Here is a 122565-nt window from a genome sequence, read left to right as displayed (position 1 = left end):
TATTCCAAGCATAGTCTTGTGCCCAGTTTTAGTCTGCTCTGCCTCAGCTTCTGCCCCCTCTCCTCTTCTAGAGTTGCTTCAGAGGACGCAGTGCTGTCTGCATGGTGTGGGCAGTAGGTAAGGGTGGGAAGCAAGCTACAGCCCCCCTCCCCATTTTGCACTCTTTTGTCTCCCCTTCAAAGCACTCAAACAAAACCACACGTGGAGGATCACTGGTGAAGAAAAGCGGGATAGAAGGTCCTTGGGAAGGAGTCAGGTATTTGGGAAGAGACGTGAGGATGCTTTGACAACATCATTTATACTCTGACTAAAATCACCAGGTAAAATCATACTGGTTTGGTGGAGAAGGTGAGAAAAGTTAGTATGGGGAGAAGGGAGAAAAGCTTCTGAGAAACTTCTGCCTTTACCATAAAGATAGAATAATTTTTGCTTAAATTTCAAAGTTGATATGCAAGAAGATACCAGCCCCAAGTATTTAATTCATGAAAGGTGAAACATTATCAAAAAATATTCCTAGCCAAAACCTGAATTCCACAACAGAAATAGGAATTTTTTTCTCTCTACATCAGAGGCAGTGAAAAAAAAAAAAGAAAAAAGTCTCACTGTTGTATACAACCTGCAATACACCATGAGTATTTTTGGATAACCCTAACTACAGTAATGAAAGACAGTTTTATAGACCCAAACACTTCTGAATAGATGATTAATTTCTCAACAAAAATCCTAACTCTAGCTCTAATCCATCTATTATTTCATTATTCAGTATTACTCACTTGAAGTTGCCACGGACCCTGTATCACTGCAAGAGAGCAGTATCACTAGGAGTCAACTCCTACATCAGAATTTTGGGCAAGCGGTTTCTGAGTGAAGAGGACCATGTGGTGAAACAGCAGAAAAGGTTACGAAAGTCTCCACCATGCTCAGAGGAAAAGGCTCAACCAGAGGCAAAAATAAAGCGAACTGTTAGACTTCTAACAAGCACAGAGGGGGGGCATATAACTAAAAAAAATCTCATGTCAAAAGTGGAAAGTAAGACTAAAGGTTCTAAATTCCTTGAAGCTCTGAAAGCAGAGCAGACGACTATGCAAAAACAAACAAAAACACAAAACCAAACCCACAACCAAACAAAAAAAAAACCCAAACCCCAAACCAACAAACAAACAACCCCCAACCAAAACCAGAAAGAGGGCTTCCCATGTTAACACGAAGACGTTCATGAATGCACAAAATCATACCAGTCTGTGCAGAGCCTGAATAAGGCGACCTTAAATTAAAAGCAATCATCAGCATAAAGAAGCTCATGACAGGGGTTACTAACACGCTAAACACCAACATACGGCCAAACACACAATAAGGCAGAAAACCCTCCCTCAGCCAGAACTAAACTGTAGAGACAGCTAATTATTATTAACATGCTTATGAAGTTAGTAAAGAACAGTTTAATTACAGATTTTGGTCAAATCTCTCAGGTGACATAGCTTTCAATTTTGCTGCTCAGTTGTGTAATCATAACTTTAATATTCTTTAGATGACTTCTTGTTAAATAAAAAATTGAAACACCACAAGAGCAGCTCTAAATGATACTATCAGCTGTGCAGCAATTATGCTAATAGGCATTGCTGCACATGTATCAGCATCATAAATCTTCCCAAAGTTTGGGAAATGAAAGGAATGAAATTGAGCTCTTTGTGATCACACTGTCAGACATAGGACAGTCATTTGGATTCAAGAAGGTAGGAAAGGGGAGAGAGCCTGGTTTGCATTCAGGTCATAGGGACTTTTGTTTTTAAGTTTAGTTTAAAATGCAAAAGTAAAATACGATATACAAGAGATTAGATAGTGCCAATTTTTCTAGCCCTTCACAACAATGATGTTGAGCTAGACCATCTCATCCAAAGCTAACTATAATTAGGCCTACTTCAAAGCCATCATTTTTCAGTCACAATCATTTTCATTGCAGTCTCAGATTAACAGTGCTGCAGGTAACAGGTGATAGATACATACACATAGCACCAGCAGTCAAATCTGAGCCATCAAAATCATGCTGTTTGTTAAAAAAAACCCAAACAACTCTCTGCCCATCAGCAAAGGTGCAGCTTCATCATAACAATGATTTTCACTGTAAAAAAACCACAACCAAACCTCAAACAACAAACCAAACAAAAAACCCAACAGCAAAATCCACGTGCAAAAGGTATTTAGTGTGTAATATCAGTAGATTCCTCAATGCAGTGGAAACAATGTTTTAGAGTTTACCACATGTAAGTGTACAAATATCTAACCATGGGCTCTTTAAATTTTGAGGACTGTGAAGATGACATTGAAGTTATTTCAAATTACAGTGTAACCACCCTAGCAAAATTCATGTTTCATACAATGTAAAGAGCACTGAGTTCATCTGCAGTGCTTAAACTGTAAGGAACATTTGTAAGCCCACTGTGTTTTATGTCTATCTTCAAAAAGCAGGCTACAAATACAGTGACGCACAAAGACCAAAAATCTTTCAAACTTTGCACAGCCACAAACCAGTGGAAATTTGCTAGCAGCAACACATCCACATAGCATGTCAGACTTTGCTTGTGTCCAATTTAAAACAAGTCCTTTGATCGATAAAATCTACCCATGCAAAAACCCCATACAGTGTCAACTGCTGATGCTTGTTAGAGAAATCGCTAAAGAATGGAGATCCTGTAACAAGCAGCACTCTCACAGAAGAAACCGAGAACAGATAAAATGCTTTTAGGTTTTATTTGCATGCTGCTGTGACTGAAAAGGCTCAACCAAATGCAAAAATACGGGGTTTTTTATATGTAAAATACATTTTTCTATATAAAATAATATGCACACACAGTTACATTATACACACAGATCCTTCCCTTTTCAAAACTCCAGATTCTCCTCCCTCTGTGGTCATGTTTGTCCCTGACCCTGTTTTCGCACCCTCATGAAGACCCCTTCTCACCAGATGGCACGGCAACCAGGGCAGGACAACGCAAGCAAAGAGGCTCCCTTGCAACAGTCCCTTCCTACAACTATTGGCACTTCGGTTAAGCCACCTGACTGACTTCTGGGAGCAAAAAGGATTGTAAGAAGTTGGATAAAAGCCTAGACTTCCCTGAAAGATAGGGATAAATCTGAAAGAAGGTTTTTCTTAAGTGAGACTTAATACTTTAACTTTTCTCTTTAGACTACATCTGCAATTTTATCCCTGAAACTAACGATTCTACTGGGATTCCACGTATATGCAGGTATCTGCCTGTCCACCCCAATTTGCTAGATCAAGGCCTCTGTCATACCAACTTAGGCTGCTTTCCATGGTTTTCTTGCCTTTCTTATGCTGCTTTTTTTCTTCTCAGTTGTGATCTGGGCCAATTTCCCCCATAGTGTTTAGGTACTTAAATAGTCATGAAACATTTTGAAAAACACATAAGACACTTAACTCATACTGACAAATATCTACCCCCTACTTTCCTGTAACTGTAACCTCAGAATACGTAGCACATACAGGGGCTTCCAATGCACTTTTTGTTGCAAAAATGGTGTGTTCTTATGTGTGCTGTAGACCACGCTTGCTTTGTGCCACATGTATTCTCCAAGTCATTGGTTTTAGACATGAATACACGTTTTGTATCAGGCTATATTCACTTCTGTTGAGTTACTGGTTTGTATACATCATCTGAGTTCCTTTCTGCATTAGCAGTTATTCTGAACAACAACAGAGATTATGTGATATGTTAAAAAAATATGCTCACTCATGAGAAACAGAGCAGCTATTATAAAAATCATTATTTTTCAAACCTCCTTTCATTACACAGAGTATTTGGGAAATATCATGTCAGAAAGACACAAGAAATCAAAGTAAGACTTCACCAAAAAAACTAAGTGTCTCGGGGAAAACATAACAGCATGTATTCAGATCATTATGATGCAGGGGATATAAAAACTACTAAGAGAAAAGAAAAATCTGACAGATTGCGTGTCGAGAACTGATACAGTTCTCGAGAAGTATCTGACCAGAAGGGAGTCAATCAGACACAGTTATTTCAGCAGCCCTGAGCAGAAAGCCACAGCCAACAGAACCGACGGTGTTCAGAAGGAATGCTTTCTGCAGGAAACAGCAAAGGTCCACACAGCTGCGGTTTACCTGAAGATAGTCAGACTATAGAAGATATTAAAGATATACAACTGAAGTAAAGTTCTCTGTTTTTGAGGCTGAGGGGTTATTTTGTGTTTTGTTTTGTTGGGCTTTTCGGAGTGGTTTTTTGTTTGTGTGGGGTGTTTTTTTTAAGGAGAATTTAAGACCACTTACAGAACAGTAACTGCTTGTTTAATTTGAAGTTTCCGTCTTTATACACAATGCACCTACTGAAAGAAAACCTCGAGAAAGATCTTGGAACTATCAACTGGAAATTTATCCCTAAGCTTTTATGCAAATACACCTTGACAAAAAAAGGTTGAAACTACTAATAAATCTGTGTGGCCAGTCACACACCAGCAAGTGCGTTATCACAAAACTAGGTCCAGAATAAGCTTGAACAAAAACATCTCACAGTTCAAGACCAAACCTGACCATAAATCAGCACCTATTCAGTTTCTTGCCGAAGTCTTCTGAGGGGACTATATTCCAGGGCAGGTTGGATGGACGGCCCGAGAAAGGGTGGGAGCCAACATTTTCTCATCCTTAGTCCCATACTTTAAAAAGATGGTCCTCCTCCCAGTACACCAAATGCAAGGATACGCAACACAAAACACAGACCACAAACACCGCTACAAAAAAACGAGGGTGGACAATTAAATTCATAGCAAGACGCAGCACAGCCTGTAAAGGCTAGTACCAAGTGTACTTGCATCCCAATCCTAAATTTTATCCTATTCCTTTTACAAGGGGGAAGCAAAACCACCACCCACCAACCCTCTCCAAAACTACATTTCTTGCTTCAACTCTCGACGCAGTTTTTTAGCGAACTGCTTTTCCAGAGCTTGTCGGTGCTTCTCTGGCACCGGCCACAGAACTTCTGTCCCCACTTCTAAGCCGAGCGCTGGAATTGGGGGTTATAGCTGCACTCCACAGCGTACAAGGGGAAGGAAGCTCAGAGGCTAAATCCTGGTTCTCTCCTCTGCTGCTTCTTTTTAAAAAAAGCTCTTTAAGGGCTAAGTCTATACTGTGCTCCCTCCTATTGAACTGCCAGGGAGAAGAGCTAATGATAAAAATGTCTTCAGGATCATCACTTCTTTCATTATGCAGGAAAAAGTTAAATAGTTAAAACACAAACAGTATTTTTAGAATTTAGTTCCTAAACTTGTACTTACATACCTGAGTACAAATGAGATTATTTTGAAGAAGTTCTTGGAACTTTCACTTACTTACACAGGATACACCGGTGCCTTGAGTATTAAAGTCTGCTCCTCAAAAGATCATACAACCGATTTGCGTGCCTGGGGAACTTGCAACCCTGTTACACTTAGTGCCATTTAAAAATGCTGCTCCATGCCTAACTAGAGATTATAGTGCCTCACTCTGAATGCCATTTGTTTTAACATCTTGGTCTCAGCTATGATTGGTTTTTAAAATAGTAACTAAATATATACGACACAAATGATTTATATATATTATATAAAGACCACCTCAGCAGAGGGTTGAATCGCTGTTTCGATGCAATTAACTCCAGACTCAACTTGAGGTACTCCAGCAGGCCAGTCTAAGGCACCTCCAAAATTCCCAGGCCAGCATCCTTCACCACTAACAGATTGGGGAAAAAAATCCTAAACCAACATTTCAATTAGGCTACATAATTTTCAAGTGTGCAAATCCACAGCACAAGTGCACAGAAACAAGTAGGGATTCCTTCCTCTGAAGTATATTCCCTGAAAACAGCATAAAAATACAAAATTTTACATAATTTGAAGTCTGGTAGGAATTCAGGAAAAATAAGGCATAATTATACTTTTCTCCCATTCTGGCCATCTGATAAAAAAAAAAAAAACAATGCAGTAAAGGCAACTTTCAGCTGCCCAGTTGTATTTGCTCGCATTCAGCACCAATGATCAGCTTTCCAGATACCAACATATTTTCTGTAAACGGGGTTTTAGAATAGAAACCCGTACTTTACCTGTTGCTTTAGGTGTTGTTCCTTGGGCATCTAGAGGCACTGTAAGATTACACAGCTAGTCACTAGCTAGTTCAAGAACAGCTCAACTCTCTGCAGCTAAACTTGAATAAAACATTGAGATGCCCTATTGTGAGCCTTTTATGTTTCCAAATTAAAAGCATTTTATTTCATACTTACAAGCACTCAGTCGATTGTAAAAGTAACACTAAGCGTGGTTCTACTCTTGCACCTTTTAAATATCCTCAGAAGATCAGACTTTCACACCCTCTCCCAAAGTGCAATCAAGTCGGCTGGGTACCCTGTGCAAGCCCCCCATACACACACTAGCACCCAGCACCAGCCGAAAAGAACCTCAAACTGCATTTAATAAAATCCTATTAATTATAGTAGGATTGGCCTTTTTAAAAATTGGTGACACATTTTCTTATCGTTTCATTGCAGATTTAACTTACCAGGAAAAGGCTTGGCAACAACGACGGATCCTGCAAGAATCTTCAAGAGTGAACAACGCTGATTACTCCAAATGCTGATTTTATAACTGCAAGAAAATTTTGAGAGTCTCCATTTTAACAACTTTGTATTTTATGTTCTAAACCGTATGGGATATTTTTCTTTCCATTTTACCATAGTAAACTAAAATATTTCAAAATTAGTATGTTTTTCTAAGATTTACATTTTCTTCTTAAGCACAGAAGTAAAAGGCATTGGCCTATGCCTTGTGGTTTAAAAACTGAAAAATAATTCAACTGGCTTACTAAATTTGGCATCATAGTGAGATACTTACTTAGCAAACTTACTTTTGGTTTTACCAAAATGTTTAGTGTTTCTTAAGCGATGTGTGTACACTGCAGGTGACACAACCCTACACTGCACCTAACTTGTTTCTTATAGAAAAGCTGAAGCAAACGTAGACTGTCCCTTTCAAGTAAAACATGGGCATTTTCTTTTAAAGACCATCTAAAAAGAAAACCACTGGCATCAGAACAGTCTAGCTCGGTTTATCTAATGACGAGATGGCAAAAGCCTTTCAACTAGTCACGCATCCAATACCTGCTCCAGTCCCGCTTTTGTTACTGAAAATTAATATCAAGGATGCTGAACCATAAACATACACAGGGAAACTTTTAACGTCAAAGACATTGTTCGTAACAATCGCAAGCACCTTTACTTTTTTGTCCCACTCTGCACCTCACCAGGTTGAGACCCACATCCTAATTGCTCGTTCAGTTCAAACAAAAAGCCAAACAAAAACGTCACAACTTGGTATTTGTTAATCTTCACCCAGTCAACACAATGTTTTTGTGGAACATGTATTCTGCTAATTGCTGGGCAAGCACTTTTTTTTTGTGGTCATGAACCCCACTAGTATTCCCATGTAGTAAGACAGACAAGAAGAAATGAACCATAAGAAGCTGTGTTTGCTGCAATACAGAGGCCAAGCACAGATGCAAGAAATACAGAGGATAATCTCCAAATTTAAGTTCACCTGTGGATACTGCTCAGCTTCTTAAGAGCTACAGGTGTAAAATATCCAAACAGATTAAGTGATATGAGTGCTTTCTAAAAATCGCACACTGATATTGTACGGCAACACCTTTTTCTTGAGCAAATAAATAACCTTTGGCTTTTCATGACATGAGCCTCTGTCGTAAAGGAGGGAATGGAAGGTTAACTGCTAAGTTTCCAAAGTAAGTTTGCAAGACTACTCTATATATATATAAAAAAAAATTTGACTGCTGCAGTCAGTCATAGCTAAGCTTAAATTTCACTGTGATAAAACTCTTGCTTAGCTCATAGTGAAGTGTGAAAGCTACAGAGCTGTCCATCACTCCCTATTTAGCTGCATGGAGCAATGAATTCTAAATTACTTAATTAAAACAGCAAGATTGTAATTTGTCTGTATGCCCTATGTGTGGCACTATGTCACAACTGCCATACATTAATGGACTGTTAACATTTTGTTTTCAAAAATAAATATAAATCTCAGTAAAGTAAAAAAAAGACTAATGGTCACATTTTTATCTTTTCATCTTTTTCAATGTCACTTCACAAATTTTTAGCAGAACAGCTGTGTTTGCACCTGCACTTCAGGGGGTAATAGTGATTCTGTCACAGTATGTAAAAGCGTGGCCATTAGTACTTACCAGGTAACATGTTGTTCAGATTATAGCATGAACTGATACCAAACCATCCTTAGAGTCAATCTTAGTGCACAGAGCACCAAGATTTTCTTTTGATTTTTGTGAGCAAGATTTTGTGTATTTGTAAAAGTCCTATTACACGCATAATTAAAATTACTCTTGTTTATGACATAGAGCGACGAAAACTATATCCACAACTGCTAACATACTGTCTTAGAGGAAGAAGAACGAGCTTACCTGTTTGAAAAAGACGACTTGACAAACACCACTCACAGACGACTTCTGCACTGATATCTACCGGAGTTTCCGCCAGCACCCAACCCTCTCCTCACAAAGCTAGTAACTGGAAGTTACGCAAGGCTGACATTAGTCTAGCTTGCTTTCTACCACCTGCAATTTTAGGATTCACATTTTCAATTTTAATGTTCACATCCTTCAAGAATTAGTATCATGGCTCTGATTCTGAACGTACTTTGAACAACATCTAAGTAGAGAAAATGTATTACTGGGATTAGGGGGAAAAACTGCTTAGAAATCTAATTAAAGAGAAATTTTAGACTATTACTTAGAAAGCGTTATGCTGTCTGCACAGGCTAAAAACTGCTGTTTTCCTTAACAAAAGGAATGGAAAAAGCCTAGAAATTAGGAGTGGATTCTCAATCGTAATAACGATTAACATTGTGAATGCTGCCAAATTTAAAATGAAGAAAGAATACGTGTAATTTGTAAACCAAGGACTGTTGTCAGCAAAGTTAGAGCAAAACCACCTTATATCACTAGCTCAATAAGAGAGGCCAGCCTAGGAAACAGATTCTTTTAGGCATTTATACTTCACTATCAGAGATGCTCACAACAGCTGAAAAAGCAGTATAGATATCTAAATATAAGTATCACTGCTCGATTACAAAAAACCAAATTTTTAAAAATAATACATAGTTGTGTAGTTGGTAAATGTTTCAAGGACAGATGGGTTAGGGATAGGTAAAAGATGGGCAGAGCCCTTCCAAACCTTCTCCCTCAAGTTCTCCCGTCTATTGAGAGACGAAAGAAAAACGAGTTTGGAATATTCCAAGATCATCTTACTCCTTGAGTACAGGAGGCCACAGTATGGTTTCTTCTCCCCATAGGCAAACACCAAGACAATTATGTAGGATAAACAACAGAAAAGTGATTATCTAACCACATCTGTTAACAAATTACAGGCATCACAGCAGTGGAGGACGCACTGCTGTCATCGCGCTGATAGAATGCTTAAAGCCAGTGTCCTAAAAGAAAACTATCATTACATTAGTTACCAAGTACTTGCCATGCCTATGGGTGCGTCAACTGTAGCATGTAGATTTTATTATTGGATAGGAAGACCGTCAAAGCAGACTTGAGATATAGTTCCAGAATCTTTACAGATTTGAGCTACTTTTCAACGAGCCATCAAGGTCCCCTGGCTCACATCACTTCTTCTGGCTCCCAGAAGAATGGGAATTCAGATTATGTAGCTGCTTGGTGCAGGGTTTTAAGTCAGAGCTTAATTGTGAAAATTGTTCTAGCTGTACCTTTTTTTTTTTTTTTTTTTTTGAGCGGTAGTAAGAGGAAATCTACAATTTTGAAAAAGTGTGCTTGGTATCTAGGCACCTTCATAGACGCATTAACATCAGTTTGCTGTTTCACAGGACAGAATTTACACATCAAAACTGAACAACTTGATTTATTTAAAATTCACCTCAAAATGCATTGTGTTTAGTTTCTTTTTTTAAAATGAACATTCAAAGCATCAAAATATTACTGATTTAAAAAGAACCTTTGTTAAGAAGAAGATAATTTACATACTGTAGATTGTGGCTGTGAGGGGAGAGAAACAACCAATGGTAGATTAGGCACAGTACTAAGGCCAACATGCCAGAAAACAACACAGCTCTATGCTCAACTTTTAAATGAACTGGACAAAATAAAACAATTGGGCAGGAAAATAAAACCAACCGCTTACTTGAGGGTGTTTGTGGAAACAAAAAAAAGTGTTAGTAAGTTTTCTATCTAGACCTAACTCATTCACGTATTTAAAGGACTCTATCTTCTTCCAAATAACAAAAAATGTTTCTAAACCAAGGCAGATTATTATTTGGAACTGGCATAGTAAAATAAAGGATCACAGTATACAGAGCTTAAAATCCTGTACCAGGAAAGAGCAACAAGTGGTTTACAAGGGGATCATTTATGTATATTATCTAATTTTTAAAAACAGAGATAAAAAATATCAGTTGCATAGGGATTTAAATATAAGGCCAAGCAGGAGAATAAAGTAAAATAGAGATCATAAGAAGGGCACTATGGTGTCAAAACATAGTATTTCCATTTGAATTAATGTCTAATTCAAAATCACAGTATTTTGCTAGTACTACAAACAGTGAATGTCAAACTGTCCCGTTAATCTTGAACTGAAAACTGACATTAGAACTTCTAAATAGTACAAAACTAAAGCTCATTGTCTAAACCTGATCAGTGTATTAGCACAATAGTGCTTGGTACGTACCTGATTTATATACTCTACCTTCTGTAAATAATATAAAGGTTATTTCTTGTTAATAAGTGTGAGATCACAATATTACTGCATGCCATCAGTGGTTTGCAGGCTTACTTGATATTTAATTATTCAGTCTTTAAAAGTGTAAGATCCCACCCTGCAGAATCTTCACCCATTGAACACAGAACACTGTCATTAATAAAATACAATAGAAGTTCCACCACTAACAACTAACATATAAGCCAGGATTGTAGGTCTAAACCCAGTACAGTTCATTATTATTAACTCACAGCAATTTTTGTTAGGAAGGTAACCTGTAGACTTCCAAATGATCTTGTGTGTATTAAATATAAACAAGTATGTAACTAACGGTCGTCTCTTGGCATTTCAAGTAGATTATTCAATTGTGAAAGTATTTCCGGAAAAATCAATTTTAAGTTGTTAAAATTAAGTTCAAATATTAATTTCTGTATCTACATGTAGCTTAATTAACCTAAAATTGTAAGGAATAGTAGTGTAAGGAAAAAAAAAATCCTCCAGATGAATTAGGCGTTAAGGTACACTAACTGGGAATACCTGAACTGAGTTGTAACTGAAAAAGTGCATAAACATAGTAATACTACAAATGTGTTAACTACAGAACAAAAGGTTTTCTGAAAGCTAAGCGAGACTATTTTACAGGTTATTTACAGTTTGCAATTTTTCCAGAGACCACAGAGCCAATTTATGATCTTAAAATTCCTTTGATATATTCAAAGTGTCCTTTGGCTTCCATCCTATTCAGTCAAGAACCTATTCACACACCAGTGAATCAGGTATTGTACAGTCAAACAACTCTGCCATTGTGGTTCTGTAATTCTTCAAAATTCACTCCTTTCTGTTCTTTGAAGAAAAAGCAGTGTTTTCATTTCACACTCTTTGTAGGCGTTTCAGATTCTGTAGACTGTCTCCCATCAGTCCATGCCTCTCGTGTGCTCTTCAGTGCTAGCGTTTTCTGCTGGTCGACCACAACATAATCAACTCTCTCATCTGCCACGCTGCTGCCTGAACCACTACTCTTTTTCTAGGAAAGGAAACGGAGAGTGAAAAACATATGTTAAAATGAATTAACAAAAAAGTAAGTAGATGTCCCAAACAGTTATAGAACAAGCACAGGTTTCTCTGAAAGGTCCAACATAGACTCTCCGATTGACCATTTGGCAAACTAGTTAAGATGATCTTGCTGGCGGCTCCCTCTTTCCCAGCAACTACTTGTGAAGAAATATTAAACTCTTCATGGCAGAAATGCAAGAGTTGAAGATCTGCTTACCTTACGAGGTGGGGTAGATTTTCCCGAATCTAGGTCCAGATCTAAATATTCTACTTGTTTATCTCCTTTAGGTTTTACCATAGGGCTGCTTCCTCCATCAAGACTGTTGCTTCCAAACAAATTCTGAAATTATAATGTAAATAGCTTCAGCTACAAACGTACATGCTAATGGTCCACATTATCAAATGCGCTTATTATAAACTGCCAAAATTTTAAAGGTTAAAGAACTGACTGAGAATGCAAAAAAACATGCAGAGTTTATTGACATTGTATAACAATGGAATATATTCTAAGTCAAAACGGGGACAGCCAAAAGCCAACAGGGGAGAAAAACCCCAAAACCAACCCCCCAAATTTAAGGTCGCCACCAAACCAATCTGTGCCTTCCATCTAAAGTCCCTTTCATATCATGAGATAAGAATGGAGTGTTGTTTGTTCTTTTTAAATGAAGTCGCTGCATCTCAAATTTTACATTACTTAATTACAAGTTTTTTATTTCCTTATGTTGCTGTTAAATACCTTACAAGAATTTCAGCCTTACTATAGTGGCAAAACTTCAAATGAAACTCACATTTCATTCAAAAGCCATCATGGTTAAGCTGAAAATCAAAAAGTATTATTCAATTGATAATTCCACAAGATTAAAACTTTGGAAAATTTGTGTAGGGCTGCCTGAACTGAAGTTGCATTGTATACACCTAAATTTCAATTAGCCCAGACTTTTACAACCTCACCTCCTCTGTCCTCTCCCAGCCTGATCCCTCCCTCTTAACAGGTGTTATAGGAACAGTACAATAGAAGGACTCTTCTCTAAAAGATAAAGAAAAAAAGGAAGACAGAGGGCAGCAGTCAGCAAAAAATGAAGAGGAAGGCAGAAGGAAAGACAGAAGGGTAAGGCTGACAGCAACTTGAAAGAAAAAGCAGAAAATTGCTGATTTTATTAAATAAACCAGAAGTATGACATGTCCAAACAAGATGCTTCAAAGCTGATGACAGAAAAAGATGAAAAAGTATGGACTCCTTTCTAAGACGCAGTTGGAACAAATAAAAATTTCCAAAACGTCTATGTAATTGGCACATTTTAGAACAAAGGCCTTGAGATATCTGGAAACGTTCAGGTTCTCTAGGAAATAAAATATTTTAGGGGTTAAAGCTTAATGGGCTTGGCGGTTTGAATTGAAGTTATCCATTATACCTGTATCGTCCATCTCATTTAAGATTAAGTGGTAACAAGGACAAACACAAACAACTGAGACAAAGTTCATTTTTGTTGGCCAAATTCTCTAAAGAAATTTCTGCACATTTAACATACAAAAACCAGGTTCTGTATCAATGTTTCCAGCGTAAATGAAAAAAGCTATTACTCTTCAAACAAACAAAAAAAATCTGTTACTTCAAACGAACTAGACAGGCAGCACATATGCATTAGAAAACAGAAACTTTAAATATACGTAAATGAAAATGAAAGGAAATCTGCAGAACAACCTTAAAGAATGAATGGTGCAAGCAAACAGAAGATACTAACGACGGGCCGTCTGAGCTGCGGTATTAATTATACCGTCTTGGCACTGAAGTTAAACCCCCGAATCGGGATTGTAAGAATCAAGTAAAATCCCCAATTTGAACTGCGATTCTGCTGCAGGGAGAACCGTGGGCGTAGGCGATTCTAAACCTGTGTGTAGAACGGGATGTTTCTTGCATCTGTAAAATGGGACGTTACTGATTACTTACCAATGCCTCTTGCAAGAGAGGGGCTAAGTTTTTACGTCATCAGCTCCCCACTGCTGAAGCGCGCTTCACCTGGGAAGCTGGCGACCGGCACTGCTGGCCGGTCAGGCGCCCGGCAAGGCACGGGCCAGGACGCTCCGCAGGCTCATGAGCTCACACCGAGTCAGAGCTGCCGCAGAGAAGTCAGGAGGAGAGGCTCGCTCGGGGGGACCTAAGAGGCGGTATCCAGAGGCAGCAATGGCGAGCAGGAGGGGAGGGAGACTGGGGGAGGCTGGGGAGGGTATCCAGAGCAGCAGGGGATGGGGAAGCAAGCAGCACGGCGAGAGGAGGAGAGTCGAGGGTGTAGCAAAACGGGCTAGCACATGCCGTATAAGAAGGCAGACAAACAAACAGAACAGAAACGGTGCTAGACAGGTCCTCCCCAAAGAAGGTCTTTCATAACGCTTTCAGGATGAAAAATGCTGCTGTGATTCCCTACTAAGAACCCAAGCCGTACAGGTGTGGTGAATGCGTCGAACTATCCTGAACAAAAAGCTGAGCTCAAAATACAGGTTTTCCTCCAGTGCTTTAGGGGTATTCTGGACCACATTTTAGTCTAGGTCTAGATCTACTGCTACTCTCTTACTATAACATACTATTTCTGGTTCTTCTTTTTTTCTCTCTCCTTCCCCCGCCAACCAAACAAAAACCACAGCACGCATCATTAACTTTTCCTAACTAGCTCTTCACTTACTGCACTGCAAGCTGAATAGCTGAAGCTTTATTATCTGAGAAAATTCTCCCCCAAAGGGGAAAAAATACAGATACTCAATACACAACGACCGCTTCTACCCTCTTTTTTGAAAGAAGCCTAATAAAAGTACACATAGCTCAGTTTTTATAGACATAAACAAAAAATGTCAATCCTTTTTTTCCCCCCTGTTCCTTCCACATTTCTTGGAAGACGTCCTTTTAATAAGAGGTGCTAAGACAGCTTATTTCCCTTGACGTCATAATACTGAGCTGGTGCATAGCCCAGGACAAGCAATTACAAAGAGGAGACAGTTTCTAGGGAAGAGGATAAAAAAAAAGGAATGTATTGAATTGCTTTGTACAATAGATATGTATACTAACCATTCCTGTTATATAGGCTATACGATTATGGTCTTAACTTCTGCAGTGAAACCCTACCAAAATTACAGTTTTTCTATGGAGATCTTTTAATTATTATTTTGATCTAGAAGTATAAAGGCAGTGATGTTGAGTGGAAGGATCTGCGTTTGCATGATTTAAAAGTAAGGACTGCACAGGAAGAGAGTAGTTAAGACGTAGATTTTACATACTGGGTCTTCAGTGGACTGATTTGGATTCATGGATACATAATTCTCTTCACTGTCGTGCGAGTCACTGCTGGAAGTTGTGCTATGAACTGAATCCGGTCTGGGAGACATGGGGAACCTGGAGGAGCTAATTACCAGGAATTATTTTACAAACAATACATCTCGAATATCTTAAACCTCCTGGTAAACAACAAAAATAAGCATATTAGAGCTGAAATTTTCATTCAAGTCTACTAGTGTGTCACATTTTTTGATTATACACGGTCTCTTATATTTAATGTTACAAAATAGAAATTCATATGGACACATTTTGTTCCAATGTACATGAGCATATATGCATACACAATACACATATACACACATGCTTCCGAGGGAAACCTCAATTTGTATTACACAGGCTAAAAATGTAATACAGATGTACACACATTTATTAACACTCTAGTCAATGAAAACAATTAATCTGAATGAGGGAAAGCTAAGAAACTTACTCTCGTGCAAAGCTTCTGGTGATAGGAGATCTAACTGGGGCTTGTAATTCTTCCCATTCAGGCAGAGGTTTTATTTCTAGTGGAGCTGGTTTTGCTGTATGAGAAACAGACAATCTTAAAGCACAGAACATTCCTAAACAAACATAAATTTAATAACTTTTCAAAGCCTAAATAAAAAAAAAATTACAATTCTTAAAATAGTAAATACTAGTTAGGAAAAGGAAACACTGTTCAGTTACCAGAAAGCCATGATGTATTATCTTATCTTTTTAATTTTTCCATGTACTGAAGAGCAACATCAATTAGAAAAAAAACCCCACAATTTAAGAATTTTGCAAGATATACTTCTATGGAGTAATTCTGTTTTGAAAAGAGACTCTGAAAATGGCAGCACCATGTTCCCTCTTTACCCTGCCACGACGACTTGTTGAATTGACGAGCCCAGGTCAGGGTGGATGGACTGCTTCAGCAGAGCCAACTCGGGGTACTTGACTCTTGGACAATTATTATTACGCAAACTCTGCCCTGGCTGCACACATGTGCCCTTACTGATGAGGTTTCACAGCTCAAAGCGTGGGCAGAATCTGCAGCTAAGACTAAGTTTGCAAAAGTGAGAGATGAGCCAACACCCAGCTTCAATTCCAAGAGGTGCTTGGCTTGCTCCAGTACTTATCGATCAGACCAGCAAAGCAGCGGCGTGTTTGTGCCATTAATGATAGCTAACATTCTTCTAGAAAAGGTGCCATTTTAAAATTCCATTTTCAGAACAGAACCACAAATAGAGTATTAGTGAGAAACTACTTATCCCTCCCTCCACTTTGTGTGTTTCATCCCTCTTAAACATTAGGGGGCGGGAAAAATTACAAAAGGACTTGTGGAAAGGTAAAAATAAAAAAAAAAAAAATAAAAAAAAAAATTCACACAGTCAAACTGCCGTCACAGTTTGAATCTCAACTTCATCCTTCCTAAAATTGTTTTTAGAAAATAAAATGCAATGTCATTATAGTAACACCCCTTCCTCTCCTCACCCCCCACATCAGTTTGCTGCCTATTAGCACATTTACCGAGACCAAATGTCAGGCATGTAGCACTAGTTCATGTGGGGTAAGAGCTGTCATAAGTGACCACATGAGGAACTGACAGAAATCAGTTGCTTAATCAGTGTGGTTGTCTCTCAAGGAAAAAGCAGAACTGTACTCATCATACTTTCATTAGACTCACTCTGCAGATTGAGTTTACTGAAGAGTCTGCTATCAGATAGTAAACATAAGGACTCCTGATTCAAATTTTCTGGATCACTACCAGCCTTTAGCATCCCAAAGAGTTTTCTCCTCTTCTCTGCTAAGTTGTCATAATTACGCACTCAAAGCATATCAAGCCTACTCCAGTAATTCTGCCACTTTCACTCACTCGCTCACAAAAAGCCGTCACCACAGGCTCAGAAGACAAACTAGAGCTCATCTAGCTCAACATGTAAGGTATCATATGAGAGAAGAGTGGCAGAACTGAACTTGACGTAGGCGAGATGATACTAAAGCATGAGTGACACAAAAATGATCAGCTTGGCTCAAGTCCTCTGTAAAGGCCTGAGACTACACGGCAGGTATGATCAGTGGGCAAGGGCCTGCTCCAGCAGAGAGAAAGGACTTTGGCCAAAGCCCACTGGGAACAGCAGGCATCTTTCATCCAGTTGCAATGGGCTTTACCAACCAAAGGTAATGGTCAGTGACACTTCTGTGGGATATTTAACAGTATTTGTAATCTCCCGTACTTCCCGTGCTATACCAACTCAGCACCTTCAGTAAAGCCCATCAGACTAATTGCAATGCTCATTAATATCCATAAATAAATCTCTGTACTAGTAAATGGTCAATATCTTGCCCTATCTCAGTGTTTAGCCAACAGCAGGAGACTCAAGTGAACTCTGATTTCGGGTTACTGCCCAACAAAAGTTATTTCCAGCAACTTACGAGTAAGTCATACATACTTGCTTCTAAATAAACAGACAAGAATAAATCCAAAATATGAACAGATAAAATTTAAGAGATCAGAACACCCATGTTAATGTCAAGGAAATGTTTCCATGCGCTGTTCAAGCCAGAAAGACTTTAATTCCTTATATAGGAAACCTTTTGCTTGGCAAGGAAAACGCATCCATGATCTTAAGATTATAATAGAAGTAAAAAGACTATACAAGAGTTAAAGTAATTCTAGAATAACAGTTTTCTTAATTTGTTTTACTTATTTTTATAAAGCTCCATATACATACAGTGCTAAAGTACATACCCTTTCTTCTTGTAGTAAAGTCACCTATGGTTTGTGAATCAGTTCGCTCTAAACCATGTGGTTTAGGTCTTAAAATTTTAGGACTTTGACCTAATTGGTAAAAAGAAGACTCTCTTAATAATATTCTATTTGTAACTGGAAAATGGAATTTTGTAAATAAACAGTACAACCCCCTGCAGAAAGATTAATGCCACAAGCATAAGCAAGCTGCTAAAGGAGAGTTTTACAGTCTAGCTAGGTCTCAGACTGAGGGCTTAAGCACCAAACCAGAAACAAAGAAAACACTGCATGCAAGTAATTTGTTGGAGGCAAGCAGAAAAGGTGTACAAAAAGGCTAAAAAGTGCATCAACAAATACTGTAACTGATCATTACTATTAAATGGTTTCAAGCTGCATTACATAAAAAATTCCGTATTTGAGGAATATGTAGCATGACAGGGGAATAGTCATGTTTCAGATGCAAGTTGAGGTACCCTCAAATAAATCAAATCTTCTTTAGTCACAATATTACTTTGGAAATAGTGATACTCTTAGGAGGTCTCCTATCCACCGTGCATCTCCCACTTGAGAAGCCCCATGAAACTTTGCCTACGCTGTATGTTTTAAACTTGTTCCCCAGAGGTCTCTGTCTGTACCAAAACCACCTCTCCGACCTTGCAGACACAGGGGGACTTTCTTTCCAAGCTCCCAGCCTGCATACTCTCCCCCCACCATGGCACAAACCAACCTCCACCACAAATGACCCTGTCATAAAATGACGTTCTCTAAGCCTTTTAAAAATTGTATATACCTATACAGAAGTGCAGCAGACGCACTAATCATTTCCCAGTATCTTGCTATCGTACGCTATCACGCTATGATGTTATTAGCATAACAATCTCCCGTGTTATGCTATCACACAACATAACGCTTTAGCTGACTCTGGTAACACGGTGAAGAGTACAGACTAAGAGAACAGTAGAGTCAATAAGCTCTCTACAAGCAGTAATATAACCCCTCTCCCAACAAGAAAGTTCTTAGCCAACTTGACCAAACTCTGCAAGTGTTTTGGGTCACATTGTCTATTTTAAATAAATATGATCAATAATGCAGAATAACCCTAACCTTTCACAAAAGCCTATCTGACAAAGTGTTAATATTGGAAAAGGCAAGTGCCTTCAAGGGGTACGCCAAAAAGCCATATGAAAGGTAAATCTTTACAATAAACCAAATTAAAAGTTTAAGTCCGATTATGTTCGAAAGTTGCCCTACAGCACAAAATGGCAAAGGAGTGGTACAGACTCAGATGTGGGCTGGTACTACCAGCAATGAGTGAGAATACTTTGTAAAAAAATAAACTTGGCAACAAACACAAGAAGTTTGCAAATCTCTACCCCAAGGGTTTTGCATATGAAGTGCTCTATTACTGTTATCACTGAAGTATTGGGAATAATCAAGTAACAACAAGAAAGGTAAACAGAAAGGTTTTGTACTGTACCTTAACTTCTACACAGCACTTCTGAGAGACCATGCAGGTAAGACAAAATTTATTTATTTACTAGTAGTGCTGCATAGCAACTTCCTTAAAAAAAAAGGACATGAAATGATTTTCACACAGACAGTTCTTTTCCAGTTTCAAAGCCAGATGCTCCCTTAAATGGCTCGAAGTGCCGATGAAAAGCCCAAGCAGTTGGGCAATGCTGACCAAAGACCCAGATTGTGAAGTGGTACACAAAGCATTTCTTTAAATTATACTGTTGACTGGAGCTAAGTCAAAAGCATGACCCAACACGTTGGCATAGTTCATTCTGAGCTGATGCGATATTCTTAAGTATCTTGCCTACAACACTATGATAAAAACCTGCCTATATAAAAAGTCCAAGCTCTTAAAATCAATTGAACAAATGGAGAAGTTCAAATTCAAACACCTTTTATTAAGAACAATTGATGATGCTTATCATTACCTAATCATATTAACTTTGTGTTCCACAGTTTTATAATCAGATTTAAAAGAAATTGGGCCCAATACAACTCAATTTAAAATGCCAATCAATGCACTGACATACGAGCACAGATTGTAAGTATGGTGAGAAATCTAGCAGAGGAAACAGAGTTAATAAATTTAACCAGTGTGTACTTTATAACCTCTCTGCTCTTGCAGCCAAACCTAGGCTGAAGTTCCTGAAACCCATAATACAGAAGATAAGCACAAGGAACTCAGGGCTATGACTCATTATTTCTACTTTTGTTAATGATGCTGACGTGGTCTCGTGCAGCTAGCCTTCCCGAGCTATGACTATTCCCATTTGTAAAACATGGATATTATGTAATAGCCTGCCTCATACTTAATTTAGCACTTATAAACCATTCTGAAACTTTCAGAAGAGCTACATAAGTAAGTACAGGTCCCTACAATACTTCTCTTCTGCATCAGACAAGAACATACAAAATGTTCAGCATAAAATAAACCCAATGAGCTTTCACCTCTTGCTGCTGAAAGACTGTTCCACCTAAATAAATTTGGTGGCAAGACAGCTTGCTGCTACCAACCAGCCAGGATAATGCAATTCCTCTAGCTGAATATGTCACAGAGAATTAAAATGTTTGTGCAGAGGTTTTTTTTTTCCCCTCCTTACAAAACAAAAAAGCAAAAGGCCTAATCTCTGTTGAAGAGCTTATACTGTGCAACAGAAAAGACCTGACACCAGGCAAAGGAAAAGGGGAGGGGGGATGAAAATCACAAAACTGAGGCTACTTATTTGTGTCTGTAGTGCAAAATTCTTCCACCTGTGTTTTGTCACTGAAGAAGATAAAGCAACACAAACTAGGGCACAGAAAGCCCTTAAAAATATCCCTCACCCCTGCAAAAGACGTATTTTTAATCAATCCGTCAAATTTGAAAAGTGCCACTCTTTATCTAAAAATTGGCAGTTCTGTCACTATCTTAAGCCAGATCTGTGAACAGAAATACATTATTTTTTAGCACTTTCTACCTTCGGTACTGTGACGGAAAGTCCTGGTGCCGCTCCCACGTAACCTGGCTAATTTCCTCGCCGAACACAACGCGGAGGAGAAAGCGCCTCACAGCCGTACAACAGGCTGCTCTGCGACACCCATTCTATTCAGAAATAATGACTAAAGGTAAGTGTCACAGGGCCCTTCTTCAGATCGGCTTCGTGAAGGTGGAAGGTCAGTCAGCCTCTATGGAGAGCCCAGCTCCGCACAGCATTCCAACGCCAGCGACGCTGAGGAACACATTTCCCGTGGTTTAGGCCCACAGGCCCAAATTTACCTCATCTGATGTTTTGGCACTCACATAAGACAACGCTTTTAACTTACACGCCTATTCTGGGAAAGGTAAATCCGGGTAAAAAAAATACAGGGTTTACATATTTTTATTTATTTTTTTTAACTGAAAAGGAAATAAATTGTGTTGCGACACCACTGGATGCAAACATCCAGAAGAAAAAAAAAAAAAAAAAAACCAAACAAACACACCAAGAAATAAATTATGGCGAGTGAAACCAACCAAACAAGACGTGAAAATTAGATGTTTTCATTGTTCAGTCAAGTCACCACCTGCGAAATGCAAAGCGCTACACCCAGGAGAGAGGAGCTCGGCTTCTGCACGTTCTATCAGGCGAAGAGTGGGCAAGGGCACTCTGAGCTGAAAAATCACTAATGAAGGCTCTTTTTCTAACAAATGGCCACTTGTGAAGACTGCCAAGCAGAACGAGCGACTGTGGCTCTCGCGTTAGAGCGCGCCCAGACAGCATGGATTTCTGCTCCTGGCATTCCGGTGTGTGTCAATGCTGCCTTTGTCTGGGAAGTCATCGGGAGAAGAGTCCATTTCACATGTTCGGTTTTGTATCAAGTAACGGCTTAAACTGAAAAACCTTTTGTTTTTTTTTTTCCATCAGCTAATGTAGTCTCTCTTCTTGTTTTCCATAAAACACTTGGAATATAACGTTGGGGCGGGGAGGGGAGGGCTCCCACTGCAGCAAATTCCTGCATCAGAGTAGGTGGGTCCTAACATTTTTGGTTTTGAGGACGTAAGCCACTCGCTGAAGAGCCTCCTTGGTTTTCAGGGTATCGCCTTGAAGCACTAGAACTGAAGATTTCCGCTAAGAACGCTCTTTCCTGACTGCCTACTTGCTCCGTGGCTTGCTGGCAAGGGCTTTTACACCGGGGAACTGCAAACATCCTCACGGAAGAGGCCATCCCTCTGTTTAGATAACGGTTATTTAGGACTTAAAATTTTGAAGTCAGTCTACTAACCTGACATAAACTTTAAAGAAATGCGTGATCCGTTAACGTTTTCAGGCCAACAGGACTAATCCCTATGCGGCAAGGCGATCAGACGTAGGAATGCTACAGCAGCGCTTTGCTTGGAACAGGAGCGGGACCAGCCGCCCAAGTGCCCTGCATCCACAAAAGTCCTCTCAGGGAGATGTAGCTAACAGCACTTTCCCATTCCTGTTAAAAAAATACGCATCTTTCCACCTTCTATCCGTAATTGGAGGAAACTGAAATTTGTACCGAGGTCCAAGAATTTCAGTACTCGGAACCACTGCAGACTTTTCCTTGAAAAACAAGGCTGAAGCTCACAGTCTTACTCCCCCACAGGGTTTATTATTTGGTTTTCAATTCTGCAGAATAACCTCCCCCTTTCTTTCTCTTCCTCGCCCCAGTCAACTCTGAGTCCCGAGTACATGGTCTTCAGCACAGAGCTCTACAAATATCCTGAATTTGCTTTTTCATCTCTGTTTTTGTTAAGACTATTTCCTGCCAAGGTACTTCCAATTAGAAACATTTATTTAGTTATACAACATTCATATCCACTTCCATACTCGCATCTAGCAACAACTAGGAATATCAATGATGTGCTTAGTTCTGGTCACTGATACCACATGGATGATGATAACTACAGTCTCTTCAGGACAGTAAAAACAATTAAATCGATTTATTCTTTCACTATTATGAAATATAAAAAGTACTCATCTAGAGAGATGCTCTCCAGTTTTCTTAGGCATCTTTATCTTCTCAAAATAACTTCCCTCAGAGCACTGGTACTTTAAATGCTCCAGAAATTAAGAATGAATTGGAAAAAGTATCCGATTATAAAGAAGTCCAATTGCATCTGACAGCTAAGGTTCACTGGTATTCATAAAATATTTGCCAAATGCCATAAAAACTATTCAGAGAATACCAAAGCTATTAATCATCCAAATACTATTTGACTGCTCTAATTTGCAAGTAACTCTACATGTCTGTATTTAAAAAGCCCCCAAAGCATGATGAACTAAAAGCATTCAATAGCAAAGACAGTGTTTTAAGAGCAAAGTACAGTGTTCTGGAGTGTTTATTGATTAGTAGTTTAAAGCTGCACTAAGATTCATGAAGTCCAAGGGATACTACTCAAGATAGCGTTCACTTTTTTTTTTTTTTAAACAAAACATGAAAAAGTAAGCGGTGTTTAACTTGTTCACTGGAAAAATCAAGCCTAACATTAAGTTTATTAAAAAAGCCAATGGAATAGCATGAAAATATGTATATCAAAAAGTATGTTTGCTTAAAAAGGCAGTAAGCATACAGGGAAGAAAAGAAAAACCGTATGGAGGGGAGAAAAAATAAGGTATTATTACCCATGGTCTCTTGTTCCTGCTCTCCCTAGCATCTTTGGAGTTCAACACTACCACCTCTACCGCTAGTATCAGAGCAAGTCTTGCAGTTTGTTCTTCAGAACTCAGGCGTCTAGTTTTTTAAAAACCATGATGTCTGCTAAACCATAGCTTCCTTTGCAGCTGTGATGCAGCCATCCAAACAAAATCTTTACTTGAAATTATTTGTTGTTTCAAAGTTTTGTAAGATAAATCACCCCTGCAAGTTAAGGACTGGTGTATCGTAGCAAGGAGCTATATAAATTCATTTAAAGCTATTAAGTAAAAACTAGCCTTGTAGAAGTAATTTAGTACAGCCACGGAGGAAGTGTAATTTTCAACTAAAAGGAAGTCTGTGGAACTTGTTGGGGGGGGGGATATCAATAAATTTGTATTCAACCTGCTTTAGGATTCTGAGGAAGCACAAAACATCCCTAAAAATCTTATTTTTTTTTAATTCCTAAGTGGAATGAACAGGGGGTGTAGCTTCCAAGTGTAAATGGAAGGATTAAACACATGGATTTCTTAAAAGCAAAACGAACAGTACTTCTCAGAAAAGTCATCATGAAAATTACAGTTTCTTTTTCAACAGATCTACAATTCAGTTCTCGCTGCTGATTAAAATCACCACTCACAGTATTTCAATGCCTACTTGTCCTAAAGCCTGAGAAAAAGAGTGATCCTTTATTTAAGAATATGCACGACAATCATGATGGCATAGAACGCTGCAATGTTGCCAACTTCTAATTATTATTATTTTTAAAGAAATGTCAGGGCCTGTCGTCATAAATGCCTTAACTGTTTATCTGAAGTTTTATTTCAGGATGGTGTGGTGCTCCTGCTACATCAGGATGTGCAGTATGTTCACATTGTCCAACTCAGACACTCAAACATGTAAATATTTAACAAGGAAACTGTTCACTAGGCTATTTATAACTAACTTCATGGTTAATGAGGGTTCTTAATTTCCTTAACAACTACCTGCTTTGCTTGGGATTTTTGCAGCGTGATACTACACTACAACAACGGGTGATTAAGCCGGTCATCCAGAAGCATCACAGGGAGTCCTGTGGGGGCCAGAATGTGGCAGATGCTTCCTGCCACGTGAAAGCTCTGTACTCAATTACCTCTTCAAAGTGGGCCTATGCTCTTAAAGACAGAAAACTGGAATTTTCTGTGAAGTTCTTCTGTTTGGGAGATGCTCAGGAGTATGCTCATGGCAAAGATGCAGCCACATTTTGCTAAGCAATCCACATGTTTGTGATTTAACCACACAAATTATGTCTTGTAACTTCTCAAATGAGAAAAATCTATAAGAAAAACCACCAGATAAAATTTTTAACGTTTTTAAAACAATCACAAGTCCCAACTCCATGAGATTTTTTTCCTTCCCCTCTCCCTTGGTTTCTTTTGTTTGTTTGTTTTCAAGATACAACTGGGTATTTTGTTGGCATGAAAAGAAATGTGTGCATCACTCACTGTCTCGGAAGCCTGGCTTACCACTTGCTGGACTGAAAATTACCAGGACCAAGCAGCAGTCTCTTTTAAAGGCAATCGTATGGACCCAAGTTGCAGGAAGCATCTCAGACTAAATGCTGATATATTTTTTTGAAAGCTAAGCCTTTTGTAAAAAAATTAAAGGTGAAAATGCACCACACTAGCTATTGGCTATTTTTGCTAACAGCAAAATAATGTGTGCAATCCAACCCAAAACTAGGACTGAAAATCCTGTTTAAAATAATCTTGAATGCAATTAAACTCTAACAACATTTGGATTATAGAATTGCTATTCAAGACAAATGGAGTAAAGTCCAGTACCATGTTGTGGGCTGGGAATCCCAAGGTCTTTACTGCCTCTGTCAGCAATCTGCCTAGTGATCCTGAGTGCATCACTCTGTCACAGCTCCCGATGACCCTCAACTGCGCTAAACTGAACTCTCTCGTAAAGTGTTTTTAAGTACTATGGATCAAAAACATTACAATAATGGCAGTGTCACACTACTTTCAAATGAATGAGATTTAACTTTTGATTTTCATTCCATCATGGTCATGAACTGGTAATTCAGGCCTATGTCTGGGGTTCATATATTTCTTTTTAGAACCTTAAAAACCCCCGCTTTGGTGCAGAGACATGCTGCCCCTCAGAAAAGAGAGGTTACCAAGTAGGGCATCAAATCGAGACTTTGAAGAACTAAATTCTGCCGTCACTAATTCCATCATTGACTTAACTGTTTGATTCAGATATTGAAAAAAATACGTTTTGTCAGTTGAGATGGCAAGCACGTATTTCTTAAGAGCTCTGAACTTTACAGATGAGATGTACACACGCATTAAACGTTCCATAGCTATAAGCAGTCCTCTGGACAGCTCCTAAACAAGTATTTTTAAAAAAAAAAAGTAAAAAAAAAAAAAAAAGTCTTATTTTGTAGTTGTTTGGTCTTAAAGTCTTGCTTTGAGATCTCAACCCCCCTCCCCTACCCCGGGAAATAAATCACGGGGCAGGAGTGGGTAATTACCATGCCCATCCCTCAAATGCTGCCTCCTGACCTATAAAATCCAATTCACACCCCACCCCTTTTATTTTCGACCTTTCCTTGATCTCTGGCTGACGTCGCGTTTGTACTGAAGATTAAGATCGTCTAGACTCGCAGACCTCTGTCAGGCCTTCTCACCTTCCTGCGGGCTGCCGGCACGGCCACCCGGGACCTGCCTCGCCGCACAGAGCGGTTCCCTGTGGAGCGGCAAAATGTTCACTGCAGTCCTGCAAGCTGCCAGCAGGATGGAGATCACGGGACCCACTGTCTCCTATCACAACCCTTTTCAGATATTTTGAGGAGGCCCAGGGAAAGTACGAGGTGGAGAAGAAGAGAACCTGGCCGTTCTTTGCTGCCTTCGCTGTCCAGGGAGTCTTCACCTCACTGCACTTGGGCACCTTGAGTTCTACTCCTTCTCGGGTAAGTGGTATTTTGAGGAAGGAACGTGTGACTGTCAAAACAAACGTCACGTAACCGCTCTGTGGCAGAACCAGTCACAGTCTTTGGACGACCCAGAGAATAAGACCCAACTGCATGGATGGAAGCAATATTTCTTCCGCTTGAAGCCTTTTGCTAGCAACAAAGCTTCCAAGTTAGCATCACGACTACATGCAACCGTGGCAAGCTAAAGCAGCCAAAAAGCAGAAATACAAAATCAATATAGACAATGGTTCTTTATAATAAAAGAAACAGCACCCTGAAAAGAAAAATTAAAAGAGAGATTGTTTTTGTCATTCAATTACAGATGAATGCAGAAAAGCACCTGGCCAAACGCTCTCTAAATTGTCCCAAGCAATATATCACTTACCTTTTGGTATGCTTCTCTAAAGAAATGATAAAGAGCTTTGATTCAAGTTATTGGGGCAGGAAGCCAACACCATGTTTTGAAATTACTTTCAAGACTTCCAGAAAGTACCGGAAGCTCCCTACATTTACAGAAGCAGCTGTGAGCTAGAAAAATGGAACTACAGTGGAATGTAGTGTAATCTCAAGGCTACATATATTTTTATTTTTAAAAAATTTGCTGTTATTTTTTAACCCATTTTCTAAAACAAAGCTTTTCTGGAAACCAGTGGCAAGAGACACAGGGTATCTCATAGCTCACCATGGCTCCTGGCCCAGGCTACTCCTACAGGTGGGAAGACTGAAGAGCCTCAGGCTGTCGCAGCAGGGGTGCACAAGTACCTCCTCCTCAGAACTGGCACATACTTTAGTGAATTTTAGACCTATTACCTACATTTAGTTTTCCCATGTTATTGATTTTTCCTAACTCAGCCTTCTGTCACAGTCACTACTTCTATACAACTGTACCTATTCTTAAAAATTTGGACTATCTTAACCATCTAATAAATTATCTAGAACGTCAGGTGGTTAGAATCATAGAATAGCTTGGGTCGGAAGGGACCTTTAAAGGTCATCTAGCCTGACTCCCCTGCAGGGAGCCGGGACATCTTCAACGAGATCAGGTTGCTCAGAGCCCCGTCCAAGCTGACCTTACATCAGAGCTGGGAAGACATACAGATGACAAAAACTGCTGCTGACAGACAGATTGCCAGATCCTTGCTGCCTGACGCCTTGTTCTTCAAAGACAGCAGAACCAGAAGTAACCGAGTATGCGTTTCATCTCAGGTTTACAAAAGAGAAAGAGCAGAGGGGAGAGCAGGCTATACGCAACGGAACGGCCACGGCCATCACTGAGCCCTCCATCTCCTACCCTTGTCAGTACTGCCTGTAAGCAGTAAGCCCTTAAACCAAAGAAAAACGGGTGCTAAGCACATACATTCAACAATAAAAAGCAGCGTGTTCTTTCTTTATGGGCGAGTTTGACTGCGTTATTTCTTCGTCGAATGCATTTTTAGCACACAAACTTCCCTGGCCCATGCAGCTAGTGCTAACGCTCACGTGAAAGGTGATGGTGGTATTTCTCAGTAACAAGGATAGCTACCAAAAAGGAATCGCTACTTGGAGGCAGTGCAAACACCATTTTTGCAGCACTCCGTAGCCAATAAAAAAAAGATAGAGCAGCTTCTTCAGAACTTAAGATGGGCCCTCATATACCAGGAGGCCTTACCACCAACGGACCTGGTCTCTGCAGTAATACCGTCTTTTAGGGAAGCAGCAGTGGTCTTCAACAGAAATTCTTTAACCAATGGCATATTTAAAAAAAAAACAAAACAAAACAACAAACATTTAAAAAAGGGATACCCAGAAGGTAACTATCTTATGTACCATTTCCTCCTTTTCTCTGTCTGCCTAAGTTTTACTGAACATACTGGCCAACTTGATACTTTCTATGCACTGATTTGTGGCAGAAGACCATCGTAGTACATTTATGTAAGCGGAAACAACCTGAAAATAAAAGTTGCTACAAAAACTTGAAAGCTAGAAAAGCAACACGGTAGAATATAAAGCACACACTCGGTTTAGTTAGGTAAGGGTGTGCTACAACAAGAGTTTTATCCTATTTTAATTCAAAAGGAATTGCAGTTTTATTTTCCCAAAGGTATTTCTGGAAGGAGTTATTTGCATGGAGAACTCGACTAATGAAATGGGAATATATTACCAGCCTGATGTGTCATCATATCTGCTCTTCCACAACAATGGAAGACTCACAGTAGTACACTTGATAAAATTTGAGTGAGCCAGTGTGTTTGTGTTACTAAGATAAACCCCTCGGGGATAAATCAGAATCATTACCATTCTTGGTAGCTCAAGCTCTTCACAAAGTTTTTTTCAGACACTAAGCATTTAGTATACAGTATTTACTTCTGGGGACAGTTTTACTTTAAAATTACTTTATCTTCTACATCATGTTAAACAAACATATTATTTTTCAGTGGTAACAGCTTCTAAAAGTCTATAGAAAAAAATTACAGCCAGTCACTCTATATTCATTTAAGAGGTATGTTAGTAGATGTAAAAAGCTTTTCCTTCACGTTAGCTAGGTCTTTCCAGCCATAAAGCATTTGAGGACGAGAGCAAAGCAGGAGCCTCACACGCCACTTTGAGAATGCGAAACACTAATTCAGTTTCAAGAAGAGAGATGCAAGAGCAGCGATGCTGCTCCAGCAGACATCTGTGCAACTGCTTTGCACTGCCAACAGCAAAAGTAAGAGGCGTTTCAACACAGAAATTTACTACTTTTGAAGGTCAAACATTTTATCAAGTAAATACACAAACTGGCCAGCCAGGGAAAAAACTTTAGAGCAGTTCAGTGTTTATTTTGAGAATATTTTCCAATATCAACTTTCACCAATCTGTTACTGTCTGGTATTTCTTAAGAGCTAAACAAAACTACCGTCTGGTAACACAGAAACAATTAGACACAAGCAGAGAGCCAAGGTCTTGAAAAAGGCCATGCCTCCCTTTCTGAAGATGGACAGCCAGAATGAGACGTGGTACTTCCCATTTCACACTGAGATCATCTATACCATAATGATACTATCTACTTCACTGAATTACAGGCTGTTTTCACTTGGTGGTAAAAAGACTAATTTAAAGTTTTAGCTAGTGAATATTTTTGATCGTCGGAATATTTGCCATTTGCCTAAAGTCAAGTCAGCCATTCTCAATGTAAATACTAATTTTTTCAAGCATGTAATTTTAAAAATAGGATTTACTCAAATAGAAAACAGTGCAGGCATCTGACCTAATGTTCTTTAGTTCCCACTTCTACAAGAAAGTTAGTTATCTTGCCTGAAAAACTGTGTAGCAGGGAAAGAAGTTCCTTAAGCATTGACCTGTATTTCTGATAGGCTGGCTGGTAAAACATTTTAGATTATCTGGAAAGTCTAAACTATTTATTAGTGATTCTCTATAGAAGTATCTCTTACAGATACATCACAACAGTATCTTCTTTGATTCTTAAGAACACCAGTCACCCAAATAACGCTTATTTTAAGGAATAGTAAACCCAGTATGCACCAGATTCAAGAGATTAATTTTTTAGCACAGCTCTGAAGGGGGCCTTTAAAATTTGGGGTTTTTTTTTTCAATTTTGTCATTGAAGTTGTTGCAGCTTCCTCAGACTCCTAACAGTCATCTTCCACATGTTTACCAGTTGAAAATATTTCCACATAAAGCAAAAGGAAAACTAGCTTTATGACTTTGTTGTAATCTGCCACATTCTGTAAAGGCAAGGAAATTTTCACCTACTACAGTTTACACAAATTTCAATATAAGCATGGCACCCAGCTCCTGTGATAAAGTAAACATATCTTAAGAGCTGGCTTGAATTAGCAGTTCCCTCCTCCCATCTGGATCCCAAGGAAAGTATATATGGTAACCTCACAGTCCACATGTTAAACATCTTCATGTGACTGCCCCACATGGCCACTAACACTTAAGTATTAAGTAACTCCAACATCAAGTGATTTTTCTTGCTTTTACAGACTGATATGAGGACTTAACATCACCTACTTAGTAGTAAACACTATTTCTTCTATCTAATTCTTCCTTCCTTTGAACACTTTGTGAGAGTTATTCTATGCAAGAATTTGTAAGACCACTTCATATTTTGAATAGGACTAAAGAGCAGCACAATATACAACTCACTCTTGTTGTAGCAATTAATTTCTTCTGACAATGTTTACATCAAAAGCAGATACCTAAAATAGTTACCGAAGTTATTTTTAACTTTGACTTCATCAACGAAAACGTGTACTGATTCTCTACCAAGCATTGTTATGGCTATAAATTTGTATTCTATCCAATGCCTTGTGTGTTCTTTCTCCATCACAAGCGGCTAGCTGTCATCTATGTATAAGGACTAAAGTTCACACTTCTGTGTATTGGCAATTCTGTGTCGTTTCTTTCATTAGTAACCACAGCAATAAAATTTAAACATATGCTTGTATTCGGCATTGTTATTGTGATGTTTAAATACGGTTAAAAATAATCCTAGAATTCCTTTATGTTATGGCTATCTCATCGGATAAAAATTATTTTGTTAAAATTTCTAAACATACGATCATTTTCCACTAATCAGAAGTTGGGAGAGCTATGTTATTTGCTTAGATGATGAAAATCTACTTCTACTGGACATTTTCCTCACCTTTTCTGTCTGGTTTGAGGTTCCGATCCACTGGCGGTGGCTCACATTCTGCAACAGGTACTGACCGTCTGGGAGGGGTCTTTGGGCTGGACCTGAAACCCATGTGAGCAGGAGGAGGGACTTGCTTTCCAAATAACGGAAAATCAAACGTGCCTGGTGTCATTGGTACATAGTTTGTTTCCTGGATGGGTTCAGTGAAGCTGCTGGAATGCTGTCGTGGAGGAGAGTTGGGATTCATTGGGACATAATTTTCATCTAGTTCTTCACTTGAAACACTTCCCACTGTCAACATGCTTCTGTTTTTCTAGAATTAACATATATTTCCTTTAACAAAATAAGTTATGCAATCAGCTGTGAATCATACGAGTTTTTTAACCTAATCTACTCAGATTAATATATTCTACCGAAACTGAAAAATCACAAACACCGTACAGCTTGCTTTTTCGCACGGGAACAAAGAGCATTCAAGTACTGTCACTCTCGCTTCTCATCAGATCAAGTCATACTTACAAAGTGGTTATGGAAGCCCTCCAATGAATTAGATCTGTCATTCGGAAACGTTCGTGGAATATCATAACAGTCTTGAGAACTAATTTCTAAAGAAACAAGAAGAGAATTCCTGTCACTTGGCACCAGATATCCAGAGTCTGTTGTTATGTACTGTCTGCTTCTGAGAGCATACAAACACACCTCCTGAAGCTGTGGTCCGTAGATTTTATCTGTATACTTGAGAGGACTGTGTTCACAAACAAACTTAGCACTCATCAGTCGAAACCTGAAGCTCGCATAGCGGCATTTTTCCATGGCAAGAAAAGAAAAAGTAATTTTTCCTTTCAAAGAAGCAGCCAAGCCCTCCTTTCAAATAGGCAGGTGTAAGACTTTGGTGTAAGAGTGGGTTTTGAGATACTGGGCCCTCACAAAAAACCTACTCTAAACCAAACAAACAGCAGATGTAATTTAGGGTCTGGAAAAAGGTTTTCTGACTGAACGCCCTTCCCTTGGAAAGTGCTGACTCAACAGGATTCCATCTCTCGCAGGAACAGGTGAATCCCTGCTCTCAGCTCCCCAGCGTGGTCTCCAGGGGCTTTCAGTGTGAACGAACTGCTACAGAACAGATCTCTCCATTTTCAGGGTCCTGGCTCTCGGTAGTCCACATGAGGAAGGTCCTTAGCTTTGTGGCTGCTTCTTTGGTGGACAAGGGTGTTTGTGAGACATCTGGCTCCCGGGTCCCAGGTCCTGCTCACCCTTGCAGGTGACAGGCTGCCTTACCCTGCAAGAGGCATGCCCCTCCTCCTGATGCCAAGACAGAAAGTGTGGGCAATCTCTGGGTTTTATCCCCTCTTGGCCCTGAAAAAAAAGCTCTCAAGTTTTTTGGAGATTTCCACCTCAGAGGGAAAATAAACACTTCTGCTATGAAGCACCAAATAAAAACCGTATTTTCAGAAAGGTTACTTTTCCTGAGGCTCACAATCTCAGCTTTAGTGTAGGAGTGCTCACTTACCAACTTGGCAAAATGAGAGAAGCAAAGCAAAGCAGAGTCTTTCAGGGTGTTACTTTGCCATTTTAAAACACTGACAACCACCCAATATTACTACACTTAGCCTACAAAATGAATGACAAACAGGGCAATACTATCTGAGCGCCTGTATGATCACATCCATTCTGCATATCGCGTCTTCTAAAAGCCCTGTCCCCATCCCCTTCCTCATTTCAGCCTCCCATCCCGTACCTAGCACAACTCAAACATTTCTCCTTTAAAATCCCCTCTAACATTAGCATCGACTCTAACCAGTTTAAAATTTCACTTTAAAAAGAACACTGTAATGCTCACCTGCCTCAGGAACCTGAAAAAAACAAAACTCTTAGCCCAAGAGTGGTTAACAAGACTAGAACAACTGCTCTCTGTAACAATAAATATTAGCTTCCCAACCTCTGCCCCTCGCTGCATTTTTCAAGTTTAAATCTGGGAGAATATGAACAGGAACAAAAAAAACAGGCAGAAAAAAACCCCAAGAAACACCAGAATTTTTAAGTAAAAGTAGCTCCACCAGATTTGCTCGGACCTGAAACACACCCAGCTGCTAAAGGGAAAAACAGTAAAAAAATGCACTAGCACATCTGGAATACCAACATTTAGGTGCCTATGAGGAACAACTTTAACCTTACTTAAAAACTGCAGTATGCATGTCTATCACAAGGAGGGAAATAAAGGTTGGTGGCAACAGTCACCAGATCAGGGCTGATCTGAAAGCTCTGGGTATACTCCAAGGCCCACTGACCTTCATGAAACACTTTCAGCTTCTGCAGATTTGGACCACTGTAGGCTAACCTTACTTGGGTCATTCGCAGAGACTGGTAACAGCAGTACTGAACTCAGCTATATGAGCTGATTAGCAAAAAAACCCAGACGATTAGTTCTTCACTGCTGTTTTCTAAAGACAAGTTAACACCATAAATGTGTCTAGGTCTTCAAATATTTTTAGCTAAGACTGGATGCCAACAGCGCAATATCCATCCCTTATCGATGTTCCGTGCGTTGCTGTTTTGATGGTTTCCTTTAATAGTCTTCTCTTTTTTCCTCTTTCTTACGTATTTCAAGCACCGCGACCACAAACTGCTTTGTGAAGGGCTACACACCTTTTTTAAAGGCTAAAAACGCCCCTCATATTATCCAGCCCATTCGTACCGTTCACATCGCATCATTCCCCGCAAGATGACATCATTCAACATAAACATTCTGGAAGGGCAGGAGAAAAGATGGAATACTGACCTTTACGAAAGATATTCAAATCTACAGTTGAAATGGTGTTACTGCGTGAGGGCGGCATTCCCGCTGTAGGGATGCAGTAACTACTGTCAGTGTCTGAAGCAGCGCGACTAATGCTACATGTTTCCACGGGAGATCGATCTGCAGCATGGTGAGGTTTTGGTGGCCGAGGCGGAGGAATATCTGGAATAGTCTCCAGTTTTGAAGTCTGAGACAACGTTCCCTCTGGAAAAGTTCGTGGAATCTGGTAAGTACCTCCAGGCGTGGGGGGAATGTCATAGCTAATGGAGATGTGTCTCATCTGTGCATCTAAGGAAGATGTTGCTGACGGGGTGTTGAAAACATGTTGCTCTCCTTCTGCGTCAGTCCCAGACGGAGACGCTGCCTTCGGTAAAACATCCTGTGAGTAACTCCTGGGCAGGTTGTAAAGGCTGCAGTCTGCCAGTGTCAGTCCGGTACGAGAAGGCGGGGAGTCATAGACACTTTGCTGCTGAAAAAAGCCATTCACAGCATGCTTGCTCGTTGATGGAGCGGGATTTTTGTGAGAGGGCACGTTATCATTGCAGTCTGTTTCAGAAGAGCTGGATTTTGCTGAGTCAGCGTGAGATCTACACAGAAGATTGTAAGATTGAAATGCTGATGAACAGACAAAGAAAAACAAACATTGCAAATAATAAACACACCATTTAAAATGTAAACAACTAAAAAGTCTATCAGTCTCTTCCAATTAATTTTTTTTTTCCGTGAAGTGCAGGAACTCAATTATTAAACAAATAGTAGTATTTACAAATGATCCTAAGTAACGACATACATACAAATCCATGCATGTGAGACAGATAACACAAGTGTGGAGCTTTAGCAGCAGCTAAACAACAAGTTGATGTTTCATGAAGCAAGTGATTTCCAGGACACCAATTTGGAGCAGGGTTTGCTTGAGGGCTGGGGGATTTTTTAAAAATTTTTTTTTTTTTTTAATCGACGCTGCAAACTAGCAGCACTTTAATGGCACTGTTAAAGGTAAAAATAATACACTCAATCCTTGGGTTTACAGTACTTTCTAGTTCCAACCAGTATGAAGAAAATGTTAAAGGAAAAAATACGACTGCTTGTAACACCCGAAAGTGCATGCCTAAAGTTATATGGTCAGCAGATGAAACTGGTTCGAAATACATAAAGGAGAGCGAAATAACGGCTAAGAACAGAAACAGGAGAAAGATAGCATGCTCTTCGGGGGGAAAAAAAACAACCGTAGGATGTATGTGCTGCAGAGTGCTTTTGTCCTGAATGCAAGTTAAGGCAGTGTTAGATAAAACTGCACAGTGGTTTACCTTTGATTTCTTTGGAAATTCCATCTTTTTTTAAGAATAGCACTTATTAATGCTACCAGTAAACTTATATGAAAAGTAAACACACTGCAATCTTTTTTTTTTTTTTTTTTTAACATTCCCAGTTACCTTGCTCCAGGCAGAGAAATTCTGCTACCAACTGACTCCTTGCTTAAATGAAAGTCAAGCCAGTGGCAAAATACTAACACAGGTGGAGTTAATGCAGCCCATACGCTTTTTGATCAATCATACCATTATATTTCCGATTTTCATCGCCACAGTACCATACCATTGTGTTAATTTATACACACATATGCAAATATTTCAGCATGCGTGTGTATCAATGAATAGCTGCTGTACTACTCTTACTAAGCTCTATGAAGCAACTGGACCATGCAGTCCACAAAACTTCTGAGGAACAAAATACACAAAAATCAACAGCATGACTACCACAGGAAGTATTTTTTCCACTTATTTTAAGAGGTTCTATAGCTCAAAGTGATCACAACCAGAATTTATTATTCGAATCGCAATTTATCGATAAGGTCGCACAAAACTTTCTTTCTTAAGGGACAGCTGGATTTATCTCCTGGGGTTCTGGTAACCTGAGGAGAAAGGAATCCAGTTTAGTTATTCATTTAGGTTTCCTCTGCAGTCATTGGAGTAATGGAGACTGTGTGAAACACAATCTGTTCTTATTAGATATCCATCTAAACCCGATGAATCACTCCCAAAGAGCCTCCCTGCCAGCTATCAAGGGAACTGATGTGATTAGCTTAGACTGGACATCTGCAGTCAAGAAAAATATCATTCACCTAACCATCGGGTTTTTGTGCTGTTTAATAGCAGAGGTAAAATCTTCCATCGTCTGAGCAGCTTATGAGAATTATCCTCCAGCTTTAATTGTATCACCTTTTTCTGTTACCTTGTTCTTAGTTTTTTGGTGTGGTTTTTCCTCCTTAGAAAAAGTACACTAATTTTACTCTGCTTACTATTTGAAACATAGATTTAAGTTCTGTCTCACTGGTTGGAATTGGTTTCTAGGTGACTCTGAACATTAATCTGTATTTAGGTTAATAGATCCAAAAAAAAGAAGAGAATGTTCTCTGTAAGTATTTATCCTTGGCACAACCAAGGAAGTGAAACTTCTTATATACCTTACGATGCTGACCGTCAAAAACATACCTCGTTTGCTAACAGTTTACTTTGCTGCAGATTCACTCATGAACCACTGGAAGTTTAAGACACTTGCAAAAAATAGACCACATAGGAGTTCCTCACTTTCTAGACGTACTTGTCTAGTTCTGTGGTATTCATTCAGACCAACGTCCCAGCTAAAGTCACGTGAGTTTTACATGAGCAAGCATGGCAAGGACTGTGATCTGTATTTTATATGCCGTAAAAATAAAGTGGGCAGTCTAGAGAAGCTGGACACTGACAAACAATTGTAGAACCAAAATTATTAGTTCCAGTTCGCTAGGTTGTATTTTAAAATGAAAAAAATTCCAAAACTCCAGAAATAAAATATAAACACTACACTCATCTTACAAAAACATGCAGGAGTATATAACCAAAGCCCAAAATGCAACGGCAGCACATGTATGATGCCAGTGCTTAAGGATTACCCATCATATGTAAGCAACAAATGTTACAATTTTTAAATTTAGGAGTTTTTCTGGGTCTAAGTGAATGCTGCTGCTTCTTTCTTGACCACAAGCACTTACAAAAACAGAAGACTTTCCAAAACCATGACACACGAGGCAGCCAGGCCTGTCATTTGTTTAGCTGATGGCAAAGACTTACATTTTGCATTAGAGGAGGGTGTTTCTGATTTACTTTGTATTTTTAAAAATAATCTTTTGGAATCAACTTCTTAGTCTATTGAAATAGTTTTCAAAATATGAATGGGTTGTAACCAATCTGATTTTGCAAGACCAAAAGTTTGAAGACAGTCTGAAACATGCGCCAAGAAAGCATTTTATGCCAAAATTAAGACAGGGAATTCAGCTTCTGAAGTTTAGCTAGTTTTCAGAAGTCAGTATTAACCACTATCAGGATAAGAACACTACGTACAATTTTGAAAATCCACAATGCATAGTTGATCCATGTTACCTTGAGGAAATTTAGGTTAAGGCTAGAGTTCAGGACAGACTTTACTCCTGGTTTTTTGTTGTTTTGTTTTTTTTTTTTAAAGGATTTCATATGTAGGATGATTGTTGACTTCTACACTTAAATTTACCTGAAAATGTTAATTTTTCCCCATGCACTTTAGAACAGCTCAACAAAAAAAATCAATTGGCTTAAATAGTCCATTAACAATTGGTTATTAAGGTAAGTATTAATGCTTTTTTATACCTTGGTTTAAAATAATGGCCAAGTTGGGTATAATACAATGAGAACTCCTCACTCTATAAGCAGAGGATGACTGTGACATGAATTCGGTGTTATCACATGCAGGCATCACATATCTGCAAATTATGCTAACTGGCCAAACCATTCCTTGCTCAGTGCTAGGACTGGACACCTCCTTCCGCGTATCAAGAAGAGATAACTGTACAGCCTGCTGATCTACAAGCACTGGGCATTAAAGAGGCACACAGAAGCGGTGGGGTGCTGAGGTGGGAGGACCGAATAAAAAGCCCGCCTCCACGTGCTAAAAACTACTTGTTGACAGAGATCCAGGAAAAAAAAAAAGTTTTAGAAGTGTTTTAATCTTGAAGGGTAATCGTCCCCTTTTTTAATACGCTGTATTCAGGCTCGACCACGCATCCTTTTGAGCTGATTCTTTTCCCATCTGCAGGAATCGATATGACCAATTAAACAGAATACTAGGAACAAAGTGGCAACAAAAAACTGCTCTTGCGTTGCAGCAACCTGGGGCAGAAACAACAAGCATAGTAAAAACGTGGATAGATAGATAGATAAATAAATAAACAAACAAACAAACCAGCTCTATTTCCAGAAAATGGAAGCCAAAATGACATAGTTTTTCTGTTAAAACTCACAGAACACCATGCAATACGCATCTCAAACAAACAGTATTTTCAGGCAAGTTAATGGCTCTGTGATTAATTTCTCACACGCGTTCCAAGAATGGCTACTCTTCACTCACTGCAGTGGAATCTTTTTACTTTCAAAATCTTCTAATAGCAGGTATTCCTGCCCTTCTTCCGAGAGAAAGGGTGACCCTTGGCTGGTTCATAAACATAGGAAAGATGAGGAAGACAGCGTTTAGTATTTCAATATACCTCTCGAATGAGCCAGAACAATAAGGGTTTTTGGAAACAGTCTTTGGCTGCATTTTTTGATTTAGGATCCAAATACGAAACTTGAAATCTCACTAAATGCTACAGTCAAAAAATGCTCTTTCTCAAGTCAACAGTAATCAGAGCATACAACTATTTTAGACAAAATACAGCATGATTATTACAGCTGCAAGTGCTGGGTCCAACATATCCTCACAACAGTGCGTGGTGCATTGCGTGACACAGTAATGAAGATTTCAAAATTATTTGTTAGTTCTGAAACACCACAACTCTTAAAAATTTCAAAGAGGCAGCTTGGATACTTCCTCTATGTTTCACAGTTACCCGTGTCACCCGGAGAAGAACCCCAAAGCCTTGAAATAAAATTCTGCGGTTCCCAGATTATCTCTAAAGTAACATGCATGTAATTTAGAAGAGAAAGTGTTCCCTCTGCATATCGGCAACTTTAAACTCTAAAGGGAAAACGTCCTAGAGACAAACCACTCAAGTAACAATACCTGCCTATTTAATTACATCTATTAAGCCTTGCACTTTACACTAAGTAAAAAAGGTTGTATGAAATACACAGATAAATTGTTCCAAGTCTGGAAATTAATAGGGAAAGGATGCAGCCACTTCATTTTTTCTTCACCTGGATGTGGACTGCGGTAGTGCACAGAGTACCCTCACCTTAGTAACACGCAATGCAGATACAGAAGACACTAGTTTCATAGGAAAAGGTCTATATCCTCTATACTCTGGCCCAAATCCAGCAGAACACCTACTGTACCAGACAGAAAACATAAGCAGTCCTTTCAGGTGGAACTGAAACTCCAGCATAACTATTATTCTGAATTTTCAGTATTACAGCCTTCTAACAAAAGGACACAGTTATTTAGTGAATTTAGTTAAATACAATACACTAAGCCCATATAATTTCCAAGTAATCACAACGCCATGTTTCACTCTCTCCAAGTATTCCTATAAAAACATCATTTATTTAAGCCACCTCTACACTCCCAAGCTCTACACTCTCAGTTCCCTTAGCATTTTATCTCCATTGGGCCTTCTGCCTTCCCCAACACACAAATACCTTCTCTCCTGTGTCACCAGTGTCTTCCTCAAGAAATTCTGCAGGCCATTCGTGGACTCTATCCCTTGCCGCCTTTTGTGCCCCCTTTTATTGGTCTCCTCAGGCTTTACTGCCTCTACTTAACCCACAGGTCACACTACTGTGGAAGTCAGGTCAGAAAGTCAACGGCACGTGCCAACCTTACCGTTCCTAAAAACACGCTTCACCTGGCGGTGTTCGAGATCCACTCTGTGCCCACCCCTTGCAGAAGCAAACGGGCACTCACACACATTTCCGATGAGCCAGGGTGCTGGAACGAAAAGCCAAGGCTTCTCCGCCAAGCCGTTCTGGAAGCGATACCAAACTTTTGGATAGCTTTCGGCAGGCAAGGTGACACTGGGCACCGGCAGCTTCTAAACTTCACTAAACACTGAAACCTTTAACGCTGAGAAAGCAGACACTGGGTTTCCCCTTCTCCTGCAGGAGGCTTTGGGGCACGTCTCACATCGCCCGTAACCTGCACATTCCACACTCTGGGGGAACTGCAGGCTCGTTCCTCCGTTTTATAAGAAAGACTGTAAAGGGTGGATACTTTTCTACCATGTAATCATCAGCAAACGGAGCAGGAAACTCCTCAGGCACAACACAGCGAGATAAAATGCCAAGGGAGCGGAGAGCACACGGCACAGGTAAAACTGGCACAGCATCAAGGTGCTGATGAAGAAGGCACCGCCACTAAAAGGTATGGCCCTAAGGGGGTATGTGAAATACTCGTGAAAACACTTTCAAAGGAAGCTTTCCTCAGCCCTCCATGTACTTGTCTGCAATCACAAGAAGAATATGATGTTTTGTTTATTTTTCTGGAAACACCCCAGCGGATTTTATTTTAAATTACTGCAGAAAAGAAGCTTGCCAGAGAGATTTATAAGGTTCTCCCACAGAATACTCAAGGTTGGAAGGGACCTCTGGAGATTCTCTCGTCCAGCTCTTCCAATACCTCCAAGCAAAGCCAACTTCAAAGTCAGGTGAGGCTCCTTAGGAGCTTGCCCAGTCAAGTTCGTTTGTGGTTGGTTTTTTTTTTTTTTTTTTTAAATCCTGGAGGACGGAGATTCCACTAAGTTCCTGGGCAGCCTGCTCCACGGATGGCCACTATGATGCATTCTGAAAAACCATAGTGATATTTCCCAGGTAGCTACCATAAATATCATACCCTCCTGTGCAAGAGGTGCTATACATCAATTTAAGTTAGAAGTAGCAGTTGGAGAAATAAATATACATTTAATTCAGTAGGCATTCTCAATTTTTTCCTTAAAATTTCCTATTGCACACTTCTGGAGAACTGACTGTGTGGGTACTCTTTATTCAGTAAGAAATAAGGCTTATTTGAGCTTGTTTTTAAATAGCTGTTCTTCGGAAAAAGTTAAAATTCAGGATACAGAAATTGAGTGGATTAAGTCTCCTGCATTCTTAGTTACCAAAAAATAATTCTCTCTTTCTCTTGCTTGAGAGTCTGAACCATATCAGTAATAATAAACAAATACCCTTTGAGGATCGCTATATTCAGTGACGTGGTAACCTGTCAGGTGATAGTAAATACCAGCATGTTTTACTGAATCCCTTCCATGAAAGCTTTAACTGGCAAAACTGGGGCACCAAATATCAGAAGGGAGGAAGGTTAGATTTCTTGAGCTTTTTCTAGTCCCAGCACACCAGACTGTGGCTAGAGAAAGGGTACTTCTCTGGTCTGTGCCATGCATCACTCCAAGCTACAATGAAATGCTTGGATCACTGCATTTATCTGATACTTCATGTTGGCAATTACTGTCCACCTTTGAAGAATGCAACACGGGTCTAGCGCTGATCAAACAATTTACTATTGCCGCAAGAAGTTCAAATACAGAAAGAAAAGAAGCGAAAGTTACAGGTAGCTTCCCCCCGGCAGATTATCTGCATCCAAATGTTCAACGACTTGGCAATAAAGAAAAAAAGTGCTCTTACCACAAACTAGCGTTGTATTACAAAGCCTGTAACACAAATAAGAGTTAATAAGAAAAAGTGTTCTTAAGGAAAAAAAAGTCACTTACCTCATAGGTTCAGGTTTTTTACTTTGACAGTTTATTAGCAGTAGGTAGTCTTGAGGATCTTCTTGGCCAGAGGAAGACTCCAGTGGGGGGATGTTAATAAGCTGATAAGGAGGAGGTAGGGAAGATTCTGCTTGCGTGGAAGGCGGTGAAGTGTTGATGGGCAAGGGCAACTCAGCAGACGGTTGTAAAGAACTGACCGGTGGCTTCACAGCATCTGCAAACGCAGAAGCAAAGCACTCTTTTTACAATGAACAAATTGTCTTACAATACTACCAAAAAAATTTATTAACAGAGAATGAGAAAAGTCAGAGATTTTAATTCAAATTTGTAAAATCAGTGGACGTAAGAATATCTGGATATTACCACTTGCTTCAGTGTATTTATATTTATATATAAATCTTTATAATCTCCTTATTTTTTTCAAACTGTAATCAATTTCTTAAGTATGCCTTGGAAACACAGGGTATGCCTTATTTAATGACTTATTTAACCTGTTTTCTGGTCACAGAAAGAACAAAGATGCTGACAGCTGCAGTAAGACGGCTAAGAACGCAAAACTGTTATTGTAATCAAGCGCAAACAAAGGCCCATAGGTTATTACTTGAATATGGTAGCCTGAGTCAGCACTTGCACATATTCATCCCTTTTTTGACCAAGGTCACTTCAACATTTGAGATTAGTCACCATTCAAGAACTGGCGCCTTCAATATCTGAAAAACAACACGAAAGATGCTGCTTTTGCAACAGATGATCCCTTAGAACTATAAAAATAATGCAGAGGTACAATAGGCACCATGTTCCACTAAACCCCTTCATTACATACCCCAACTTTTTATTTTAGTACAATAAATTAAGCAGTTGTGGTTTGTTGTTGTTGTTTGGGTTGGGGGGGGTGAGGAGAGCGGTGGTGGTTTGTTTTTTTTAAATAACCTTGTCTTTATAATTCTTATCCACTTCCCGTTCATGTATATTCTAGAGTAACTTCTTTTTTCCTTCCAAATACATGTATCCCAACTATTAAATTAGCTGAGAGACTGGAAAATATTGACACTGTCAAACATTAAACAATCATTAAACTTTCTCATTGTTTTAATGATACATTGACTAAGAACAACGTAATTAAGCAAATTGTTCCTCAATTATCAAGGCTCCCTTGTACTTGCAACTCACTGTACATTCCAATTTGCACATCCCAAGAATGGACACTGATTATTAGCATTGTTTAAATGAACAGATTATTATCCAGTGCAGACTGCTCCTGGATAATAATGGAGTTAGAAAGTAACTTCATCCAGCTTCTGCTTCCCAGCACTATCCTGGGAAGAACCAGATGAGCAGACCTCATATAGCCCTCCTGCTTCCAGTTCTGTGTACACTAGGTACGAGTGATTTAGATGTGGAAATGGGAACAGCAGTACTTGCTTTGAACTCCCATGGCACTTACAGAGGCTCAGAAATTAAATCCCACCACACCCATGTGGGTGGAAGAAGTCTAGGTGTATGAAAATTCCTCAACTCAACCTACCTGAAAAGGTAGGATAACTTAAAAAAAAAATTTTTATAAATGGTTGTGCCTGACCTATCCATCAAACTAGTTAGCAGAACAAAGACAAAACCAGACGGCACCCAGTCATCACACACACAAATAAAATGGTTTCTTTACTACATGCTAAAATATTACAATATTAACAATTTTCTAATTTCAAGAGCTTGAAGGAGCCTATCTGAGGCACCTACTGATGTTTCTGCGTTCCCCTAGAACTGGGGTTTGATAGCAGGAACAGGGGTGCCTGAACGGACCTACCAGGCACGTATTTCTTGCTCCTGGAAAAGAGGTAGTGGGAGAAAGGACAAGTAGCTCTCCGTCCTGTCCCCTCCAGAACCAAGGGATGCAAGTAAATTCATGCACAAGCAAGAGCAGAGAAGAAGGGTTTCCTGCCAGATACGCTATCACTCTTTGGCCAAACTTACAAAGTTCCTCAAGGGCTTCGGTGTACCACAATCCCCACCCCTCTTCCCTGTCCCTGACTACCCGTGACCTTCACGTCATTAGATCTGCTTGGTGCCAAGTTCAGACAAGGGGAAAAAAGACATCAAAGAGGATGTCCCCGCAGCTTCCAGGGAAGATGGGTGTGTCAGTTAGACCACAGGTAGTCAGGAGAGCTCAACAGGTATATAGTAAGATGCATGCCTACATGAGGTTCATGCATTTAAAAAAAAAAAAAAATAAACGTGCACTGGCATTCCCAGGAAGAGTAACAGGACCGAAGGGTAACTTTTTCAGGGAAAAAAATAAAATCAAGAAGCTTGAAAGAAAACCAGCGTATCCACCAGGTTTGGAGAAAGAAGGAGCTACTTTCTTAGGGGACTAAGGAAAAAAGCGTGTGTGTGAGAGGGAAAGAAGAAGTAGTGAAAGGCTGGCTACAACCTGCAACAGGCGAAAGCAGGCGAGGTGGTGAAGACCATTAGTCCAAGTACCCCGGCTCAGATCTGCAGCCGCCGAGGCCCGGACGCCGTCCCCGGCGGCAGCCGGTCGCAGGCAGCGCAGCGCAGCGTGGCGGGACGGGCCCGCCGCGCCGCCCCCGCTCCCGGGGCACCCCCGGGCAGAGGCTGCATCCCCAGGACTCCTCTCTGAGTTCGTCCTACCCCTTCTGACCACATCGATATTTTTGACCTCTACCACCATCCTGTGGCAGCGAGCTCCACACCTTACTATGAGCCGCATGAAAAAGACCTCTTCCTTTTATTTTAAACCTGCTGCCTGATGGTCTCACTTGATAACCTTCAGCTCCCACCTTCGGAGCAGCAGCGAACAACTGCCTCCGATTCGCAACCCCATTCCCAACTTCACACAACTTTGTCACAGCTTTACTGAGCCGGTGCTGCTTAATTTCCCTTGGTACAGAAGCAGATCTGGTTTCCCTTCACTCACCTTTCCTAGCTCTACTAGTTTCTTCCTGAGAAGGGAAACTAACCATTGCAAAAAATGAGGGGGGAAAAAAAATAAAAATCTGGGACACACTTACAGATTTACCAAGACACAATGATAATCCACCCCGTTCCCATGCTAACCATTTGCCTTCTGATTTTCAGAGTATTAATGGTGACACTGCCCAGCTGTTCAGAAGGTTCATGTTCTCTTCTCTGAGCAAGGATTTGGAGCCCATTAATGTTAATGGATCGTTAGGGATACTTTCCTTGTGATGAGCTGCCTCATTTATCTGGACACAGATAGCACCTGACAAAATCCCTGAGTCCTCCTACAGATCTGTTGAGGGGGGGGGTTGTGTCATTTGGTTGGGTTTTGTTTTGGTTTTTTTTTCAGCTAAACTATTAAAATACCAACTTTCTGATCTGAAATTCATCCTCACACAGGCATTTTGTCTGTGTTAAAGAGTGTAGGCTAATGCCTCATTTAATGAGCAACTAAACTTAGCCTAATGCACTTCACTGCTGGGCTACATTTATTTGCTTTACGCATTCAAGCGATTTCAAATTTGCCTACGAAGAAAACAGTAACGTTAAGAACTTTCATCACTGAGCAAATGAATGCTGTTTGCCTATCTGTACCCTCTCAAATATTGTCTTTAGCCACGTACTTCAGAAGCTGATATGAAGGAAAGAGTTTCTCCCAGCAGCCTATTACGATTTCAAAGAGTACAATCACCAACTAGCTCCACTTTGGACTAGCAGATTTTTAGGGAAGGGGTCATCTGCACACCAAAGAACGTTGCAAGTCATTTGGTTTGTTCCCAGAGCTCAGACACTCGGACTGCTTTGAAATAACTGGGAGCTGGAAAAACATCCAGAATATTTAACATGCAAATGAGTGTAACAAGAATCCTATTTTGTTTTTATAATTCCTGCATTCAGTACAGCTAGAACAAGCAGCTTTCTCAAAACAGGGCAAGAGTTTTATCTTCTTGGTTGGTTTAAGAGCAGTTACAGGCATCATCTTCACTAGAATTTACACCTTTTTCCTCATAACCATTGTTGTATTTGCCTTACTAATAAAGCAATAATAAAGTTAATGAGATAAAAAGAATATTTTCTGAACAAGAATAATAAAAGGCTCCTCTCTCTTCCTTCTTAACTATATAAAACTTCTTTATTCCACATGTTCCCGTATCTGTGCTTTATGGACAATTTAGAAGATTTGAGTGTGGGAGTTTGCATTTAGGGTTGGTTTTGTGTTTTTTTCTAATGAGAGCAAAAATGAAATTGTTTTCTACAACATGATATATAGTCTCTTAATATTCTAGTTATGCAAATACTTGAAATGTTCTCATAGTGAACAAAACACAGAAGCCTCATTACAGCAAGCATTTTGTTAAATGTCAAAATTGCAATCAAAGTAAGAAAATGCATTCTTTGCAGATCGTAGGTAGAAAGATGAAAATAGAAATGGGATTTTCCCATTGTGGCAGTGAATCAGCAACAGACATGCAATCGCATGATTTTACTGTTCTGCTGAGATGTTTCATTCAATCCGTTTACTATGATGCAGAAGTTATCATTAAAACAACCAATGGCCAAAAAAATATTAGAGTAATAACTTTGAACAAAAATTTACAGATACAACAGTGGGAGCCATAATAAAAAAACCCTTCACTTCAATCCTTAAAAGGACTTTTTTCCTTTTCTTTTCTTTTTTTTTTTTTTATTAAGTCTGTTATGTCGTTATCTGTGCTGCTTAATGTAATGAGATACATCCTGAAATACACTGCTGGAGTTTCCTCTAGTGTCAGCTTCTACACTGTCTCAAGTGAAAGATCCTGGAAGCGAAGGGCCACGCGTGTGCATGTGCACGCACAGAGCGCAAGCATGCGTACGCCGACGGACACAGACAAAAAAAACACTTGCACTGTTCACATATTTAACTCAATATATGTGAGCCAGGTCCAGTCCAGAAGATGCACGGACATGTTATTCCAGGTTTGGTTTTCAACATGAAGTGATCAGCTTACAATCAATACGAAAGCTATGCAGCGATCCTCAATTCTGAACCTTTCTGCTGAACCCAGAGAAAATCCTTTCAAATGCTTCAGTAAAAAGTTCCTGTGCATTTCGTAAGTTTGCTTTCTCAGTTTAATACAATCTCAAAGTATCTCTCTTTTTCTGAAGATCACCACGATACCGCTCCGAACACTAGCGGAGAATTCAGCAGTGGCTCGTTGTGTATTATGCTCAGGACAGCCCTGCCTCCTGCACCCCAACCAGCAACATGACTGATCCAAGTTCCTATCACACGCTGAGGTTTCAGGCTTTCAGACGTCACATCTAAAATTTAGTACTTACTATCTGCAGTTCATATGTAATTTTAAGCTGCACTTTTGGCTACCCATTTAAAATTTGAAAATACAAAAAGCACTCCCACTCAGAATTTCTTTCCCCTCTCCACCTGCCTTTTTTTTTTTTTTTTTTTTTAAGACTATTGATTCAAAAGGGGGAAAAGAAGAAACATCTGTAGCCTGTTCTCTCCATCTTCAGCTGGTACACAGGCTGGGTGACGCAGGAAAAATAACCAAAGAATCCTGTTACAGACTAACTTCTGTAGGTGCTCATGAAGAGAAACAGTGCAGCCCACCACACTGAAAAGTTTGGGGTTTTTTCTTCACCAAAAAGGCCCAGAGCTCTCCTCGGCAGAGCAGGCTGCTCCAGCCAGCCGGCGAGTTTCCCCAGCTGGGGCCGCACTCTGGAACCGTGGGCACCTCTGCGCTGCGGAGGGGTTTTCAGTGCCTCATGTACCGCCTCACAGCACCTCACGACTTGGGAACTAGCAATCTGCAGAACAGTTTTCCAAGTCCACGTTCTTGCAATCCCCTTCTCCTAACAACTCATCAGGCGATGTTAATGCCCCCAAAGGCATCCAAAAAAATCATACGAAAGGTGATTCCACTCTTCCTTGCGCAAAAATAAACTGAATCTAATACACCTAGGTAATTAGCTTAATTTTCCCTGGTTCCTGCTGGACGCCTTTGGCGGCATTAACATTATGTATTTTTTCTTCACATACTTGTAAGGGAAGTCCTGTTGCAGACTTTGTGCTCTATTCATCATCTCAGCCACCTGCCCTTTAACCTCATCATCTGAAGTCGAAGACATCTTAGTCTTCTCTGCTGTCTTCTCCTTCTCCTTCAGATAACAGGCAAGGATCACCTCAGCCTTGCCTTCCTTCACTTAGCTCTTTAGCCACCAGCTACCACTTCTACAAAACCTGCTAGGCCAAATCTCAGGTCCTTCTGTGGTTCCACTTCTTCTAATTTTATTATTCCTCTGCAATTTTGCCAGATGAAATCTTGCAACTCTGACAGCCTCCTTCAACAGTCTATCCTCACCTTCCTCTCAGCAATTCCACCCTCAAAAAAACCCACGTTTTTACATCTCAGTGGCCATTATCTCCCACCTCTACTTCCTCAAAACAAGCAACCAAAAAAGCCTCCACAAAGAGAGATGCTTTTTATTACTCTGTGATTGCACTTCTCTCTACACGCCTCCAGAGCCTGCCTTCCTTCATCGAAAAGGTCATGCTACTTCTCCTCACTTTTGAGCACTTTCATGACCAAGGTCTCTGATATTCATCATATGTTACTGAGATAGCGATTTTAATTTGCCAAGTGTGCCAGCCTCTATCATCCAACTGTTAAAGCTATCAAAGGAGAACATTTTTTATTTCTTACAGGCAGACCCTTCATGCAGGAAGGGTACCCTAAACACCTCCAAAGTCCACTACCTATTTATCAAAGACCTCCCTCTGAACATTTCTTCTCAAAAACCCCAGAGCTCAACAACCAGCCAACAGCTGAAGCACTAAGACCATTTATCTGTCACAATGGTCAAAGCCACCTTATTTGCTTTCACTTCTTCCCATGCCTCTGCTCCTACGTTGACATCTCTTGCTGCAGATAGTAAGTTCTTAGCAGCAGAGCCTGGTTTCTGTTCCACGCTTGTGTAACAAGGGCGGTACCCCTGTGGCACGGGGGCATCCTGATCTGATACGGAGATGTCCAGCACAGCGTACCGGCAGGGATGCCTGACCACGCAGCGTTAGACAGAGTACAAGGAGTCGGGATCGGAAGGTGGAGTTACGTTCATCCTGCCAGTCACTGATACCGCACCCAAGCTATGATCAACCTGCAGGGCATGTATTATCAGAACATGATTAAAAAATGGTTATCTGAAAAGAATTTTACTGTTCAAAATGCAGAAAGCACGAGAGGCATACACCAGATAGCACCTGCCTGAACAGAAATACCGCAAACTTGGAAAGCCTTGTGTGTGAAGCAAGCTGTAGCTCTTTCAAAGTACAGTCCTTACGATGACAGAAACTTTCTTTACCACATACAATTATTTGTGTAAATGTAATTGTAGATTTCAATGTCTTGTTCTTCCCTTGTCTTTTTTTCTTTTGCTTTACTTCGTTATTTCTTCTGGTTTACTTTGTTATTGCGATCTTTATTCAAATGAATACATGCAAGTAACATGTTTGCATATAGTAAGATTATTTCCTCCTTCCCCTGCTCTGCCAAGCACGCAATTCACTACATTAGAGAAACATGGAGCTGGATCACGTATAAAACATTCATCACAGATGTGTCTACTGAATTCTAGGGAAGGGCTTTCACAGCCTGTGCTTAAATAGCCTTAGAAGGTTTTTCTTTATCATTACATCACTCACTGAAAAAGAAACAAATTACTTCTCTCTTCAGATAACAACTGATCCATGTCTTTAGCTTGTCACAGCTTTTTATACTTTGAAAGTCAGCTCTTCCCTTAGTATTCTCTTCCCGGGAAAAATAAAGCCTTCAACTTTTCTCCTCATTGATCACTTGAAAAAAATCCGTTTCCTCTGTTTCTACCGTTCTTTAAACATTTCATCCTCACCCTTCTGGAAGCTCAGGCCACAGTATTTTGGCTAAGGTCTCCACAGCACCAGGCAGAGGAGCACAGTCATTTCCCATGCCCATTTAGTCTCTCCATCCTAGAACGTCTCACTGGAGTTCAAGGTGCACAAAACACTGGCAACGCATTTTTGCTTGTAGTTACATTTTATACCCCTAAATGACCTGTTACGTTATGACCTTACAGAGAAAATATGAGTGTTAAAAGTGCCGCGTGAAACTCAGTCGTAAACCTAAAACCCACGCTCATGTGTAGCTCCCCCCGCATCGCACATGCATTTGAAAAAGATGCTACAGAAACGTTTTACAGCTTCCATCTGAAAACAAGAAGCATTAGCTGAACATAAAACACACCCATAAATTTCTCTACAAAAGTAGAATTATTTACCTTATTTAAAAAAAAAAAAATTCCTTCATGTTTCTGTCTTCTTGTCAGTTTAAAAGACCTAATTGTCTATAAACCCTTCCTTAAAAGGAAGTCCCTATAAAAAGTTACATAATGTAATTGTAATGTAATCATTACAGATTAAACTCTACTATGACGCAATCGGAAAGCTGGAGACTCAATGGCTTGTAGATATGATTAAAGAACATAAATTTATCTGCTCAGTCCGAATACGAATGTAAAATTGCAGATCTCCAAAATGAACAGATTTCATGTGCATAAATCAGTTTCTAGTTGGAAGGTCACAATAAAGCATTAGATAGTTAGAAATTACTGTGAATACTCACTTTTAAGAAAAGGAATAAAAGAAAAATACGAACTTCACATCATAGGAATTTCTGAGTCTTCACTAAGTATGAAAGGAGCACCTCAGAGCTACTCTGAAGTGATCTTTACTTTTTTGGTCTCTCCACAGTTATGATTAACCTTCTCCCTCATTCCTCTCAACACCAGAACAACAACTCCATATTCATTTTCTGATAGCACTAACCATCACCATCTCAGAATTTTTTTCTTTGTAAATCCAAGGAAGCAATTGGACTGGGGCTTCCAAACGAACAGCAGCAGGAGCAATAGGCCAGTGGTGCCCTCAGTCTTTGAGCCAAGGATGACACAATGACAGTCCTCTCATAACAAGACCCTTAACCAGTCTGGCAAGAGACTTTTTGTCCAGCTTCAAAGAAAACTATCTTCCAGGCTAAAGGGAAGGTTGCTTATGCCTCATACCATCTCTTTTTGTTTAGTTCCGTACCAAAATAACAGTGCTTTTTTATGGTCTGCAGTGAACTTCGCTTACTCTTTAACTTCTCAAAATAAACTGTAGGTTAACACAGATCTTCTAAGTACATTTATGACTTGATCTTCCATGAGTAGGAAGATTTATCTTGTCAAAACAAGAACTTGGCAACAAACAGACACTCAGCAACTGATTTTCCCATTTCCCTTTTTTATTTCTTCCTCAACGCATTGCAAGACATTACTAAACCCATAAACCAGACAGTACTGTCGACTCTCAGTTATGTAAAGTAAAGGCGTTGGGATAATTCAAACAAAGCTGAAATGCCAAACAGGCAACGAGAGTATAATGGGGATAAGTTACTGATACAATCGACTGAAGCAAAAGCCAGTTTTGGTCCAAACAGCCAGTGAGGACATAGTTCTCTCTGCATTCATAGCGTGTTCCATCTGTAGTTCAACAGAAGATGTAACATCAACAGAAAATTAAGGATTACTAATACACCAGCTCTCAGCAAGGAAAGGCCTCATGGCTTTGAGGGGACCCCACCTCTCCGCTCCACGCAATGGACACATGCTCCTCTGTGCTCCCGCACACACAAGAGCTGCCAGATAAACACATTTCCTCCTTACTTCCCAGATTCCTGCTTCGTCCCCAGAACCAGCGATTTCTGAGCGTCTCCTGCCCACGGCTGCAGCGGGGCACTAGTGTGTTATCCACCGAAAAGCCCACCTCTCTCCCGTACACGTAACGGATGCCTGGCAGGCTGAATACTGAATCACATGGCAATCACTCTTAGAAACGTGCTGCGGGTGGTCTCTTACGTTCAGGATGTCATAAAAACATGCTGGAAGCGTCAAAACAAATACTCTTCACTGAATTTGCTATTAAGAGTGGCAACTCATAGACAAAGTTTTCATGATGAAGTTTTAGTTCAAAACTGCAATAAGGAGAAAGGAAAGGACCCCTCTTCAGAAAGCAAGAATATTTTCCAGTCATTTTTGAAGATTTGGCTGGAGTGGAAAAGATGCAAGCCCTTTTTTTCCCCCTACCTCCCTCAATCCACAATCCTACAACAACCAGGGATTTAATTCTAGCCCCTTCAGTCAGGCATGCTTTATTTATAACCCTCTTACCACTCCTATTTAATCTTTCCTTGGGACTATGCACAGAGCGACAGCAAGTCATGCAACCCACTAATCTCCACAAGGAATGCAGGAATAATAAGTAAATAAATAAGGATGGATTCAGGACAAGCAATGGCCACAAGGTATTTGTAGGAATTAAACACACCATCCTGTTTCCTACAAGCTGCTTTCACACAACATCTATTTTGGTAGGATTGGAGCTGGATAGTGGAGAACTACAAGTTATTTTTTTTTGTTCCGGCCAGTGGAGGGCGGATTTTTTTTTTTTCCAAGTTGCAAAGCAGACGGAGAAATGGTAATATTAGAAACCTGACATTTTGCGCTCATTCCTGCTTGCATAACCATACGTTTTTTATACCAAATGAGATTCCTTTGATGATTATGATGATCTTCTGTTTTGCATGATTTTACTTAAAGATTTTTCCTATACTCTTAAGGCCTAACATCATGCAAAACAGAAGAGCATCATCCAACTTCTATGGCACACTTAGTTTGTAACAAATTCTTAGTACCTTCCTCTGTTCTGCTTATTTTTTTTCAGAGTCACAAGGAAGTTTCATAACCAATGCATACAAGTTTTAAAACATGTGCCAGCTAAAGATAGTAATCTGATCTTTGAAACTTTCTTCACATGTAGGCATCGCACTTTCTCAGAAAAAACAACAGAACTTACCCTCATCTGTAGGGTTGAACCCACAGATATCACAGATACATCGAACCCACTTATTCATCTCCTCCTCGCTGTCTGCTACCAAATAGAAAACTCTGTCTATAGTGTTGATATCAAAAATATAACTGTTTTCAAACTCTTTTTTGTTGAACGTTAATCCAGCATCCACTTGTTGACACAAATTTAAGTCAATAATTCGGATAGGCTTCTTGGCATGGTCATTTTTGTAGTATTCCAATACATCTGGATCCCCCGTTAAACGGCCGCTGCGAAGCACGAACCATCTCCTCTTCCATGCCTGAAAATTGGAGAGAGAAAAAAGGGAGAAAAATTAGAAGGAAGAAATCATACTTTAAGACTGTTTGTTACCTTTTGTGTCTGGTTTCAACCGGGGGTTGAACCAAGAAACAGTTAAGTAGTTCAATTACATTTCTAAGAGATTATGCACCAGTTACCTACCTTTAGCACAATCTATTTACATATTGTTACAGCAGTGGACTACAGGATTAGTGAATTTGTATTTTAAAGTTTATTTCTTCTGTATTTGAGCTTTCTTTTTAAGAAGGGGACATATAATTAAATTACTGTTTACAAAAAGAGAAAGGATTAATCCAGTAAAAAAAAAAAAAAAAATAGTAAGGGGGAGGCAGCCAGGAGAGGGAAAAAAAGCACAGACAAAAAACTTCTGAAGGAAGCTGACGTAGGCATGGGGAAAACAAAATAAAGATGCATCTTTAAGTGCTCTGTAGTGTCTTGTTTCCGCTATCTGCTGCTTCAGGCTAACCCTGAATTTTTCACTGATACTCAACGATAGCAACCTACATTTAAAGAACAGACAATGCTAACATCATATGCTCGCTTTGATGTTAGGGGAACTCTGCACTCCGAACCTCACAATATTTCTACAATAGTACTTCTTCCAGAAAAACAGCTACATTATTATTTTGGAAACCATTAGAGAGATGGGGATGGAGAGAACAACCAAACATTAGTTTTACCACATAAAAACTCTCTGTGGAAGGTACGTCCACAGAAGAAACATTTCACAATCTGACACTGTGCTTGTTATACCAGCCTTCCTGCCACCGCAGAGAGAAAGAAGCTGGTCCGGGAGAAAAGCACAACGAAAATGCCTCCTTTTCCAACTACTCCTCAGCTGCCTGTCCTTCCCAGGGGCCTCCGTCGCCTGGCATAATTCTCGCCAAAGACGCTAACTCAAACCAAGAAACCAAGCTTGCATAAAACTGTCCCGGCGTTACCAATAGCACCTTCGTCGCTCCACTTCGCATTTTAGTTCCTCGGCTCTACCAGCAACAGAGCATTCGAAGCTATAAGCCTCCTTACAGGCACACATACCAGGATAATGGGCACAGTAGAAGAAATTAGGCATGCTGCCATTGCCCACTAGAAGAGCTGCACTGCATTCAGAGTTAGAAATCTGAAAGTAGAGCCTGGACACACTGGGGAGCCGTCACTGTTTTGTCCATTTGTTTTTACGCTTTTCAGCAAAGTTGGAGACCAAGGCAAAGCAATGCGGTAGCCAAGCCACTGCGTGTTACACCGCAGACTCACACCACGCCCCAAGGCACCCCACTTAAAACTTCTTTGGGGTATTCAGAGAAGGCTACCAGCAAGTCCTTTGGAAGGACCAAAAACAACAACAGGAGAAAGAAAAAGAGAAAAACCCAGGTGAGCGCGTTCTCCTTTTGGCCAGCCCTGGCTGCATGCTAACCAAGGAAAGGAATGGAATCAGCTAGGATGGTCCCAGCAGTGGTCAAGACATCTGATGTCCTTTACACACCGTATGTATTAGGAAAAGATTCAGACCCATTTTCTTGAGGCACAAGAGGGTTTCCACTTCATTTTTATGTAGCTGTTGCCTTCAAACAAACTAGCTGAAGGGAGGATGTAAAGGACAAAGAGCAAGAACTGCGCTGCCATCTTCCAGCCCCGAACTGGTACCGTCAGCTTTTCACTAGAGTCTCATAAAACCCTCATTGTCCAGTGGGCATGCCTTTTTTGGGTATCAAGCTTAGGAAGCTATTATGAAAAGATAATACAGAGAACAGGAGAAAGGGAAAAATGCCAGAAAGCTTAATTGAGGTTTGCGATCCATTCTCCAACTACCAAGCTGCTAAAAGTTAAGATAACTTTTATAAACAACTATATTTATTGTAGTTGTGAACACAGCATCTGCCTTTAAACACTGAACTGTGTGAATCAAGTCAAGTTCTCAAGCAACTATTTCCATGGTAGCAGTAAGTTTAACTGGGTGAACAGCAAAACACAGAAGCAGACGACGTAACAGATGAAACCCCTTCAATTTAGATTTCACGTGTGAGCGTCTTCTAGCAGCACAGCTGATAAGCGCTGTCTAACAGCGACCCAAAAGCACTGGCAAAGTTTGTTCTGTTTCCTGTTTCCAAATCAAGTGACAACTTAGATGCTAGGATAACAGGAAACTTCAATACCGGAGGCTGTCTCTCCAGGCAAGGTCGACCACAGATAACTGTTTCAACCCAAACTGCAAAACTCTGTTGCTTCAGAAACTAGCTTTATCTTTAACCTCAGCCTTCGGTCATTCAGATGAAATTTTCAAAACTTAAGTCAGGAAGAAAGAGATTAGAGGTAGGAGAGGGACAAGAGCAACTGAGAAGCATGATGCATTTTGTCTCACGATTTCTGTAACGAACAAAACAAAACAAAACAAATCAACTCTATCGACCAAGCGTGCCTCTTCTAGAAGTTTATTTCTGTTATTGTGTTAAGGAGTGAAAGATTCTTAGCAATCCTGACAATCTCTGTTGAGCATTAATGAGTAAATAGGACCCTTAAAAATTCAGAAAATCAACCAGCTAAACTGCATTTGCTTTTCAGCCCTTCGAGCTACAAAATAGCATCTATAAAGTACTTAAAACATTGCATTTAGCCTACCAGCACCTGCTACTATTTTTGAAGAGTTTTCACATAGTGCATATGTGAATGTTTATTTCAGACATATAATGAGTCACACTCACTGAAACTGGCACAAATTATATTGAAAAACAAAAGCAATTCCATAAACTACACACTAATAAGGCAGATACAAAGGTTCTCTGGATTACAGTACAAAGCACAATTTAGCAGCAGAATAAAGCTTAAAGCTAGACAAGCGAACTGACATCAGCACCCTTGCTAATCATAGTACAAAAGCGTCTCTATATTTTGTCAAAGTGCAAAATGAGCCCACATAAATCACTCTTTGTTATTTGAAAATATCTGGGATTCTTAAAGCTTGATCTATTTTTAACATTTCAGTATTTGTCGTTGTAACGAAAGCTGTATACCGCCTCACTGAAGCACGGAATACTGTGCTGTATGTCTAAGGAAGAGCTGCCTCAGTAATGGCTTTCCAAAAAGAAATCTCTAAAAGAGAGCATGCACGTGTGTATTTACTCAAATTTAATTTTGTTTTTTTTACTCCTTTGGGCATTCTTCTTTGAAAATGTTGCATTTTCTTTTACAGAGCACGTTACAGACTATTTCTCATAATCACCAAAAGAGATGCAATTGGTTTAAGTCACAGGTACTAATTATCTGTCACATTATTGATGCTATCAGCCATACATTATCAAATGTATACTGGGTTTCTGTGCTAAAAGTCAACTGCATTAAGTTTCAGAAGTCAAAAAATAGCCAGTATGGGATTAAACATTTTGTCCCAATATCAGTATCATTTAATTCTGGAAAGATATTCGAACAAATAGAGAAAAGGTGGGGTTTTTTAATCATTGATATAAACAGGGTTGTAAATAGATATACTACCACCTAGTTACAAAACACTGCATGTAGATCAAATACCTAATTTAAGAAGAAAAGTTGTTCCCTTTAAAAGCATAGTATGGCAAACGTCATGGGAACCAAGTTCACCAGAAGCCTGTGTAGGCTCTGTAAATTCTTACAAAACAAGGTTTAACGAGGTTTGCTGCTTTTGTTTCAGACGAAGAAAGGCCTTGTGTGAGTCTCAGCTTGTTTTCTCCTTTGAGCTGCAAAGCATATCAGCTGGCCTGACACAGGACATCACCATTCGTGCCAAACATTGTCCTGTTTGTATCATGAGACATTTGTATCATGAGACCATCATAACTATAGAAACAAGCTTGTTTGCTTGTTTTTGAGGTAGTCTAAAATGTGACAAGCTGCTCACCCACAGAGCATCAAATGATCAAAGGAATAGTGGAATTCTGTATTTTTCACATAGCATTTTGAGTAGGTTACCAAGAAATTCCTACGATTAGTTTCTCCACTCACATATATGCAAACTACTGATTTAAAAGCGAGTGAATCAGCTAGGAAATTGGCAGAAAACATCATTTAGCAGTGTTGGGGTTGGTTTTTTGGGGTTTTTTTTTTTATGAAGGACTGTAGCTAAACCTGTATGCAGTACACGGGATTTACAATATAATTTCCTTACAAGAAGTATATCTATTGAAGAAGTTGTAGCTACACCTCCTTTACTCTTTATATTTATGGATCCCCCCCCACATTTGAGATTTACCTCTTTCAGCTGCTGGCTGTAGTTCAAAGATGTAGGAAATCGGGGATGTATGTGTAAAAGGAGAGGGAAAGGAGGGAGGAAGGGGCAGGAAAGAGTTGATCATTTACATTTATATTTTAAAAAGGATTTAACCTTCCATTTGGATCCCCTCAAGCTGTTGCTCAAGAGGCCAAAATAACTACATGAAATGTTTAAATAAAAGCTTAGAAATGTTAAATCAAAGACAACTTTTTCTGGTCAATTTTTTACATTTGCTCTCATGTGGTCAAGTAACTTGGCTTACTGATAAACTGGTCAATTGTCCTTCTTTGGTTCGCTAAATATTGTTACCCATAACCCTCACGTCATTTAAAGCTGATTTTCCTCTTCAACACATTTACCACCTTTTTTCTCTTGGGTAGCATCCAGTCAAAAAAAACCTCCAACACTGTTGAGTGCTGGCTAAGCCAAAGAGCGTATCACTTACCACTCCAGTAATACCACTAATAAATCTTTCCCCCAGGTATGACCAGTAGACCCAGGAATAAAATTACACATCTCAGACCTTCCTTCTCATCTCTCAAGTGTGCAGACATTTGTGCACACTCCGTACTCCACAGAGAGTACTTTAAAAGGGCAGTATTTGGCATCCTCCTTTCCCAGAAAAGTCAACTAAGGCTTGGAAGAAAGTGACTTACCCAGGGGCACAGGGAAGGATCCAAAAGAACACTTCATGTTTTACAAACGCATGAGAAAACATTTCCTTGCTCCAAAAGAACTTACAAAGTAAGTAGAAGACATGCAGAGTCTGAACCAAAGAGAAACAGGGGCAGGGGGGAAGACAACCCAAGGTCATTTCAGAATGTTCTCCTGGACATTTGTTTAAGTCCTCAACCTACCGTTGAGGTCTTTTCACTTGTCTGCTGGAGTCAAGATTTCGTTTCCTTTATGCTTATTGCTCCCATCTATTTCATCTGTCCCTCTCCCTTTATTTTTTTTCCAGTGCAAAGGTTAAACAATGGTGAAATTGCTACATGTCTTTGAGAAACAACAGGGAGAAGGATCACAAACAGGAGAAGTTGAGTATTTCTTCTCCTTTTTGCCTCCACATCTCTAGTATCTAAGTGTGCTGTTCATCGCAGGAGCCAAACACCCCTCTGGCACAGCTTCATTGACTGGTGCATTAGATCTCTGCTCTGCGTCCCTTAGCAGGGCAAATGAAATAAAAATAAGTGTTCCTTCACGCTACGCTTCTTTTTAAACCGTGTTTGCGGTAGGCAGAGACCAATGACAACTGCCACTGATGAGCTGCATCCCACAAGGCACGTATTTGGGAGGACCGCCTGGAAGTAGCCAAAAGAGGTCACATTAGGTAACGGTACTTCAAATACAGAACTTTACTTTTTCTACTTGCCACTCTTCTGGCTTGCAGAATTCACTGCAACGTGGTGAAATTTCAAAATTTTGGCTGATGTTTTCCCTGAGAAATTAACACTTGTATCTTTCTACATGGAAATAAATTAAGGGATTGTTTTCCAGAAAGCACTTTCTGGAAATCTTTTAAAGTTTTTTGGTTTTGCTTTTAAAAAGGCCATATCATGAGCACCAGAACTGAAGAATGTGTAATTACTAGTTACTTCTGAAAACCATTGTCATAACACCTACTGGCAACTGCCATCCTCTTCCCTAAAACCCCTTCTTTTTCTTTTTTGAAACGTAAGGCAGAACAACTAAACCGAGCGCAAGAAAAAGCATGTTTAGTGACTTAATTCTAACAGCAGAAACTGCATTTCCAAGATTTGACAATAGTCCAAACATTCTACTTGTAGTAGCGTTAAATACTAAGAAGTGTAAACAGATGGCTGCAAAATAAACAAACATGATACGAGGAAAATACTAAATACATTATGACTTTCTTTAAATACTTAAGACTTGTTTTCCAGGAAGCACCATCTTTTCTCACCGAGCAAAATAAGGAAAAAACAGTCTCAGTGGAAGTTTCCACTCTCCTGGCCATCATCCTGATCATCTGTTCCGAATACACACAAGGCCAAAATTTCCTGTTTTCAAACTATTGTCACCATTTTCTAGTCTTGTGCTGTCGATTCTAACTTTAGCTTGTTAAATAAACAAAAGAAAACACTGAAAATACAGCAGAACAATACCTCCACACAGATTTACTGTGAGCGCTGTTTCAGAAGTGACATTTCAGCATGTGCATTAGTCTCCCAGCACTGCACTACTAGTTAAAGCGTCAAAAAAGGTGCAAAATACAATTCAGACAATGTAGCACTAGCTGCTGCTCTATTTTGTGAATCTAAAACTGATTATTTTCATGGCCCTTTCCATTTTGCATGGGGGTTCTTGATTTTTTTTTAATTTCATTATTTTGGGTTTTTTAAAAGCCTTTGCCCAGTGTAATTGTGCAGCCAGGTCTGTATCGCCTAATTCACATTAAACTGATCCTTATTACGACCGGTAACATCCGTCACTTCAATAAATACTTTTCTGCAGTATGTCAGAAATTTTCTAATTGGCAAGCACAAATTTCTCTCTGCCATACTCCTGCACACCAGAGAATTACCAGCTCTTCGCCAAAGGAAAACCGATTCAGGGAGCTATACAGAGCAATAAAGCAGGAGATCTGCAGCAGAGTCAGGACCCAAGCTCTCCACAATGTCACAATCTCCACGCTAGGACCAGTGACCAGATCATCCCCCTCTATCTTCCTACATCATCTTAGCTACTTCTTGTACCTATAAATAGTCTATCATTTCTGATCACTGGCAAACGTACCTTTTCACATGAGTTGTTCTACTTCACACCACCCACTCTGCACGGCTAAGGCACAACTCCCTAACAGTCCTGCCAGCGACACGTTCCCTACCACGGGTACCAGCTTTGCCATCTTCTCTCACTGCTTTGTCAGCAAGGACAACATAACACTTCTCACGGCATAAGGAGAAGCGTATCTGTTGCAGGTCCCCCACCCACACATCGACGAGGCCTTTGGTTTGCTGCCCTGTTTCTCACAACACGTCCAAAAGTTGGTCTTTTCCTCTCTGATCACAAGCATGTTCTGATCGTCTCCCTCTCTAGTCTTTCCCATACCCATCCTATTTAAAATAATACTGCCAGGACTATCTCCCTTCTCTCATCCTGATCACATCATCTTCTATTTCAAAGTTCTCCATTTATTGACTTCTTTATTGCAGTTTTGAGCCTCTTTTTCTTCTTAGGAAAGTCAATGGACTTACTTGACTCCCTCCCTCTTGCAAGTCACCTCCTATCGCTTTGCTCAACCACTGATACCAGATTTGGTTCATTTTTCCTTCTCTCCCACATCTCTCATCTTTCTTCAACTTCTGAAGGCTCCACAAATCAATAAGCAAGGGCATGACATCTCCTTCCTTCAGATCCCTCCTAAAGATCAGCCTCTTTGATAGTACTCACAATCACCCAACCAAATTACAATTAGGTTTTGCATCAGGTGGATTTATTTGAAAAGCAATGTTTCCGTGTATTCATCAGACAAAGGTTTGTTTGTTGTTGTTTTTAAAGCTGCTTCAGTCTTTTCATCAGCTCTTAATTAGAAGTCACTTCCCCCCACAAGTCTTAATCTAAGAAAGAAAAACATTCAGAGTAGGTTCTGCCCTTTTTTTTAAAGTGCCTCTAAGTTACTTATCACAGGGGTGACTACAGCGCTTACAAGACCCCCTTAACGAGACAAGTCAGAGAAGACACCAGCCATGCTGTTTGGCTGGAGTTCCACAATCCTGAGCTCACGGGCCTACGTTGTGACAAGTTGCCTGAGAGCAATGCACAGAAAAATAAAACATTTAGGATTTATAAAGACACGATAAATGCAAAGCTGACTGGTCAAGCATACACTCCACTGATATCAAGAGCTGCTTTCCCACTAATGGCTGGAGATGAAATACTTCACCATGTATCTTTGTCTATTCATTTCTCATTTCCTAGGAGGACAGTCATTTTGAAGTGGTGTTTATAACAAGGTGTGAAAAAACTCCATTCTTCCAGATCACAAGCCAATGTTTTTTGTAATATTTTGTACAGATTCAGTTTTCCTGTCCCCCCCCCCTGCTTCTTCCTTGCCTATGTCGGTATCTATCTTCATCATCCGTGAAAGCCTTATACACAAAGAAAAGCAAGACACTAGAACTATGTAAAAACATGCAATTCCTCATGCTATTTTGGGTCCTTTAAAGGACATTGCAGTTTCAACAAACATATAACCCATGCTTCACAGTTTCATGTTTGGATCACTCAAGTGTGCTCATCCTGCATCCAAAACAGAGATTTCTACAGATGACAGAGGCCAGGTATTCTGCACATCATCTCTTCAACAAAATATGCATAGGCTTAAATACTGAGTTTTGTACTTTTTTGGAGCTACAGAAGAAGCAGTTTCTCCAACCTCAATAGGGAATGATGAATTAAGGGGGATTTAGCAATGAATTAAGGAGGATGGTGCAAAAATACCTCATAATTTCTACAAATTGCATCCCAAGTAACTAGCCTGGTTTAACCTACTAGTTGTATGCATAATGAAACAAGCTCCTACACATTCACAGACATGGAAAAGTCTCCAAACAAAAGTCCAGACAATGTTTTAAATAATCCCTACAAATTAAATTTAGGACATGTTGACACTGTCCTTATCCGCTCCTTGTGAGAGCAAGGCTGTACGCTAGCTGGCATTTTTGTAAATCGAATATCTGTAGACCAAAGCAGGAGCCTCTTTTGTAAATGAGTCAGTTAACTATTACAGCAATGAAAGGACCGATACTTACTCAAGCCGCTTCACTCAGGCACAGTAAAGGGAAAGCTAAAGGAAATCCATTGTTCTGCCAAGGTATTACAGGGACGATCAGCACAGTAGTTTTTAAATACTGAGGCATCGCAAGGAATTCCTTACTCTAGGAAAGGGGAAGAATTAGGAAGGGCATGCTCAGTGTTTACACTTTAGGACCAGAATTATTAGCTTTTCCATCACAAATCATCAAATCTGCAACGTGCATGAACCAAGCATGCAGATATGGCAGGAAGAGCTGCTAAGAAAAGTAAAAGCTAAGGTAAAAGTCAGCATTGTGTCCGATATATACATTCTCACTTTACATGACTGAGAATATTTACCAACTAGGTGCAGCAGAGTTTTTTTCTGAATGCCAGAGAAAAATTTATTTCAAGATAAACAAGCACAAAGTGGAAATTCTTTGCAAGACATTATGATATATAAATTGCTTTTACTACGCTAATTAAACTGAGTTTCGACTATAACAAAAACACTGTTTTTCCAACACTGCAAGCAACATACTTTTAGATTCAAATAACTCATTGGTAGTAACAAAATGGTTGAGAAACTTAAAAACCAGCTACATCACATACCAGTAGCAAATTTAACTAGATACCAGCACACTTGAAAATCACGACGCTTCGGTATAACTACTTTGATTAGCTTACCAAGTGCCCCCCCTCGCTCTCATAAACTCACATAAAAAAAGTCTCCTACTGTTTCCCAGACAGTAGCGGTACCCTCATGCCATATATTATTACGCTCAACAGCTTTGTAGAATTTAACCACCACGACCAATCAACTCATCTTTTTTTTCTCCCCGACCCGGAGCAGCCCCCTGAATCAGGATTTGTCCCGAAACCAAATGCCCCGGACGGCGCTGCCACGACTGCTTACCGCAAAGGCGGTGCTGCCCCGCCGGAGGAACCCCAGCGCCGGGACCGAGCCCCGGTTCCCGCCAGCGTCCGCTCACGGCAGCCCGCTGCAACCGTCCCGGGCGGCAAAACCGAAGTGCTCGCGCTATTGTTTTAACAGCCAAGAAATTACAGATGGCTTTTGAATAGCGACACAAATATTAAGGTAAACTAAGCCTTTCGGAGGGCCGTATTAACACACCGACGCACGCCCCCATATGCCTGTGGCGTACTGAAGCGATACATCACAGAGCTTCTACTTGCACTTTGTGGCGTAAAACTTCTTTTTTTTTTTTTTTTTTTTTGAGTTAGTGACACAAGTGAACAAATAGGTAGAGGTTTAGGCTCGTGCTTCAGAAACAGAATCTACCAAGTCACCTTCTAAGTCAAAACAAAAGCTACACCTCTACACCTCTCTTTGAATAAAAAAGCATTTTTCACGCAAAAAGGTAACATCCTTTAAGGAAGCCCTTGTTTACTTACTCCAATTCATTCTCCATATACCTAAGTCACAAAGCAGAAAAGTAAACAACATCGAGAACGGGTTTTTTTTCTAGTTTACCTCTTCAAGTCTTCAGAAAATTTAAGCAATGTCCTGGCCATTTCTGCAGTTGTGTCTACCCCAAAATAAGCAAAGCTTTCTTTTCCTGCCGGCTTCCCACCTCACTCTACACCACCCTATCCTCATAACCTTTGACCAACAGGAAGCAGACACAATGGACTGAAAATAACAGCAATTGTAACATTTCGAATGATTTAATACATGAGGGGTGGGCTTAAGATTTGAAAAACTTCCTTTGCTTTGGTTTTTCAACAGTTGCTTAAAACATGTTATCTACCATAGACTTACAATATTTGTTAGAGATCCTAGGTTGAACGAGGCTAAAATCTGCAAAACAACACTATTAAGAGCACAGAGGTACAAGTTCTTGCATACGTTGTGATTCTGCATTTAAGTCGTAGTCATTAGGCTATTATATACAATGAACTTAATTTTCCAACAGTGTAAACAATAGCAGCAGAAGTTTCTTACAGCATTATGTCTTCTCTTAAAAATATTTTTATTTATCCAAGCTCTTGGATCAGTAATAGGTGTAACTGTATGTCCCACACAATAATACGACATTCTCATAAAAAATGTACCCAGCGGTCCATTTAAACACTGCAGTTAAAGCTATAAAAAAAAGTCACAGAACAACTTACTAAGACAAAAAGGACCGCTGCTAATTTTAAGTAGCCGAGGTGCACTTTGTGGTGTAGAAGGAAGGATCTTTATGTTCTCTTCATGTAAAAGCCCAAGCAACGACCGCATGGGTATCTTCACTACCAGTAAAAAATTCGTGTGCTTTAAATTGTACTAACATCTTGGTATGAACACTTGAGGGTTACAGATTCCATAGCCCAGACGGGCAATTAAAGCATTTCTTTTTATTAGTTTTAATGGTTTTTTTTGTCTCGCACCCCACGTACCAGCTGATTATTATTTTGCAAACCCACAATCACGTCCTGTCTCTGTCATCCCTCCCCAAAGCCCTCAGGTTCCTCCTTTGCGGTTACACCACAACACATACGGGTCACGATGATACGAGCAGAATGAACTAACTCGGAGAGGGACTGACCTCTTGTATAAGAGCTATACTGCATTTTATGGGGAAGGGAATGGGGGGAATGAAGAACCAACGTCGTTTTTACACAGACTCTTTGTCCTGAACACAAGATGACCAAATCAAAGGGTCTTCCACAATCACAAAAGCTGGTAACGTCCCTCTGTCTTGCGAACAGCAACCAAAATTTCAGGCTAGGAGCATTATAGTGGAATAGTTCCAAGCACGCCGAAATGCAAGGCCGTAATAATGTTCCAACATAATTTTGAGTACATCTGCTACTCCATGCACACACTTCATCGAGCTTTCACTGTACTTCCATTGCACATTAGGCGCTGTTTGGTTTAGAGGCACTTTAACCATGGAATTACACTAGAAATATTCTTTTCTTGGCAGGGGAAGCTTGTATTTCTGCAGGATAAGACGGGATCTTGCTTGCAGTATTTCGTTAAGGTCTGCAAGTGCCCAAAATAACTACCGAGAAGCCCCTCACGATATATTTCAGCACGGTATCCACAACAACTTCCAAATAATGTCCATATTGGACATGAGCAAGCTTCTGAGCATCGCAGTAGAAGCACGACGGACACGTTACAATAGTAGCTTGAAGCAGAAACGCTTCAAGGAGATTAAATACAAGGTTCTCTGCAAGCCTGAAGTTTAAGAGTCCCTTGAAACCACTCTGTCTGCTAGTAGGATCCTCCTCTTCCCTTCCCCCATTTTAAGACACAACCTGATGCCATCACACCAAGGAATAACAGAGAAAGGATATCCTGCCTAGATTTTTCCATTATACAGATCAAATCATCAATCCAGAGAGGTCTTTGCTTACACATAGGATAAAAAGAAGATGCTTCCAACTGATAAACCCTGAGAGGAAGCAAGGTTGGCTCCATGACTATTTTTAAGTAGTTAGCATTCACACAATGGCCTAAAATTAATGGCCAACCCCCAGGGTCCATGAAGCCTTCATTAAAAAAAAAAAAAAAAAAAAAAAAATTAAGGAGTTAGCACATTTGAGAGGGGGGAAAAAAACCCCAAACCAAAAAAAACTAGAAGGTGGCAAATCTAATCATGATCCTTCCCAGACTCACCTCGAATGCTTAGTTTAAGTGGAAAGATAGAAAGCTTTATGCCGTTTTTCTCTAAAACCAAAACATTTCCTTCAACAATTGCTGGGAGAAAACTTACTTCACAGCTCTTGTCATTTTGACTAATGCTCCTCTGCTGTAAGTATCATGTGACAAAAAATAAGTAAACACAGAAAAATAAGAATATCTTTATGTAGCCGTATCATGAAAGAAGGAACTTGTTTCTCAGCTCTAATTTCCAAGGCCAGCTACCACAGCTGTGCTGCAGCTCCCAGCTGAACGGCCCCCGACATCTCAGCACCTAGTAGACAAAGGGCATTTAGTTTACCAAGTGGCCAGTGTTTCACATTTAGCTCAGTTAAAAGCATCCCACATCTAAGGCTCCATCTAAGCGTAATAAGAAAAGTCAGACTTTGGAGAGATGATGGATACAAACATCTTTGGTATCATCAAAATGTAAATGGCATCATTTCAGCGTTAAATGCACTGAAAATGCAATTCCCGTGCCAGGCATTTCTCTGGGTGAAGAACAAGATGAGGCAAAAGGCCCTTTAAAATCACCTTTGTAATCTAGGAAATGCCCATAAACTTGAGACGTTCTAAATATCACCATTCATCTCCACCTTTTAGTGCTGAGAAGGATTTCTTCTTACACGCATTTATCGTTTGGGTGGGGGGCTTGTTGTTGTTCTTTTTAATAACAGCATCCTTCTGATGAGTAACTAAGAGAATCATGGAAAATAAAAATTGCCTAGAATTTCTGATCTCATCACAAGCTATTCCCCTCCTCCTCTGTGCACTAGATAAAAGTGAACAATCAGCCTGCTGTTTGCTCAGTACAGTGAGATTGTTCATTTCTTCATTTGTATCGGATCACATCACAGAATACAGAAAAACATTAAAAATAAATTTAAAAAAAAAAAACTATCATCAAACCACCGACACTACTAGAACTTAAACCCCGTCAGATTTTTATTATTTATGTCGTAGTTTTGAGCAGACTCAAGTGTTATAGCCCTTTACCTCTGGCTTGCAAACTACTTCACATTTTTAAGCTTTGCTCTCTGACATGAAAAGCTGGCACCACATTATCCAACTGCTTTTTATATCTTTTTGTGAGAGTTTCGTAACTAGTTTCACTTAGTATAAAAATGTTTAATTTTTAACTTGCAGGCAGCAAAGCGACTCTAAAACTGGATGCTTGTTACTTTTATTTATTGGCTCTCTATACATCTAAGCAGCTTTTACTTTGTTTACTGACTGGAAGCTCTTACTACTGCCAGCACTTCAGGAACAATGTAACTGTGGAAAGGGGAAAACATGTTTTTCTACATTTTGTTTGTCATCTAACAGAATTATAAGGTACACATGTACCAGTTTGAAAACATTTTTAATAGCTGGTAACCTCAAATGGACAAAACAACCTACCTCAGCAGGTACTTTGTCTGAACTCATAATTTAACCCTTTTCATTCTGGAGCTATTTAGGAATAATAATGGCTGCCAGATTTGCTATAGCACCAATTATTTTTCAGTAGCCCTAGTGTAATGACACTGAAAAAGTATATTCTATTTCTAAAGATGACCATTTTTTAATCCTTAAAATGGGAAGAGCTTTGGGGCAACAGCAAGAGGCATGAAAGCAGAAATGAGATTTAGTATCTCATACAAAATTTTCCAACTCCTAAAAACGTAGACCACACCACCATTTATATGAACCCAGTAAGACACATAACCGATTCAATTTGATTCGAAATACAGATGTAGAAAAAGATATGCCACTATAACAACATACCAAACTTCAAGCGAAAAAAGGAAGCTTCTCATTTTCCCCACCACTTACAGTGGCATCCAGAGTCTTTCCTCCCTCGGGCTCTCCGGGGCCGCCTGTATCGGGTTGCGTGACGAGGATCCACTTGTCCGTGGGGTGCAGCAAGGCGAGAGGGACGCGGCTCGCCCGGTCCCCTGAGCACACCTCCCTCCTGCTCACCGGCACCCGCAGCGGTCCCGACACGAAGGGAGGCCACAGCGTTGCGTCTCCAGGAGGCGAGCGCTGGCGGAGGCGCGCGCTTTTACATCCAGCGTGGCGGCTGGCTCAGCTTTCCCACGCTGCTGTTTCCCCGCAACGCTACACGGGTGGAAGGCGCACGCTGAGGTGTCCGAGTGGACGGCTCCCCTGCTTCCACGGCCAACCACCTGCCCTCCCTCCCGGACCCGAAAGGCTAACAAAAACACAGAGGGGAAGAAAAAATTAAATGGCGACTCGAAGCAAGACTCGGCTGACCTTCACACTTGGACATGCTGGTTTTGCCTCTGCTGCGAGCCTCTTCCTTCTAGAAGGCTGCAGAGCCGAAGCCGCGTATTCACAACGCGAATCGTGACAGAACCGGTACGGCTAAGAACAACGATGTCAAACCGTAATTTTAGAAACCGCTGATATAGAATGATTGCGTCTCCACTGTCACCGACTGCGGAGACACGACGCCTGCTAACGTCACGTTACTTGCGCTGCCGCGGTCAGCTCCCTACCAGGCAGGTGCCGCTGCACTGAAGCCACTCCACGATTTGAGAGCACGCGTTTTTCTTCACAGGCAGGCAGGCCAGAGGCTGAGCGACACGGAAGCAAATACACTCTCACTTTCGATAACGGACCCATGTGCCAGAGTGGGGGGGAATGCCCATTCTTGCTCTCCCTGGTAAAATTTTTCAGATAAAATAAGACAGATTGCAGCAGATTGGGCAAGTCAACTCAGGTTTTACTAAAGCAAAATTATCTCACAGCACAGTGAAGATCAGAAGATTTTAAGGATGGGATGATAAAGCAAGAGTGTTTAATTAGTGTCACTTAATTTTGGTTCAAAAACATGCATTGCGCTCCCCGCCCCGACACTATAAACTTTAAAACTTGAGGCCCCATGGCATGTTAAGACTCTAAATACTTCTAGGACCACTCACGTCAGCTACTGATGGACACCACCCAAATTGTTTCAATCCAGAGGAAAATTATTCTGGTGATCAAAGGCACAATAAAGAGCACTTACACCAAAGCCTTGGCACCTTAACCAAAATATGCTGATCAATCAATTTGTTAGTCACTTTGTGACTAACAAATAAGCGTAACGTGTATTAATTGTGTTCTTTCCACCTCTCACAACTCTGCTCAAATGCTGCAATAAAAGTACAGGCAAATAATGTAATAGTTGGCTATACTGTGTATGCCCTCCCCACAGCAGCCGGAGTGGATGATTTTCTGCAGTGATGTGTGCTTGAACTAGACATAGAAATTAAACACCTTCTGCCTGAAAGTGATGCTGCTTGGAGGAAAAGCTATACCTGACCTTCTCTGTGCATTTGAAAGAGGTATCGCATCATATCAACAGAGTTGATAGAATTCCCACGGAAGGCAAGAGAAGTTTCAGTGATTTAATCAGATGCAAGAGAAATGAGCTGACAGGGTAGAGAAGCATATACAAATGACTGCTTTCCCTTTGATTCACAATATTTAGATTGGTATTTCCAGCCCAGGTTAAACAAATTGGTGTTATGATACTATTGTTAGGCTATATGTATAAACACGCTCATACACTTTTGGAGGCAGGCCAGCCAGCTCAACAAACAGCTTACAAAAGAAAGAGCGAAGAGGTAGAACACGAGCTGCTGCTCGGGTTCACCCACCCGGCTGTTATGGAGAGGGAGCAGGGGGTGGGAAGGAAGAAAACAGCGCAGAACAAAGTGCAGCAAAATATGTTGTGAACACTATTTTAAGAAGTGTAGAAGGCTTCTTTAAAAAAAAAAAAAAAAAAAAGAGGCCCAAGAGTTCCTTCATACTCAGCAAATTAACTCCTGAACGTTTGATACCGAGACAGTTACACCAAGCAGGTTTCAATCAGCATGCCTAACTCCAGGCAAAAGAAACTAAGAATCACTGGATATAGATTTCTTACAGTGAAAGGAAAATTAGTGCTCAAAGCACAAATCACCATCAGCAAAATTTTACTCAGTAGAGAAAACTATTTGTTTTCTTTATGAACAAAGAACAAAATATACTTTCTGGGTAGTCCAGATATCCCACTTAGTCTCTCATGAGAAGGGCTCAGCCTTAACCCCCTCTCCTCTGCAACAGCTCAGGCACTTGACCCCAATTCTCCATTCTACAAACAGTTCTCTAAAAAATGACATTAAAAAAGATTTTATTTTTCCTCATTTCAATCAAAGGAGAGGTGTTTTGAGATGGGTTATTTACCCTTGTTTACCAGGCGGTCACTTTACAGTATAGAGTTGAAAGGAGGTGTACACGAACCAACAGAGATTATGGCTTTTGCAGATATCACAACCAGCCTATGTAAGCAGAAAGAGAGTTACAACTTTTAAATAGGAAAGGCCAGGTAACAAACACAATTGTGGATTAATCTCCCTAGCTTACACTCTGTCTTGGTGAACCTGAAGTCACTTAATCTGTTCCAACAAGCCAACAGGGCCAAGATACCATCCCTGCGAGTTCATATTTTAAGTGGACCCAACATGCAGAAAGAAGAAAAGTGCATGAAGAAGTAAAGCCCATAACTCATTCCATTTGAAAAGTGGCTTGTGAGAGTTCTCATTTATGATTTGCTCTCCTCTGTTCATGGCAGTCGCTCTGGAAAGAGTAAGCTGGGTTGCAGTCATACCAACAAAGGAGGTTGCTATTTTCATAATCAAAACACTTGCCTTGTTTCACTGGAAATACTCCATAATTTTACATTCTATTCAGAGGAACAGGTCCTTCACTGGCAGAATAAAGCTGCGTACCAAGGCCTTGCTTTGCTCATAAAGTAAAAAGTAACTGCAAACCAGTGCCATTAACTGAGCACCCTCAAACACCTCAGGCAACATCAGGACTTGACCAAGGCCTCCGAGTAGATTTTGAGATACTTCAACTCAGCCAGCACACCTGGAAAGCAAGTTAAAGTTGAAATAGAAAACATTTCCATACCTATACACAACAGATATTGTAATAGTAAAGTAACTCACTCCAGTCTACTATATAGAAATATATGTGCAACTGCACAAACAATGTTTTGTGAATGGCTTGAAAGGGGAAAAACAACAATAAACAACTTTGTAATGCTTGCCAGTTCATTTATTTTCTTAAGCATTTAGTATTTGATGAAACTCGACTTGATTTTGCATTCAAATTATTGGCCTATCTCTTATTTGTGTCACTGGTATCCAGTATAATCCTGAATTTTAAAATCAATCACACGAGATCATTGCCTGTCTCCTATCATCAAGTTATGAAATTCTTACTAAATAGGAAAATTAAACCTGAAAGCTTGCTGCGTACTTGCTCTGCTGATGATATTTCACAGAATATTGTTGTCTATAACCTGTCAGAAACTTGTGCAAGTTTGTATTTTTATTTTTTTGTCAAATACACATGAAAGAACATTCTTCTCGCATTTCCCCACTTGTTCACATGCTGGAACAGGTTGTTGTTATTGTGGGTTTTGGGTTGTTGGGGGGGGGGGTTGGTTTTGCTTTTTGGCTGGTTTGTTTTTTGGGGTTTTTTTGTTTTTTTTAATCATCAGATCCTAAATAACTCTTAAACAAAGATTACTTCCTCGCAGAACTGCTGAATAAGTAGACCACATTTCACAGAGTTCAGAAGATACTACGCTGCTGGGGTTCCCTTGCCAAAACGAGAGAGTAGCTGTGCTTTTGCCTCACATTTTGGATGTGCGTATGTGCTTATTAATGTCATATAGTACCTTCTCTAAGCAACAGAAATGGACCAACTGCTCACAACACGCAATGGAAGTTAGAAATGTTTCTTCTGTTTGTCACCCCCTGCCTCAACAGATTAACTGGGATATTCTTTAATACAGAAAAATCCAACAATATAGCAACAGTAGTTACTGTCAGTCTCAGAATAGTAGTCTTGACCTTCCAAAATTCTGTTCTAGTAACCCTTGCATTATAAATACTGTAACGCTGAAGTCCCAGAATTAGAAACATTTGTTTTTCATTTTAGCTTGCTAGGAAAAACAAAGCTCAAGTATACCACAAGTGAAGTGCAGTACTTTTCATTTGAAATTCAATGGTTTTCAATGAGCTGCTTAAAACAAGCAGCATATGACCAAGTCAGATAGGATTTCCGTATACCACAGGTTCAAATACGAGCACGTGCTGCCTGCCACACCATTTGTAAACAGGACAGACAAGAGGATAAGGAGTCCCACTTACACTACACCTCATCCTAGGTCAAGACAAAGCCAACCTTCAGAAAAAAAACACACTTAGTTTATAAAAACAGAACTGTGGCTGTAGGGACTTAGGAAGCTACGTAAAGCAGAAACATCATTTTAACGCTAATACTACAGAATTTCACAAAGAACACCAAAGCATTACAAAACTAAACTAGCACAAGCATGACGCCAACTTTAAAAGAAAATGACACCATCGTCCAGAATCTTACCTTAAAACACAGAAAGACGGAACATCCTTCATCAGCCTCCAGCTGCTGCAACTGTTATCCAGGAGAAAAACCCAGCAAGACCTCCAGTTCAGCATCACTCCAAGGAAAGCACTACACTTACTTAGCATCAGTTCCCAACAGCAATACAACTGAAAGCTCTGCAATCTAGTAGACTCAATGAAGGTTTTAATCATCTAATGAGATTACCTCATCCGTGTGTGGTTTCACAAAGTCGTCTCAATAGTAGCCCATTACGCCAGTCCCCTGACAAGCAGTATCAATCACGCTAATCGGCTTACTCTGCTATCACTCCTACAGCCAGATGACTGCCACGCACAGAAATCAAAACCGTGAAGAGTTTCTACCTCACAGGATAAAAAGAAATTGTGAACTAAGTACTGCCATAACAGTACAGAAAACATTGCTAGCTTCAGTCCTATAATTAATGTCACTTTTATCCAACAGGTTATGGCCACGTTCCATTTTTAAATTTTACACACGTTCTATACTCAATCATAGCAAAATACAACAGCTCCCTTATGGGGAACACGAAGTTTACGCATAACAATTTAAATGTTTACAGTTAATAAATTTCACATTTATTATAATGTGAAAATCATAAAGCTTCATGGAGCATCAGTAGCTGCCTTTTCTGAGACACAAGCTGCTCCCATTATCATCAAACGGAGCTCACAAAGCACAGGACACTGGCTGTTTTACTGTTACCAATATAAAAATGTGGCCGTAATTAATGCTGTTAATTTACCAAAGCAAGAAGCATCCAACCTCAAAGTAACATAACGCATGTACAAAGAAAACTTGTTCTATTTGGCAGATAAGACTAATGAGAAAAATCTAAATATTAAACCTAAACTTAGCCTATATTTTTGGTTCCTTGGTTGTACGGGAAAAAATAGCCCCAAGTCCTCACGTCTTCCTAGGTAACACAGGAATCCAGTTGTACAAACAGTTAAAAAAAAAACTAGCAACATTACATAGCTCAAAAGACAAACAAAACAAGCCCCTCTATTATCAGCATTTTATATAAGAGAGATTAAGCAGTTTGAACAAAGAAGTGCAAGAATCATGGGCAAAAATCTAAGACGTACCTGTTAAACTAGCACTACCTTATCACACTGGCTTTACCTCTTACACTTTTCACAAAGCACTTGAAAATATTAGTGCTACCAGAATCCCAACACATCTTCCTTCAATGCAAGAAAAAAATACACAAGCATAAGCACAGATATTAATATAGTTAAAAATACAGTTTACTTTCTTTTAAAGCTACGCATATCTAGGGTTGACTGGGGACCCTAAAACAGATCTCCCTAAACCAGAACACTTTCTCTAGTGTATCCTTTTAATATTAGCTGCTTTCAATAATGTGAAGGAAAGGGAAGGGAAATTAAATAAAGGATACCAGATAAGTACATTAGTCTAGAGTCTTGTCATATTTAGATTGGAAATACACAGAACCACTTCAAACTTGACACAACCTGTAAAAAGCAAGAATCTCAACCTACAAAATTGTGCTGGTTTTGGCTGGGATAGAGTTAATTTTCTTCATAGTAGCCAGTATGGGGCTGTGTTTTGGATTTGTGCTGAAAACAGTGTTGAGAATACAGGGCTGTCTCAGTCACTGCTGAGCAGTGCTTACGCAGAGTCAGGGCCTCCTCTGCTTCTCACCCCACCCCACCAGTGCATAGGTTGGGGGCGGGGGGGGCACAAGAAGTTGGGAGGGGACACAACCAGGACCACTGACCCCAACTGGACAAAGGGATATTCCATACCACATGATGTCATGCTCAGTATATAAAGCTGGGGGAAGGAGGAGGAAGGGGGGAATGTTTGGAGTTACGGCATTTGTATTTCCAATGTCTTCCCAAATAACCATTACGCGTGATGGAGCCCTGCTCTCCTGGAGATGGCTGAACACCTGCCTGCCCATGGGAAGTGGTGAAGGAATTCCTTGTTTTGTTCTGCTTGCGTGCACGGCTTTTGCTTTACCTGTTAAACTGTTTTTATCTCAACCCAAGAGTTTTCTCACTTTTACTCTTCCAATTCTCTACCTCCTCCCACCGTGGCGGGAGTGAACAAGCGGCTGCGTGGGGCTTAGCTGCCGGCTGAGGTTAAACCACGACAGCCCCTTTTGGCACCCAACGTGGGGCTCAAAGGGTTCAAGATAACAACAAGTTTGACTGGAATGTGCCAGATCTAATTTATAGCTGTTATTGCTGTTTAGCTATCAATTGCCAGGCTCCTGTGCTTGCCACGGCGCTTGTTTCCCTTACTGTATATTAGAGTCTAGTGCTCGTCAGTGGCTGCTTTTTGCTCTCGCTGCTGCTGTGCTGCTGCTCGTCTGCCTCTGCTGGGCCTGGGAACATTCTGATAGCAGCAAAGGTGATGCACCTGGGCTGGCCGATGGCCAGGGCACGGCTGCTGCTTCCGCGCTGCTGTACTGGACAGGCTGGAACTCCGCTGTGAACTTGAGTCGAAGGGACCCGTGGATGAGTCCACGTGGCAGCAGGACAGCCCAAAGCACTGGTGGCTCTAAGTCCACACCACAGAAAGTACATCTTGAAGCATGCATGTCTGTAGTTACGTCTGTGCAACAGCAGCTATACCTCTGGAGGGATTGTGGCCCAAGGATAAGCCCACGCTGGAGAAGGTACACCTCAAAGCATCTCTGGCTGTGGAGAAGTCCATGCTGCAGCAAGTAGACCTGGAAGCATCAGTGGCTGTGCATGAGGTCATGCTGGAGCACCTCAAAGCATGTAGCCACGGATAAGCCCATGACAGAGCTGGTCCCCTCACTGGAGGGACTGCAGCCATGGGTAAAGCAATGTTGGAGCAGGTTTACTTCTGAAGTGACTGTGGGAAGAGCCATGCTGGAGCAGGTGTATCTCTGAAGTCACTGTGGCCCATGGATGCGGCCATTTGGAACAAGTGCACCTCAAAGCAGCTGTAGCTAAGTCTGTGCTGCAGCAGGTATATCCCTGAAGAGACTGTGGCTCACAGATAAGGCTCCACTTGGAGCAGGTACAACCTTAAGGGACTGCAGTCTGTGGATAAGTCCAAGCCATAGCAGGATCAAGGGGAGGAGTTCATTGCAATGTTAAACCCTGTAACTTGGCCCAAAGGGACCAGGGGTGGAGATGGTAATGGAAATACCTTTAAATTGTCGCAATCCATCATTTGAGTTACATATTATAGGAATTACAACAGCAGGAACCACCTGAACCAGTGGAGAACAAGCCCTACAAGAAGCAGTGCAAATGCAGCAATGACCTGACCTGAGTTGGTGTCGTGGTTTAGCCCCAGCCGGCAACTAAGCACCACGCAGCCGCTCACTCACTCCCCCTGCCCCAGTGAGACAGGGGAGAGAATTAGAAGAAAAGCTCGTGGGTTGAGATAAACACAGTTTAATAGGACAGAAAGAAAGAAAGAAACAACAATGATAACAACAATAATAATACCAAGAAAGGAATGTACAGGAACAAGTGATGCCCAATACAGCGATTGCTCACCACATGGTGATCGATAGCCCGTCCCCCAGCAGCGATTTCCACCCCCCGGCTAACTCCAGTTTATGTATTGGGCATGACGTCGTATGGTAGGGAATATCTCTTTGGCCAGCCAGGGTCAGCCGTCCTAGTTGTATTCCCTCCCAGCTTCCTGTGCACCCCCAGCCTCCTTGCTGGCAGGCCAGCACCAGAAGCTGGACTGTCCTTGACTGCTTAGCAACAACCCAAAACATCAGCACGTTATCAACAGTTTCTCATCCTGAATCCAAAACACAGTCTCACACTAGCTTCTGTGAAGAAAACTAGTTCTATCCTGGCTGAAACCAGGACAGTTGGCTTTGGTGCCCAGTAACTCCACACAACACACCACCTCTCCTGTCCTCAGAGACCACCCTAACAGACGCAGCCCAAAGTCATGGACTAAATGAACTCTAAATAGACATTTGTGGGCATTTTAAAGACATTTTACAGGGGTGGTCCACAGACTAAAGGAATTGTGTCTGTGTATTATATCACAGGATGGGAAGGGGAGGTGGGGGTTAATGACGATGTATTGGATAGTGTGGTACTTGAACATGACATAAATGGTATGGAATAAGGGGTATAGAATTTGGATGGGATAGAGTTAATTTTCTTCATAGTAGCTAGCATGGAGTTGTGTTTTGGATTTGTGCTGAAAACAGTGTTGATTACACAGGGATGTTTCAGTCACTGCTGTGTAACACAGAGTCAAGGCCTCTCCTGCTTCTCACCCCACCCCACCAGCGAGCAGGCTGGGGGGCACAAGAAGTTGGGAGGAGACACGGCCAGGACAGCTGACCCCAACTGACCAAAGGGATATTCCATACCATATGATGTCATGCTCAGTATATAAAGCTGGGAGGAAAAAGGAGGAAGCAGGGGGACATTTGGAGTTATCCATCTGTCTTCCCAAGTAACCATTACATGTGGTGGAGTCCTGCCTTCCTGGAGATGGCAGAACACCTGCCTGCCTATGGGAACTAGTGGACGAATTCCTTGTTTTGCTTTGCTTCCGTGCACGGCTTTTGCTTTACTTATTAATCTGTCTTTATCTCAACCCACGAGTTTTCTCACTTTTACTCTCCTGATTCTCTCCCTCATTTCGCTGTGGGAGGAGCAAGTGAACGGCTGTGTGGTGCTTAGTTACCAGCCAGAGTTAAACCATGACAAAACCCCAACCAAAAAGACAGAAAAACAAAAAACGAACACACACACACAACTAATATGAAGCAGCTTTAGGCCTTTACAACTCTGTTGCTGATTATCATTTTGCTGGACCAAGTATTCCCAAACTCTTCTGAAAGCAGCTCAATCCACTGAAAGGATACTCATTTAAAATGGGTATGTAAAAACAAAAACTAGCATGGCAACGTCAGGGTAAAAAAGGTCTTTTGATCTTATTCAAAATTAACTGCCTTGTAAGCCACTGACTCCGTTGGCCCAGCTGAAGCTAGGATCTGACTCTCGACTCTTGTCTTCCTGAGCAATCCTTTTTCAGAGAGCAGATAGTGAAAGGTAACCTTGTGGCATTTGACATTCCAGCTAAAACATCATATTTTTCAAAGCTTACTCAATCCAAGCAGTTCAATAACTTCATGTTTTTATAGAGTATCATCTTTGCACATCCCTGGTGAAGGCAAACAGCTCTCCATTTCAAATAAGAAAATAAAGACTTACAAATAACTTTTCCCTGCTACCCAAATGTATACTAACCCTCCAGAATAGACCATAAAACTGGGTCAGGCTGATTCTCTCACCCATACTTGATTACTTTTATACTGAGTTAACACTTTTGATTTCTCAAGCTTCCAAACAAATGAAGGACAAGACTATGATCAAGAGCAGTCAGCATAGATTTATGAAAGGAAAATCATGCCTGACCAAAACAACTGGCTTTGGGGATTATGGGTGAGCCGTGAATTTTGATTATCTTGACTTCAGGAAGGCTTTCAGCACTGTCTCCCATGACATCCTCATAGACAAACCCAATGAAATATGGCCTAGGTAGGTTGACAGAAAGGTGGACTGAAGAGTGGCTGAACTTCCAGGCTCAGAGGCTTGTCATCAGCAGCATGAAGTCCAGGTGGAGGTCAGTTACAGGTATCAATATTGGAGCCAATACTGTTGAGTATCCTCACTAATGATGCATATAATACAAAACTGAGAGGAGCAACTGATACACCAGACGGCTGTGCTGGCACTCAGAGGGACCTCAACAGGCTGGAAAAATGGGCCAATAGAGAACTTTATGAAGTTAAACAAAGGGAAATACAAAGTCCTACACCTGGGAGGAATAACACTGGACATCACTGCAGGCTAGGGGACAGCCAGCTGGACAGCAGTGCGTAGGTAAGGCCATGGTGGACAAACTGACCATAAGCCAGCAATGTGCCCTCATGGTGAAGGTGGCCAACAGCTTCCTGGGCTGAATTTGACAAAGCATTGCCAGCATGTCAAGAGAGGCAATCCTTCCTCTCTATTCAGTCTGGTAAGACACATCTGGAGCTCTAGGTCAAGTTTTGGGCTCTGCAAGAGGGACATGGACATGCTGGAGATGGTCCAGGGAAAGGCTGGAGAGATAACTAGGGGGCTGGAACGTCCTTCATTTGAGGAGGAGAGGCTGAGAGCTGGCACTGCTTAGCCTAGAGAAGAAAAGGATCTCATCCATGCATATAAATACCTGGCAGGTTGAAGTAAAGACAATGGAGTCTGACTCTTCTCAGTTGTGCCCAGTAAGAGGACATGAGGCAATGGGCACAAACCTAAATACAAGAAATTCCATTTAAATATAAGAAAAGCCTTTTTATCGTGAGGATGATTGAACACTGCAGCAGGTTGCCCAGAGAGGTCTCAGTCCTTGGGAGGTGCTCAAAACCTAACCGGACATGATCCTGAGCAACTTGCTGTTGCTCTGAGCAAGGGAGTTGGAGTACATCTCCAGAGGTCCCTTCCAACCTCAGTAATTCTGTGAATATATAAATAACCACGCAACTGTCAAAACATTGTATTTGTTGACTGTTTTAAAGTTTTATTTTTACCACAAATGCATAAGCCAAAGGACAGTTTGCATAAGCAAAGATCTTCAAATCCTTTCCCATTGAAACATCATCTACTGAGCGAGAGCTTTCTGGAAACAATAAAATCACTTACTGTTTACGAAGCAATTTTGAATGGTCTGTGAGACACCCCAAAACAGGGAATACAACTGAAACAGCAAGACAGGTAGACAAGCTACTACACAACCTATCTTTCCTCATTTAGAGGTTAAGCTGTTAATATGGTTTAAAAAATGCACAAAATCAAAACTCTAGATACAAATCAGCATTGCTTCTTCCACTGTTCTGTCAAAATAACCGCGCTGATAAAAAGGAGACAAGACAGAGGAGAGGCGGGAAAATTCATTTGACTTCGCTTCAAAAAGAAATGAGTAGGAAAAAAAAGAGATGTTATTCTCCCTCTAAAGTAACAAATATTGACATTAAAAGCATTATTATTCTGCCACTAGCATAGCTCTGAAATCTACCTAGAAAGGGCAACATAGTCTCTGTAAGCATAGAACACTGTCAATGCACAGATGTCTGGTTTTAGATTTCTGCACCTTTAATAGACCCAAGTATTTAATTCTGTCCCACCCAGCAACTTAACATTGTTTCCAAATTTGACCAATATTCCAAAAATCTGCTAACAGCCTTCTGAAAAGTGAAAATGAAAAATGTTCCTTCCCACCCACCAAAAAAGTTCCTGTTGAAAAAAACTGAAATGCCTCTCAGGGTCTCTCAGCCTTGCTACTGAAAGAGTTTAACAGTGGGGAGAGGACAGGGAAGGACACCTTCCTTAAACCAACAACTATCTCATTTTCACTTTTCTCACGCACAATCAGCTTACGACAGATATCCAGGACAAAAAGTCATTAGCACAACCAGTTAAAACATGATTTAACTAAGACAATACTGTAATGGGAGATGTTAGGCAACCCAGAGCTTTGAGATTCATTGGTTGGTCTATCTGTAATAAGATTCCTGACGTTACTATGTTAGTTTCTATAGGGATCCAAAATGCTAATTAAAGTAAAAGTCAAAAAAAGTACGAGTTGCACTCTCAGTGTGGAAAAAATACCAAAAGATCAACTTCATACGAAGTTTTTTTTATCATGCATCCCAAGTTTGCTTGATGCCTCTCTTCTATGAAATTGTCATTTCGATTAAAGTAATTCTAAGCTCAGGTAGGAGAGTCATGTAAAGCCTAGGGAAGCTGCATTAGGGTGCAAGAATTCATTTCTAATAGTAGAACGCAGACTTTATTGGGTTTCTGCCACTCATCAGTGGTACCATTATTTTCTCACAATTCTCTGTTATTCGCAGCAGAAAGGCACACACTCTCAAACAAGCACATTATATTGCTGACTCAACCCAGTCTGAGCATCATATGGATACTCAAGTACTTGTTCACAGTGGTAAAACACCAGTGAATCACCAAGAGTGCTCAGAGGATAAAAAGAGGAAAAGAAAAATATCTTGCCCTGGAAAACAAGTTTATTGAATATATCAAGTCATTATTCACCTTTCTGCTCATTTTTTCTTGAGGATTTAGAATGGGAGGAGGGATGGGGGAAGAGCACTAGGTAAGAATTCAGTGTTGCAGGTGATATATCATTCAGAATAGACTAAGACTAAACTAAGAAATAGTTGTCTTTTTGATAGACACTAAGTAACAGATTCATGCAATTCCTGAATTGGCTTATTTTATTGATCTCCTAGTTCCTAAAATACTTTTCCTAGTGCAAGGTATTCTATCAGCATGTTAAAATTGTGCTAACATGTAAGCAACCAGTGAATGGAAAAAAGAGAAAGACAGGAAGAAACTGATTTGCAGCACAGGACAAGCAGGAAATAGGGATTTGTGAACTGCAGTTTTAAAATAATTAAAAAGAGTTTTCAAATTATTGCCATATTTCAAGAAATTATCATCTCAAGCTTGACATAAGACCATAATAGTATTTAATGTCTGACAAGTCTTTTGGGTCATAAAAACATGCTATTTCTGACACATTTCTTGTTGGTCAGAACCTACAGATTGCTCCACACTTCTAACCAAGGCATTGCAATAGGCACAAATGTTGAAAGAAGGTTTTAAGAAATATCTTCCCACCTGACAGTAATTTCTTTCTGACTCCATTATGATGAAGCAGAGTGTGAAGCTGTACTGGAACTTACACCCACAGAAAACTTTAAAGATGAGAAAATGCTTCTGGAGATGGACATTTGACCACATTACGTATGGGATTGGGGTTGTTTGGGTGTTTTTGTAATTTTGCATATTTAAAAGAGTCTGTCCTGGGAAAGTGCAGGTGCTCCTAAGGCCAGCATGCTTTCAAACCTCACCTACAGGATTTACAATGGATGTAGTTCAGAACCACAAACCTCAACATATATGCTGTACGGCACCGCCAAGACCACGTCTGTAAAAAGGCGTATCTCAGCCTGCCCTTGCAGTTCCTGTCTAGTACACTGAAAAACCTAAAAAGAACAGCACTAGACAAGATACACACATACATATACATATATATATATACACACACATATAGGCTGGTAAAAATCCTACATTTGAACAGCTCAGAGCAAGGAAGTCTCATCACTTCTACTGATACTATTCCCCGGCCAACTCTCTCACACAGGCGAGCAGTGAACAACCATTATCAGGGGACAGACCATCTGAAGGGTAACAAGCTCCAGGGCATTGTCTTACTAATAGTTAAAATAAAAAGCTGGCCTAGACAAGTCTTCAGAGGCAGCAGAGCTCTAGAAGAATGAACCCGAGACCTAAGATGTTGCTAACAAGCAACCTGAGATATCTTCTAATCTCTGTAGTGCAGATTCAGGTCTGAATATGAAGGATAACATCTTTTTTTGGACTCTGCCTCCTGCCCCTAATTTCTGTTATACATTATTACATACAGAGATACGGTATGCATACATCAGAAACGACATGATTTTACAATTATAAATTACCAACATTTGGTAAGACGGTGATTTCAACCATTGTTCCAAGACTACCAAGTAGTCACTCGTTAACATATGAATTGAAACTACATGAGATTTTATGGTATAAATTTATAGTCAAACAGCAAACCAGAGCAGTCTCATTAATTTAACTGGATTAAAAGCACACTTGAAACATTGCACAAAGTACAGCGGGTTTTATGGAAGAGGGGGAAGTACTAAAGTGCATGCATGAAACAAGAGACAAGACACATGTATCGGTAAGCTTTTCCAGGTGCAAAGTATCATGGAAGACACAGACCTGCAAGAAGCGGGAAAACCGATTAATCAGCCCCAAGAAAGACCTGATGAAATAACTGAGCATTAGCAAGCAGTAATACACCATGTGTATTTGTGCAAAGCCCTGCCTACACAAGGACCGGCTGTATGCCCTCTCCTGCTCCGGAGGGAGACGTGCTGCAGCACACACCTTACCACCTACCGAACATACTTCTAGGGCCACAGTTTTCAGAGGCCATCTTCAGGAAAGCTCTCTGTTCTAGATTGTGTGTGGCTGTATCTTTGGTACCTTGTCTTCATGATTCTGTCTGAAAAGGGAAAGTTGTATTTAAGCCAGTTGTATTTATTTATACTTGATCAGAGGCACCTCTTTTGTAAAGATCGTAAAAAAAAAACAACTCTTGCTCATCCTTCAAGAATCTCCCAACAGCTGTGCATGGGCGCACACACACTTGCAGACGTGGATTTTGAAAGGAGAGGGGGAAACAACAATTGATTTCCTGCAAGTGTAACGTCCTGTTGTTTTTCTGAGGTGGTCTAGAGAATTATCACAACCCCAGATGTTTACAAGGGGAAAGAGAAACTGCAGTAACTTTGCGCAAGATGAGACAGCTGGCTGCCTAAGCACATTATTCTGAACACAATTTCAAAGCTTCACTACTTTTTCTATAGGGGCCCTCTGTTCCAAATCTTGGAATTGCAAAGCTGTAGGACATTAACAATCATAGGTTTGAGTTTCCAGCCACTTCAAGTGTGTGTGAGGCAACAAACTTATACAAAGTATTTTTAGACTTCCTGCAATCAACTGTCCTCCCGGCATTGCTCAATATGACGCACAGTTGTCTGAATTATGCAGTTCTGCTAACATATGCTCTCATTTTAAAGTTTCATTTCTGTGTTTTCCATAAACTAAGTCCTGTCAAATTTGCTCATGCAAGAACTTGTATCACAAGTGATTAAGGGTCATCTAAGATAAACCATATTGTGTAAATGCTTATTACGTTATACTTAAAAAAAGTAATTTGTTTTGTCTACATAATTGTGTAAACTGAACAAAACACTAGCAATGCTTGGGTGAGTATAGAAAGAGAGGTGGCTAAATTCTGCACAGTAAGTTTTGCCATTAGAGTCACACAAGCCTAAGGTTAGCCTTGCTTGGAGATCACATACATCTTCTGTAAAGGAAAATAAAGAAGAAAACGTTGCCTCAACTTTACAGATCCTGTAAGATAGAACGGCTAAACTCTTTAAGAACTGTCCTATTTCCTGGCATGGTTTGGAAAATATGCAACAGTTGAATTGTTTTGAGGAGGAGGAGGAAGAGTACGGAAACAGGGTGACAGTTTGTATCATCTAGGCATCTCATGCGTCCAAGAAAGGATCAAGTTATAGCGCTCTCAGTGCACGTATGGCAAGCCAGGCAGAAGTATTCCAATACAAGATGTTCTTGCAAGAAGTAACCATGGACAGAGTGACTACTGGAACAACCTAATTATTCAGCAGAATTGAGTAACAAATCACTATTTGATGCAGCTCCAGACTATACACTATTATAATAAATACTGTCATTAGCCATGATTATGCATTATCTCTAATGAAGAAGCTTCAAATGAAGGAGCTTGCAAATTAGCTGTGTCCTACATCTCAGAGCCAACAAAGGAATCTTAAAAGTCTTCTGCCACCAATTTGCAAAAATGGGTGAATAAGAGTGGTCCAATAAGATGCTGATGACTCTTCTTCCACTGAGAAAACAGAAGATGCCATTAAGATGTGATACTGTGATTTTAAACTGTTACTGATGTATTTCTTTTGGACTACGACTGCTCTTGGTGTAGTTCAGCATTGTGACCATTATTTACAGAAGAAATTGATTGCTACTGTTGGTGGTTGCCTCAATTCATCATCCCCTCATTACTACCATTATTATTATAATACTAAGTCACAGAAAAATTGATCACACTCTCCCAACTATTCAGAAAAAAAAAGAGAGTAAGTTTCACAGACTAAAGCTGACGTAGACTGAACTGAACTGCCTTTGATTCAAGGCCCAGCTGAAATTGCAATGCAAAAAATACTTAGTTTTCAAAAATAAGTTTTCAGAGTAGTGTCTTGTTAGAAAGGAATTTGAATTCTTTCTGAAGAATGAAACCAAAACTATCTCAGTTTCGTACTAATAAGGATGACTGTCTTCCTCAGACTAAATGATAACAGACAAAGAAATTAAGGAAACAGTCTCTGGGTGGGTGTCCTCTAAAAATGGTGAAGAACTACTCAAAACAACCAGAACTACACTGACTGATTCAATGCTGCTGAGCCTTACTACAGTATGTGTTAGTGATAGCAGAATGTCATATTCCTTTTTTCCAGTTATAATCTTGGTCTTGATAAAACCAAGAATAGTTCAAAGAGTTAAAAATTAAGCCACATAAAAGTTAAGGATCCTCTTTTTAGTAAGCACAGAAGAGATTTCTTGTTTTGATAAAAAGGAGTTGGATTAACTGCATAAGTTAAATAAAAAGGCTTTTTTGCCATTTGAGTTCTTAAAGCCCCTCTCCCCTTCTCCACAGCACAACCAGCAGCTCCACAAATGGACTATCCAAAAAGAAGCTTTACTAATTTGAACAAGTTTCATACATTTGGTAAAGTGTAGATGGCTCTTCATTCAGGCAACACATATGCAAAAACATTCAAGCAGCTGTTTTATACACTGTTCTTTCCCTTTTGCATCACATGCAAGGAATTTTCCTGAAATATCCTCTGAATGCAAGACTATTCTTGCTATCACCTGCAGATCCAGAGGTAGTATGGCAATTTCAAAGAGATCTTGCCCACACCTGTGAATTCCAAAATTTTTGTTATAGGCTACTGCTTTTTCCACAATCTCAGTCCATTTTTAGACATTCAGCAGCCCAGCACAAACAGCAGTAGCTCGAAGAAGAAACTAAGCTCTGAGCTTTTCAGAAGTTAAAAAAAAAAAAACAAAACCAAACACCAAAAAACAAAAAACACACAGGCAAAACTCCAGCTGTCATATTGGCTTTGCACGTGTGGAATGTCAACAGTGACAACAAAAGGTGACACACAGAGTCCAAACTGTACCAACTCTTGCATTTGGATAGATACTTCTCAGCTGTCATGGTATTATTAGCCAACTGACTCACTTCAGTTGATAGGAAACACACAACATCTTATTTACTAGGGATGCACTAGGAAAGACGGAACCTGTCTTGTCATTGTAATGCTGTTAATGTGGAATAAAACCAAGTTTGTAGATCGAACAACTGAAAGGAGTCAATGAGGAGAAAGAATTGGTTGCTGAAGAGAAAGCATAAACTCCTGTCATGCATCATGCTTCCTTTGTCTTTAGATCACGAAAGAATGAAAATAAATACTTCAATAGGAAGTATGTACGTGGTTTAACAGGAAATTATAATCTGAGCGCTACAAATAATTAATCTAAGAACTATGGACAAGAGCAGAGCATAAACAGAACTTTTTGTTGATGACATCCATACTGGGGTGAAGCAATGAGGTCGGTATTTATGCCAAGAGTACATAGACTATTTGTAATAAAGCACAAGGGATACTCCTGGTACTCCTAAGAACTGTTATTAAAAAAAATATATACACAAGGTGAAGCATGCACACAGAAAATATTGAAAACCACATGAGATCTCAAACACTTAGCTGTGTGCTATCTAGCTGGACAGACTGAGAATGTGATATGTACTACCATCTCCCCAGTCCCCTCTGCTCTGCCATTTAATACTCTGTATTTCTTTTTATTAAGCATACAGAAAGACTAAGTCACATTGAAATAAGTGACAGGAAACTATTTCACTTCTCTCTACAGATATTCCCATTTTATATCACTATCAGATCCTGTCACCTGAATAAGAAAGCATAGTTATATTTCATATGGGCTGTTCCTATGAGACCAGCTACTCAGAACATGCCTGTCAAATTATTCTCCTATGCATTTAACTGGATAGTTAAATGAAGCCAGACGAAAGTGTTTGTTCAAGCCTTATAGGAAAAAAGGCAGTTACAGGTAGAAACTGCATGTATAAGATACAGAAATTTACACAAATCAAGTAATATCTCGGATCCCAGTCTTATAAGCACATATCCAAAAGTCTACAGTTAAAAGAAACAAAACCAAAACAGAAAAAAAACCCCACACACCACCACCCCACACAACCTTTCGCATGAGTGTTACTGCTATAGAATTTGTTGGGTGAATTTAAAGGCATAGTCAGAGCAAAGTTCTTCCTTTAAAGCAAAGCCAGTACAATTACTCCTAAAAGCACAGACAGTGCAAGAGTTACGTTTATTTTACGTTTACCTGGAACGTGACAGCAGCCAAGGTTTTACTTTTCCTCACTTGAGGAGTGAGCACCAGGTATCTCTGGACAGTGGTTTCTTTAACACAGGTGCTGCGTGAGGGGAAGAAAAGTCTGTTCTTCACAGGGAGAGAGTTAAAGTGTATAGCACATCTCCAAAACACACTTTCCTTCCTCTTTTCTCTTTGCCTGTCACAGGGTTTTTCTTAAAAGCATGGAGTGAGTCACTTGCTAGATACATTTATCTAATGCACTAGGAAGAAACAAAATGTTTTGCAACAGCCTTGGTAAACTAGTAGTCACAGATTTAAACACAAACACAAATCACTGCGGTATCTCAGAAGTTTAAAAAGTTATTTTGATAGCAAAGACTGTCTTTCAATTGTTTGTTAGGCTTTTTCAGATAGTTATGAGGATCTAGATGGTTAACAAACCTCCAATATGAATTTTTTCCCCCCTCTGAGCTAAATGTTCTAAGGAGGCATAACCCATTGGGGTTTTTTCGTTAGCTTTCTGCGGTATGTTTTCAAACGTTCTCCCTTTTATTATTATAGTACTTGAGAGCTCATAAAAAGATTATGAGGAACTGCTTTCTCTAAAAGTTGACCAACATTGTTTCAAGGAAAAGCATATTAAATGCCGTAGTAAATCCAGTTAGTGTTTCACCGCATGTTTAAAGTCTCTTTACATCCAAGGAAAAAGTCACCGAGATTACAAGCAAAGAGAAATACCAAGTTCTAGGCTTGTGAAGTGGGTTTATCAAATTATAACACAAAAACCCTGTCAAGACGACTTCAGTTTTCACGCTATTTTTTCACCATGGTTTAGTAACCTCTACAGTATTTCAAGCAAAAAGCTTGGCTGCAAAAGCTCGTCTTCTTCCAAAAGAAAAGGTAAATATAGAAACTTTCAAGATGAACTGAGCCGCTACTTCAATTTATTGTACCAGTAGCTGTGATGTGCAAAGAAACTCCTGCTACAGTTTTAAAAAAATTTGGCTTCTATGCCACGCTTACAGCTGCACACCTGCCCTTTTGTTACATAGAGATAGTCTACTGACCTCAAACACCAAGTCTGTTGAACGAAGACTTTCATCAACGAAACGCGGTTGCTTAATGACTTAATGGAGACAGACCATTAGCTTACAACACAGCGTCGGTTTGTCTAACCAGAAAGTAGAACTACCCCAGTGGGACAGAAAGGGAGGCTAGTGAGGAGAAGAAAGGAAACGTCCAGCACACGAGCAGGATTCGGAGACGCTGAGGACAGCAGGACAGAAAGATAAGACGTACCTTTCCCCCCGGCGCTGTCCCCCTCTCTCTCTCCCCCGCCCCCCGCCCTGGACTCACGCCGCCGCTCTGCGCATCCGAGTGGTCTCCACAGAAGCCGCACGTACAGCACAGGCTGGCCCACCGCCAACTGAGTGACCTCAACCGCTCCATATGAACGCAGCCACAGAAGCGACAGGCGAGAGGGACGGCGAGAGAAAACGGAGGGGGCTGCACCCTTCGCTCGGCCCCCTCCCTCCCTCGGCTGCCAGGAGCGAGAAACCCGCTGGCTGACGCGGCACCAGCGCTGGAGCGTTATCGACGCCGGCACCTGCTGCGCCACCCAACACAGGCCGCGGTTCGGGTCAGAACAACAACAACAACAAAACAACAACAACAAACAACCACCCAAAAACCCCCCAACTGGACAGACATCCCCCCTCCTCCCCACCACTGTTCGAACACCGAGGTATCGACGAGGCGACCGGACCCAGACTCCCCACCGTGCACGCAGCGAGGCGCGCTGGCCACACGATCGAGCGCCCCGATCGTGGTGCTCTTGACACTTGGCAAGCAGAGCTTCTTCATGGTAAAGGGTAAGATGCAAGAGACAGGCTTTAAAAAGGCCTCGAAAGTTTCAAAGGGTGATAAAACGCGCCAAATTCCTGCAATAAATTATCTTGCACGTTCTGAGCTATTTCCTGATACACGAGCTGCTCAGTCAAAAACTTAAAGGTCAAATTTGCATTGATAGCCTCGCCAAGAAGTTTTCTACAGAGAAAAGAGGGGAGGAGGAAAGACCAGAGAAGCAGACATGGCCATGAGAAACCTGTATCTATATTTTACGCAAGATAAAGTCACACGCAGAGCAGAATCAGCTCAAGAGGTGAGTTATTAGTCTTGTTTTAACCAATATTCTTTCTCTTATCTTTAAGTCTTTCTAATTAGTTTTATTTATTCTTTTCTCCAGCCTTACTTGGAAAGCCTTCTTCCTTTCAAAAGAGGGGAGAGGGATTACTGACTGTCTCCGTTTTAATCCTTCCTCATACTCCCACACAGAGAACTTTTTTTTCCTTAAGGACACTTCACAAGTACTTCATTATGCCAGAAATTTTTTTTTGCCCAGTATATATAAAACAGCTACTCGCCATTTTTAACTCGTTCAAGCTGCAGCCAAGCATCTTGCCACAGAAGTTTAAAACTAGGCACACTGCTGTTAGAGAAAGATCTCTGAATGCTTAGGTTATAATAGTATGCTTAAGCAAGAAAACACATGAAAATGCCAAATTTAATCTCTTACCTATGTCACTTACAGATTTCTAATGAAATTAGAGGGGGTGGTGTCAGTTGTTGTTGAGGTTGTTTTTTTACACTTCCTTTTAATGAAGGAGAAATGGAAGCACCTGTATCTTCTAGGACCAGCACATACCAATAAGAAAACTGTAAAATCTTAATTACTCAAACCTGTCTAGTTCACAATTCATCAAGAACACAAAACATTAAAAGGTCCTATATTCCACCAGCTAGTATTTTAGTGAGATCTTATTCATACTAGAGCTGATGCAAGGAAATAAAAAAAAAAGCACAGCCACATGCATGCTTTATTTTCACACCTCATACACCAGTCAATAAAGCCTTTCAAGAACAAAACACTCCGAAAACCCTGTCTCTCAATGCAACCTGCCTTTGTGATTTGCAAAGCAAACAGACCAGCATTTAAAGCTGTTACAGCTTGGTACTGGTTTTGCAGGGATCAAACCATAACGAGCCATCCACAACTACCACCCAAGAAGGAAGACTTCTCAGCAGCACAACTTCCAGGCTGCCACTCCATCCGCCTCAGCTTCTCCACCTGAGAAAAGCTGCAAGGCACGTACCCAGCATCACTTACGCCTGTCACAATGCAGCTGTGCCACCTTGGTACAGGAGGCATGGGGAGCCTTAACTCCATTCACCCCTTCCCTCCCCACTGCGCAAGCAGGGGAAGACCAAGAACCCAACACCTTTTCCACAGCTTGCTTCAGCTTTCCCCTGTAAAGTCACCATCTACCCCTGGGACACAGATTTAGCCCCGAAAAAAACAAAACCGTTACCATCAGGTGCTGTGACCCACCAGCGAGTATTACTGAAATTCCCCAAGAGAACAGATCCAGCCCAGCTGACAGCAACTGTAGGTCTGAATGACATATTAAAAAGCAATCAAGCTGATTACATTATGCATCAAAACATGGTTAAGTGGTACAGTTTTGCTGCAGCATTAAAAGAACATCTGATCTCCCTCAGAAGAAATATGGTTTAATTGTCAAGATACAGGCAAAAAAAAAAGAAGAGATAAAAACTGCAATGGAAGAAACACTTTTTCTTCAGTAGTTTCTGCATTATAAGGCTTCCCACACCAAGTGAAAGCTTTATGGAAGCAAAGGGTGAATTTAGTGACCTTGCCTTAGGCAGATGGAAGAGACTGTAACATTACAAAGTTCTCCTATTCCTTTTTGGGGTTTTTTGTTTGTTTTCTTACTTGCAAGTTATTCCCGCCACTCCCTTCTCACCAGGTGTAGGTTCACTTCTAAAGCTCCCAGTAAACCACTGCTCCTCTCAAGAACAGCCTTTTTGCTGTTGCAGGCCAGCTACTCTCCAAGTTTCTACATCCAGAGCCCAAAATAAATTAAAAAAAAAATTAAAAGAAGAACAAAAGCTTCTGTCTGAAGAAGGAACATTCATCACATCAAGAGAGAAACTCAGCAGAGATAAGCAACAACAGAGAATCTGCAAACAGTCCATCTGCAAAGAGACAGCATATCTTGTCCTACAAAAACATTTTGCTTAAAATGCCATTCAGCAAGACAGAAAAGAGCTCCATTGTGGATGCGCAACATTTCTGCTGCAGACAAAAAAATACTACACACACATTCCCCCACAGTGGCCACAAACTCCGGGTGGTGACAGACTTATAGAAGGAAAGACTTTCTTCAAAAGCCTCTCATCTCTTTTTGTGAGCAAAGGACACCATCAGAACTTCACCTGCCTTTCCAAAAGCAAAGGCTGCATTGGACCCAAGTAGCAGGTTTTTGAGCCCTGGTAAGTTCAGCCTAATAGACCATCTGCTGGAGATGCCAGACCCCCATCAACAAGGTGTCATGAGTACCTCAGCAATAGTGACTCTACCTACAACATGCTGCAGAAGACCTTATGTAGCACTTGCTTATCCAATTTGACAGTAGTGATTTCAAACAGGAGCTCTCCTTTTTTTTTAATTGAAGCCCTTCCACTTCAAGTTTCCTCCAAGTTTTGGATGCTTGACTAAGGGAGACAGTATTAGTTTAAGTCAGAACAGCTGCAGAGAGAGACACACATTACAAGTTTGTACACACTTCTGCATACCTTTGCATTAGTACTTTTAACGCAGTATGGCTTTTTCTTTGAAGGCTTAGAGAAACTTAAAGAGTAATATTGTGAATGTTAAATTCATGCTTGGATTCAATGCAGGGTAAAGATTAATTATGAATATAAAACTATGCTTTGTTGGACCACCACCAAGTCTATCTGGGAACCTCACAAAGCTCCAGAACCATGCTCGAGGCTCCACTATTGTAGCCCAGGGCACAAGTAAAGTGGTTCTCGGGTGGTTTGCAGCCACATGTTCAACACTCAATGTCTATCACTCACATGGCATTTGGACCAGGGAGCACTCATCAGCCCACAGTGTACTTTTAGAATGCCTTTTTTTCCTTTTGCCTGTTTTTAACCCATAAGGGTTTTGCCGATTCCTCTTACAAAGAGTGATGCCACAAGACAACTCCCAAGACTAAAGGACTCTCTCATGAGTACTGCAATTCCAAAACACAGAATTTCACGGGCAGCTGAGAAGATAAACAGGAATGAAATGGATGGAACAATTAATGCAAGACTTTTCTTCCAACATATTGCTATCACTCTGTGGGTTCTATACACAGCCTTGTATCACACCTGGGGAATAAAAAGCAAAAAGTAGTTTTCCAAGGAAAAGAAGATAACGTCCCACAAAGCTCTCTGCAGACAGCAGAGGAATGGATGTCTCCTCTTCCTACACAGCAAGAAAGAGACTACCAAAGAAGTGGTAAGTCAGACAGCATGCCAACAGGAAAGGTTTCACATTTCAGCATTTGGGAGGGGGGGGGAAGAAAAAGAAAAAAACCCAACCAAACACACAACAAAAAAGGAAATTCTGCTTCCATGCATCAGGCCTGAGCAGGAATATTCACTAATGAAGGCTTCTGAGTCAAATAATAACTTCAACAGAAAAAGTTCTTCCACGTTAGTTTTTTAGTTATCCAGTTAAAAGTCTTTGCATTTTGTATCACAATCCAACTAATGAAATTCCTTCCAAAACCCCACCCTTCCCTCCATGCCAAAAGTTCACAAATTTGAAATTCTAGCCCCATCCTGGATTAACAATTCACTGCTCTGTCACCAAGTCGTATTTCGCAACCAGCCTTTAATGTACTTGTAGCAAGAACCGTCTACGAAAATCCTAAACTGCCAAGACCTGCTCTGATGCTCCCGCTCCACTTGCTCCCACTCTCATTCAAGACTCCAGTGCAGCCTGAAGGCAGACACACAGGAAAGGGCATCTCTGCCAGGAGTCCAGGTATTTTCTGCCAAGAGTTCAGGTATTTTTCTGCTACGGCTACCGAGGTATCTATCAATTTAAATTGAAAGATTCACAACATGTCAGTAAGTCTGAAGTGGAATCAATAAAGTTATTTGTCTCATTTCATTCTTCCTTCATGAATTAAGAACAGGAACAATTATTAATCAGACATCTGTCCACCAGTATACTACTGCAAGATGCTGCAGATCACGTAACTTTTGGTGTATACACTGATGATAATAAATTAAGATATCTCCCAGAGCATAGCACTTATGGTTATTAAAAAATACATAGTTTCTCTTGTGTCTGCTAGTGTCTCTATGTTCTCAAATACTTTACTCCTGTGGACAGTTCTTTCTGAGGAGACTTGTCAGTAGCAAAACTATTTCTGAACATGAGGAAAAAAAGCTGTAGACAATCTGAAATTTAAAGACTAATACACAGCATTTGTTTTTAGGATTTCTAATTATATTTACATGATAGATTGAAATTCAAAGATGCAAAATTTTAAATAGCAAAGCTATCTGGAAGCGAAGCTCTTAGGAAACAACATGACAAAGGAAGTGTATTTATAGGTCTGCAAACTGGGGGGGGGGTGGATGGAAATCACTGAAGCAGCTGCACGGTTCTCACACAGCAGACAAAAAAAAAAAACAATTAAAAAAAGAGGAAAAGGCAGGCAGAGAAGAAAGTAAAGTAGTTTAAAACAAAGTCTCCAGTACTTAACTTATTCCTGTCTCAGGTTATTGTGAAAGTACGTTGTTTTTTTGTACTTTAAAACTAGTGCTTTTTTTTTCCCCCCTTACCTGATCCAGTTTTCATAGTGCCTTTCCCAGTTTTCATAATTAAACCCATTAAATAAATAATTATACAGCTATGACGCATGTTGCTATGGCAAGGATTGCGATAGCAAAGATTCAAGCTTTTATGACTTCACTACAAGGTCACACAGAACAAGAAAAACGCCTGGCGAAAAAAAAAGCTTACTTCCATCAATGTCAACAGCAAGGAAAGACACGAGGATGAAGTACGTGTCTGCACGCTGGCCAGTGGCCAGTGCTTTATTTCTCACTCCAGCCTCTGCGCCAAGTCGCAAAAGGAAGTGAGCGTGACCGCCCGCCTCATCCTTCGGGTTCTGTCCGAGGGGCACGCGAGCGCGGCCCTCCCGCAGCGTGCCAGGCCCCGGGGCCACGCGCACCCCTTCGCCCGCTCACCCAGCGGAACGCGCTTTTGCCTTTCGAAGGGCTTTTGCCTCTCAAAGGGCTTTTGCCTCTCAAAGGGCCCGCAAAAGCACGGCGAGACCGCGATCTTCAAAGAGCGCGCACGTTCCTCGCCGGCTGCCTCCAAAGCGGTGTTCAGGGAAGACAGCCGCCACCGCCCGCCTTCCCATAGGGACACGGCCACCGTCCGCACCCGCCGCTCCCAACGCGCAAGCCCAGCCCGGGCGAGAGACACGACGAGGTGCTGGAGCCAGCCCAAAGCGGGTGGGCAGGCACACCCGGGGGCTCGGGACAGCCGGCTGCCCTCGGTAGCTGCGCGGTGGTCTCCTCAGAGGGCGACAGCCAGCCTACGACAGGGTCCCTCCGAGGCCTTAGCTGGGGAGGGAGCGGGGAGCAGCCTTCAGCCCTGCGCTGGGCAGGGTTTAGGGAGGCGAAGAAGACCCGCCCTCGGATCGCCAACCGAATTTCCTCCCGAGGGGGCCAGAAAGCCCTGTGCTCCGCCGTCACCAAAGGCCACCACCTCTCTTACGAGAAAGGCCGGCACCAAGGTGCCCGGAAGAAGCCCACCCCTCAGCAGCCCTTGGGGTGACCAACGCTGCCGCACCCCCGAGGTGCACAGGCACCACTTTCGAATTAAAAGCCTAACTCGGGTACAGCAAGGTGCCTCAAACTTGTTACTATTTTTACCAGTAAATCTTGCCCTAAAAATATTTGCGTGGGGGAGGAGGAAGAGAAAAAAAAAAAAAAAGAAAAAAAAAAAGGAGGATTTAGCGGGGTGTCAACTAAAACCTTCTAATCAAATACATACATGTATTTGAAGGCAAATAAACCGCTTTGATGCTGCTCCATGGTGAAGTCTACAACTTAGCATAGAGGACGAGGCAAACAGACTTTCACATTAAGAGAAGAGGTGGGAGATTCAAAATTAGGGATGAAGAAAGCACACACGCGTACTGAACTTTCAGAACAAGTTATTCCAGTTTAACATTTTTCTTCCTGAACTGACGTAGCATAAATAAGAACCAATGAGCTAATGAAATGCAAAGCTTATCCTGAAGCATGAAAGTATTATAATTGTGCTGTGCTTTGCTAATTTTAGAAGACGAATGACTATACTATAATAAGTCAAATGTAAATATACAAGGCCATCCAATCACCCATAGTGCATTCAGCCCACATTGTTCAATTCTTCCCCACATCTTCTCAATTTAAGGCCGTAAGAGCAGCAAGGAGTTCCTCTACGACCTCCAGTTTGCTAGATAAACGAATCTATTTTACTTCAGAGAAAAGTTTACTGGTCACAACCTCCCTTACTTCAAGGCTGAACTTCTGCCCATAGCTTTCTCCACCCAAGACACACAGAAATGTCAGACAGGGCAAGGAAGAAGTGTGAAGTCTGGCATCTTCACAGTGCTCCAAGCCCCTCGTTGGCTCCACCGTCACCTCTAGATCAGAGGGGAAGGCTGGATTTTCATCACTATGGTACCCACACACTGGGCTAACATCAGTGTAGTCTAAAGATCGCATTTTCTTACATGACACTCAAAACAATTGGACTGAAAGTGGAAATAATGAAAAAAAAAAAAACCAAAAAACCACCTACCGGGAAGTTTCAAACAAGGGAACATCTTCCCTTCTAGCCACTATTCCCAGATAAAAATCACTATGGGTCATGGCCTCTGCTGTTACAAAACCCAGCATTTTGCACAAACCTTCTTCCAGTAACATAGATTAAGAAGGTCAGATAACTACACAGAAAAATTGAGATCCAAGCCACAAGGTAAGCTATACCTAAGTATATGCTTACTATCTCTGCTTTAAGTTACCCTGAAAAACTCTGGACAACCTAGCCTAAGCAAACCATGACATGCACATTAGGAAGGCTATCAAAATCGGAAAAAGTCAGGAAACCCCAAGACTATGAAGCTGCGTTTCCTTGCAATCTTTTGGGAGAGCAGAAGTGCAATAGTAATCTGGAAATGTTTTGTTTCAGTAGCTAGGGTTTTTTTTTACTGTGACAGAAATAACAGTTAAATATTCTATTTTATCAAAACAGTTTTCTATAAAGGTCATTAAATCAGTGAGTTATAGTGGAATATTTCAATTCATCTAGATAGCATTTCTGATATGACTCTCTTGTTGGAAACTAACCTTCTTGCTTGGGAAACTTTAGGTTCTTAGACACACACAGATGTTACATGCTAATGTTCAAAAGGGACAACAAAAAGCAATTCTAAGCATAGACACCCCCCCAACTTTTACAACAGGCCAGATTCTATAGCTGAAGCAGTTTTCATGAACAAAATTGGCAAAAAAATGTATTAACTGCAGAACTTGGCTCAAAACCAGACTTATTTCATGTTACTCTGTTTAACAGAACACCAATCAACTTACAGTAGCTCTGATTAACTCGCTTACTTGAAAAATTCTTTACTAGGTTTTGCTTAGTGTTAACACATTAAGCTTAGTCCAAGAGGAAAAGAAAAAAAAAAAAAAGTAACTGGAACAGTTTTCCTTAGCATTGGAAGTGTTATGCTGAATGACTATTACATTCTTTTCATACTAGATCTTCGCAGTGAAAGAAGCTGTTCATAGTAGCTATTATTATATGAAATACCAAAAATATTCCTATGATGAACTCCAAAAGCTCACCAAAAGACTGGGAAGGCAGTGAGCTGGGGGGAGGCAGGGAGGGAGGGGGGCGGTGGTAATAAAAAAAAGAAAGAAAAAAATCACCTTGCTTGATACAAACTGTCCATCAGTACAAACATTTTCAATTCATTTCAGAACAAGCCCAAAGACCATCAATAAGAAAATCTTCAACTTGCATTTACCTTCCTCAGGAACTCAGGTCCCTGCCCCCCCATCCTTAAATACATAAGGACAGTTACGATATTTTTCAAGTATGTCTGATTTCCCACAATCTGCAAAAAAGCGATATCACCATTATGAGGTGTGTCTGAAAAGCATACGGATTTCATATGCCATTAGTGTGTCATACCACGGGGGCATATTTTGTTAATGCTATGTAAGATATTACAGTAGGTTCACTTAGCTCTGCAGACTTCAACCACACTCACCTAACAAGACAGGCGAGTTTGGCTTATACAACACGTAAACAAGCCTTAGAGCAAACATGCCGTAGAACAAGTTGAAACATTGGTTACATTAGTTAAACCTCATTACACCTGAGTAGCCTCTTCATTTCCAGTTATTCCCATCAAGAACACTGCAGGTTAGCAAGATCAGAAAATAACAAGTCATCATCTTCTCCATCCGCCCAGTCCAGGAAGACCTCGCACAGAGGGATGCGGCAGGACAACCGTGAGGGTGCACAAACAGCTCCGGACCACTTCCAGCTTAATTTCACATCCAGATGGAGACGGCTCTATCTTCCCCCCCACCCCCAGGCACTGTCATTGCAAAAATTATTTTTGGAGCATTTTTAAAGACCGGTGAAAACAGAAAGCAGTAGCCCCAGTGGTCACAACACCACCATCAAGGTATCTCCAGGCTCCAAATCACGTCAGACATGCCTGACACAGGCTGGGAGAAGAGTAGCTGACAGAGGCTCAGTCCAGGGAAGACAAGATTGATGCTGTAGGAAGCACTTGCAGGCTCCAAAGCTTTTTACTCCGTTCAGATGAGGGAATGCATGTGGTGGATTCTGCTGCCTTCAGATTTTGGGAGTGGTTTGTTGTTTTTTTTTTTAATCTATTTATTTTATTATTAGAGTAGTGAGATCATCAAACAAAATTTGGCTTTATAGTTAAAATTGCATTCTTTCAGGGGTCGGCTTTCATATTTGTGTTTGCTTTTATATCTCAATGGAATTTGAATCATGTACACTATTTGGGGCTTTACTGAAGGATGACCACAAAGAAACTTTACAGCTGATACAGAAGACAGCAGCTTATCTTGGCAGCGCTCCTAACAGAGCACAGATTAATTCCCATGCTCTCCAGGCTGTATTCTGTCAACTGTTTCTATGCACAAAGTCAAGCCATTTCAGCCTTTATGAATCTCCATATAGGCAAAGTCCTAGCTGCAAAGGAATCTCTCACTCTACCCAGATTAGACTTAGAAAGAGCAATTACATTTAAAGCCTGCTACGTGCTTTCCAAGCAAAGAGAGAGGTGGGACCATTTTTCAGCATGAAGTCTCCTGAAAATACCGCCCACAGTTCCTTCCCTTGGTAATGTACAATCTCAGAAAGATGGACGACAGAAGAAAACTGGGGAAAATAGTTATTTTGCTCTATAAGCTGTTCATGTCCATTTAGCATGTTGCGGGGCAGGGGGGCATTATAATTGTCATTTTCTAAACATGACAAATAATAACATGTCAAAAAATAACATGCCCAGAGTAACAAATATATTCAATGCTAACATCCTCCTTGTCCAAAACCAAACCTTACCCTTCTAGACATAGGGGCATTTCACAAAAATAGACAAGTGAATCAAATAACCTAGAAATCCTTTGTACACGTAATAGAAAAAATTAGCCTTAATTAAGAACTGAATTAAAAAAATACTCAAATTCTAATAGTTCAAGAAAAGAGTTTAATTGATTCACCCCAAACTTAGCATAGAATGTAAAAATTAAGAGATAAATCTGGTAGAGCAGACAGGAAAAACGATGAGATATAAGTCTCTATAGAGATACAGAGCAGTTATGAAAGGCTTTAAATACAGCCTTTGAGTAGTCTGAATTTCATGAGTTTATGAAGAAATTAGTTGTTGCATTTAGATACACAATATGATCAGCAAGCCTGACCAAAAGAAAAAAAAATTATAAAATGACACCAGCTATAGTTGGTTCTGTCCAGGAAGAGTCTACATGTCCACCCAATGGCAAACGCGGGCCATGTCATCTACATGTTCCTGGAATAGACAACTCCAGTTGTCGAGAGACTTGTTATGACAATGTGGGTATATTCTAAAGGAATAGAGAACATGACCTGCAAAGGAAACTTCCAAGAAAAGAGGATATACTTCATTTGGTAGTGAAACATTAATGATAGTATACCAAAGACAAGTCAAAGAAGAAGAGGCAGCATTTAGGAGCAGAGACTGAAGCATGTGTCACTGATGTAAAGCTTACATAAAATGAGCATGGGGAGTTATCCATGGACAGGTCAATGGCAAGAAAGAGCAAAGATGAAGAGATACAAGCTAACACAGAAGCTGCAGATCCCCAAGAGAAAGTGAGACCAAAGGGGGGGCGGGGGGGGGGGGGGGAGGGGGGAAAGAAAGAAAGAAAAGAGACTACTATCTTTTAGTAGAGACATTAATCAAGTTTCCAGAGTAGCAGGGTATAGTGTCACAAGGCTGAACCCAAGAGCTCAAGCAAGGAGTTATTGATTGTTTCTAAAGTGAATAAAGATGAAAGGGGAAAAAATAAAGAATGAACGAACTACTGACAGAAGAATCAGCTTGGGTAAGGTCACTTGTAGGCCTCTGCAGACATCTGTAAAAGTCATGAAGGAAAGACCGAACCTAGCAGAAGCCAAGGCTTCCCAACATGGAAATGTACTAGTAGATAGCTTTCTGGGAAGGCTCTTGGCTCTGAATTTTGCTCCCACCTCCCCGTTACAGATGACCTTCTGGGCATACTGCAAGACTTATTTATTTACCCAGGTTTTTGCCTGAAGGATGCAGGGATGGTTGTGAAGATTTTCCTACTAGGAAGGCACAGAGACGTCTTTTGTTGGCATGTCACTGATTTCTAAACTGATTAAATTATTTTAGTTACTATACACACACAAAAAGGTTATGGCAAAAGCTGAAAAATATACATTGCACTTTATTATGTTTAGAATATACACTTGTTTGGACATTGAGGTAAGTTTTACCACGCTCAGTGGAAGTTCAACATGTCCTTTGAAATCATTTCATTAACAATACTTAATTTTTAATCCAGAGCTGTAACAAACTCAGAGGACTCCATCATTTTGTCTTTTTATGTTACAATAAATACAGAACTAACAGAGCTAGGCTTCAACCAATATGTCCTTGTTATCACATACAATAACCACCCAAAACAAAGTTTCTGAATTATGCTATAGAAACCTTAAGATCAGTTAGGTTCTGCCTAATCTTCACAATATGCCCTTAGGCAAGCCTGTGAAATTATCCTTGTAAATCAAAAGCAATCACATCTGCATCTGGGGACCTTCTTCCACAGATGAATGAGAAGTTGTTTGAATGCTACCAGGGAATAACTGCAGTTCAGAGGAACCACATTTAATGGCCTCAGTGAACTTTCTTCCAATCAGTCTCTTCATACCTACGCAGTTGGCAATTTAGGGATCTGTTAAAAAAAATAATTAATCAGTGTGAGACGCTGCACTTCTTCATGAAAAGCCAAGATTAACACATTGAGTCAACAGCTTCTATTTTGAAATAGTTTAATTCTCTAAGGAGATGACTGCTTTCCCCGAATGATGCAGACATGTCTGCTGTTGTCTGGGCCAATTCAGAGGCTTGTTATTCACTACTCAGTTGATTTCAAAATCAGACTACCCCTTCAGAAAGTTGCAGAGACTATGACATCACATTTATGATAATTTATTGCACAATTATGGTGGCTACATCCCTGGATTTTATTTCATGGGAAAGCATGTTTCTACTACAGTCTCACCCATTTTCTTGGCTTACGCCTGCTCACAGAGTTACAATTTTTGGTATAAAGCTTAGCGTGATATTTTTCGTAACACTATAAAGGTGTTTTATAGCAACTTAAGGCTGTGCAGTTCAATTGCCTAGAGAAATATTTGCACTTCAAATTGAGACTTACTGGAATTTCACAAGCAACTCACAGAAGCACTGCTTAACTATTTACTAAAAATCATACAACCCTCCACCACTTCAATACTATTTATGTCTTCTTCAAGAAACAAAAAGCCCAACATCCTTTGAGGAGGCAAGATTGTCATCTCCTTAGATGAATGACAATAATGCAGTTGCTGAAATTCAATGCAAGAGTATAATTTAATAACCTCAAGTTCAGATGGAAAGATTTGCACACCAACATGATATTTATTGACTAGAACTGATAAAATAGTACTGTGGAACATTACAAGGCAACTTAAAGTAACGCAAATGATTGAAAAAAATTGTGTTTCATTATACTTTGGTCAGTGTTATCTTCATTCTAACCAGAAATACTTTATATTACAAGCTTAAATTAAAAGGCAATAGTAGACAGGTCTTGTAATACTATAATTACAGGACCCAACCCTTACATTTTTGCTTCTGATTCAGCAAAACTTTCACCATACAGTGTACCAAGGACACAAAAGTATTTTTTACATTATTTAACATGGTGTTTATTGGAATATGTACTATTTAGTTTCAAGAATTCAAAAACACATGTAATTAACAGATAAAATAAAAATATTTTCATACAGTTCTTTCCACATGGTATAGTGTTCTTAAGAAACAGGTTGCCATCATTTTAGACAAGAATATACTATGAACAGGATACTGCCTTCTATCATGCTTCCTTCTTCCCAATTCCCTAGCATCGTTCATTATCCAAATTGCACCCCCAAGAAAATGACTTCCATACTCCAAATACAGAAAACTCCTTTCAACCTCAACCATAGGAATCAGTAACTCTTCCCCACTATTGTGGAAAGAACTGTAAATTCTTTCATTGCACATAGACAAATAGTGTTAAGTAAGGTAATGATGACAGAAAGGGTATCCAACCCATTCACAACCTATAAGGTGAGCTACCAGGTCAAAAATCTCTCAAATTTATTTTTCTGAGGAACTCCATCGTTTCCTTTACTGACCAGATGAGAACAAACGGCACAAGGGAAAACCCTGCGCCCCCGTGCACATGCAACCTCAGCCAGGAGAAACTGGAACATGAGACATTCCGACGGCAAGTAACAGCAAGGTTCTTTTGCTTCAACCATCTTTTCTGAAATTGGTATTAAACTAAGCTAGGGTAATACTCTGTTGCTTTGTTTTATTGGCACAACCTCCCAAATTCTTTTTTTTTTTTTTCTTTTTTTTAATCATCTACATGGAGAGTATGCTGTATGCAACACTAAAAAAATCAAGGTAAGTTGTATCTGTTGAAAAGAAGGCATGCTTTTTCTCCCTCTTTTACAAGAATGCACAGTTAAGAAGTCAGTATAACGTTCAGGGTGTTCTTACCTCATCTAGTCTGTCATAAATATATTTGTCTTATTCTCACCTTCTTCCCATTTTAGCAGGAGTAATTGGAGAGAGAAGTGAGGATGCACAGATGGATGGGAAGGTACAAATGCAAAGTTGCCAAAACAAAGACCGGATCTTGCCTCTGCTGTCTCCGTTTACCAAGTTAAGTCCATTTAACAGTTCCACATGTAGTTGCAATGTAAGAGCTGTACTGTTCAGCACACTGTAAGGCTGGTCTGTCACGACTGAAGACAAATTTTCCCCGTAAAGGCCAGAAACCAGCAAAGGGAGAGAGTGCGTGAGTGCATCAGGGGAGTTGGGGAGTCCCCATGGGTGTTAGCTGTGTCTTCTGTGTATCACTTTGGGGTCACAGCCAAGCCAAAAATTAAAATAAAATTAAGGACTCTCAAAGCTTAAAAATAAGAGTAATAATAGGAAAAGCGAGGATCACACACTCGTATTTTGCAGCTTTTACAAATATGGCCTAAGAGGTCCAACAGGCTGATGGAGGCAGATGAAGCAGTTCAAGGCACCCTGTGTTATCTTCTTGCCTCGCAGTGAAAGAATCCAAAAAATGAGTGGAGCCCTAGTGTTAGACCCGACGGTACTTATCACAAGTGACCGGTTAAATGGCAGACACCACGTGTCTCAGCAGTGTAGGTACATGCAAGGTATGAAAGAGAGGAGAGGCAACACCAACAGCAGAAAGACTTGAGGCAACCTAGCTTCTACTGTTATTAACTTCAGAAACTCGCAACCCACTGTTTATACTCAGTTTTTATCATTTGCTACCATTCACCTGCTTGTCCCGATCAGCCGAGCAGCTACATCAGTTTAGAAGATTGGAAAGACAAGGGAGACAGCTGGCCACAGAAGCACGCAGCAAGCAGCTTATCCAACCTGTATGCAAGTGAATTAGCTTCCCAAGCACATTGCCAGAGGGACATCCCCCCCATAAATACAATTTCAACATTTGGAAAGGTACCAGGAGTAAAATGTTTGTTTACTGCAGGCAGGAAGAGCTACCTATGATTCAGACATTAGGAAGTGACAGGAAGGACCAAATTATGCAATTTAAAAGTAGGAAAATAAACACAAAATAGTTGCAGTGAGAGGAAAGAGGAGGAGGAAAGGACATGAGACACAGAAGTTTTGGATCTTCTCTCTCGCTTGTGCAGGGCTGAAGCGATCATCGCAGCAGGAGGCTCCTGTAGGATTTCTTCACCTTTTAACCCTCATCCTAGAGCCCCTGGCCAGGGACTTTCCTCCTGAGCACTGAGTAAGAAACATCTGTCCAGCTCAGTCTCCCAGTTGGAAAGGACAGATCACCGTCTTCCTTATTCCCTATTTTGTTTAAGCAGGCAGAGATTTCAGAGGGGAGCACTCCATCTGCCCTCCCTTTAAACGACAGCTACCAGAATTAAAGGATCCAAAGCCGGAGAGAGAGAAGGCTCGTTTTCCAGCCAGCTACGGGAGACAGGAACATACTTCAGCTCTGTCGGATGCTGTTTGCAGAGATTGATAGGAAAACCTCTTCCCGTAAGCAGAGAGCAGGAGAAGCACCCCGATGGGAATAGTGCTGCCTTCCCAGCAGTTGTTGGAAGCAATCGAGCATCTCGGCAGTGTTGCTTATGATTTTGCACCTCCCCTCCACAGTTTGTTAGATGGCTCTCTGCAGTGCATATCTAGAAGAAGTTTTAAGTTTGTCAAATTGCAGTAACAGTCTGCATAATTAACGTGGCCATTCCAAGGCTAAAACAGCGAACAAGAAGACCGGAGTCACAGTCAGTTATGGCTGCACTGTAAGAAAGTGCCACCAAAGAACACTGATATGTAATGTATGTAATGTAACATATGTAATGATGATGGTGCCTCCCTTCTATAATCAGTAAAGATCTTCCTGCCACTCTCTTTGTAAACCAGACAATAAATACCTGCTCTTTTTTTTTTTTTTTTTTTTTCCCCCCCTGGAGCTGCAGAGATTCACAGATAAACAGAGCCATCAGGTCAAGGAAAAACACAAAGGAGTGTGAATTAACTCAGCACTAAAGTACACACCATAGCAGAAAACTCTGTAGTTACTTGTACTGGGACAAAATTATCCTGGGATGAAACCAGGGTTAAGTTTCCCAATTTACACTAATGAGTCATTTGAACGCTATACTCTTCACTTTTTATCTTCATCCCCCGCCCCACCTCCCCCTTCCCCTCCCCAAAACTCGAGAAAGGAAAAAAAACAGGTTTTATCTTAGCAACGACTGATTCCTGAGTGGACACAAGTGTGCTCTGTCTGCCGATAGACCTTTAGTAGTGAAGAGTAACTTAGGTTCTTTTTCGTAGTGCTGACAAGCTTATGCAATTTAACTTCATTTGTGCAGAGACAACTGTATTAGATAGGTCATAACTAAGAGTGTAACATGACCTCAGCCTTGAGCTTTAACAGCATTATTTCACACTGAGTAACAAGTCATTAGACTGCAAAACTTATCCACCTAGCATGATGCAAATAATTTCAGCAACAATTGCGTAGAAACAGTAAACGAGAATACATTAGAGCATGCAAGATTCAGGAAGATACACTTATTCTTATACCTTGTACCCACTCTTGCACTTCTTAAAGTTAACTGCCTTAGCAACAGGAAAGGATTTTGTAAACAAAAAGTTTCTCTGATGCCACCACAAGAACATCACACAGCGTAACACTCAACTGAAAGAAACATTTCTTTAATGAAGAGCAGCACAAGAAATCATGCAGTTATACAGCAAATGATACATTCAAAAGGCGTAAATTTTTGCCAGTTTGTGGCTTAATTCTCCAATCAAGTTCATATAGATCACCACTTTCTAGGAAAGCAGAATTGCCAGATGGGATCACGCCCATAGGCTAACGCTGACACTTCCAGCATGTCAGCCAAACTAGGGAACGACTGGATCACACAGGTGAACCAAAGGAACCGGTTACAGCACAACATTTTAGAAGTCTCCTCTTCTTTAGAAGAGCCTTCTTTAGAAGTCACACACCAGACCTCCAAGCGCTCACGCTGATGGCTGGGGGATTCCCTCCAAGCCCCCTGGAGTCTCCGGCATTCCCGAGGTGGACACCACATTGCAGGGCGCTCCACTGCCTCACCTGTCCTGGGAAACGCCAGCCTCTTCTGCTTCCATCTGCGCTCCATGCCCTCCCCTTTCCTCCCTCTCTGCCACACCCCCTCCCTTTTTTTTTTTTTTAATTAAACTACGCAAGGACAAATTGCCAATTCACATCGAGCCCATGCTTACTCTGATATCCTCCCTCTCAGTTGCTTCTTGATAAAAAGAACACAATACTAATCCTTACAATAACCACGAGGAGCATCAGATAAATTATCCCCACCATCTCTTTCCTAATATGCTCCTTACTTTCCAGTTTGCTGGGAAGGGGTAGACTTGCTGTCAGTATTTCATTGTATTTTTAAGGATCACAAATAATTATATGCTTTTTTAAAAAAAAAATAATAACTGTTTGCTAGATGCTGTATACGGACTTTGGAGCTCATCCAGATTAACGACTGCTCACACGTTCTACACCAACTGGTTTCAAAAAGCAGTCCTTCCACAGTATCAATCCTCCCCTCTACCACCCCAAAACCAGGCACTGCTGCTCTACTGCATCTTATCCTGCTTAAGCATCTACATGGAAACCCAAGCTTCAGAAAACCGTAAAAGAAACATGCATTAAGTGTGAACGGGAACATTTGTCTAGCACATTACGTGACTCAGTGCAGTTATTCTTCACAGAAAAGGCAAACGACAAACTGACACTATTTTCAGAATTGATTCTTTTTTTATAAATGGGTATCATTCTGTTTTGAAACTTAAAATCCATCTTTCATCTGATATCATGTGTGTATTTACCCTTTTAATAACTCTCCCAAATGGACTGTAATTCTTGTGTCTCGATTGCATCAAAGGTCTATTTGAAGGCAGGGGTATTAACTGTGTTTGAATAGCTTCCTGTATTCTTATTCCATACCCCAAATCTAATCCTGTGAACTCCTACTGTCAGCAATAAACACCTACAGAAGGTTTATTTTGTTTTTAAATCCCAAGACCCAGACAACATAGGAAAATAAACCAAAGTCTCTCTATTTTGGTGGTGTTTTTCTGTTCTTTTTTTTTTTTCTTCTCTTTTTTTCCCTTTTCTTTTGAGGCAGAAATACTGAAGAGCCTGGCAGAAGCTGTAACCCCAGAGAGGGGAACGTGCTGGCCTGCACCACTGAAACCCATCGCATTCCTCCTGGGGTGGAGACAGGCTTACCCCGGAGGAAGGCAGGCAGCAGATCTGCCATCACCCTGCCCCAAGGCTGGCTGTGCTGGAAAGCGGGTGGGAACGCAGATTTAGTTTGTGACAGCCACTATCTCCACTGCCACGAAGGGTTTATCTGGCCTTGTTTTCACTTCTAAAGGCGCAGGACAACCCACACGGGACCAGCGAGCCAGCTGGGAGACTCTCGTGCGGGAAACAGGCGCAGAGACGAGGTTGCTGTTCTCCTGCTCCGAAAGGTCACCCCACCACCCCGCCGCCATCCCCAGCCACCGGGTGCAGCCGTGGGCCTCGCCGGCACATAGCCCTGCGTCACGGTTCCTCACCCGAGCTAGCCCGCCTGTCACCGAAGACAAAAACTACCTCCTTTTTAAAAGCAGAGAAGGCACAGCTTTCTTCTGGCCTCCTAGAAATTCTCACAGAAAAGAACAAGCACAGCTCCTGAAAAAGCGTCAGGGTTTTTTGGTTTTGTTTGGTGGGTTTTTTTGGTTTGGGGTTTTGTTTTGTTTTGTTTTTTGGGTTTTTTTTTTTTAAATCACTCTGCCAGTAAATTGCTGGACAAAATAAGAATGAGCAAAACCTTTTCATTTAATGAAGTAATTAAGTTCTTGATGTGGGGGCTCGAAGTCTCCAGAAGTGACAAGCTGGTATACTAACTTAGCACTTCCTGGCAGGAGTATCACCTCTTTTTCACAGTATGTTTATACACAGAATTATTTGTATTATTATGTACAGATATTTTGTATAAGAATACACAAGCCATACGGACATAACCGCCTGCCTTTTTTTTAATTACATGTTGTTATACCACCAGTTCCAAGAGAGACAACTATCACGCTGTCGTTTACCCCAAATAACTGCCATTTACCTGAAAAAATTGGGTGCAAAATGTGTCACCATAACCTCAGGAAGTTTAATCCTAAAGTTGTCATTTTAGTGCAAAATACAATTAAATATATTCCTTCTCTTTAGTTTAAAAAAAAAAAAAGAAAGAAAATAAAAGAAAAAGAGATTATTAGAGTTTAACAGTTAATTCAGTCTCTTTCATCTCACCGAAAGTTACCTTATAAACATTTCCCTACCGGACACTGCTAAGGACACAGTCAGATACTATGTAACATAAGATTATTTTTTACAACTAAAAGCTGTGTGACATGTTCCAAAAAGCCTCAAAAGTTAATCATGAGAAACAAAACTTTTGTCAACAGCTGAAAGCAAGACCAGACACAAGCACAAAAAACAGACTACGTAACCTTTTATTGGAAGCCAGTTGTTTTTTTTTTTTTTTTAAAAAATACAACTAGCATATTGCACTGCGCAATATTTACCAAGCTAACATTATTTGTACAACTATGAACACTTTTCCCAAAATAAACAAGCCAGAGAATTCATAAAAGAGGAACTGCAATAGCCTAATCAAGAATTGAGAACAAACAATACTTTACTTTTAGCCTGGAGATGGCAGAATCTCCTCACCCCCCAAGAAAAAAAAACCCACCAAAAAGAAAGAAAAATGTAATACTGCCTTAGAAATACTTGTTTGTACACATATATGAGGAGCTGAATTCAAGTCCTAAGCAGCAGCAAATTACACTGGATTAACAATATTCACCTGTACACAACACATACCTGCCATGACAAGATTATCCCTTTCTGTCTGATCTTTCTGCCTGCCTTGCTCAAGTAATTTGCATGACATAAGGTCTGTCCCTCCTAATGAAATACTGCAATTAAATTGCAACAGTTGAAATTGCTTCTATTGGCAATAAAATGATTAGTCATTGAAGCATGGAAAACTTTAAGGTCATTTTGAAAAAGTGTCAAGAAGTCTGTCACTGCAACATTACTAAAGAAGTTGGGATGAAAAAAATAAGGACATGTGTCTTTGCTTTGTGTTTATCTGCTCTACGTCAAAACAAAACTTGCACCTCATCTGTTGTACTTCCCTTCTTGATTTAAGAAAATATTTCACCCAATATAGTTTGGTGACATCTACTTTTAGACTAGAAAGAGGTGATAGCAAGGCTAAAGAAGTACGAGATCCCCAAGCCAGAGCCATCTACAATACACAAAATTACTCCCTCCCTTAAAATTACTACATTTTGAATCACTGATGTTCCTTTTACTTTTTGCCAAGAGTTTTGTCAAAACCGTAAGTCAAACTTAATGGGAAATAAATGTGTTCTAAATGTCCATAAGCAATTAAATTTTATTATCATCATCTGATCCAAAAGTCATGTCAAAAAAAGACAAAAAAAAATCCATTCCTCAGAAGTGTCCAAACCATCATTCCAAGATACTTTAAATTTAAAGAGAGTGAAAAGGACACTGGAAACAGTTCTGTGTTTGTCACATTCCTCTTTCTAAATAAGGGACGGTTGAACACCAAAAGAGATGAATTAAAATGGAAGGACTGTCTCCCATCTGAAAGAGTGACCTGGTCAACCAAAGGCCTCTGGAATTGATGCTAATTATGACAGTCAAGACCTATACTTTTTTCTCCCTCAAGCTAAACTGTCCAATAAAAACACTATTTTCTCAATATATCCTGTTCACATTTATTTCACACAGCTGCTTTGGGCTTACGATTGACTAAGACACGTGCAAAGCAAGGTCATCTGCATATAACTGGAAGTTAAATTCATGATATTTCATTATTTCCTCTGGTTAGTACGTGTGTTGCTTATACCAAATGTTCAGTGCTGCAAGACTTTGTGCATACATGGAGGAGCAGCTACTATGCAACATCAAGAAAGTGGGAGATGTTAATTTGTTTTTCCATTTCCTCCCCCTGCTCCCTGTTAGTTCTTCATCGAATTGTAATCCCCTGGGATTAGCTGCTCCAAATCCTATTAACACACTTACCAAAACACAGAAGCACAGTGAAAGGGTACCCATAAGCTGCTATACATCCAACCGAGACTGATCTTCAACATCACAAAAATCAGAATTTGACTATTTCCTCATCTCTCAGCTACTATGGTCCCAAATTAAGGGTTAGTATTTAACAGCTTTAAAGAAAAATTGTTCATGTCAAGAAACATCTTTAGAATATCTGGCTTATGTCATATGTCCAGCAGTTCACGTGCACTTCAGAAGGAACGGGACAATTTCTGTTACTTGAGTCTCCGACTTTTCTATCTACACCAAGAAAAGAAGCTTTCAAGCAGCTCAGGTACTGTCTGACCATCCAAGCTCAGAAACATTCAAATTAAGTGTACATCAGTGTGGTCTACTACATGAAAATTAGAATACCTAGAAGAGACTTACCTAGTACATGTATATTAGACTTCTTAATCTGTTTTATATACTGTCACCTGCTCTTACCCTCTGGTAATTAATTGAAAGCATACACCATAGGTCAAGCACTGACAGTGCTGTAACTCTGGCAGCAAAGTCAACACCAGCTGCTAATATCCTGTCAAAGATGATAAATACTTGTACGACGAGTTCCATGCTCCTCAAGTGAGACTTGCACCCAAACAGCAAGCTTCGGAGGTAGGTATACCCCCATTTCAGCATCTTCAGCTGGCACACAAAACAGCACAACTTCCTTCTATAATCAACAAAAGCATTATGTTTAGTCATGCCTTCAAATTCATGGTTTAGGGTTTACTAACCCATGTTTAAAAATATCAAAAGTCAAAATACTGGTTCCTGCACAGTGCATAGCAGAAGGGAAGGGACAGACGTCCTTCCAGAAGGAAAGTTTTATGCACGAACGCTGATTCCTGCAAGGTCTTCAGCAACTCCTGGAGGAGCACAAGCACAATCAAGTTCAGAATATTAAGACGTTACTTGATCACACTCACCTGTCTTGAGTTAGCTTGAGCCAGCTCTACGGGGACAGCACTGAATGATGTACAAGTTCATCTTGTTTTTTATCTGTAAACCAACTGGCTTCTTAAATTTGCTCACTGTGCTCATGCAAGATCACAAAAAATGCTTTAACGTAAACAGGTGCCTTCCAGAAAGAGAGCTTTTGTCAGGCACTGCAGCTTTTACCAGATTACAACTATTCTGCTGAATAAAACATTTCTTAACACCATTACATATCTTAGCACGCTTAAGTATTACTCAAGACAGAAGAGGCACCTATGTGGTTAGTGCCAAAGAGCAAATGCCAAACAAATCCACAGTAAAATATTCCACTTCTATTACGTTTGCACCTATACTGTCTTAGCCTATAGCTCAAACATCAATGACTAGCTTAATAGTCTGGCACTTTTTTAATCACCGTCTACAACTGAGAACATTAGAATAAGAAAGAGGATGCTATACGTAGCCTTGTCTGAATTATATCAGTGTCCCGTATGTGCTGGGGAGAAGAAGCCTATTTCTCACTTTTAAACTGCTTTTAAGTATTTAAATGCACAATCAATAGGAATAGCCAAATGTCCAAAGGATTTTTAGTAACAATTACATCAAAATGCAGGTTTCCTAATTTACTTTCAAAATCATCTTACAAACTCTCGTAAGTACAGGGAAGCCTATCGGATAGGGAAAAACCTGAACCAACTTACCCAAAAAAGTGTTTTCTCCTTTCCCAATATAGTTTATGTGAGATGTTTTTGATGAAGGTTTACCTTTTACCAAATAAAATGTAATTCACTCTAAGTGGGACATGTTAAAATACTGAGAATTATTATATTGCATCTGTAGACTTTCTAGAAACCGGTTCCATAAATCGACCATCCATGCCAAAATCCTGATTTTAAGCACATACAGTTGTCATACTGAGTCCTAGCCATCACCCAGATGAAAGCATAGTAGCTCTAGGAGAGAATTTGGAAGACTTATTCCCATTCCCTCCAGCTTTTCTCCCTTGCTTTACCAAGGACAGCTGTGTTTAAATATCTGGTGGTTTCTTAGCATAATGGCAGTAAAAAGTCCTCTATGCTGCTACCACAAAGAATCAGCTATTTTAACTGGCACGTGTGCAGCAGAACTGCAATGTAGCAGGAAACCATGAAGCCAAGGTTTACTATCACTTTTTAAAGGACAGATGGAGAAAAAGGGGCTTTCCAATCACATCTTTAAAAATAAGGGGACCAGAGCAGAAAAAGTACAATAGGTTAAGGTGAGGGCGTAAATGATTGCAAAGTTGAAGCCAACAGAACAAGTGAGGAAAGAAAGTAAATCAGAGGGTAGCAGAAGCTATGAAATTTAGCAGTCCTCCATCCCTACACACAAACAAATTCTTTCACGTACGCATGCAACCCCTGCATAGCCTGTAGAGGATTTAGTCCCAGTTCCCTTCCCCTTCTGCTCTACTAAATCCACATCCTCATCTCAGACCCCCAGCCGACACCAAAGTTACCCGTTATTTTCCCCAGTGATCTGCTGCTGGAAATGACCAGCCTACTCCAGCAAACAAACCATTCTGAATATCAGCTCCAGGGAACCAACACCAGGTGCCAATGGTTATCAGAAAGTTACTTCCATACCAAAAACGCATGAATGAGACATGAAAATAGGACTCCTTTTAAGAAGGGGAAAGTCATCTATGGCATTAAGGCATATACTCAAGGAAATCTGATTTTTCCACCTGCAGGACAGGATTGGATTTTTTTTTTCTTTTTTTAGCCTCAGAAAGATTGTAAGCTAGCTTTAATACCGCGTCCAACTGTTTCAAACTAAAAATTGAAGTCCCTGTGAAACATATGTCTCTGTACTACCTTCAAAGTGCTCCTTTTCACCCTTCCTAAGAACTGAAACCATATTTAACTGCAATTTCAGACTTTTTCTCTCCCTTCCCAGATGGTAACCTGGATTTGCCCCAACACTTGCATGCAAAAACTAATAGAGCGTGAAGTTACAATTTTCCATATATATATATGTGAAAAGTATGCGTTGCAGAAAAGCAGTTTCCTATTGAAATCACTTTCCCATCCTCTCGTCTGGTGCAGCCTCTTGAAATACCACCAGTATAAAATATGGCTTTAAAAAACCCACACTTTTTCTGTGCCTTTGCCTAAGCATAGAATTACAGAGAGCATAAGCCAACGCTTCAATCAGTGCACTGTTAAAGTTCATCGTCTTAAGTACATCAACTTTCTGTTTGCTTGAAGATGGCGATCGTGATGTCAAGGTCACTTTTCAGTCCTTGAAGTCAGCGTGAACCTTTAGCCTAAAACTGATCAGGCACTACAGACAAGCAGAAGGAATTCTACTTTAAGCCCTCCTTTAAACGGTACCTTTCTCTTATACGGGCAGAAAAGAGTCTACAACAACGCGCAAGATTTAAACTTATGACCTACCGTGCATGCAGACACTAAACCAAGTCACGCTCACGTAAGATTGATGTACTACCGGTCTGATACTCTGCCTCCTCAAAAAGCAGATCCCGCTTTCAAGTGAAAATTAAGGAATTACTTCTTTAGGACAGGGAACTACTTGACCAACGCAGTAGTCAGGGTTTTCCCCTCAAAGGTTCCAATGTTATTCCAGTATGGAAGTGGAGCTATAAATACACTGAAAGGGCAGCTAAGTGGAACAAAGCTGGCATATTTAGGGACTGATCTATGGTATCGATTTAGGAGGGCAAACCCTTTCTTACAACTCTGGCCGTTAACAGATGGCATAACTGTACGTGATTTAGAGTTTGAGCGGGAAATTTATTCAAACTTTAAAAACATTAATACTGCTCTTAATTCCTACACATTGGTAAAGCGTCATCCTGTGAGTATACACATACCCGTGGAGGATCAGCCAAAAATAAAGCCCGTGTCCAATTCAGCAGGGAAGCAAAGCCCTGCCGTGACCCATCAGGAAGTTCTCTTTGCGAGTCTGATCCTGTGTCCTTCGCACGAACAGGATTTTTGCCATTGGGAACCAGAGGATGGGCTATCCCAAATATTATTTTGTAATTTAAAAAGAGTCTCATTTCACCAATTGCCTAGCATTTAAAAAAACTGTCCGTAACAGCAACAGTTCTAGAGAAGCGGTTGTTAATCGCTAACAGATGAAAGTAACGTGGTCACATTAAGACCCACATTCACAGATTCTCAAACGAATCCGAAGGTTTAGCTACTTCAAAAATAATAAAAAAGTTGACAACTGCAAAGGCCATTTCTATTTAAATACCACCTAACCGGCTAAATGAAGATTTTAAAAAAAAAAAAAAAAAAAAAAAAAAAAAAGGGAAGAAGGCCCAACATTTTGTACCGGTTACAGAGATGCCGCGAAGCCACCCGGGTGCCAAGGGGAAAGGGCTCAGCGGAGATGACTCCTGGCATCCCCCATTCCTCCTACGTGACTTGACAGCAGCACCGCTGCTGCCCTGTCACGAAATCTGCCCGCTCAGCAAACGCGCTCCATTTTCCTGCGAACACGGTGTCAGCTCCGCTAACGCGTCAGAGCAACAGTCGGCCCGACCTCAAGTAAGAAAAAGGCACTTTTCTCGCAACTCCCTCCTCCACCCGCCCCCCTTGCTCCCCCGAGGCAGAGGGCTCCAGTCCCAAGGGCAAAGGCCCCCCGGCCCCAGCGGGGCATCCCGGGCTCCCGCCGGCCCCGGGCTCTCCCGCCAGCAGCGACCCTCGGCCCCGCCGCCCCGAGCCGAGTTACCGGGCGCCCCCCGCCCGCCCCTTCGGTCAGGCACCAGCACCGGGACGGCAAGTGTTTACGTTTAAAAATACATATACACCGAGCCCGGATCCAAAGGGAAGACGGAAAAACTCCGCCCCCCTCCCTCTCCCGACGCGCTCAGAAAGGCGATAAAAGCAGGGCAGAAACGTCTGACCGCTCGGCGCCCCTTCTTTAAGGGGGGGGGGGGGGAAAGAGAGGGGGTTAAAAATAAAAAAGAGTGGGGGTGGGGAGGAATAAAGAGTCGGGAATCCCCGCGGGGCGCAGCGGGCAGCAGTCCCGGCCGAAACGGGGAGGCGGCCGGGGAGGGCGGCTCGACCGCGGCGCCGCCGCCGGGCCCGGCCGGGAGGGACCGCGCGGGGAGGCCGGGCCGGGCCGGGCGGGAGCGAGGAGCCCCGCCGGGGGAAAAGCGGGGAGGGGGGTGGGAGCGCGGACCGCGAGTGGGAGAGGGCACTCACGTAGCGTTTCAACTTCTTCTCCGGTGGGGACTTTCGGAGCCAGCCCGAGCAGACCACCTCGCCGCCGCTCATGGCTGGGCCGCCCGCCCGCCGGGGCAGCCCTTCTCCTTCTCCTCCTTCTCCGGCAGCAGCGGCGCCCGGGCCGGGCCCGGCCCGGCCGAGGGAGCGCCGAGAGGCGGCGGCAGCACCGCGCCCGCTCCGGCCTCCCGGGGCCGCGGGGCGAGGGGAGGGACGGGGGAGCGGTGTGAGTGTGTCTGTCTCTCACGCACAACAACCAGCCGGAGCGGGGCCGAGGCGGGAGGTTACCCCCTTCCTCCTCCTCCGCCTCTCTCCTCGCCGCCGAGTCACACGAACATCGGGAGACACGACAGGGGCGGCCGCCGCCCCGCCGCAACTTCGGCTCCGGCGTCCCAGGGCAGGATCCAGCCGCCGCCCCGCCTCGGTGGCACCGCCCCCCTGCGCCGCCGGGACCCTCCCGCCGGGGAAGGGCCGCGGGGGGCTGCTCTCCCCTCCCCGCCCCTCGCCCCGCCGCCGGGCCGAGCTCAGCGCCGGCCGCCGCGGCTGCCCGGGCTCGCTCCTTCCCCTTCCTCCTCCTCCTGCGCCGGGAGGAGGGGATCGGCCGGCGCTCCTGCCCCCTTCGCCTTCACCGCCGGCGGGGGGGGCGGCGCGGCTGGGTCTCGCCCGGGGGCCGCGGCCGGGGCCGGGTCCTCTCCCTCCCGGCGACCGTAGGAGGGGTTTACCCTGGTATTCACGGCGTCGCGTGTCGGGGGGGGGGGTGTGTGTGTGTGTGTGTGTGCGTGTCCGTGTGCCCCCCCGCAGCCCACTCCTCTCCACAGCGCCGGCCGCCGCCAGCCGAACGGTGGCACCGCCCCGCCCCGCCTCCCGCCCCGCCCCGAGCGGAGGAGCCACGGCGCGGCGGCTCCCCCCGAAACTCCGCCGGAGCCTTTTGAAACAACAAGGGCCGGGAGGGAGAGGGGAGGGGACGGGGCCTCCCGGAGGGATCCTGGGAGCTGTAGGCAGCGGCGGGCGGCGGGGACTGCGGCGGCGCGGCCCGCAGTGGGGCGCGGGGCGGGGAGGGGACGGGCCCGTCGGCTGCCGGCGGAAGAGAAAGGGGGTGAGGGCTGGACCCCGACCCGCCGCCCCGGGCGCCACAGCGGGTAAAGGCGGGGGCTGCGAAGCGGGTGGCGATTTGCATAACAAGCATTAAAATCGCGGCTGAAATGGCGATTCTTTGAAACCCACCGCAAAATCGTTCCTTAGAGATGGGGGGGGGGGGGGGGGGGATCGCCAAAAAAGCCGAACACAAAAAGCCCTATAAAAACTGCATTAAAAACAACTCGGCAGAAGTGAACTCCTCTTCCCGAATCTGAAACTGCCTTAGCAGGGGGAAAAAAAAAAAAAAAAGTTAAAAAGTTGGTGTGGTGGCGCGGAAAGGCGAAATGCCAGTGCGGTACCGGCCGGAGCCGGTCCCCGGGAGCGGGGGGTGATGGCGCTTGCCTGGTAGGAAGGACGCCGGACTGAGGGGCCGGCCTGGGATAGCGGGATGGATTCGTCAGGGGCGAAGCGTCGGAAGGATTTAAAATCGCCCCTGGAACAACCAGCGGCCACCCGGGTGGGCGCACCACCGCCCCTCCCCGAACCCCTCCGCGCCACAGCACCGTCCCTCTGCCGAAAACCCACCAAAAGAAAATATTAAAAAATAATAATAACCAAGGTTCGACGGTCCGTTCCTACTTATCGATCTGCGACATTCTGATATTACTGTTACTATTTTTAAGCGGCGTGTCGGTGGGCTGCGAGGCTGGCCCCCGCCGCGCTTCCCTGGGAAAGAGCGGAAGCCCCCGGTGCCGGGGCAGTAGCCGTGCTCTCCCCGAGCCGGCCCCGCCGGCGGCGGCGGCACCTCCCGGGGGCGAGGCGAGCGGCGCCTCGGCTCCAGCTGCCGGGAGGCTGCGGGGATGGCCCGCAGCCGGCACATCGCCGCGGGCACCGGAGGCGTACGCGGCGGCCCATACCCTTTCTCACCCCCTCCTTTCCATTCCTGGCGGAGGGTCTGGCGGTGAGCCTCGCGGGACAGGGCTTTCTGGTCCGTCTACGCACAGATAAATACCCCTCACCCCCCAAAATAAGGAGAGTGATATCCAGGGCAATCCTAAACACTACTCCATTAAAAGTGAAAGAACAAACTCATTCAACATCTCCGCTGTTGGCGCTCTCTGTCTCTTCACTCTGCCAGAAAAGATCTCCAAATAAATATATATATTTAATTTTTTTAAATTTCTTTTTTTACAGATTAGTTAACTGCAGGCGTCTGGCATGGAAGCGCTGTGGCGGTGGTTAGCACCGATGCTCTTCCACTGCAGAGAAATAGTCCCCCTAGTGTGCCGTTGTTGAAGGGAGCACCGCGATGCCGCGATTCATCGAGGTGTATTGCATTAAAAAGTTACAAAGCAGCGGCTGAAATAACAGGAGAAGTAAAGGTGAAAGCTCAGAGACATTAGAACCCGTGCATCAATTTCGCCATAAATCTTTTCACAGTAATTTCCATTAAATCTTGAAAACGGTGAAGGTTGGCCTTTATCAATATTAAAAGTGCACAAATCCTACCATCTGAACCATCCTCACGCACACTTCTGCACATCATCATTTCAGCTGCCTCACTGGGGCTATTGGAAAGAGGACAAAAATGATTTGCTGTGTGCAGTTGGTAAGCGTGAACGCAAATGGTACTATTAGGTTTAGATGTCAAACTCGGTTTCTTTAAACCACTGATGCCATTGTTTAAGAATCTCAACATCTGAGATTATCCACAAAAATTTTCCAGTCTCCAGGAGACAATTTAGTATCGTCAGAGCAAGAACATACAGAATCAGTGTGAACTTACTGAAAATGCCATTGGCATTAGGGTGTTGTATCCTGACCCAATGGTTCATTTAAATCCCATTAATTAACCCGTGTCTTGAGGGTTAATCAAAGGAAGCCAGAGTCTTCTGGCTTAAGCAGACTCTATGGAGGCACCAACCAAACAAGTTATCCGGTCCAAAGACACAAAATTGTCCCTGAGGTCAAATTTCAAAACTTTACATTTGTATTTTAAAACACACGGAAACCAGTGCTAGCCTGGAGTCTGGCATTAGTTTTCATATATTTGTCATATATTTGTTTGTCAATTCGTTTTCTTGAAAATAGCTATCCAGAGACAAATTCTGTGGGTGGCTTTCATCCCACCCATATAACGATGAATCGTAGGTTAGGGAAAAGGAGTTAATGTCAATAAATAATAAAAACTACCTTTTAGACCATACCTTGTTGTTGAGCCTAATCACAAGCCCCAACACTGGACATAAAAATGTTTTATTGGATTGTTGCATTGAAGAAAATGCAGTATAGCAAAAAAAGATTTCCAAATGACTAGTTGAGATGATGTCTGATGGACAACATCCCTTTCCAGTCATGGCAGGTGGATTCCCTTTCCTGCTCCCAACCGTTTGAGTTACCCCTTCACAGTTCTGCCGGCGCTTTCACTAGTCATCTCGAGAGAGGGCTGCGCGTAGCTGTATCCCGCTTCCCAAGTGAAGAGCTATCAAAAAACGAGAATATTAACACCGTGGATCTCTGTGCATAACCAGCAACGCTCCACAGTGCATAATTTAGATACCCGGTATTAGTGTAAACCAAATCAAATATGAACGCTAATGAAATGCATAAACAGCACAATATTTAGGTCTGACTCTTAAGATCCGCGTATTTACAGCTGTAAAACTGGCTATGAAGAGAGGTTGCTTGGGCACAACTGAAATAGTTACACCGGCCAGTTTCTCCATGTAGAAAAATCCTTATCCTCTGCTAAATTAGGCTAGGGCATAATTTCCTGAAATCAGGATCAAAGGCGCAAACACCCCTGTGAAGAATGAGTATTTCCGCTAGTTTGCCTGCTATGGTTTTGTTCTGAAAGCTTACACAACATTAAGCACGCTCCATTTTGAAATTCTCCTGCAATGTGGCTTGTGCTTGGAGGTACCGAATACCCCCCGGGGTAGTCCCTGCTCGCGGGACTGCTGTAACCCTACGTCAGGACACGACTACCCTCTCCCCCCGCTTCGTCCCCACAGGTTGTTTCTGTACGAGCGTCCTGTTGCTCGGGAAGCCCAAAGGATAAAGGTCCTCTGAGCTCAGTTAATTGCACTACGGAGGTCTTCTGTGTCCCTGTACAGGGCCAGTCCTGGAGGAAAAAGGGTTGTCTCTGCCTTGCCCATCTATCGGCCACGGCCTAAAAAGCTGCAGAGGTTTTATTGTGCCCACTAGGATCAGTCTCGATCTTCCGCTTTGCAAACAGCGTTCGTGAGGAATTGCCACCTTATTTTTCAAACAAGGTTCCCATGCTTTAGACCCTTTTTTTGTCTTTTTTTTTTACTAGCAGCGAGAAAACAATCAACAGCCCCTCAGCCGTTTTCCAGCCTGTTGGGTTATTGAGGGGTTTTCTTGCCCGTTTTTAAATGCGGTTGGCAGCTGCTGGTGGCCAAGAAGAGGATATGCCCCGCAGAGCAGCTAGAGACGGGAGCTCAGAAGGGATCCATCCTCGCTGCCTGTGGTGCCCAGACCTCTTAGAGCCCAGCTACTGCACCGTTGGGCGTGTTGTCGTTTCTGAACCCCTCATCGCTGTTGCCATCCAAAACGGTACCCGTTTTGCATTCGGATACCACGACCAACTATGCAGTACAAAAAATGCTGAATAAAATGCACTTCGACCGGCACCGGTGATGCCGTGCCCTGCTACGTGACGACCACGCGCACGGGCACGGTGCTTGCGTCGCTTTGCAGCTCGTTGCGCTGGAGCTCGGGCTCCTCTGACAGCCGTTTCGTCTCAGTTACCACCTTCCTTCCACGAGCACGTGCAAGACGCCTTGTTTCCTCCACTGGCTTCGTGTTCTTTCACGAGTGCGTCCCGAAGTGTTTTAAACGCGTTCTCCAAAATTTTGGAGTAGGCTATTTATATATCTCACCAGATAAAGTAGGTCATGTGCAAATCCATTTGCCTGCCGAGCCGCCTTGACAAAGGAAACAGAAGCGGATAGCAGAGGAGATTAAATGCATATGGGTTTGTTTTTAAAAATATAAACAACGCTCATTTCTCATGCAAATACCTTAGAAATTCTGGACTCGCATAATAAGCCACTGCTCGCTACAGCTCCTGACTTTGTAATACGCTTGTAGTGTGACAACGATGCATCCCTCTGTAGTTTCACGTTGTAATCACAGTCGGCTGTGGCTCCTGATAGTGATCCCTAAACTTTTCTATGCCCTCTGCTTATATTTGAAAACAAAATTTGTGCTTCATTCAGATACAAGAGGCTTAACACTCTAATAAAAAACCTAATCAAATAAAAAAAAAAATTTGCATGTCAAACTACATCCCAAAACATCTTTAGGTATTTGCGCACCATGAATCAGTGAAAAAAGGCAGATTCTTTTAAGCTTGAACAAACCTGCATTTAGGCATTTGTTTTCATCTCAGATATTTCCCTTTTGATTTCAGAAATATTCCCAGGTAAATTTAATTTATAGAGTTACTTTGGTCAGTCCGTGGATGACATTATATACTGTTTCTTTGACATTATATACTGTTTCTTTCAGACTGTAGTTATTTAGATTATTTGGCAGAGAGATTGAGGAAAGTAATACAAACCAGGCATAATTAAATGAGATGACTGCATGTCCACACGCTTAAGGGTTGTTTACTGCTTGTTAAGTTACCTCTTATCTCTTTTCTATTACTCCTTTTCATATTGATGTAGGCAAATAAAGGCAAGGGTATACTGCAGAACTCGTACAAAAAAGGACCATTTTTCAGTTCTGCATCAGCGTAATGCATTGAGATTTCCTTTGTGATTTTTGTAGAAAACTCTCCTTCACACTTCTGGAGTGGAAATTCACTGGTAAATGTTTGGCCTCTGTTTTTTTTGCCAGGGGATCAGTTGACTACCTTGCTTCATGCAAGGGAATTTCCCTTTTCTTTCTAGACCAGGCAAGGAAGAAGGAGCAGGCTGGCTGCTTGGCCAGCCATGCAGAAACTTCCTCAGGTCTATGCTGTTCAAAAATTAATCAGAAGATTTTCCCTCCGTAAGGAGAATACCTTTGCACCTATCCTTGTGTACTGAAAACGCGTGGACTTTTTCTATCATAGGAAGTATTTTACAAGCTCAGCACAACGGAAACTTGATAGCTCAGACACATTTGGTTTGGTCTTGTAATAGAAATAAGAATTACTGTAGAGATGACTGTGTTTTTCAGGAAAAAAAATTAATTCATGGTCATATAAGAGACCAATACTCCAATGCTATGCATAGTCAGGAAAGCATCGCCCAGGCTGTTTGGTTGAGCATGTTTTGTCCTCCAAAAACACAAGGTGGAAGCTGTATTGAGCACCTCCCAAACGACACATTTATTGCAGTGTAGAATACCAGGGAGCAAGCAAAGGCAGCAAAGAGGCAGTGAATATGAGGACATTGCAGGCTGGTGGTTTCTGTTACAGCACCAAAAAAGCAAGCTCATGTGAGAGAATATTTTGGTTAGAGAGCCTTTTCATACCATACAACAATTTCAATAATTCAGCTTATGTTGCAAATATAATAATAGGTTATGTCAAGATGGGTATTCTGCTTTTTCTTACCTTCCTTTGTTCGAACCTCCATATGTAAGTTGTTCCTTGCTACCGGTATTTTGAAAATAAAGTAGGGAAATCAAAAGATTACCTAGAAGTATCTGAAGAAAGAAGGAAAAATGTCTGAATGCCAGGCATGGTTGAGATGTGTTTAGCTAAAGCTCCTGTCTCCCCCTAACAGATTAATCCAAGAACTATGCTGCAGTGCTCCCAAATTTAAATTATTAAAATAATTTAAACCAAAAATTAAAGTCAGCAGATGTCTTGAAATATTTTTGATACCCGGCGGGAACGTACAGTCAAAACCAGGGAAACTAGGCAGTTAAAAAGAAAAAAGGCACTTTTGAGGAGAGGTCCACCTGACGAACACACAAATGGCTCTGAACATTGCAAAAAAAGGACCTATCGTCACAAGACAGAGGTGATGGCAAGAAGGTGCCTTTCCAACATGTTTTTAGGCTACAGGGTGTCATGTTAGGGTTCAGCTGACATTGTTTGGGACCTGGTACTTTGCAGAGAAATTGGCACCACTACAAATTATCTTCTCTGCAGACATCAGGATGCCTCCATCAGAAGGGCTTAGCCCTCATTCTGAGCAGTTGCTTTTCAGACAGCCACATTTACTTATCTTTTATCTTACTGGAAGAATAGAATTGCTTTTCACAACACTAATACTTTCTGCTGGAGTAAGGGCAGTTTCAGGGATAGTCCTGCCACTTGCCTGCAGCCTCAGCCAAAGGAGACTCCTACTACGTTGAGCCAACTGGTGGTACAAGTCATCTAGGCTGGGGTTCGTCTCACTGGAGTCACCTACAGCGCGGTGCTTTGCATACACGCTGCTCGTCTACGCCTTCTGTATAGGCAGTGGCGAGAAATAGGCAAGTAGGACACACCTCATCTCTTCCAAAGGCAGATGTATAAATTGATTAGGTGAATTGTGTTCTTGAAGTGCTTGTTTATCTCCATTGACGATAAAGAAGAGTCTAGACAACTAGCTTGGAGTAGACAGCCACGCTCGTGACGTAAACTTGGGTAAGATGAAACTTGAGCATGTGAGTGAGAAAAGCAACCATATTCTTGAATGCCAGTCCTGAACGGGGATGGGTTTGTTTGTTTATGTGTTTATTTGTTTGTTTATTTATTTAAACGTGTTTGAGAATTTTGAAAATCCTCAGCCTATGACAATAGCAGGGATAGGAGGTCTAGTGAATTTACAAATTGGATTAAAAGATCTGAGAGCCGGAGTCAAACACTTTGCCCTGAAGCCAAGCAGCAGGATTTTTTTTCTTTGCAAGATTTTCACAGTTTTGTTCTGTTTTATTTTAAGAGTTTTCACACTGGACTCCGAGTCCATCAGAAGAATCTTTTTCGTAGATCTGAGCTCCTTCAGGCTCAATCTGATATTTTCTGGCAAGAATTATTATCTCTTCAGGAGTGCACCGAGATGGGGTAAAGCAGACTGTCTCAGCTAAGTGAGTGGAACGTAAGACATTGCCTGAGCTTCAGTTACATCTTCCAAACATTTCTGTTCTCCTCAAACCAGAACGAAAACATCACGTTGGAGCTGGCAGGTTGGAGAACGTGTAGTGCCACTGTCAGGGAAAGAGAAAGGCCTGGCCCCGCGGTCACACGGTGTCCGAGACAACATAAAAACATGTGAGAGGAACAGGACAGCAGGAGGACAGTGGAGTCACAGCTGCTTTTTTGGGATGTCTCAGGCCAAGTCCAGAAAAAAGGGGAGGAAGGGACACAGCTACATGTAGTTTTACAAGTGGCATCAATGATCAGGTTCACAGTTTAGGGAGATTGTTCCTTTTCTCTCGCGTTATTTCCAGCTCTTCTGGAGGACGATCAGAGTTGTCAGATGAGACGAGTCTGAGGGATAGTGGAGAGAAAAGTTCGAGGCAGGTATGGACTCGTTCTTGCCAACACTGAAAAATTCAGATGAAACCTGAAGAGCTCAGTAAAAGTCACTAAGATAAAAACCCTTTCCTTCTTCTCCTTGCCACAGAATGATTCCTCTTTGACATTTTTCAGCGGAGTGAGAGTGTTAGGAGGCTTTGTCCCTTCTGCAGCTCATCAGTTGTGTAACAGAAATGCCACACTCCCCTTGCTTCTTCCAGGCAGAAACAAATATTTTAATTAAAAAAAAAAAATCAAAGCATGGGAAAATTTCTTTCTAGTTTACAGGT

At 41.3% G+C, this 122565-nt stretch overlaps 1 protein-coding gene across 2 annotated transcripts; it reads right to left on the bottom strand.

The window, feature by feature from the left end:
* Window positions 1-11670: 11670 nt before the first annotated feature.
* Window positions 11671-114231, bottom strand: GAB1 (GRB2 associated binding protein 1; the record flags this gene model as incomplete). Of its 2 annotated transcripts, XM_081999777.1 has the most annotated exons (11): window positions 113716-114231; window positions 52519-52813; window positions 41616-41829; window positions 33893-34497; window positions 31633-31718; window positions 31123-31426; window positions 17897-17986; window positions 15611-15704; window positions 15126-15249; window positions 12076-12198; window positions 11671-11829 (listed from the first exon to the last, which is right to left on the bottom strand). In XM_081999777.1, exons 1-11 carry the CDS (start codon window positions 113785-113787, stop codon window positions 11671-11673), a joined length of 2166 nt encoding a protein of 721 aa, XP_081855903.1. In that variant the 5' UTR covers window positions 113788-114231. The 2 variants fall into 2 exon arrangements, with proteins under 2 accessions (XP_081855903.1, XP_081855904.1); XM_081999778.1 differs by lacking the exon at window positions 17897-17986.
* Window positions 114232-122565: the final 8334 nt, after the last annotated feature.

The sequence above is a fragment of the Phaethon aethereus genome (genome assembly GCF_964289735.1).
Source record: "Phaethon aethereus genome assembly, chromosome: 4".
Lineage (NCBI taxonomy): Eukaryota > Metazoa > Chordata > Aves > Phaethontiformes > Phaethontidae > Phaethon > Phaethon aethereus.
This window is presented reverse-complemented; position numbering and strand designations above follow the sequence as displayed.